This window comes from Mobula hypostoma, chromosome 2, assembly GCF_963921235.1.
Source record: "Mobula hypostoma chromosome 2, sMobHyp1.1, whole genome shotgun sequence".
NCBI lineage: Eukaryota > Metazoa > Chordata > Chondrichthyes > Myliobatiformes > Myliobatidae > Mobula > Mobula hypostoma.
Window position 1 is genome coordinate 20,780,843 of NC_086098.1, and position 144,179 is coordinate 20,925,021.

The 144,179-nt window shown below is 42.6% G+C and overlaps 1 long non-coding RNA gene across 1 annotated transcript; it reads left to right on the forward strand.

The window, feature by feature from the left end:
* The first annotated feature begins 51,819 nt into the window (after positions 1 to 51,819).
* LOC134358334 (uncharacterized) lies at positions 51,820 to 118,251 on the forward strand. Its single transcript, XR_010020859.1, has 3 exons — positions 51,820 to 51,902; positions 71,846 to 71,949; positions 117,693 to 118,251. It is a non-coding gene; the product is annotated as an uncharacterized LOC134358334 (long non-coding RNA).
* The last annotated feature ends 25,928 nt before the right edge of the window (positions 118,252 to 144,179 follow it).

Consider the following 144,179-nt stretch of genomic DNA (forward strand, 5'->3'; position numbering starts at 1 on the left):
TTCTCAGATAAGGAGCCCTACACTGTTCACAATACTCAAGGTGAGGCCTCACCAGTGCCTTATAAAGCCTCAGCATCACATCCCCGCTCTTGTATTCTAGACCTCTTGAAATGAATGCTAACATTGCATTTGTCTTCCTGACCACCAACTCAACCTGCAAGTTAACATTTAGGGTGATCTGCACCAGGACTCCTAAGTCACTTTGTATCTCAGATTTTTGGGTTTTCTCCCCACTTTGGAAATAGTCGGTGCAGTTCTTTCTTATACGAAATTGTATGACCATGCGTTTTCCAACATTGCACTTTCTTGCACCTTCTCCTAATCTGTCTAAGTCCTTTTTCCTCAAAGCTATCTGCCCCTCCACCAGCCTTTGTATCATCTACAAACTTGGCAATAAAGCCATCTATTTCATCATCTAAATCATTGATATAGAGCATAAAAAGAAGCTTTCCCAACATCGACCCCTGCAGAACACCACCAGTCACTGTCAGCCAACCAGAAAAGGATCCCTTTATTCCCACTTGCTGCCTCCTACCGATCAACCAACACTCTAACCATACTTTGTTGTAATACAAAGGGCTCTTAACTTGGTAAACAGCCTCACATGTGGCACCGTGTCAAAGGCCTTCTGAAAATCCAAATATACAACATTCACTACATTTGCTTTATCTATCCTACTCGTAATCTCCTCAAAGAATTCCAACAGGCTTGTCAGACAAGATTTTCCCTTAAGGAAACCATGCTGGTTTTGTCCTATCTTGTCCTGTGTCACCAAGTACTCCATAACCTTGTCCTTAATAATTGACTCCAACATCTTCCCAACCACTGAGGTCAGGCTAACTGGTCTATAATTTCCTTTCTGCTGTCACCCTACTTTCTTAAAGAACAGAGTGACATTTGCAATTTTCCAGTCCTCTAGAACCATGTCAGAGTCCAATGATTCTTACGAATGCCTCCACAATCTCTACAGCTATCTTGTTCAGAACCGTGGTTCATATGTTCTGGGTGACTTACGTATCTTTAGGTCTTTCAGCTTTTTAAACACCTTCTCCCTTCTAATAGTAACTGCACTCACTTCTCTTCCCTCACACCCTCCAACACCTGGCACACTTCTAATGTCTTCCATAGTGAAAACAGATGCAAAATACTCCATTAGTTCATTTGCCATCTCCTTGTCCCACGTTATTACTTCTCCAGCCTCATTTTCTAGTGGTCCTGTATTCACTTTCATCTCTCTTTTTTTTTATATCTTGAGAAAATCTTCTTCTATCCAACTTGATATTGTTTTCTAGCGTGCTTTCCTACTTCATCTTTTCCCTCTTAATGATTCTTTTAGTTGCTTTCTGTAGGTTTTTTAAAGCTTCCCAATCCTCTGTCTTCCCATTAATTTTTGCTTTGTTGTATGCCCCTTCTTTTTATTTTACATGAGCTTTGAATTCCCTTGTCAGCCATAGTTGTACTATTTTGCCATTTGAGTATTTTTTTCTTTTTGGAATACACCTATTCTGCACCTTCCAGAGTTTTGCCAGAAACTCAAGCCATTATCGCTCTGCTGTCAACCCTGCCAGCATCTCCTTCCAATTTACTTTGACCAACTCCTCTCTCATACCACTGTAGTTTCCCTTACTCCACTAAAATACAGCTAGGTCAGACTTTACTTTCTCCTTATCAAATTTCCAGTTGAACTCAATCATAATGTGACCACTGGCTCCTAAGTTCCTTTACTTTAAGCTTCCTAATCGCCTCTGGTTCATTTCCTAACCCCCAATCCAGTATAGCTGATCCCCGAGTAGGCTCAACAACAAACTGCTCTAAAAAACTATCTCATAGGCATTCAACAAACTCACTCTCTTGAGATCCATTGCCAACTTGTATTTCCCAATCAGCCTGCATGTTGAAATCTCCCATGACTATCATAGCATTGCACTTTTGACATGCCTTTTCTATTTCCCATTCTAGTCTGTGGTCCACATCCCAACTACTGCTGGGAGGCCTGTATATAACTGCCATTAGAGTTCTTTTACTCTTGCATTTTCTTAACTCAACCCGCAAGGATTCAAAATCTTCTGTCACGTCCTTGCACTGATTTGATGCCATTCTTTATCAGTAGAGTTATACCACCCCCTCTGCCTACCTTCCTATCCCTCCGATACAATGTGTAACCTTGGACATTCAGCTCCCAACCATAACCATCCTTCAGCCATGACTCAGTGATGGCCAGAGCATCATTCCTGACAATCTGCAATAATTTAACAAGATAATCCACTTTACTTCTTAAATCCCATGCATTGAGATATAACACTTTATATACTGTATTTGCTATCCATTTGATTCTGCACCCCTAATGTACTGATACTCATGCTGCTGGCTGCAAGTTTGTCCTATCATCTGCCTGCCCTTCCAGACAGTCTGACTGCATGCTATCTTTGCTTTTTTTTAACCATCCGTCCTATCCTGAGTCTGTTCAATCCAGTTCCCACCCCCTGCTAAATTAGTTTAAACTCTCCCCAACGGCTCTACCAAACCTGCCACAATAATATTGCTTCCCCTCGGGTTCAGGTGCAACCTGTCCCTTTTGTACAGGTACCTCCCCCAGAAGACCATAAGATATAGGAGCAGAAGTAGGCCATTCAGCCCATCAAGACTGTTCTGCCATTTAATCATGGACTGATCCAATTCTTCCAGTCATCCCACTCCCCTGCCTTCAGCCCATACCCTTTGATGTCCTGGTTAATCAAGAACCGAGCTATCTCTGCCTTAAATGCACCCAATGACTTGGCCTCCACAGTCGCTCATGGCAATAAATTCCACAGATTTACCACCTTCTGACTAAAGTAATTTCTCTGCATCTCAGTTCTAAAAGGATGTCCTTCAATCCTGAAGTCATGCCCTCTTGTCCTAGACTCCCTTACAATGGGAAATAACTTTGCCATAGGTAATCTGTTCAGGCCTTTTAAAAACATTTGGAAGGTTTCTATGAGATACTCCTCATTCTCCTGAACCCCAGGGAATATAGCCCAAGAGCTGCCAGATGTTCCTCATATGGTAACCCTATCATTCCTGGAATCATTCTCGTGAATCTTCTCTGAACTCTCTCCAATGTCAATATATTCTTTCTAAAATAAGGAGCCCAAAACTGCACACAATACTCCAAGTGTGGTCTCACAAGTGCCTTATAGAGCCTCAACATCACATCCCTGTTCTTATATTCTATACCTGTCGAAATGAATGCCAACATTGCATTCACCTTCTTCACCACTGCCTCAACCTGGAAGTTAACCTTTAGGGTATCCTGCACAAGGACTCCCAAGTCTCTTGCATCTCTGCATCTTGAATTCTCTCCCCATCTAAATAATAGTCTGCATCTTTATTTCTTCCACCAAAGTGCATGACCATACACATTCCAACATTGGATTTCATTTACCACTTCTTTGTCCATTCCCCTAAACTATCTAAGTCTCTCTGCAGGCTCTCAGTTTCCTCAACACTACCTGCTCCTCAACCTATTTTTGTCCAAATCTTTGAAATAAATCATAAAAAGCAGCAGTCCCAACACTGACCCCTGTGGAACTCCACTGGTAACCAGAAGCCAGCCAGAATAGGATCCCTTTATTCCCACTCTCCGTTTTCTGCTGATCAGCCAATGCTAGTATCTTCCTGGTAATTCTATGGGCTCTTATCTTGTTAAGCAGCCTCACGTGTGGCACTTTGTCAAAGGCCTTCTGAAAATCCAAGAACGCCACATCTACTGCATCTCCTTTGTCTACCCTGATTGTAATTTCCTCAAAAAATGGTAGTAGGTTAGTCAGGCAGGATTTTCCTTTAGGAAACCATGCTGGCTTTGGCCTATCTTGTCATGTGCCTCCAGGTATTCCATAATCTCATTCCTAACAATCGATTCCAACAACTTCCCAACCACTGATGTCAGGCTAACAGGTCTGTAGTTTCCTTTCTGCTGCCTCCCACCCTTCTTAAATAGTGGAGTAACATTTGCAATTTACCAGTCATCCGGTACAATGCCAGAACCTATTGATTCATGAAAGATCATTGTTAATGCCTCCGCAATCTCTCCAGCTACTTCCCTCAAAACCCAAGGGTGCATTCCATCAGGTCCAGGAGATTTATCCACCCTCAGACCATTAAGCTTCCTGAACACCATCTCAGTTGTAATTTTCACTGCACATAACGTCACTTCTTCCTGACGCTCTTAAATGTCCAGTATACTGCAGATGTCTTCCACTGTGAAGACTGATGCAAAATATGCATTCAGTTCCTCTGCCATCTCTGCATTTCTCATTGCAATATCTCCAGTGTCATTATCTATTGGTCCTTTATCTACCCTCAGCTCTCTTTTACCCTTGATATACTTAAAAAAGCTTTCAGTATCTTCTTTGATGTTAGTCAACAGCTTCCTTTCATAATTCATCTTTTCCTTCCTAACGACCTTCTTATTTTCCTTCTGCAAGTTTTTAAATGAATCTCAATCCTCTATCTTCCCAATCATCCAAAAACCTAAAGTCCTGCCTCTTGGACCAGCTTCTCAGCCGCTTATTTATCTGCCGAATCATCCCATTTCTACCCTCACTGGTGCTTAGCACAGGTAGCAATCCAGAAATTACTACCCGGGAGGTCCTGCTTCTCAGTTTTCTGACTAGCTCTCTAAATTCTCTCTTCAGGACCTCTTTGCTTTTCCTTCCTATGTCATTGGTACCAATATTTACCAAGACATCTGGCTGCTCCCGCCCCCCTCCAAATGTTGTGCACAAGATCTGAAACATCCCCGACCCTGGCACCTGGGAGGCAACATACCATTCAGGTCTCCTCTTCATGTCCACAGAGTCTCTTGTCTGTGTTTCTGACTATTGATTTCCCTTTCACTATCGCTCCCCTCTTCTCCCTCTTTCCCTTCTGCACCATGGACCCATGGTTAGTGCCAGTAACCTGGTCTCCGCGGCATTCCCCGGGGGGTCATCTGCCACAACAGTATCCAAAATAATATTATTATAGAGGGGAATGGCCACAGATGTGGTCTGCGCCAACTGTCTATTCACCTGCCCACTCCTTCGCCTGACAGTCGCCCAGCCTCCCACCTCTTGGAACTTAAGGTTTGACTACTTCTCTGTAACTCCAATTGATGATCTCCTCACTCTCCCAAACAAGCTGAAGGCCATCCAGCGCTGCTCCAGATCCCTAACGCAGTCTTCAATGAGCACTTCATGCAGATGTAGTTCCCTGAGAGACTTTGATGTGAAGAACACACAACGGCCATTTGAACTGCACTAAGTATCCCTGATGCAGCAAGAAAAAAGGGAAACTTAAGAGAAACTTACCCAGAGCTACCACCTTTTACGAGCCGAAGCCTCCTTTGAGCTGAAGCCCACTCCCACTCTCACCACTGGCCCACTTGCAACAATGGCCGCTCCAGTCCCTCCTGGATTTTTTATTTACTCCTCTCTGCACTGCCCCCGACAGGTTAGTAGGTTAATTGGTCACATAGTGGTTATTAGGTACCATGGGCTCATTGAGCTGCAAGGCTGGTTACTACGCTGTATTTTTGAATTTTAAAAAATTAAATTAAATAAAAATTACTGAAGTCTGTAACACTCTGGCAGATGACAGAGAATAAGCTTTAACAATTCATTGACATTTTGCTATACACAAGGCACTAGCCGGAACGCTCTCTCTGTTTTTCTGGATAAGAGTGGCTCTAACAATACACTAAAAGTTCAAAACTAACCAGAACAAAACGTCCCTCTTGATTACAATCCAAAAAGCCACTACTTCCATCACCAGTGCATAGTGACTGCTATATATACATGTGAAGAGCATTACTCAAAGTTGAATGGGAAAATGGTAGAGTCCTAGGGAACAGAGGGACTTTTGTGTACAAGTCCGAGGGTCAGTGGAGCCAATAAGGTGGTAAGAAAAATCATATGGTGTGCAGCTGGGATGTAGGATATAAGACAGGCACTTTATGATGCAAAATATTGGTTCAAGGCACAGTTGGAGTTCTGTGGACCATTCTGGTTGCCGCACTATACAAAGAGCATGATTGCACTAGGGTGGGTAAAGGGGACAGTTACCAGTGATGGAGCTTTTCAATTGTGATGAGAAATTACATAGGTTTGTTTTCCTTGTAGCGAGGGAGGCCTAGGAGGGACCTGCTGAGGAACACGAAGTTTTTAGGATAGGTGGTAACAAGCATCCCAGAGGCATCTAATACCAGACCACACAGAATGAAGTAACAAGTAGAAGGTTTAGAGGGGAGTTGAGGAAGTATTTTTTATTCAGAGGGAGGCTGGAATTTGGAAGGTACTGCTTCAGGGGATGGTAGAGGCAGGTCATCTCACAATACTTAAGTATCTAGCTTCTGACCCCGTCCCTTTCCAGTCCTGGAGAAGGTTCTCAGCTTGAAACCTTGACTGCATATTTCCCTCCATTGATGCTGCCTGAGCTGCTGAGCTCCTCCAATATTTTTTGTGTGTTGCAGTCAACGATCCAGAATTTGCATCTTGAATGCCCCAGGGCTAAGTGATAGAAAGTGGTATGAGCCTGGATGGGTACTCGAGAGTCTGCCTGCGCATGATGGGTTGAAGAGTCTGTTTATGGCTGGATGACTCTATCCAAGCTACATGGATGTCATTGCGCTAGAATCACTTAACGTTAACTTGGAACAAAAAGCAAGTAAGTAGGAAAACGTTTGATTGACCTTTATTGCAAAAGAACTTGCACACAAGAGAGACATATTTTATTGCAATTACATTGGAACCGATGAGACCACCTCTGGATTAATGTGCTTACTCCCGGCTATGACGCTGAAGGTCCTCCATCTCTGGCGGTGCTTCATCATGTCAGTGGTTTCCTTTCGGTTTTCACTATTGTCAGTCATACAAGTCAATAGACAATAGGCAATAGGTGCAGGAGTAGGCCATTCAGCCCTTCGAGCCAGCACCACCATTCACTGTGATCATGGCTGACCATCCACAATCAGTACCCTTTTCCTGCCTTCTCCCCATATTCCTTGACTCCGCTATCTTTAAGAGCTCTATCTAACTCTTTCTTGAAAGCATCCAGAGAATCAGCCTCCACTGCCTTTTGAGACAGAGCATTCCACAGATCCACAACTCTCTGGGTGAAAAAGTTTTTCCTCAACTCCATTCTAAATGGCCTACCCGTTATTCTAAAGCTGTGGCCTCTGATTCTGGACTCCCCCAACATCGGGAACATGTTTCCTGCCTCTAGCGTGTCCAATCCCTAAATAATCTTACATGTTTCAATCAGAAACCGGGTGGAAATTCAGGAGTACCATCTCACTTAGATGCAGAAGAATTCTTCATTGCTGTTTCCATAACAATTTTGTTTCATAAGTCTGATTGTTAGCCCTGAACTGAATCCCTGAAACTGGAGGACTGATGGACCCCTCTTAGTCCAGCCCCTACCCTATGACCAATTTGGCATGGGTGTCCCTACCAAGAGTCAAAACATAAAGCCCTGACTCCAGCCAACGTAGCTCTTCAGATCATTGAGGCAAGCAGGCCTCCGAGCCTTATGACAAGGTTGTGGTCCTCTTGGAGGGGGTAAGTGCATTGTCTGTCAATCTTTTCTCTCTTCTAGGGAAGGATATCCTTGAAGTAGAAGGAGAGCAATGAGGGTTCACTGATTTGATTTGTGGAATAGTAAAGGGGGAGGGTGGGGGTGGGGCCTGTCCTGTAGAGTTTAAGCATTCATTTAATCATGGCTTAAATCCACCTTCTCTTTTCTTTGGAGTGACCTCCAATGGTAGGGAATGAGCACCTCCCCTGCAGGTTGTGTTGGAATGGTTTCTAGCACTGCTGGCTTGTTTTATCTGGTACAAACTATACACTACGTTACATCCTGTGAATAAATACTAATGTAATGAAAAGCATAGACACTACCATCATGGCAATGAGGTGAGAGAACACATTTTACTTGCATCCTGTACGCAGGCCAACTGCAATTCCGATTCGCATTTTCCAGCACCATTTAAATTCTCCTATATATAGAGAGACTGATACACACACAAAATGTTGGAGGAAATCAGCAGGTCAGGCAGCATTGACGGAAAGGAATAAAGAGTCGACGTTTCAGGCTGAGACCCTTCTTCAGGACTGGAACGAAAGGGGGAAGAAGCCAGAATAAGAAGGTAAGGGGAGAGGGGGGAATACAAGCTGGCACGTGAGAGGTGAGGGGAAGGTGAATTGGTGGGGGAGTGGGGATGAAGTAAGAAAGCGGGAGATGATAGCTGGGAAAGGTAGCTGAAGAAGGAACCTGATAGAACAGGAGAGTGAACCATAGGAGAAAAGGAAGAAGGAGGGGCACCAAAGGGAGGTGGTAGGGAGGTGAGGAGAAGAGAAGGTGTAAAGGGGAGCCAGAATGGGGAATGGTAAATGAGAGAAGGAGGAAGGGAGAGAAATTAATGGATATGAGAGAAATCGACGTTCATGCTGTCAGGGGGCTACCCAAACGGAATATGAGGTATTGCTCCTCCAACCCGAGAGTGGCCTCATTGAGGCAGTAGAGGAGACCATGGACTGACATGGCAGAATGGGAGTAGGGAGTGGAATTAAAATAGTTGGCTAACGGGATATCCTGCCTGTTCAAGATTCAAAATTGTTTATTGTCATTTGTCAGTGCATAAGTGTAAACGAGAAAGTGGTTGGAGCTAAGGTGCTCGTCAAAGTGGTCCCCCAATCTACACTGTGTCTCACCAAAGTAGAGCAGGCTGCACTGGGAGATATCGTTTCATTCAATAACAGACATTCATGGGAATAGTTCTGGGAGCAAGCACCAATGCACTGAAAAGCATGGTTAACTCATGATGGACACTACCATCATGGTGATGAGGTGAGAGAACACATTTTATTTTGCATCCTGCACTGGATCAATATGCAGGCCAACTGCAATTCTGATTCACATTTTCCATCACCATTTAATTTCTGCTACCTATGTTATTTTGTCTTATATTTAATCAAGGTATTTAAACATTGGGAGCAGAGATTAAAAATAGCTAAAACACTTCGATCTAAAAGAACAATAAACTGATTCAAGTTTCAGCTACTTGTTACCAGCTTTTTCTTGCCCTCTTTTTGGCAGGCATCATCTTTGCAAGTATCAACACTCTCTTTGCAACTTCGTTTGGATGGTAGAACAAATACGGTATTGTGGAAACATAGTAAGTAGTTCTGGCAATTTGAATAAAGTTAAGTTGGATTAAACAGCTACAGCTTGGCATGCAGGGGACTTGACCAATTTGAATGATTTTGCCAAATGAATAACAAAAAAGATACTGTTTAAAACAACATATAACTTTATGAAAATTAATGTATACATGTTAAATTTAAATGGAAACGAAGATTAAATTTCAATCAGTTTCACGTATGAACAAACTTTCACATACAAGTAAAGAACCAATATATATCAAAGAGACAGATTTAGGTGTTTTGTGTTTTTTAACTCATTCTATGCCCAAGCTACAGTGATATTTCTTACTGCATTTAAGGAGCCATATTGATATTTTTTGCTTTTGCAAACAATTATCAGAACGGATCCAGTGCTTTACTGGCGTATATGACGAATAAACTCTTCTGAAGCTTCCAGCCATGTACGGATATCGATTTTAACCGGCATTTTGACGACAAACTCTGCCATCTTCATTAGGGATGATGCCTGGGCATGTCCAGTCCAGTGGTATTGACACCTCCGTTGTCTTTTCCTCCTGATTGCTTAGTCCTCATCTAATCAGGTTTCCACTGTCCCACCACATCTACAATTAAATTCTTACTTAGCATGAGACTTTAGGCTTTGTTAAAGTTCTTTACCTCTAGATTTATTTCAATGGCTTCCTTCACCAGGTGGTTCCAAAAGCCATTGGCCAGGCACAGTAGTTTTGAGCTGTCAAAGTCAATCCTACGGCCATTGCGAAAGCAATGTTCTGCTTCTACTGATTTCTCTGAGTAACTCCAGCACATACACTTCTTGTGTTCCTTGATGTGGGTTTTCACTGTCCGACATACGCTGTTCCTTATTCACAGGGAATCCTATAAACGCCAGCTAACCTGAGGCCCAGGTCATCTTTGGCCCACATTATCAGTGATTTGAGCTTCTTTACAAGTTTGTGGATGGTATTAATCTGGTATTACTTCAGGATCCTGGCGATCCTTCCAGAAACCGTGGAAATATAGGGAAGACAGGCAGTAGTGACAGGTTCATCCTTGTTAGGTCTCCACGAGGAAATAAGATGTTTGTGCTCAATGTTCCCAAAGAATGGTTACAAGGTGAAGGAATACAGTGACCATCGTCGGAGTGGACTGAGTCACAGTGGGATGGCTTTGGCTCAACAGGCTTCGGTGACAACAGGCAGAGGCCAGGGTAGGTTCCGGTAAGTTTTTTTTTGTTCAGATTATTTAGAGTAGGGAGAATGCCAGGCAGGATGTTGGAATGCTCCTCTTGCAGGATGTGGGAAGTCAGGGAGCCCTCCGGTGTCCCTGACAATGACTCCTGCAAGAGGTGCATCCAGCTGCAGCTCCTAACAAACCGCGTTAGGGAACTGGAGCAGCAGTTGGATGACCTGCGGATCATTCGGGAGAATGAGGAGATTATAGATAGTAGCTACAGGGAGGTAGTTACACCAAAGGAGCAGAGGACAGGAAATTGGGTCACTGTCAGGTGAGAGAAGAGGAAAGGGCAGGCAGAGCAGGGTTCCCCTGTGGCCATTCCCCTCAACAACAAGTATATCGCATTGGATACTGTTGGGGGGGATGACTTACCTGGGACAAGCTGCAGTAGCCGGATCTCTGGCACTGAGTCTGGCTCTGCAGTGCAGAAGGGAGGATGGAAAAAGAGGAGAGCGGTAGTGATAGGGGACTCGGTAGTTAGAGGTGCAGATAGGAGGTTATGTGGTCGTGACAGAGAATCCAGGATGGTTTGTTGCCTCCCGGGTGCCAGGGTCAAGGATGTCTCTGATCGATTGCATGACATTCTGAAGTGGGAGGGTGATCAGCCAGATGTCCTGGTGCACATCGGTACCAATGACGTAGCAAGGAAGAGTGAGGAGGTCCTGGAGAGTGAGTATAGAGAGCTTGGTAGGAAGTTGAAAAGCAGGACCTTGAGGGTGGTAATCTCAGGATTGCTACCTGTGCTACGTGCCAGTGAGGGTAGGAATAGGATGCTCTGGAGGATGAACAAGTGGCTGAGGAACTGGTGTAGGGGGCAGGGTTTCAGATTTGAGGATCATTGGGACCTCTTCTGGGGCAGGTGGGACCTGTACAAGAGAGACGGGCTACACTTGAACTACAGGGGGACCAATATCCTTTCAGGGAGGTTTGTTAGTGCTGTTGGGGAGGCTTTAAACTAGATTTGCAGGGGGATGGGAACCAGAGTGCCAGAGCTGACAGTGTGGCTGGGGTGAAAATAAATGATGTTAAAAGTTCGAGCAAATCCGCTAATAGAAAGGTTGTGAGTGGTGGTAAAAATCTTCTGAGGTGTATATATTTCAATGCTAGGAGTATTGCGGGGAAGGCGGATGAGTTGAGGGCGTGGATTGACACGTGGAATTATGACGTTATAGCAATTAGTGAAACTTGGCTACAGAAGGGGCAGGACTGGCAGCTTAATATTCCAGGGTTCCGATGTTTCAGATGTGATCAAGGCAGAGGAATGAAAGGTGGGGGAGTAGCATTGCTTGTTAGGGAAAATATTACAGCAGTGCTCAGGCAGGACAGATTAGAGGGCTTGTCTACTGAGTCCTTATGGGTGGAGCTGAGAAACAGGAAAGGTATGGCCACATTAGTGGGATTGTATCACAGACCACCCAATAGTCAACGAGAATTGGAAGAGCAAATCTGCAGAGAGATAGCAGGCAACTGCAGGAAACATAAAGTTGTGGTGGTAGGGGATTTTAATTTTCCATATATTGATTGGGACTCCCATACTGTTAGGGGTCTAGATGGTTTAGAGTTCGTAAAATGTGTTCAGGAAAGTTTTCTAAATCAGTATATAGAGGGACCAACTAGAGGGGATGCAATATTGGATCTCCTGTTAGGAAACGAGTTAGGACAAGTGACGGAAGTCTGTGTAGGGGAGCACTTTGGTTCCAGTGATCATAACACCATTAGTTTCAACTTGATCATGGACAAGGATAGATCTGGTCCTAGGGTTAAGGTTCTGAACTGGAAGAAGGCCAAATTTGAAGAAATGAGAAAGGATCTAAAAAGCGTGGATTGGGACAGGTTGTTCTCTGGCAAAGATGTGATCAGTAGGTGGGAAGCCTTCAAAGGAAAAATTTTGAGAGTGCAGAGTTTGTATGTTCCTGTCAGGATTTCCTCCCACGTTCCAAAGATGTATGAGTTACAGTACGAGTTACAAGATCAGGATTCAAATCCCTCTGCTGCCTGTAACGAATTTGTATGTTCTCCCCTTGATGGTACGAGTTTCCTCCTGGTGCTCCGGTTTCCTCCTACATTCCAAGGAGACATAGTACAGTAACTTGTGGATATGCTATTTGGCGACTGAAGTGTGGAAACATTTGTGGGCTGCCCCCAGCTCATCCTCAACTCAAGCAACACATTTCACTTAATGTTTCAGTGTGTATGTTACCAATAAAGTTAATCTTTCTTCCAAAAGAAAAAAAAACATTGGGATGGAGCAATAGGATTAAAGAACTGATTGCCAATTAAGTTGAAAGGTTCTTATCTGAGTTTGCAGGTCCAGGACCCTTGCAGAAACATCAGAATCAGAACAAGAACAACAGGAATTCTGCAGATGTTGGAAATTCAAGCAACACACATCAAAGTTGCTGGTGAATGCAGCAGGCCAGGCAGTATCTCTAGGAAGAGGTACAGTCGATGTTTCAGGCCGAGACCCTTCGTCAGGACTAACTGAAGGAAGAGTGAGTAAGAGATTTGAAAGTTGGAGGGGGAGGGGGAGATCCAAAATGATAGGAGAAGACAGGAGGGGGAGGGATGGAGCCAAGAGCTGGACAGGTGATTGGCAAAAGGGATACGAGAGGATCATGGGACAGGAGGTCCGGGAAGAAAGACAAGGCGGGGAGGAACCCAGAGGATGGGCAAGGGGTATATTCAGAGGGACAGAGGGAGAAAAAGGAGACTGAGAGAAAGAATGTGTGTATAAAAATAAATAACAGATGGGGTACGAGAGGGAGGTGGGGCATTAGCGGAAGTTAGAGAAGTCGATGTTCATGCCATCAGGTGGGAGGCTACCCAGACGGAATATAAGGTGTTGTTCCTCCAACCTGAGTGTGGCTTCATCTTTACAGTAGAGGAGGCCGTAGATAGACATGTCAGAATGGGAATGGGATGTGGAATTAAAATGTGTGGCCACTGGGAGATCCTGCTTTCTCTGGCGGACAGAGCGTAGGTGTTCAGCAAAGCGGTCTCCCAGTCTGCGTTGGGTCTCGCCAATGTATAGAAGGCCACATAGGGAGCACCGGACGCAGTATATCACCCCAGCCAACTCACAGGTGAAAAGTGTCGCCTCACCTGGAAGGACTGTCTGGGGCTCTGAAAGCTGGTAAGGGAGGAAGTGTAAGGGCATGTGTAGCACTTGTTCCGCTTACAAGGATAAGTGCCGGGAGGGTGATCAGTGGGGAGGGATGGGGGGGATGAATGGACAAGGGAGTCGCGTAGGGAGCGATCCCTGCGGAAAGCAGAGAGAGGGGGCGAGGGAAAGATGTGCTTAGTGGTGGGATCCCGTTGGAGGTGACGGAAGTTACGGAGAATAATATGTTGGACCCGGAGGCTGGTGGGATGGTAGGTGAGGACCAGGGGAACCCTATTCCTCGTGGGGTGGCGGGAGGATGGAGATGAGAGTGAGAGAATCAGAACAAGGTTTATTATCACCAGCATGTGTGGTGAAATTTGTAAACTTAGCAGCGCAGTTCAATGCAATTCATAAGACCATAAAATATAGGAGCAGATGTAGGCCATTCGGCCCATCGAGACTGTTCCACCATTCAATCATGGGCTGATCCAATTCTTCCAGTCATCCCAACTCCCTGCCTTCTCCCCGTACCTTATGATGCACTGACTAATCAAGAACCTATCTATCTCTGCCTTAAATGCACACAATGACTTGGCCTCCACAGCCACTCGTGGCAACAAATTCCACTAAAGTAATTTCTCCGCACCTGTATTCTAAATGGATGTCCTTTAATTCTGAATTCGTGCCATCTTGTCCTAGACTCCCCTACCATTTTGAAATAACTTTGTCATATCTAATCTGTTCAGGCCTTTTAACTTTCAGAATGTTTCTATGAGATCCCCCTTCATTCTTCTGAACTCCAGGGAATACAGCTCAAGAGCTGCCAGACATTCCTCATACGGTAACCCTTTAATTCCTGGAATCATTCTTGTAAATCTTCTCTGAAGCCTCTCCAATGTCAGTATATCCTTTCTAAAATAAGGAGTCCAAAACTGCACACAATACTCCAAGTGTGGTCTCATGAGTACCTTATAGAGCTTCAACACCACATCCCTGTTCTATATTCCATACCTCTAGAAATGAATGCCAACATTGCATTAGCCTTCTTCACAACCAACTCAACCTGGAGGTTAAACTTTAGGGTATCCTGCACAAGGGCTTCCAAGTCCCTTTGCATCTCTGCATTTTGAATTCTCTCCCAATCTAAATAATAGTCTGCCTGTTTATTTCTTCCACCAAAGTGCATGACCATACACTTTCCAATATTGTATTTCATTTGCCACTTCTTTGCCCATTTCCCTAAACTATCTAAGTCCCTTTGCAAGCTCTGTTTCCTCAACACTACCCGCTCCTCTACGTATCTTTGTGTCATCGACAAATTTAGCCACAAATCCATTAATCCGATAGTCCAAATCATTGACATGCATCGTTAAAAAGCAGCAGTCCCAACACCGACCCCTGTGGAACTCCACTGGTAACCGGCAGCCAGTCAGAATAGGATCCCTTTATTCCCATTCTGTGTTTTCTGCCGATCAGCTAATGCTCCACCCATGCTAGTAACACCCCTGTAATTCCATAGGCTCTTATCTTGCTAAGTAGCCTCATGTGCGGCACCTTGTCAAAGGCCTTCTGAAAATCCAAGTACACCACATCTACTGCATCTCCTTTGTCTACCCTGATTGTAATTTCCTCAAGAATTTGCAGTAGGTTAGTCAGGCAGGATTTTCCTTTCAGGAAACCATGCTGGCTTTGGCCTATCTTGTCATGTGCCTCCAGGTATTCCATAATCTCATCCCTAACAATTGATTCCAACAACTTCCCAACCACTGGTGTCAGGCTAACAGGTCTATAGTTTCCTTTCAGCTGCCTCCCACCTTTCTTAAATAGCGGAGTAACATTTGCAATTTTCCAGTCATCTGGTACAATGCCAGAATCTATCAATTGTTGAAAGATCATCGCTAATGCCTCTGCAATCTCTCCTGCTACTTCCTTCAGAACCCAAGGGAGCATTCCATCAGGTCCAGGAGATTTATTCACCCTCAGACTATTAAGCTTCCTGAGTTGTAATTTTCACTGCTCATACTTCACTTCCCTGACACTCTTGAATGCCCGGTATACAGCAGGTGTCTTCCACTGTGAAGGCTGATGCAAAATATACATTCAGTTCCATTGCCATCTCTGCGTCTCTCATTACAATATATCCAGTGTCATTTTCTATTGGTCCTATATCTACTCTCAACTCTCTTTTACCCTTTATATACTTAAAATGATTTTAGTATTTTCTTTGATATTAGTCACCAGCTTCCTTTCATAATTCATCCTCTCCTTCCTAATACCGTTCCCAGTTTCCTTCTGCAGGTTTTTAAAAGCTTCCTAATCCTCTGTCTTCCCACTAGCTTTGGTTTCCCTGTATGTCCTCTCTTTTGCTTTTGCTTTGGCTCTGACTTCACTTGTCTGCCACGGTAGTGTCCTTCTTCCATTCGAAAATTTCTTCTTATTTGGAATATATCTGTCTTGTACTTCCCTTATTTTTCTCAGAAACTTCAGCCTTTGCTGCTCTGCTGTCCTTCCTGCTAGTGTCCCTTTCCAGTCAACTTTGGCCAGTTCCCCTCTCAAGCCATTGTAATTTCCTTTATTCCACTGAAATACTGACACATGGAATTTTGTTTCTATATTATCATTATACGTGATATAATAAAGAAAAAAGTAAATAGGTAAATCAATCACAGTAAGTATATATATGTATATTAAATAGTTAGATCAAAATACTGCAAAACAGAGATAAGAGTTCAGGGGTTCAATGTCCATTTAGGAATTGAATGGCAGAGGGAAAGAAGCTGTTCCTGAATCGCTGAGTGTGTTCCTTCATGCTTCACTACTTCCTTCCTGATGGTAGCAATGAAAAGAGGGCATGTCCTGGGTAATGGGGGCCCTTAATGATAGACTCACCGCTTTCTGAGGCACTGCTCCTTGAAGTTGTCTTGGATATTACTGAGGCTAGTACCTAAGGTGGAACTGACCATTGCAGGGATAAAAAATCATTATGCGAATCATATATAGGCCTTCAAATCGTAGCCAAGATGTGGGGCTGAGATTGCAGAAAGAGCTGGAAGAGGCATGTAATAAGAGTAATGGCACAATTGTAAAGGGGAAATTCAAAATGCAAGCGGATTGGGAAAATTAGGTTGGTGTCGGATCGCAAGAGAAGGAATCTGTGAAATGCCTATGAGATGGCTTTTTAGAGCAGCTTCAGCTTGAGCCTATTTAGGGAAAGGTTATCTTAGATTGGGTGTTGTATAATAACCCAGATCTTATTAGGGAGCTTAACGTGAAAGAACCCTTCGGAGGTAGTGATCATGACAGGGGAGCTTGCCCAGGTGGATTTGAGGAGGATACTGGCGGGGATGATGGCAGAGCAGAGATGGCTGAAGTTTCTGGGAATAGCTAACAAGGCGCAGGATAGGTATGTCCAACAGAGGAAGAAGTTTGCAAATGGAAAGGTAGGCAACCGTGGCTGACAAAGGAAGTTAAGGACTGCTTAAAAGCCAGGGAAAGGCATATAAGGTAGCAAAAGTGAGTGGGAAGTTGAAAAATTGGGAAGCTTTTAAATTCTAACAAAAGCTAACTAAAAAAGCAATAAGAAGGGAAAAGATGAAATATGAGGGCAGACTAGCCAAAATATAAAGCAGGATACCAAAAGCTTTTTCAGTTATATAAAGAGTAAAAGGGAGTATATTTCAACGGAGTTCATGAAATGGTGATCTGGAGGATTCATCAGGAGGATGGGCAGAGTAAATTCCCTCAATGACTATCACCTAGTTGCTCTCAAACCTGCTGTGATGAAAGTTACTGAGGGGTTGGTCATGACCAGGATCTGGACCCATTGCAATTGCCTATTGCCACAATAGGTCTACAGCAGATGCCACCTGACTGGCTCTCCACTCGGCCTTGAATCACCTGGATAATAACAATACCTACTTCAGGCTGCTGTTTATTGATTACAGTTTAGCATTCAACACAATCATAGCCTCAATTCTAATCAACAAATCACAAAATTTGGACCTCTGTAACTGGTGGAGGAGGAACACTCTATATTCCATCTGGGTACACTCGAACCTGATGACATGGATATCAATGAACAAATTTCCCTTCCCCCTCCCCGCCCTTCCTCTATTCCTCACTCCGACCTTCACTTCTTTTCACCTGCCAATCACTTCCCCTGGTCCCCTCCTTCTTCCCTTTCTCCTATTGTCCACTCTCCTCTACGATCAGATTCTTTCTTCTCCAGCCCTTGACCTTTCCCACCCAGCTGGCTTCACTATCACCTTCCAGCTAACCCCTTTCCCCTCTTGTCTTCCCCATTCTTTCTCAATCCTGAGGAAGTGTCTTGGCTGAACGTCGACTGTTTACTCTTTTCCAAAGATGCTGCCTGATCTGCGGAGTTACTCTAGCGTTCTGCATATATTGTTTTGGATTTCCAGCATCTGCAGACTTTTTCGTGTTTGATATTAAACCTAATTTGATTCCCACCCAGGCACTTGGAGATTAATTGCACAGTTTCTCAGCCAAGCGCACGGTCTCACTGCTGTTGGGAATCTCACTTCACACCTTCTTATCTCAGCGGTTGTTCCCCCTGCTCCCTGTAGCAGCTGAGTTCTCTCTATCATCTCAATTAGTAAGCCTGCACCAGAACAATGAAAGGATTTTATTGATGAGCCTGGCGATTAAAAGGCTTTCATCCGCACAGCAGAACTTTTCTTGCAGAACGATTTCACAAGCAAGGGCAGAACTTGAAGGTGTTCGTTCCTGGAAGAGTCTTGGCAGTGATCAATAGAGGTAGTTCTGCTTTCATGCACTAGTTACGTTCCTCTGAACCCTTGACTTACAGTAAACTGTATTTCAGTAGACCAGGCAGTAGATCCCTTCAAAGCTGTTTTCTTTCCTGACTGTGGTCACAATATAACCAATGCAGCATTGCGTGCAGGACTTGGGGCATTATGTTGCAGTTGAACAAGACATTACTGAGATCACACTTGGAGTATTGTGCACAATTTTAGCCACCCTGTTATAAGAAAGACATCATTAAACTGGGAGGAGTGCAAAGAAGATTTATGAGAAATCTGCAGGCTAGGCATCATCTATGGAAAAGAGTAAACAATCGACGTTTCGGGCCAAGATGTTTCAGAAGGCCCGATAGATCGACTCTTACTCTTTTCTATAGATGCTGTCTGGTCTGCTGAGTTCCTCCAGCATTTTGTATGCGTTACTTTGGTTTTCCAGCATCTCCAGATGTTCTCGTGTTTATGAGAACTCTGCCAGGAGATGAAAGGCTGAGTTATAAGGAGAGACAGGGCAGGCTAGGATCTATTCCTTGGAATGTAGGGGACTGAGGGATGACCTCATAGAGGTGTATGCAATCATGAGAGGTATTGATAGGGTGAACACATTCAATCATTTTATTCCCCCGCCCACAGAGAATTTTATTATTGAGATACCTGCGGAATAGGCTCTTCTGGTCCTTTGAGCCCCGCTGCCCAGCAATCCCCTGATTTAATCCTAGCCTAATCATGGGACAATTTAAAAGACCAATTCACCTACCAACTGGTGTGTCTTTGGACTATAGGAGGAAACCAGAGCACTTGGATGAAACTCATCCGGTCATGGTGAGAACATCATCATCGTCATCAGGTGCCGTGCCCAGTTTGAGCTTTGACTGTCATGGCCCACACACTCCTGTTTCGGGTCAAGTGGATCAATTCATTGGTATTCATTTCCAATTCTCTGGCTGCTGTCTCCATCATCATTTGTCTTTGTCTTCCACTTGCTTTCTTCCCTTCAATCTTTCCCATAATTACTTTGCATTCTAACTCCTCTTTCCTAATCACATGTCCAATGCAGTTACGTTGCCTTTTCATGATCTCATACATTATTTCTCTTTCTGTGTTTGTTCTGTTCATGACATCCTCGTTAGATATTTGTTTCGTCCATGATATTCTTTGCATCTTCCTCAAAAACCACATCTTTGCTGCATCAATTCGATTCCTCATGTTGCTAGATATTGTCCAACATTCTGATCCGTATAACATAACTGGATAAATGTAACATTTCAGTACTCTGAGGCGGGTTGTCATGCTCAGTTTATATTGGTGAGAACGTACAAACTCTTTACAGGCTGGAATTGAACCTGGGTCACTGACACTGTAAGGTGTGGTGCTAACTACTACGCTGCCTTCTTCCTCCTTCTAGTTTTCAGAAGGAGAACTGAAAACTAAAGCACACAGGTTTAAGAATGGAGGTGAAAGATTTAAAAGAGAACTGAGAGGTGACTTCTTCATGCAGAGACTGGTGCTTATATGGAACGTATATGGGAGAATGTTTAAAAATGTATCCATTTACGAGATGTGGACATCGCCAGCTGAGCCAGCATTTATTGCCCATCCCTAGTTGCCCTTGAGATGGTGGTGATGAGCTGACTTCTTGAATTCTGGTGCCGATTGTGACCCAGCGACAACGAAGCGACAACGGCGATATGTGTCCAGGTCAGGATGGTGAGTGTCTTGGAGGGGGATTTCCAAGTGATGGTGTTCCCAGGTGTCTTGCCGTTCTCGTCCTTCTAGATGGTAGCGGTCGTGGGTCTAGAAGGTGCTGCCATAGGAACTTCGGTGTGTTGTTGCAATGCATAACAATATCATTTAAAAGTCTTTAGGGTAAGTACATGTTTGGTGGGCATCATGGTTGACATGGAAGAGTAGAACCAAAGAGCCTGTTTCCATTCTGTAGTACTCAATAACTCAATTACTTTAATGTTCCTGAATCTACCAATTGCTTTATTATTATTATCATAGAACTACCTGAATTACTAAAACAAAGTCACGGTAATGCTGAAAATAGGAAATAGTCAGTGGGGTGAGGACAAAGATGGTGGGCTTGATCTGTTGTGGTCACACAGACAACACCACAGGTCAGGATCAAACCCAGGTCACTGCAGCCATGAGGCAGCAGCTCTGCCCATTGCCCACTGTGTCACTCCGATCATAGTGAGATAGATTCAAGATTCAACACCGTTTAAGGTCATTTCCGGTAGGCAAGTGTAAAGGAGAACAGAATAATTGTTATTCCTGATCTTGAGGTCTGTTGCTTAGGAAGTCCAACACCCCAGTTGCACAGCGGTGCGTTTTGACCGAGGAGTAGGAGTTTGTTCACCAAGGTCTGTGGGACAATAGCGTTGAATACTGAACTGAAATCCAGAAACAGTATTCTGACCTAAATGTCCTTGTTTTCTAGTTGTCTCAGGGGCAGGTGCATCACAGATGCTATGACATCTATCGTAGAATGGTTCTGTCAGTAAGTATATTGGTGAGTGTCCAGTGCAGAAGGAATGGAGTGTTTTATGTGTGCCATTACCAGCTCTTCAAATCACTTCAAGATGATTGGCATCAGTATCACTGGGCAGTAGTCATTTACTTCTGAAGGTATGGAGTTCTTTGGTACAGGAATGGTGGTGGTTGATTGGAAGCATGTGGAGACCAAGCCTGGATGTGTGAATTGTTGAAGATGTCAGTGAGCTGGTAGGTGCACTCCCTGGGTAGTCAGCCTGCGATGATGACTGGCCCAGCCTCTTTAGCTAGGTTGAGTCTCTTTAGAGTCCTTCTCATGTCTGCTGCTGTTACAGACAATGACTGCTCACTTGGGAGGGAGTGTGACTTTCATGGTCAGTTTTGTGTGCATACCTCGAAGCGTTTATAAAACGTTGTTTAGAGCGTCAGGGAACGAGGCGTCACTGGTACAGTCAATGTTCCTTTTCCTTGTGTAGTCAGTGATGGCCTTAATGCCCAGCCACATATGCTGGCGATTGTTACCTGAAAGGTGTTCCTGAATTTTTTTATGCATAGGCAATCTTTACCCTCTTGATGCCCAAGAGGAGTTTTGCCCTGTAATTTACAACGTAAATTGTCTTGTGATTAGGCTAGGGTTAAATAGATGGGTAGCCAGGCAGTGTGGCTTGAAGCCCAATCCAATGGTTTCACTTAATATCAGAGAACGTATACAGTATACAACCTGAAATTCTTACTCTTCACGGACATCCACGAAACAGTAGAAAAATCACAAAGAGTGAATGACAGAAAAACACTAGAACCCCAAAGTATGGTGTTGCTGGATAAATAAATAACTAAAGTCTAGGAATGAGGGAGGAAACAGGAAGCAAGCAATAGAAACACGCAATGTGACAGGAAGAGCATGCAGACTCCACACGGACAGTGTGCAAGGTTAGGATCGAGCTGACGTCCCTCAAGCTCCGAGGTGGCAGCATTAGTTACTACAACACTGCGTTGCCTCCATTTACGTTTACAGCACACACCGTTTGAGAGCTGATCATTGAAATGCATCATCGATTACAGGGCATTCTTTACGCAGTAAGCAACCTGATTCATTGCACCCTGTGCAAATTGTGATTCTGTTTTAATTGTAGTCTGGAAGCAGTTGATAAGCATTCTGGAGCTTATTTTGTTCTATTTAATTCCACCAGCTAATTTGCATCAATGTAGCCAGAGGGTTTAAAATGAGAAGTGATATTTCAGAGGGAGTTTTATTGAATCAAATATTGATCCAGGAGCAGGCTGATGCCACGAGGAGAGAGAGCATTACAGCAAAATTATAATAAGCCTCCGCATAACATGAGAAATGCTTCGAAAAGCAAATTGTTTTTTTCCCTATTGTTGAATGTCTCAACAACAAGCAGGATAAAGTAGCCTGCTTAATTGACACTCGATCCACCACTCTAAATATCCATTCCCTCCACGTTAATACACAGTGACTTTACTCAAAGACGCCAAAACTCACCAAGGCTAATACATTCAGTAGCCACTTTATTAGGTACCTCCTGTACCTAATGAAGTGGCCATCAAGTGTATGTTTGTGGTCTTCTGATGCTGTAGTCCACTCACTTTAAGGTTCAACGTGTTGTGCATTCAGAGATGCTCTTCTCAAACCACTGCTGTAACGCATGGTTATTTCAGCTGCTGTCCCCTTCCAGTCAGCTGGAACCTGTCTGGCCATTCTCCTCTGACCTCTCTCATTAACAAGGCATCTTCACCCACAGAACTGCCACTCACTAGATGTTTTTGTTTATGGAACCATTCTATGCAAACGCTCGAGACTGCTGTGCATGAAAATCCAAAGAGACCCTCAGTTTCTGAGATACTCAAACCACCCTGTCCGGCACCAACAATCATCCGACGGTAAAAATCACACTTCTTCCCCATTCTAATATGTGCCCTGAACAAATGAATCTCTTGACCATGCCTGCATGCTCTTATGCACTGAGTTGCTGCCACATGATTGGCTGATTAGATAATTACATTAATGAGCAGTTACAGAGCTGTACCTAATAATATGGCCATTGAATTTATAGCAGCATGTCCTGAGCCTGCATCTCCACCACCAGAGTAACTCCTCAAACAGTCCAGTATTGACTCTGTGTTTTCTCTCTGGAGCATAGTCTGGAGATATCCTATGGATCTGAATTTACCAACATACTTTTGTTTCTATTGGTTTTCATAACATAGAACATAGGACAGTACAGCACAGTATGGACTCTGCAGCCCACCTATATCAACCTACTCCGCAATCAATCTAAATCTTTCTTTCTACGTAGCCCACACTCTCCATTTTTCTTTCATCCACGTGGCCATCTAAGACTCTCTGAATGCACCTATAGTATCAGCCTTCATCTTCACATGTGCCTGGAATACGGTTCATTCCACTCTTATCTTTGCAGACCACTGCAATGACGCTCAATGATGCTTAATTGTATGTTTGCTAATTACTAATGAAGGGTTTGAATAGGGAATTCGACCCTTTGGAGCCATGGGCGTGTCACACAAGTACGACAGCTCTGTTGGGTCGCAGGCCGGCAGTAATTGTTTTATTTTGATACCCCACCATAGGGAGCATCTGCACCACATCCACCTTATCTGGAGGGTTTCAATGAAATCCTTCTCCACCCCCCTGCATTCTTCTAAATTCCAGTTTTCAGGCCCAAAGCTGCCAAACACGCCTCATATGTTAACTCCTTCATTCCCAGAGTCCTAGAACATAGATAGAATAGTACAGCACAGTACAGGCCTTTCGGCCCACAATGTTGTGCTGACACTCAAACCCTGCCTCCCATATAAGCCCCCACCTTAAATTCCTCCATATACCTGTCTAGTATTCTCTTAAACTTCACTAGTGTATCTGCCTCCACCACTGACTCAGGCAGTGCATTCCACACACCAACCACTCTCTGAGTAAAAAACCTTCCTCTAATAACCCTGTTGAACTTCCCACCCCTTACCTTAAAGCCATGTCCTCTTGTATTGAGCAGTGGTGCCCTGGGGAAGAGGTGCTGGCTGTCCACTCTATCTATTCCTCTTATTATCTTGTACACCTCTATCATGTCTCCTCTCATCCTCCTTCTCTCCAAAGAGTAAAGCCCTAGATCCCTTAATCTCTGATCATAATGCATACTCTCTAAACCAGGCAGCATCCTGGTAAATCTCCTCTGTACCCTTTCCAATGCTTCCACATCCTTCCTGCAGTGAGGTGACCAGAACTGGACACAGTACTCCAAGAAGCCCTGGATGAACCGTGACAATGCAATCTGCTGAGGGCATTCAGGTCTGGTGACCAAGCAAGATACAAGAGGTCCAGGTACAATCTCTGGAAAGCCATCTCATGGGCAAAGTAGCAATTCCAGACCAAACTTGAATCACTGAAGGTTGCTCAACAGCTGTGGAAAGACGTGAATGCTGTCACCTCTTACAAAGTGAAACCAAGCGACATAGGTGACAACAAGGCTTTGCTTCCAGACTATGCCCATTTCTTGGAAAAAAAGAGTACAGAACTCTATGAAACGTTTGATTATTTAAACTTAAAATTAATGTAGAATATAAATGCAACAAAATGCTTTCATTTAAACTGAGAGGAATTTATTTCTCCACTGATTGCATGATATAAAATAATAAATCAAATTGTAAAATTACTTTAGTAGTCAAAGCAATGTCGATGAATTACTAATTAAATATGCTTTAATGGATGGCCATTTGTTTCCTTTATGGTAATGAAATTGCACATACTTCGGGTTCTATTGATGATATTTCTTTGAGGGAGATTGTGGTTTTGGTATGAATTGATTGCTTTAGTTTTAAATAACCTTGCAAATTTCACCATAACAAATGTTGCATTTATCACATAATTGTTTCTTAGGACCACCTTGGGACATTTTCCATATTAAGTTCCAAGTGTTTTTTTTCAAAGCAGTGAGTTTTTGATTGGTATGTCTTCTGAATATCTCACTCACTGGGATGAAATGGTGTTCAGTTCTGGTCGCCTTGTAGGAAGGATGTAGCAGCTTTAGAGAGGGTGAAGAGGATACGTTTTTAACACAGAACAATACAGGGCTTTTCAGCCTAGTATATCATGTCAACATTTCAACCTGCTCTGAGATGTGTTAGCGTGTGGCCAAGTGGGTTAAGACGTCGGTCTAGTGATCTGAAGGTCGCTAATTCGAGCCTCAGTTGAGGCAGCGTGTTGTGTCCTTGAGCAAGGCGCTTAACCACACATTGCTCTGCGATGACAACGCTGCTAAGCTATATCGGCCTTAGTGCCCTTCCCTTGGACAACATCGGTGGTGTGGAGAGGGGAGACTTGCAGCATGGGCAACTGCCGGTCTTCCATACAACCTTGCCCAGGCCTGCACCCTGGAAACCATGGTCTCATGAGACTAACGGATGCCTATATATATATAAAAAAAAGAGATCATTCCATCTTCCCTCTATGTAGCCCACCATTTTTTTAAATCATCCATGTGCCTATCTAAGACTCTGTTAAATGTCCCTCATCACCCCCGGTAGTGTTTTCTAGGCACCAACCACTTACTGCGTAAAAAGCCAACCTCTGACATCCCCCTATATGGTAGACGTTGGAAATCTAAGCACCACACACAAAATGCGGGAGGAACTCAGCAGGCCAGGTAGCATCTATGGAAAAGAGTACAGGACGTTTCGGGCTGAAACCCTTCGGCAGGACATACCCCCTTGTATTAGCCATTACTGCACTGGGAAATTGGTGCCGGCTGTCCCCTTGATCTGTGCCTCCTATAATCTTGTACATCTCTATCAAGTTACCCCTCATTCTCCATCCTCATACGAGATGCTCTCCAGTGCAGGCAGCATCCTGGCTAATCTCCTCTGCATCATCTCTAAAGCGTTTACATCCTTCCTACGAGGCAACATGAACTGAACACAATTTCAAGTGTGGTCTAACCACTGTACCTCATGGAGCTTGAACTCAGTTTCTGACAGATACAGGAGAACACAGCATATACCTTCTTAACCACTCTGTTCAGACTGTTGTTCAGCAAAAAGGTAAATATGAAGAAATAAATGCACGTAATTCCATCCCACCCAGCAGATGAGAGCTTCAGATGATACAGTACAATTTTGATCTGAATCACAAATAGGAGTAAAACCATAGAGGAGGCTACCAAGGGATATTACACAGAACTTGGTCCAGTAAGTACACTTGTTGCAAGACATTTTGATTAACTGGAAAATGGCTTCTGTTAATGTTCATTTTCAGAGCGGTAGACAATAGCTACAGCAAAGGAGAGATTCAATAGGTTCAGTAGGTACATTTAATGTCTGAAAAAGGTATACAATATACATCTTGAAATTCTTTTTCTTCACAAACATCCACAAAAACAGAGGAGTGTCCCGAAGAATGAATGACACGTTAAGCGTTAGAACCCCAAAGTCCCCTCCCCAGCTCCCCCCTCCCATGCACAAGTAACAGCAAGGCAATGACCCCCCCCTCCCTCACTAGCGAGAAAAGCATTGGCACCCTCCACCGAGCACTCAAGTGTGCAGCAAGCATGAGTAAAGACACAGACTTGCAGAACCCCAGAGACTACTCATTCACCTGGTAATTCAACACACCACAGGCTCTCCCTCTCCCTGATAAGGGAAAAAAGGTGTCCGCTTTTCACAACTAGAAGGGAGACATAACAAACAACTCACTGATTTACAAAGTTAAGAGTCTGTTGCGTTGCTTTTTCCAAGCTCGGTGCCCAGAGAGCCAGCTCCAGAAAGACTCATCTCTCTGGACACACAACCCCCGGCAGCTAACCCGCTGATCCCGATGTTCCATGTTCTCCCGCGACGCTTCAGTCAGGGGCACTGGCTTAGAATCAGCCCATCTCAAGAGCCACAAAAATCCAGAACCCTGAAGGCACGCTCGCCTTCCAAGCCGTGTCCTTGGCGTATCAAAAAGCGGCCAGTCGTGAGGCCCTGAGAGCGGATCCCATTCCCCCAAAGAACCGAACTTAGAGGTCAGGGTCTTCAAAAGAACCATGAAAAGAAAAAAAAAGAGGTATCAAAGAAAGAAATAGAGCAGTTTCTGAAGATACAAGCAAAGGATTTGCCGTTTAGCGCCATCTTGACTTTGCTGCGCCCCTCCGAAGCATGACTAGGACTTGGTCACGATCTTGGGTTACTGGAACCTATGACTCATTCAGTAGTGTTGCTTCTGGATGCTGCACTTTACCCTACTTACTTACATGGGCCCTCAGCTCCCAGTGGAGCGTAGGGCATCGATCACCTCCTGTCTCCATTGTCCTCTGGAGTCAACGGCATGGTTGGAGTTCATCAACACTTCTGCACTGCATTGTACCAATATACAGGAGAGTGGCCTATACACCTTCAGCAGAGCCCTGTTGCCCGGCCCAACTTGCTTCCACCTCATGCTTGGACTTTGAGAGGCCTGCACTTCATTAAGGGAAGTGATATTCCAGGATTGTGATAAAGAACAATTCTTACAGTGAAGATCAAGGTTGCTTCAGATTTCCGTAGTTCACTATCTTACAAAGGAGAACTTTTCACTTTATTAGTAAATTGTTTTATTATTGTCACAGGGATTGAGGTACAGTGAAAAACTTTGTTTTGCCTGCAATCCCATACAAATAATTTCATTACAACATTACATTTGCAGAACACAGTATTACAGTTACAGAGTGAGTGCATTGCAAGTAAAAGATAAATTGCAAGGTCATAACGAGGTAGCTTATGAGGTCAAAAGTCCATTTTATCAAACTAGGGAACGTTCAAAAGTCTTATATCAGTGGTATAGAAATTGTCCTTGAGCATGATGGTAAATGTTTTTAGGTATTTGGATCTTGTGTCCCTTGGAAGTGGGGAGAAGAGAGAATGTTCAGGGTGGATGAGGTCTTTGATTATACCAGCTACTTTACCAAAAGTGGTGAGCCTTTCTGTGTCTAGTGTCACTTTACAGGCATGCAATCAATCTATGTATGTAAACTATCTTATGCATTTATATTTATTGATCCTGAGATGTGTAGACAGTGTCCATGGAAAGAAGCCTGGATCTGTGATTAGCGGAGCTGTGGCCACATCCCTCTGCAGTTTCTTGCAGTCACAGGCAGATCAGTTGTCATACCAAGCTGTGATGTACGTGGATAGGTTGAAGGAGATTAATAGCATAATGCCATTTCTAGGTTACATAATGCTCAAAGTTCAAAGTAAAATTTATTATCAGAGTACATACATGTTACCACATAAAACCTGGGACTCTTTTCCCTGCAGGCATACTTAGCAAATCTATAGAACAGAAACTGTAAACAGGATCAATGAACAACAAACTGTGCAAATAAATAGCAATGAAAGAGCATGAAATAACAAGATAAAGAGTCCTTAAAGTGAGACTGTCGGTTGTGGGAACACCAGAAATAGAATGAGTGTAGTTATCCCCTTTTGTTCAGGAGCCTGATGGTTGAGGGGTAGTAACTGTTCTTGAACCGGGTGGTGCAAGTGCTGAGGCTCTACCTTCTACATGATGGCAGCAGTGAGAAAAGAACATGGCCTGGGTGAAGAGGATCTTTGATGATGGATGCTGCTTTTCTATGGCAACGTTTCACGTAGATGTGCTCAATGGTTGGGAGGGCTTTACCCGTGATGTACTGGGCCGAATCCACTACCTTTTGTAGGATTTTCCATTCAGGAGCTTTGGCGTTCCCGTACCAGGTCATAATGCAGCCGGACAGTACACCTCACACCACACATCTATAGAAGTCTGCCAGGGTTTTTGATGACATGCTGGATCTCTGCAGACTCCTGATGAAGTAAAGGTGCAATTATATTTACTGTATTTGTTGGGTCTAGGGCAGTTCCTCTGAGAAAGTGAAACCAAGGAATTTAAAGTTACTGACCCCCTCCACCTCAGATCTTCTGATGAGTGCTGGCTCATAGACCTCTGGTTTCACTCTCCTGAGTGTCATGAATATTCTGAGCTATGTAATTTTGCAGCTCAAGAGAAACATCATTGACCCATAATGCAATGCCAGTCTAAACTCTCTTACAAGGTACTAAAGAATTTCTTGGTCTCTGCATTTCATGCTGTGATGAAATTCTCAAAGCGTGCTTTTATAAATTAGCTGCTATAGTGCAGTTAGAAATCACTTCTATGATGCTATGATGTCTCTTCTACAAAATATAAAATGAAGGAGCAAGTCAAAAGGAAAATGACTGAAAACACACAAAATGCTCCTGATGAAGGACCTTTGCCTGAAAACTTGACCGTTTACTCTTCTCCATAGATACTGTCTGGCCTGCTGTGTTCCTCCAGCATTTTCTGTGGATTGCTTGGATTTCCAGCATCTGCAGATTTTTTCTTGTTTTGGAAAACGACTGAATTCGTTTTCTCTCTTTTTCGTGACCATCAGGCTAGATGCATCCCTGCTGAAGTGTACGGAACAAACTGCCAGGGGCGGGCAGTGGGTCAGACAGCACTCTACGGAATGGGCACTTGGATCACGATCCTGCAGCAGGAATGTAGCTGGCAGGGGGCCAGTTATATGGAAGCACTCTCTGATACAGGGTGATATGTCAACAACTCCTTTGCCTCCACAAATGCTGCTTGACGCATTGACTTCCCCCTGCAGTTTGCTTATGTTATTGCTCCAGATGATAACATTGATGGTTTTGTGTCTGCGTCAATTGTAAAATCTCCCCGTAGATTCCTTCTTTTAAGTGAAAATAACACAGTGGAAATGTAACCCAAGGACAACTTAAAATAAAATAGGAGTTAATTTTCCTGAAGCTTGTTTCAAAAGAAAGCTTATTTGCCTGGTACAGCACATAGAGAGCAAAGCAGCAACCTTTGATGTTGGTCTGGGATTTCCTGGCTTCAGCGCTGTTCTCAGTTACACATCTCTCCAAATATAACACTACAATGCTCCCTTTTAGCATGGAATTCATTTGCACTCACATGGTTTGCCTTTAATAAGATCAAGGCTGACCTTCCACCTCAGCATCACTTACCTTCACTTGTTTCCTTTAATACTTAAAAATCTATCACTCTCTTGTCTTGAATATAGTCAGTCATTGAAACTCTATCGCCTGCTTGGATAAATAACTTCAAATAGTCACTTCTCTGGATAAAGAAATATTCTGTCTTGAGGTGATGACTCCCCGTTATCAGATTGTATTCCTTAGTCCTACGTGCCTTAGTCAGGGAATCTATTCAGCCCCAACAAGTATTTTGTATTTATAATAGAGAGTAAAGATCCAGTTTGTTCAATTTTCCCTCATGTGTCTCACCTTCCATTCCAGAAATCAATCTGGAAAACCTTTGTTGCATGCCCTCTGTCACAAATATATCCTTTTGTCTCCTTCCGCCTTCCTTTCCGGTCCTGATGAAGGGTCTCAGCCCGAGATGTCAACTGTCGCATTCTGTGGGTAGATGCTGCCTGACCTGCTGAGTTCCTCCAGCATTTTGTGTGTGTTGCTTTGGATTTCCGGCATCAGCAGACTTTCTCGTGTTTACAGATATATCCTTTATCAGCAGCTGTGGAATCTCTTGTGTTTATATCTTTACTTAGGTGGAAAGAGCAGGCCTATACACAATTTTCCAGATGTGATTTCACCAGGTCCTTCTCTCACTGTAGCAAGATATCTCTACACAAATCATTTCAGATCAAAAGCCAGTATAATATAAGCCTCTTAAATGATAATTGTACATGCATTTTAACTTGCAGATATCATGTGTAGAACTCCTCTAAAAACAAACAACTTGCATTTCTCACCTTTAAAAAAGAACTCTTTGCTATTTTTCTAATCCTATAGATGTCTTCACACTTTATCCACACAATCTGCCCATTTCCTTAACCTATCTCTATTCCCCTGGATCCTCTCTATGCCCATACTGCTATTGTTTCATCAGCGAAATTGTATAAACTACATTTGACTTGCGAGATACTGGGAATCTTGAGCAACACACAGAAAATGCCGGAGGAACTAAACCATCGATGGAGGGAAATAAACAGTCGATGTTTTGGCCCGAGTCCTAATGAAGTATCTTAGCCTGAAACGTCACATGTTCATAACCCTCCACAGATGCTGCCTGATTTTCTGAGTTCCTCCAGCATTTTGTGTGTGTTACTCCACATTGCACTTGGTCCCCTCACCCAAAACATTCTGTGCAGCAACCTACTAGTCACAGCTTTACAATACAAACAGAGTTATTTCTATGCGCCATCAGTTATTCAATCCACATACCAAGCTAAGTTATTACCCCTGAAACCAAGTTTTTCTGTTTCTTTTATGGCATCTTCTCAGAGCCTATTTGGAAGTTCATAAGGCCATAAGACCATAGGAGATAGAATCAGAGTTAGGCATTCAGCCGATTGAGTCAACTCTGTCATTTCATCATGACTGGCTCATTTTCCCTCTCAGCCTAATTCTCCTGCCTCCCATTACCTTCCATGCCAGGCACATCACAGCCATTGGTTTACCTTTGCCAGTGAAAACTTGGAAAATCTCCAAATACATTAAGTGGAATTATTAAACATCAAAAACATATTAATTCTACCTAATCATATTATTAATTTCATGCTTGCATTTTTCATCTATCAATGTCAGGCTAACTGGACTACATTTCTTAAATAGCAGGGTTGCAATTATTTCTTCTAATTAAACATTCAGTCCCTGAAAACTGTTGTAGAACCTATTGAATTTTTCTTTGAAGAAACCAGTTAGAGCACCCACCAACTCAACAGCTGCTTCTTTCAAAACCCTGGGATAGAGGTCAATGTGCCTTTCAGTCCCATATAATTTTCCCAGTACCACATTTTTACCGGTGATAATTTATCTGAGCTCCTCATTCATTCCGGACTTGAATTTCATCAGTATTTCTGGAAGGTTGTCTCTCTCTCCTTTTGTGAAGACAGACATAAGAAAAGATATTTCTCATTTATCTGTCAGCTTCTCAGTGTAATTTCTCTCACCTCAGACGGTAAGGGGTCCACATTTGACTTTTCTAATGCTGGTAAGTGGGTGATGAGTAGCTTGGAGCGTCATGCGTTTCTTTTATTCGTTTTCTCTTGTCACTGTGCTTTGAGGTTTACAATGTTCAATAGATTTGAACTATATTCCCTGGAGTGTAGAAGAATGAGTTGAGATTTGACAGAGATATACTAAAATGATGATGGGTATACATAGTATCAATGCAAAATTTTCTTTGTGAACCAGAAGGGGCCATGAGAAGGCTTTGGCTGGCAGGATTAAGGAAAACTCCAAGGCATTCTACAAGTATGTGAAGAGCAAGAGGATAAGACGTGAAAGAATAGGACCAATCAAGTGTGACAGTGGGAAAATGTGTATGGAACCGGGGGAAATAGCAGGAGTGCTTAAAGAATACTTTTTTTAAGATTATGAGGACACTTAGTCCTCATTTATTGTCATTTAGAAATGCATGCATTAAAAAATGATACAACGTCCCTCCAGAATGATCTCACAAGAAAGCACAGGACAAACCAAGACTAAATTAACAAAACCACATAATTATAACATATAGTTAAAACAGTGCCAAGCAATACCATAATTGGATCAAGAGCAGACCATGGACGCTGTAAAAAAAAGTCTCAAAGTCCTGATAGACTCATCATCTCATGCAGGCGGCAGAAGGGAGGAACTCTCCCCGCTATGAACCTCCAAGCGCCGCCAACTTGCTGATGCAGCACCATTGGAAGCACTTGTCCGCAGCGGACTCTGAGTCTGTCCGAAAACTTCGAGCCTCCGAACAGCCCCTCCGACACAGCCTCTCTGAGCACCATCCTCTGCTGAGTGCTTTGACCCTGCCCCGGCCGCCGAGCAACAATCAAAGCTGAGGACTCGGGGCCTTCCCCTCCGGAGATTCGGGATCACACAGTAGCAGCAGCAGCAAAGCAGGCATTTCAGAAGTTTCACCAGATGTTCCCCTGTGCTCTCATGTCTGTCTCCATAAAATCAGGATTGTACACGGCACCCTACTTGACAAATAACAGATATCATCACAGGAGTGGCTGCTGCGAATACTTTACTTCAGTACTCACTATGGAAAAGGAACTTGGTGATTGTAGTGATGACTTGCAGCAGACTGAAAAGCTTGAGCCTGTAGATATTAAGAAAGAGGATGTGCTGGAGTTTTTGGAAAGCATCAAGTTAGATGAGTCACCAGGACTGGATGAGATGTACCCCAGGCTACTATGGGAGGTGAGGGAGGAGATTGCTGAGCCTCTGGCGATGATCTTTGCATCATCACTGGGGACAGGAGAGGTTCCAGAGGATTGGAGGGTTATGATGTAGTTCCAATTATTCAATAAAGGGAGTAGAGATAGCCCAGAAATTATAGACCAGTGAGTCTTACTTCAGTGGTTGGTAAGTTGATGGAGAAGATCCTGAGAGGCAGGACTTATGAGCATTTGGAGAGGTATAATATGATTAGGAATCGCCAGCATGGCTTTGTCAAGGACAGGTTGTGCCTTACGAGCCTGATTGAATTTCTTGAGGATGTGACTAAACACATTGATGAAGCTAGAGCAGTAGATGTAGTGTATATGGATTTCAGCAAGACATTTGATAAGGTACCCCATGTAAGGCTTATTAAGAAAGTAAGGAGGCATGAGATCCAAGGGGACAATGCTTTGTGGATCCAGAACTGGCTTGCCCACAGAGGGCGAAGAGTGGTTGTAGACGGGTCATATTCTGCATGGAGGTTGGTGACCAGTGGTGTGCCTCAGGGATCTGTTCTGGGACCCCTAATCTTTTATAAATGACCTGGATGAGGAAGTTGAGGGATGGGTTAGTAAGTTTGCTGATGACACAAAGGTTGGAGGTGTTGTGGATAGTGTGAAGGGTTGTCAGAAGATACAGCAGGACATTGATAGGATTCAAAACTGGGCTGAGAAGTGGCAGATGGAGTTCAACCCAGATAAGTGTGAGGTCACTCATTTTGGTAGGTCAAATATGATGGAAGAATAATGGAAAGACTCTTGGCAGTGTGGAGGATCAGAGGGATCTTGGGGTCCGAGTCCATAGGACATTCAAAGCAGCTGCGCAGGTTGACTCTGTGGTTAAGAAGGCATACGGTGTATTGGCCTTCATCAGTTCTAGAATTGAATTTAGGAGCCAAGAGGTAATGTTGCAGCTATATAGGACCTTGGTCAGACCCACTTGGAGTACTGTACTCAGTTCTGGTCGCTTCACTACAGGAAGGATGTGGAAACCATAGAAAGGGTGCTGAGGAGATTTACAAGGATGTTGCCTGGATTGGGGAGCATGCCTTATGAAAACAAGTTGAGTGAACTTGGCCTTTTCACTTTGGAGTGACGGAGGATGTGAGGTGACCTGATAGAAGTGTATAAGATTATGAGTTGCATTGATCATGTGGATAGTCAGAGGCTTTTTCCTAGGGCTGAAATGGCTACCACAAGAGGGCACAGGTTTAAGATGCTTGGGAGTAGGTACAGAGGAGATGTCAGGGGTAAGTTTTTTACAAGAGAGTGGTGAGTGCATGGAATGGGCTGCCAGCAACGGAGTTGGAGGTGGATACGATAGGGTCTTTTAAGAGACTTTTGGATAGGTACATGGAGCTTAGAAAAATAGAGGACTATGCGTAACCCTAGTAATTTCTAAGGTAGGGACATGTTCAGCACAACTTCATGGGCCAAAGGGCCTGTATTGTGCTGTATGTTTTCTATGTTTCTATGTTTCTAACTTGGAATTGCCTTGCTGTGGTGGAACTTGTTCTAAGGAGAGAAAAATTGCACCACTAAACATCTACTCAACATTGCCTGTTCTCCTGGAATCTCCTTTATTTGGAAGGTAGAAAGCCCAAGGAATAGCTGAGGGAATTTTAGTGAAAAGTGATTGCTTCTGCAAGGAAGCATGATGATATGATTAGAAATGTTTCAAGCTGAGTAAGATACTATGTTTTTCTCATGGACAGCTTGAAACAATAAATGGCTGCAATAGTTTAAAATGAACCTTAGGTGGAATTGCATGACAGATTGCTCATTTCTCGTTTCATGATGGACTATTCAGTTGAAATGTTAGCTTTGTGTTAGCTTTGCCCTACTCCACCCAATGAATGCTAAGCTGATAGCAATGAATGCGACTTTGGTTCTGTGGAGTCACCACTGATACTGAAACGAGAAACAAGATGCTTGAGGAACGCTGATGGTCAAGTTGCTTCTATGGAGGGGAATGGACATTGACATTTCTGGCCAAGATATTGCGGACTGTCCATTTCTCTCCACAGACGAGTTCCTCTAGGATCTTGATTATTGTACCAGATTCCAGTATCTGCAGTCTCTTATCAAGCTGTTGTTACTGAGCTGCTGTTCAGAAATGCCAGAACGCTGATAAAGATTTAAGGTTGCAAACTCGAGTTCATTGGAAGAGATTGCATTTCATTCTGGTGCTGGCTTTTTGTAAGTTAAATGTAATTCGTCACAACACCCAAATGTTTTGCAGAAACCCTTTTTAGGATCGGGCAATCATTCATGAAAGTATATTTGTAGAGCAGGTGGTCCAGCAGAGGAGACTGTCAGTGATTACTGTTGGTAATCAGAGTTCTTTCAGATAATTACTTGGCTGAAGCTGGTGTTACAGTGTGGAAAAGGCAACTTGGTCTGCATTTGGGACTCTCATTTCAGGCTCCTCATGTTCTATCAGATGAATCTGGACTATAAGACCATAATGCTAGAAAACATAGGAGCAGGTTTAGATCATTTGGCCCATTGAGTCTGCTCCATCTTTCCATCAAGGCCGGTTTATTCTCCTTCTCAGCCCCATTCTCATGCCTTTTCCCTGTAACCTAGGATGTCCCTACTAATCAAGAACCTATCAACCTCCACTTTAAATATACCCAATAATGGCCTCCATAGTTGTCCGTAGCAATGAATTCACCACCCCTTGTCTTAATAAATTCCTCTTTATCTTTGTTTTAAAGGGATGTCTTTCTATTCATGCCTGTGCCTTCTGGCCCTAGGCTCTCCCACTATCGGAAACATCTTCTCTGTGTCTTCTTTATCTAGTCCTTTCAAAATTTGATAGGTTTCGATGAGATCCTCCCTCATTCTTCTAAACACCTGGGAGTACAGGCTTGGGCCTGTACTCTAATTCTTATTGTTCATGCTTTAATCTTTCCCCCTGGCCTTGCTGAAAAGTTAGTCTGTTGCTGCCCATTAGGACATCTCTGAGGAGCCTGCGTTTCATACCTCTCAGGCTCCGGGGATCTTTTCATCCAATCCATTCCAATTTCTTTGGATTGCTAACCTGTACAGCCTACTGTACAGAATTGTGAGCGTCTGTTGGAAGGTATACTGCAGGATGCCTCTGGATTGATGCAGGCACCAGAGCAATACACACAAAATACTGGAGGAACTCAGCAGGTCAGGCAGCATCTACGGAAAAGAGTAAACAGTCGATGTTTTTGGGTGGAGGCACCAAATGATCACTTTCAGGAAACACCCAGCACTTCTCACAGTTCCAGTACTGGATGACTCTTGTTGTAAAGTCATTCAACAATCATTATAGAATGGTGAGTTGGTCAGGAGCCAAAGAGGTCTCCCTCCGGATTTGCTACAGAAGCTTCGCTCCATTTTAAAAGTTTCTTACCTCAGGCAGGGTAGGGTACAGCAGCAAAACTTGAAAATTTTCCCATTCTCTACAAGTTATTCAATGGTACATGACGAGATTCTAATCTAATTGTTCACAGTTAAAATGTAATTGAAAACCACGAATGGCTTTCAGTACAATGAATAAAACAATTCAATTCAACGTTCTATGATGCTGAAAATTCTTTGAGTTCAATGACCATTCACATCAAATAATCCACATTCTTTTACAGTTTTGCATAATGTTAGTTATTCTTCCAAATACTTCTGTTGTTTGTCACTTATTATAGTCAACTGCAAGTAGTTTGAATTCTTTACTCTTACAGCTCTTAGTTGTTTTGTTGGAATTGTTTATTCTGCTTGCAATCATTATTTTTTGTTTTATTTTATTAAGCTATTTCATCACCAGAAGAGATTCTGCAGATGCTGGAAATCCACAGCAACATGCACAAAATGTTGGAGGAACTCAGTAGTTCAAGCAGAATCTACGGAGAGGAGTGAACCGCTGATGTTTTGGGCCAAGGTCCTTTATCAGCACTAAAGCGCCGACTGCTTATTGAGCTTAGAGGTATTTTGTATATCCTCTCTCATGGATGAGGGGAGAAGAGAGAATGGTTAGAGTGGGTCAGGTCTTTGATTATGCTGACTGCTTCAAAAAAAGACAGCACAAATCATACAGAGCTGGTCAAAGAAATGTAGCTCTCTGGTTGAATACCATGATGTGGAAGCAGTACTACTAAAATGACCTCATATGTGGGTGGGGTTCAGTAAAAATGATACATGTTCCCAACAATTCCAGTACTGCATGAATCACATACCTATCATTTATCCAAAATATATTGCTATTCTTTTTTGAGCTTTGACCAGCGACCAATGTGGACATCAGAAGTTTGCGAAAGGGGGTTTCACTCTGGTCCATTGACTGAGTAGAAATAGGCAGCAGTGGATCACAGCAGCTTATCTGAGCTGTGGCCAGCAACCAATTGGTGATTAGCAGGAACAAATTGAAGGAAAGCAGGAGCAAGCATTGCGGCCATAGTCGGAGTGTAAGGAGTTAGAGTGGTGAGGCTTTAGCTCTTTGAGGCTTCAGTGAAGAGAAGCTTCAGTCAAAAAAAAGCAAAACAATAAAAGTTCTAGGTCAAGTTTTTTTCCTTCTCTTCTTTACATCTGCTCAGCTAGGATAGTAGAGATGCCAGGAAGGATAGTGGAATGCTCTACTTGTGGGATGTGGGAAGGCAGGGAGACCTCCAGTGCCCCTACAAGTATAACTGTGAGAAGTGCAGCTTCTAACAATCCATGCTAAGGAGTTGGAGCTGGAACTGGAAGAGCTCCGTATCATTCAGGAGGCTGAGGGATGATAGATAGGACATTCGGAGAGGTAGTTACACCCAAGGTGCAGGATACAGGAAACTGGGTGACAGTCAGGAAGGGGAATGAGGATAAGGAGCCAGTGCAGAGTACCCCTGTGGTAGTTCCCCTCAACAACAGGTATATCACTTTGGATACTGTTGGGGGGGGGAGGGGGATGACCTAACAGAGAAAAGTCATAGCGGTCAGGTTTCTGGCACTGAGTCTGCCTCTGTGACTCAGAAGGGAAGGGGGGAGAAGAGGCGTGCTGTGGTGATATGGGATTCCTTAGCCTGGGGAACGGACAGGAGGTTCTGTGGATGAGAATGAGGTTCCCGGGTGGTATGTTACCTCCTGGGTGCCAGGGTCTGCGACATCTCAGATCGAGTCCTCAGCGTTCTTAAGTGGGGGTGGGGGTGAACAGCCAGGGGTCATGGTCCATGGTTAGGATGAGTGACGCGGTTCTGCAGAGGGATTTCAGGGGACTAGGTAAAGGACAAGACCTCCAGGGTTGAGATCTCCGGTTTGCTACCCGTGCCAAATGCTAATGAGGCCAGAACTAGAAAGATTATACATTTTATCACGTGGCTAAAGAGTTGGTGAAGTAGAGAGGGCATAAGGTTTTTGGGTTATTGGGCTCTCTTCCAGAGAAGGTGAGACCTTTGCAAAAGGGACGGTTTGCCCCTGAAATGGACGGGGACTGATATCCTAGCGGGAAGGTGTGTTAATGCTGCACAGTAGGGTTTAAACAAGAGTTGCAGGGTGATGGGAACCAGAGCACCAGAACAATTTGTAGAGAGGATGTTGAAGACAAATTTTGGTAAGACCTCAGAATAAAGTCAGGAATCAAGTGGTTGAGCATGGTGTGACTGGTGTCCTGTGTCACGTATATTTCAATGCAAGAAGTATCATAGGAAAGGCGGATGAGCTCAGGGCATGGATCAACACTTGGAATTATGATATTGTAGCCACTAGTGAAACTTGGTTGCAGGAGGGGCAGGACCGGCAGCTCAATATTCTGGGCTTCCGTTGATTTAGACATGACAGAGAGAGAGGGATTAAAGGAGGAGGGGTGGTATTCCTAGTCAGGGAAAATGTCATGGCAGTTTTCCATCAGGACAGACTGGAGAACCTGGCCAGTGGGACATTATGGGTGGAATTGAGAAATAAGAAAGATATGACCAGGTTAATGGGGCTATATCACAGACCATCCAACAGTCCTAGGGATTTAGAGGAACAAATTTGTAAAGAAATTGCAGACTGTTGCAAGAAACATAAGATTTTTATAGTAAGTGATTTTAACTTTCCATATATTGACTGGGATTCCCATAGTGTAAAATGACTAGATGGGACATAGTTTGTCAGGAAAGTTTCCTTCACAGTATGTTGAAGTCCCAGCAAGAGAGTGTGCAATACTGTATCTCCTATTAGGGAATGAGACAGAGCAGGTGATAGATGTTTGTTTGTGTTGGGGAACACTTTGCATCCAGCACCCTAACACCATTAGTTTCAAAGTATATTTGCAAAAAGTTAAGTCTGGTCAGTGGATTGAGATTCTAAATTGGAGAAAGTTAATTTTGATGGTATCAGAAATGACCTGGCAAGTGTGGACTGGACAGGCTGTTTTCTGGGAAAAGTGTGCTTTATAAGTGGAGGCTTCCAAAAACAAAATTTTGAGAGTACAAACAACGCACATCAAAGTTGCTGGTGAATGCAGCAGGCCAGGCAGCATCTCTAGGAAGAGGTACAGTCGACATTTCGGGCCAAGGCCCTTCGTCAGGACTAACTGATAGAAGTGCTAGTAAGAGATTTGAAAGTGGGACGGGGAGGGGGAGATCCAAAATGATAGGAGAAGACAGGAGGGGGAGGGATGGAGCCAAGAGCTGGACAGGTGATTGGCAAAAGAGATATGAGAGGATCATGGGACAGGAGGCCCAGGGAGAAAGAAAGGGGGGAGGGGGGAAAACCCAGAGGATGGGCAAGGGGTATAATGAGAGGGACAGAGGGAGAAAAAGGAGAAAGAGAGAAGAATGTGTGTATATAAATAAATAACGGATGGGGTACGAGGGGGAGGTGGGGCATTAGCGGAAGTTAGAGAAGTCAATGTTCATGCCATCAGGTTGGAGGCTACCCAGACGGGATATAAGGTGTTGTTCCTCCAACCCAAGCGTGGCTTCATCTTTACAGTAGAGGAGGCCGTGGATAGACATATCATTTTAATTTCACGTCCCATTCCCATTCTGATATGTCTATTCACGGCCTCCTCTACTGTAAAGATGAAGCCACGCTCGGGTTGGAGGAACAACACCTTATATCCCGTCTGGGTAGCCTCCAACCTGATGGCATGAACATTGACTTCTCTAACTTCCGCTAATGACCCACCTCCCCCTCGTACCCCATCCGTTATTTATTTATATACACTCATTCTTCTCTCTTTCTCCTTTTTCTCCCTCTGTCCCTCTCACTATACCCCTTGCCCATTCTCTGGGTTTCCCCCCCTCCCCCCTTTCTTTCTCCCCAAGCCTCCTGTCCCATGATCCTCTCATATCCCTTTTGCCTATCACCTGTCCAGCTCTTGACTCCATCCCTCTCCCTCCTGTCTTCTCCTATCATTTTGGATCTCCCCCTCCCCGTCCCACTTTCAAATCTCTTACTAGCTCTTCTTTCAGTTAGTCCTGACAAAGGGTCTCGGCCCGAAAGGTCGACTGTACCTCTTCCTAGAGATGCTGCCTGGCCTGCTGCGTTCACCAGCAACTTTGATGTGTGTTGCTTGAATTTCCAGCATCTGCAGAATTCCTCGTGTTTGTGTTTGAGAGTACAAACCTTGTATGTACTGCACCTGTCAGAATAAAAGGTAAATATAACAAGTGTAAGGAATCTTGGTTTTCAAGAGATATTGAGGCCCTGGTTAAGAGAAAAAATGAGGTGCATAGCAGCTATAGGCAAGCAGGAAAAAATGGGGTGCTTATGGAGGATAAGAAACGCAAGAGAACACTTAAGAAAGAAATCAAGAAGGCTATAAGAATGCATGAAGTTGCTGTAGCAGACAAGATGGAGAATCGTAAGGGATTCTACAGATTTGTTAAGAGCTAAAGGATTTAAGGGACAAAGTTAGACCTCTGGAAGACCAGAATGGTAATCCATGTTTGAAGCCAAAACAGAAGGGGGAGATCTTAAGTGAATTCTTTGCATCAGGAGGTGGATACAGAGTCTATAGAGGAGAAGCAAAATGGCATGAACTTCATGGACCCTGTACAGGTTATGGAGAATGCAAATCAGGGTGGAAAAATCCCTAGAGCATGACAAGGTATCCTATCGGATCCTACAGGAGGCAATTGCCGGGGTCCTAGCAGAGATATTTAAATCATCCTCAGTGACAGGAGAGTACCAGAGGATTGGAGGATAGCCAAAGTTGTTTTGCTGTTTAAAAAAAGGCTCTGAACATAAACCAGGAAGTTATAGGCTGGCGAGATTGATATCAGTTGTGGGAAAGTTGATGGAAAGTATTCTAAGGGACCAAATATATAGGTATTTGGATAGACATGGACTGATAGTCAGCATAGCTTCATGTGTGGTAGGTCATGTCTAACCAATTTTATAGAGTTTTTCAAGGAAGTTACCAGGAATTTGGATGAAGACAAGGCAGTGGATGTCGTCTGCATAGACTTTAGTAAGTGGTTTGACAAGATCCAGCATTGGAGGCTGGTCAGGAAGGGGGAAGGTTCAGTCGCTCAGCATTGAGGATGAGGTAGTAAATTGGATGAGACATTGGCTTTGTGGGAGAAGCCGGAGAGTGGTAGTGGAGGATTGCCTCTCTGACTGGAGGCCTGTGCTGCAGGGATCAGTGCTGGGTCCATTGTTGTTTGTCATCTGTATCAATGATTTGGATGATAATGTGGTTAACTGCATCAGCAAATATGCAGATGACACCAAAATTGGGGGTGTAGTGGACAGTGAGGAGGGCTATCATGGCTTGCAGAGGGATCTGCATCAGCTGGATAAAAGGGTTGAAAAATGATAGATGGAATTTAGCACAGACAAGTGCGAAGTTTTGCCCTACGGTAGGTCAAAAACAGTGAAGGAGTGTAGTAGAATAAAGGGATCTGAGAAAACAGTTCCATAATTTGTTGAAAGTGGCATCACAGGTAAATAGGGTTGTAAAGAAAGCTTTTGGCACATTGACTATAAATCAATGTATTGAGTACAGGAGATGGGATGTTATGCTCTATAAGCTGCTGGTGAGGACTAATTTGGAGTGTTTTGTTCACCTACCTACAGGAAAGATGTAAATAAGGGTGAAAGATTACAAAGAAAATTTACAAGGATGTTGTCGTGTCTGGAGGACCTGAGTTATAAGGAAAAATAGAATAGGTCATGATGGTATTATTTAGAATGTAGAAGATTGAGAGATTTGTGAGAAGTACAAAAAATTATGAGGGTTAGAGATAGGGTAAATGCAAACGGGCTTTTTCCATTGAAGTAGGGTGAAACTACAACAAGAGGACATGGGTTAAGAGTGAAAGATGAGAAGTTTAAGGGGAACATGAGGGAAAACTTCTTCACCCAAAGGGTTGTGTGAGTGCGGAATGAGCTGCCAGCCCAAGTGGTGCATTTGAGCTTGATTTCAACATTTAAGAGAAGTTTAGATAGGTACGTGGATAGTAGGGGTATGGAGGGCTATGGACCAGCTGCAGGTCGATGGGAGCAGGTAGATTAAATAGTTTCAGCATGGACTAGATGGGCCAAAGGTCCTCGTTCTGTTCTGTCTTTCTGTATGACTCTGACATTTGTGCCGGCACCCATTATATCTTGACAACAGTCCAGGTAGCCCACATTTTTTAATTTATACACATTCCCATCTTTCATATATGGCATTAACTAAGTACAATTACTAACACATTACTTTTTCTGGGAAAAATGACACAATCAGTTTCAGCAGTAAAATGCTGGTGATAAGCATATTGTTTCAGCATGCTAGACAGGATAAATGCTGGCCATTTTTGGAGTGACTACTGCAGAGGTGGCTCAGCAATTATTTTAGAATATTGTTTATTAAGAACTACTCTATATTCTCACTTCCCATTTTTCTTTCATTCTACAATGAAATTTAATTTACTAGCTGTAGAAGCTATGCCTCTGATTGGCAAGACTCCATTTGTTCAGCAGGAAGACATCATAAATGTCGGTAGTACATTATTCAAATGTGAGGTGGCACGGCAGTGGAGTTTTCGCATAACGCTTACAGTGCCGGTGATCGCAAGTTTGGGGTTCGATTCCTGCTGCTGTCAGTAAGGAGTTTGTATTTTTTCTCTCTTTCTCTCTCTCTCTCTCTCTCCCGTGGCAGTGAATTCTACAGACCCACAAACACAAGAGATTCGGCAGGTTTTGGAAATCCAGAGCAACACATACAAATGGAGGAACTCAGCAGGCCAGGCAGCGTTTCTGAAACTGAATAAACTGTTGAACGTTTTGGGACAAGGCCCTTCTTCAGGACTGGGAAGGAAGGGGAAGATTCCGGAATAAGAAGGTGGGGGGAGGGAGAGGAGGACAAGCTACAAGGTGATAGGTGAAGTCAGGTGGGTGAGAGAAATAAAGGGCTGGAGAAGAAGGAATCTGATAGGAGAGGAGAGTGGACCATGGGAGAAAGGGAAGTAGGAGGAGCTGCCGGTGAGGTGACAGACAGCTGAGGAGAAGAGGTAAGAGTCCAGAGTGGGAACAGAAGATGTGAAGGAGGAAAAAGAAAGAGAAAAAGATTACCAGTAGAAGGAATCAACATTCAGGTTGGAGGCTACTTAGATGGAATGTAAGATGTTGTTCTTCCACACTGAGAATGACCTCATTGTGGCAGAAGAGGAGATCACGGATCGATATGTCAGAATGGGAATAGGGACGGGAGTTAAAATGTTTGGCCACCAGGACATTGTGTTTTTGGGAGATGGAGTGGAGGTGCATGACGAAACATTCCCCCAATTTATGTCGGGTCTCACCAACATAGAGGAGGCCACATTGGGAGCATGGTATACAGTAGGAGACCTCAACAGATTCCAGGTGCAGTGTTGCCTCACCAGGAAGGACATTTTGTGGAACACACACAAAATGTTGGGGGAACTCAGCAGGCCAGGCAGCAGCTGTGGAAAAGAGTACACAATCGAAGTTTCAGGCCAAGACCCTTCGTCAGGACTGTTTGGGGCCCTGAATAGAAGCGAGGGAGGGAGTGAATGGACAGGTGCAACATTTCTCTCAGATGCAGGGATATGTGCCAGAAAGGAGATTAGTGGGGAGGGACAAATGGAAAAGGGAATCACTGAGGGAGCGATTCCTGCAGAAAGCAGAGAGTGGGGAGGGAGGGAAGGAAAATTGTGTCTAGTGGTAGGATCCCATTGAAGATGGTGGATGTGTGGAGAATGCGTTGGGTGTGAAGAATTCCCTATGGTCTGAGTGAAGAATAATTTTCTTCGATGTTGTGGTGTTCACTGAACTTGGCAATTAGCTTGCAGACATTTCATCACCAGTCGAGGTGACATCCTCAGTGCACAGTTGTTGGTGTTTCTTTCTGGGAGTGCTCACATTTATATAGCCCCACCCCTTCCCCGTTTGCTTGCCTCAATCCTGATTGGCTATCCCTTCATAGATAGTTTCTCTTTTGATATCAAAGTTGCTGGTGAACGCAGCAGGCCAGGCAGCATCTCTAGGAAGAGGTACAGTCGACGTTTCAGGCTGAGACCCTTCGTCAGGACTAACTGAAGGAAGAGTTAGTAAGAGATTTGAAAGTGGGAGGGAGAGGGGGAGATCCAAAATGATAGGAGAAGACAGGAGGGGGAGGGATGGAGCCAAGAGCTGGACAGGTGATTGGCAAAAGGGATACAAGAGGATCATGGGACAGGAGGTCCGGGAAGAAAGACGGGGGAGGGCGAGAACCCAGAGGATGGGCAAGGAGTATAGTCAGAGGGACAGAGGGAGAAAAAGGAGAGTGAGAGAAAGAATGTGTGTATAAAAATAAATAACAGATGGGGTACGAGGGGGAGATGGGGCATTAGCAGAAGTTAGAGAAGTCGATGTTCATGCCACCAGGTTGGAGGCTACCCAGACGGAATATAAGGTGTTGTTCCTCCAACCTGAGTGTGGCTTCATCTTTACAGTAGAGGAGGCTGTGGATAGATATGTCAGAATGGGAATGGGATGTGGAATTAAAATGTGTGGCCACTGGGAGATCCTGTTTTCTCTGGCGGACAGAGCGTAGGTGTTCAGCAAAGCGGTCTCCCAGTGGCCACACATTTTAATTCCACATCCCATTCCCATTCTGACATGCCTATCCACGGCCTCCTCTACTGTAAAGACGAAGCCACACTCAGGTTGGAGGAACAACACCTTATATTCAGTCTGGGTAGCCTCCAATCTGATGGCATGAACATCGACTTCTCTAACTTCCGCTAATGCCCCACCTCCCCCTCGTACCGCATCTGTTATTTATTTTTATACACACATTCTTTCTCTCACTCTCCGTTTTCTCTGTCTGTCCCTCTGACTATACCCCTTGCCCATCCTCTGGGTCCCCCCCCCCCGTCTTTCTTCCCGGACCTCCTGTCCCATGATCCTCTCGTATCCCTTTTGCCAATCACCTGTCCAGCTCTTGGCTCCATCCCTCCCACTCCTGTCTTCTCCTATCATTTTGGATCTCCCCCTCCCCCTCCCACTTTCAAATCTCTTACTAACTCTTCCTTCAGTTAGTCCTGACGAAGGGTCTCGGCCTGAAACGCTGACTGTACCTCTTCCTAGAGATGCTGCCTGGCCTGCTGCTTTCACCAGCAACATTGATGTGTGTTGCTTGAATTTCCAGCATCTGCAGAATTCCTGTTGTTCTCTTTGGATATGTATGTTTATGGAGTTATCAGAAGAAGACCACACTTCTGAAAATTCTTGTGCCTGCCTCATGTTTTCCTGCACCAGAACCTCTCTGGTGTCCCTGTTAAAGTGGTGTCCTTCTCGGTCTTCACATACAAGGGGTGACTGGTAAGTTTGTGGCCTGAGGTAGGAGTCAATTTTAGAAAACCTGGCACATTTATTTTTCAACATAGTCCCCTCTTACATGTACACAGTTAGTCCAGAGGTCGTGGAGCATACGGATCCCTTCCTTGTAGAAGTGGTCCACAGCAGGGGTGATTGATGAGTTTGTGGCCTAAGGTAGAAGGAGACGAGTTACTAACTTCAAACTTTCTGCATTATCACTCAAAGAGTTGAACTGCACGTGCATGTAACAAGAACGTCTTGGACCTCCAGGTCGTCCACAGCAGGGGTGATTGATAAGTTCGTGGCCTTAGGTAGAAGGAGATGAGTTATACAGCTCTTGTTACATGCACGTGCAGTTCAACTCTTTGAGTGATAATGCAGAAAGTTTGAAGTTAATAACTTATTTCCTTCTACCTTAGACCATGAACTTATCAATCACCCCTGCTGTGGACCACTTCTGGAGGTCCAAGACGCCGACTTCTACAAATAAGGGATCCGTATGCTCCCCGACCGCTGGAGTAAATGTGTAAATGTAGGAAAAATAAATGTGCTAGGTTTTCTAAGATTGACTCCTTCTACCTTAGGCCATGAACTTATTAATCACACCTCGTACTGAGATCAGTGACAATGGATCATGTCTCCTTACTACCAGTTTGTGTTCCTGTAAACAAGTTGAAAGTTTATGTCCTGTCTGCAATACCACTAAGAACTGCTAAGAGGTAAAGAAATGCAAGCCAATAAAATTCAAAGGTCAACTGAGGGGTAGCCAATCAGGATCAAGGCAAGCCAACAGAGGGCTACATAAGACCATAAGACATAGGAACAGAGTTAGGCCATTCAGCCCATTGATTCTGCTCCTCCATTCCATCATGGCTGATCCTGGATCCCAGCCAGAAGATACATCCTTCCTGTAATCCACTTTATATAGACATGTTATAATTTTATATATTCAATGAGAGTTACTCCTATTCTTCTATATGTGTTTCTGGTTTCTGATTACTGCATTTTCTTATTGCTATTTTGTGCGATTTTGGTTGGGACGGACTGGCTCTTTGGCCTATAGTCAACGAATGAAACAGCGCTAAATAGAACTGACCTGAACTAAGCTGAATATTCCTAGACTGTTTCAAGGACTCTGCGGTTTGATATTTAATATTCTGTGCGTTAATCTCTCTTTCTTGCCATTTGCGCTATTTGTTCTTTTATTGTGTACTGGGTATTTGATAGTTAATCTGAAAGGGTTCCATGGTGTTTCTTTGTTTTGAATTGAATTGAAATTGAATTGAAATATCTTTATCGTCATTGCATAGTACAATTTGTCATGCACCAATACAGCAAAAATGAGTTTGCGACTCTCATACTCAATGCTATAAAACAACAAATAAAATAAATAAACAATAAATCAAATCAAGTTACCAGCCAGTACAAGCAATGTCCAGCAGTACAAAAGCACAACTCAGGTGCGTGACAGCCATAAAACCAGTATTAGAGTAGCGATGTAACGAATTTATGGATGATGCTTGATCAGCTGGTTCAGAGCAATTATAGCTCTGGGGAAAAGGCTATTTTTCAGTCTGGAAGTGCAGGCATAGAAAATCTTATAACGCCTGCCAGATGGAAGAAGTTCAAACAGATGATTCATGGGTGTGTATTGTCCTTACAGATGCTTGTAGCTTTCCTTAGGCAGCGAGAGCTGTAGGTGTCCTCCAGAGCTGGGAGCTGTGTCCCGGTGATCTTCTGTGCGCTAGAGACGACCCGCTGAAATGCTTTCCTATCAGCTGCTGTGCAACTGAGATACCACACAGAGATGCCGTATGTTAAGATGCTCTCTACGGTGCAGAGTTTTGTGGCAAATCTCAGGGTTGTTTGCTGCATACATACTTTGATAGTAAATGTACTTTGAATCTTTGGATCTTTGAACGATTATATACAGGACTACACAACTCAGTCCCTCCTCATTTCTACCACCTGAGGTATCAGTCCAACGAATCTTCGTTGCACTCCCTCGGTGGCAAAAATATCTCTTTTTAAGCTGTCCACAATACACTAATTCTGTAGAAACTGAATTTATTATCATATGCACAAGTATGTTCTGCACAGGTGAAAGGAAAATATTTATTTACAGCAGCTTCACAGGCACATAGCATCGCACAAATAATATTTGTGAAAAAGACATAAATTATATACAAAATTCACAAGAAAGAACATGGTTAGAACAAAAACAAATCTATTGTAATGCAAAGTCTTCAAAATGCCCATGGTGTTGCTAAACTGTAGTGATTAGGGTTTTGCCGGCTGGTTCAAGAAGAGAATGATCAGAGAGAAGTAGCTGTTGTTGAACCCAGTGGCGTGAACCTTCAGGCTCCTGTACCTCCTGTCTGACAGCAGCTGTGAAAAGATGGCATGACTCAGATAGCGGGAATCGTTGATGATGGACGTTGCCTTTTTGAGGCAACACCTCCTACAGACGGTACCAGTGGTGGAGTGGTGGTGAGGGATGTACCTGTGATCTATTAGTCAGAGTCCGTGACTCTCTGCAGCTTCCTATGTTTTTGGTGCCTTTGAATTGCTCTACCAGAACATGATGCAACCAGTCAGGACAATTTCAAATTGCATCAGTTAGAGTGTTCAATCACGTGCCAAACCCTCTTAATCTCCTCAGAAAGTAAAGATGCTGAGGCCCATGATTGTATCTATGTACTGGGCCTAGAGCAGGTAATTCAATAGGGTAAAGCTCAGGAACTTAAAACCCTCCAGACCTTTCCCATCCATGTACCTATACAAGTTTATAGAATATAGTATGAGTCATTTTTATTCCTTTCCTTGGTCCCTGACCTGCTGAGTTCCTCTAGCCTTTTGTGTGTGTTATGCTATCTTCATTATGCTCTTTTTTAAGGACTTAACAACTAGCTTAATGAATATTTCTGCATGAAAACATAGCTTTGTGAAAATTATTGGCTAAAGGACAGCAAGTTGCAATTAAGGTGGGCCACTGTAAATGTGGGTGATCATGGTCTTTTGACCATACTTGTGCGTGGCAAATTTTTCACAGAAGTTGTTTGCCATTGCCTTCTTCTGGGCAGTGTCTTTACAAGATGGGGGACCCCAGCCATTACAAATACTCTTCAGAGATTGTCTGCCTGGCGTCAGTCATCACGTAATCAGGACTGTAATATAAAACAGCTGCTCATACGACCATCCAAAACCTGTTCCCATGGTTTCACATGACCCTGATCAGGGGGCTAAGCAGGTGCTACACCTTGCTGAAGGGTGACCTACAGGCTAGTGGAGGGAAGGAGCATCTTACACCTCGCTTGATAGAGACATATTTCCACCCCATCATGTGACATGGTGCGTAACAATGATAATGATTTATAAGTGTATAGGTTTATTAAATAGTGTTTTTGGGAAGACAAAACTAGGTTGAAAGTATTCCAGTTACAGGAAACTGCCAATAAAAAAAATCATGACGTGATTATGTACTTCTAAGAGATATTGCAAACAGCTACTTTAGCATACATCATGCTCATTGTAAGTGGCAAATGTCTTGAAAGAAGCAAAGCTGATTTATTTATACATGTTACAGTAGCAGGACTGGCATACGTCCATACCTTTGTGTTATTTTTTTCCCTAGAATGGAAATCACTGAACAGAAACATTGCTTTGATTTTTCCTTCCTCTGTGGCTTGAATCTACTCCCATTGCGCACAGTTATGGGGATGAAAAGATTTTCTGCCTATTCTCTGGCATACGTTGCTAATGTTTTTCTCAAAGTAAGCAGTGTGTTCTTATTTGGCTGCAGTGGCAGACTGGAAGCACTTAGCTGTGATCAGAGGAATGTGCAGCCCATGACAATGAAGGTGTTTACTTAAAGCACCACTCTTCTAATGCGGGTGTGGTTAGATGTCCAATAGGAAGAAGACATCCTTAAGAATAAAATACAGATCTACCACTTTGCTATTACTGACATAATCAAGGCTGTGAATGTGCTTAGTTACAATATGTATGATATCACATGACGTGACCATATATACTCATCATTAGACATTGAAGTCCTTCAAGAGGACCACAATCTTGTTGGGTTTGGAGGAACACCTGCTTCAATGACCTGGAGAGCTACGTTGACTCGAGTCAGGGCTTTGTGTTTTGGCTCTTGGTATGCTCACCCATGCCAAACAGGTCAAAGGTAGAGGCCAGACTAAGAATGGTCCACCAGTCCTCCAGGTTTTGGGGGTTCAGCTCAAGGCTAACAACCCTGACTGGTAAAACAAAATTTTTATGGAAACAGCAAAGAAGATTCCTTCCACATTTGAGTGCGACGGTATTCCTGAATTTCCACCGGGAACTTACATGACTGGCAGAAGTGAAATCTGAGCTGCTGACGTGATGATGGCAGCCCTGAACACCACCAGAGATGGAGAACCTTCAAATGGCATATCAGGCAGTAGAGAGAGACATTGAAGTGGGTCAGAATTTTGACCTACATTGTTACAATTCTAGCAGGTAAAATTACTTACCCTATGGTTTGGCTTGCATGAAGAAATGCAAGACTATGTTACTTAACTGAATCTGTATTTGTCTATATTTAAAATGAGGAATATCTTGAGAAATGTGTCATGACCAATACCTTGACAAGAATATTCATCCAACATTCTAGACACATCCTTATGTTTCACTTAAACACCTTATACAGTATGTAAGTTACTACCCTGGACTAAGAGACATCTAAAACTACCATTGGGCAGGAGGGTCAGGAGCCTTGGGTTCCCCACCAGCAGGTTCAGGAACAGTTAGTATTCTATGAACATCAGGTCACTGAACCAATGTGAATAAAATCACTCCAAAAATCAACCTTAGGGTCACGTTCAAGAAGTGTAAAACTCATGCTCTCAGTATTATCTATTTCCTTTTTAAAATTATTTGCACAGTATGTCTTCCTTTGCATATTGGCTGTCTGACATGTCTTTGTTATTTATAGTTTTTATAAATTCTATTGTATTCTGTTATTTTCCTGTACATGCCTGCCAGAAAATGAATCTCAAGGTAGTATATGGTCTATATGATGACATGTATGTACATATGGTGGTTGTTCCTTTCTGCGCCTTGTGGAGCATTGGGCGGCAATCTTGCTGTTTCTTTAGCATTTTTTGTCAGTTTTTTATGAAGCTGAGTTGCCAGATCGATGTTCAGCTCAGCACAGATGGACAGCATGCAGGGAGTTGGCTGGATTTGAGCCCTGACATCAACCAGCTTGGATTATCTTGCTAGTTAGAGTTAATAATGTATTTTTTGTGAAATATAAAACTAGCAGCAAATTAATGAAAAAATAATTGTGTAATTACTTCAGTATCTTAGCTAACAGCGTAAAACATTGAATATTCAAGCAATTAATGAATGACTTTACTCATGAAGTAAAGATCAGATCAAAGGCAATTGTATCATTGTAATGATAAATTGGTGAAATCATTTAAGTATTATAATTCCTAAAGTGCTCATAATTAAAATTCTCATTCAGTCTACTTAACATCTCAAAGCCTGCATTCTTATTGTTAACACTTAAGCAACATTACCTTTATGTGGTGAGGTCTACTTGAATTGCTCACCACATATTTTTACTTGAGAATAAAAATCAGCTTACATTGAAATCTCAAAAAACTATCTTCATCAGTAAAATTGCTGTAAAACTCTTGGATCTTTTACCTATACAGAAGCTCTCCACACTGCCATCACCAACTCCTCCCAAACACTACCCACCTACTACCTCTCCCAATCCTTTATTTGTTTTCTTCAACATAAAAATGTCTCTATCAACATGATTTCCTGAAAGCTCACTATCTTTAAATAAGGTATATCTAAACTAAGATCTAAGACCTGAGAACCACTTTTCAACCTGAATACCAGAACGCACTTGTAGAACTCTCTAATTTCTAAATAAATCCCTGAGTTTCATTGGCCAGTCTGAATGACGCAAGTGTTCAAACATTATGGTATTAATATCACGTCAGCTTATTGGAGCTCTTGACTTCTAAACACAGCACCTCCCATTAGCTCCCAAGTCTCTTGCACATTTAATTACAAAAGTGTTACAACAATGTTTTAGGTAAGTTTTGTTATCCTGCTGTTTTCTGGTATTTTTGTGTTGAGCCCCTAGTAAATAATATATTATTAATAGAATAGGTATTGACCCTCTCATTGAAGAGTTGAATCCAGTTGTTTTGTTTCATCTTATTTAACTCTCCTCACTGATAATCTTGGCCACAGATTTTATTTTGCTTCTGTGAGCGACTTCTGTCTAGCTTCCTTCCTCACTCTTAATTTCCTGATTACTGATGTGTTCTTATTCCAGATGATAAAGAACAATTTGCCTCAGTATTTCTCTTCATAAGCTTTACTGTGAATATTATCTAGTGAATAGTACAGTCTTTCTTAACCGGCTTCTTAACTTAAACTTGTGATACCTTATATAACTTCGGTCATTCATCTCGATAACCTTTTTTTTTCATTGGTTCTATTATATTTCTTTGTTCCACTGTGAATATCTGCAAGAAAATGAATCTCAGGGTAGTATATGGTGATAATAAAACTACTTTGAACCTTGAACCTTCTAAAAAAGAATTAGAGACCAATACTATACACCAACAATATTACAGTGTATTTTTTAATCTGATAAATCTCATGGGTTAGTTAGTCTTTTCTACTGCAGCCCAATCTTTTGGCAAGTATTTTGTTTACGTTTTCTGTGAACGTCCGTCCATGAATTGATCTCTCAGAAGTGTGGCGAATTGCACACAACAAGCATAACCATGATAACCATCTAGTGTGGTAGCAAATCTCCTTTCAGTCTCCATTACATCAAACCTTTCTAGTGCTTCTTGTTCACTTCACTTCTGGTATTCAGCTCTGGATCAAGGTGATCTGTATTTAGTTAGTCATGTCAGAGTCTGAATTTAGCACTCGTCCTTGTTGGGTGTTTTGACAGCCTTGAAGGGTAACCCTGATGAGGCCCTGCGTTACTGATGGTTGGGAAGTGAGTTAGAGTGGCATTAGTGGATGGATTAAATTAATCCTGCTTTGATTTTAAATTCAAAGATCAAAGTAAATTTATTATCAATGTTTGTATATGTCACCATATGCAATACTACCCTGTGATTGTTTTTTTGCAGGCATTCACAGTAGAATAAAGAAATACAATAGAATCAATGAAAAACTACATTGGACATTGTTGACTGAGCAAACTTTTATACTCTGGCTAGCAGACGGTGTCAAATGTGCACTGAATAATTTTGATTAGGGGTGCGCTGTGCAAGTCTGAACCAGCATATTTAGAATGAATGACCAGACACTGTGCATCTGTAATATTGAATTTATTTCAATATCGTACAGAACAAATTGTTTGGCTGAATATAGAAACATAGAAACATAGAAACATAGAAAATAGGTGCAGGAGTAGGCCATTTGGCCCTTCGAGACTGCACCGCCATTTATTATGATCATGGCTGATCATCCAACTCAGAACCCCACCCCAGCCTTCCCTCCATACTCCCTGATCCCCATAGCCACAAGGGCCATATCTAACTCCCTCTTAAATATAGCCAATGAACTGGCCTCAACTGTTTCCTGTGGCAGAGAATTCCACAGATTCACCACTCTCTGTGTGAAGAAGTTTTTCCTAATCTCGGTCCTAAAAGGCTTCCCCTTTATCCTCAAACTGTGACCCCTCGTTCTAGACTTCCCCAACATCGAGAACAATCTTCCTGCATCTAGGCTGTCCAATCCCTTTAGGATTTTATACGTTTCAATCAGATCCCCCCTCAATCTTCTAAATTCCAACGAGTACAAGCCCAGTTCATCCAGTCTTTCTTCATATGAAAGTCCTGCCATCCCAGGAATCAATCTGGTGAACCTTCTTTGTACTCCCTCTATGGCAAGGATGTCTTTCCTCAGATTAGGGGACCAAAACTGCACACAATACTCCAGGTGTGGTCTCACCAAGGCCTTGTACAACTGCAGTAGTACCTCCCTGCTCCTGTACTCGAATCCTCTCGCTATAAATGCCAGCATACCATTCGCCTTTTTCACTGCCTGCTGTACCTGAATGCCCACTTTCAATGACTGGTGTATAATGACACCCAGGTCTTGTTGCACCTCCCCTTTTCCTAATCGGCCACCATTCAGATAATAATCTGTTTTCCTATTTTTGCCACCAAAGTGGATAACTTCACATTTATCCACATTAAATTGCGTCTGCCATGAATTTGCCCACTCACCCAACCTATCCAAGTCACTCTGCATCCTCTTAGCATCCTCCTCACAGCTAACACTGCCACCCAGCTTCATGTCATCCGCAAACTTGGAGATGCTGCATTTAATTCCCTCATCCAAGTCATTAGTATATATTGTAAACAACTGGGGTCCCAGCACTGAGCCTTGCGGTACCCCACTAGTCACCGCCTGCCATTCTGAAAAGGTCCCGTTTATTCCCACTCTTTGCTTCCTGTCTGCTAACCAATTCTCCATCCACATCAATACCTTACCCCCAATACCGTGTGCTTTAAGTTTGCACACTAATCTCCTGTGTGGGACCTTGTCAAAAGCCTTTTGAAAATCCAAATATACCACATCCACTGGTTCTCCCCTATCCACTCTACTAGTTACATCCTCAAAAAATTCTATGAGATTCGTCAGACATAATTTCATATAAGAAATGAAGGTGCATATTATATAATTTAATTGATTATTTTCTGTGAAGGCATTTGTTTTTATTTTTGTTATTTATCTATGGTGCTCCATCACAGCGGAAGTTGAGAGCTGTCATAGAAATTTTCCCTGTATGGATATACTTTATTGATCCCGAGGGAAATTGGGTTTCGTTGTATTCATTTACCTGATGGGGAAGATGTGTTCACTTTATCTACAGCCTTCTACTTCTTGATTTTGACAAGGTAACTCTTTGTATTCATTGTACTCTAGCTTATTGATACTTCATCTGTCCAATGCTGCTCCCCAACGTTCTGCATTGCTCATACTTCACTATTGGTCTCCTAGTCGGATGGTAATTAGGAAATTTGGGATGTGCATGAGTTTGCAGTGATATGTAACTTTACTTCAGAATTCAAAATTTTCATAATTGTTGATATTTTGTCGTGCTTACCTGTTGGTAGAGATGAGATTTGCCTTTATATGCATTTATATGATGCTTATATAATATTATCATATTATATTATGAGAGAGTAATTCTGACTAATAGCATTGTACTACGTATGTCTATAACAAATACATAGATTAGTGAGTATGTGATCAAATTTGAGACCTTATCTTTACTTTCCACATGCCTGGTTTAACAGGTATTGTTTTTGAGGAAATAAAAAATACAATATACAATAATATAAATATTATTTACTTATTGTATTTGCTTTGTTCATCTTCTTTTGCACATTGAACATAGAACGTAGAAACCTTGAGCACATTACAGGTCCTCCAGCTCACAATGTTGTGCCGACCACGTAACGTATTCTGGAAGCTGCCTGGAGTTTCCCTCGCACATTGCACTCTATTTTCCTAAGCCCCATGTACCTATCGAAGAAGCTCTTAAAAGACCCTATTATATCCACTTCCACCACCACCTCCGGCAGTGCATTCCATGCACCCATCACTCTCTGTGTGAAAAACTTACCCCTGACATCCCCTTGCTACCTGTTTCCAAGTGCCTTAAAACTATGCCTCCTCATGTTAGCCATTTCAGCCCTGGGACAAAACCTCTGGCTGTCCACACAATCAATGTCCCTCATCATCTTATACATTGGTTGCATGTCCACCTTTGTTTCTCATTGATCCTGTTGTGTTTCTTTGCACCCACTGTGAATGCCCACAAGAAAATGAATCTCAGGGGAGTACATATATGGTGATATTTACTTACTTTGATAATAAATTTACTTTGAACTTTTTGAAATTTGAAAATGACCTTACCAGGAATTAGACTCGATACTATGTCCTCTTTGATAGAAATATTGAGGAGTTCAGCTGTTCCTTTAGATTTTGGTGGTTGCTTGTTGCAGTGAGACGATGTTGTCCACCCATAGTCGGCTGTCACCTCCTGCTGGTTTTGGTCAAAAAGTTGACCGCATTCATGCAGGTGAGGCTGATGAATTAAAATGTTTAATTTTAATCACTTGTTTACCATTGTGGCTGTACAGAACAGTGTCTCATTTAAGGTGGAATATAATTTCCTTGGAGTACTTAAAATAATTTGGGGATTGGTCAATGCCTCAGGATGAGACTATCTGTATAAACTACATCAGGGAAAACTAAGGGATGAGCATATAAGCAAGAGAAGCATGTGATCATAAATGTAAATGATCTTTTCTTAAAGCAGAGGGCACATATATTTTACATTTTCTCTCATGCATTTTCAACAGGTTTGAACTGATGGTTTATACCCAGTGCCATGCCTGGCCTTTATCTGACCTTGTTTGCATGCCTTGGGTTTCGTGAAATCAGATTATAATATAGTTAACCTGTTTCTAAGCTGTATGTTGGTGAAGGGTCAGAAGGTAAATTGCATTTTACGTTTCTGTATAGGCTCTGCAACATTTGAAAAGCCAAAAATGTTCATCTTGTAGGAGGAAATGTAAGAAGTGGCAATATATTTCAGAACGTTCCGTTCTAACCCTTGTCGACAATTTATTTGTTATAAAGTTAAATCTTGTGACATGGGACAGCAGAGATTCGCTTCCAGATGAGCTCAATGCCTTCTATGCTCATTTTGACCACCAGAGCAAGGAAGAACCATCGTGCACTCTCATTTCTCCTGATGATCCTTTGGTCTCACTCTCTGAAGATGACGTGCATGTTGCCTTCAAGAGAGTAGATCCAAGGACAGCATCTGGTCCGGACAGAGTACCTGCCCGAATACTGAAGACCTGCACTGACCAACTGTCCTGATGAAGAGTCTCAGCCCGAAATTTCGACTGTATCTCTTTCTATAGATGCTGGCTGGCCTGCTGCATTCACCAGCAACTTTTATGTGTGTTGCCTGACCAACTGGCTGATGTGTTCACGGATATCTTCGACCTCTTGCTCCGGCACCCTGCTTCAATCATACCGGAGCCCAAGAAGAGCATAGTAATCTGCCTGAATGACTATCGTCTAGTGGCACTTGCATCCACAGTGATGAAGTATTTTGAGAGACTGGTATTGAAGCATACTAGTCTCCTGTCTGAGTGGCGAATTAGATCCGCTCCAATTTGCCTACAGCAGGTACCATCTTATTTGCTTTTTACATAAACCTGGAACATTTGGACAGCAAAGATTGCTATTGAGGGAGTGCAGCGTAGGTTCACAAGGTTAATTCTCGGGATGGCGGGACTGTCATATTCTGAAAGGTTGGAGCGACTGGGCTTGTATGCATTGAAATTTAGAAGGATGAGAGGGGATCTGATTGAAACATATTAGATTATTAAGGGATTGGACATGCTGGAGGCAGGAAGCATGTTCCCACTGATGGATGAGTCCAGAACCAGAGGCCACAGTTTAAGATTAAGAGGTAGGCTATTTAGAACGGAGTTGAGGAAAAACTTTTTCGCCCAGAGAGATATATGGAATGCTCTGCCCCAGAAGGCTGTGGAGGCCAAGTCTCTGGATGCTTTCAAGAAAGAGATGGATAGAGCTCTTAAAGATAGCGGAATCAAAGGTTATGAGGATAAGGCAGGAACTGGATGCTGATTGTGAATGATCAGCCATGATCACAGTGAATGGCGGTGCTGGCTTGAAGGGCCGAATGGCCTACTCCTGCACCTATTGTCTATTGTCTATTGAACTTTGATTGTACTTAAATACCTTTTGAGTTTGTCATTGTAAATTGTCCCGTTGTTAGGTTAGGGTTAACAGGGTTTGTTGGACGTTGCTGGGGTGACGTGGCTTGAAGAACTGGAAGGGCCTTCACCGTGTGATACTCACTAAATAAATAATACAGAAATAAAAAGAAAATTTCTGTGGCATGAAACTGTTTAAAAAAAATACCTTCTATTATGGGTTGAAATATAGCCACTACATTTAATTTTCCAAAGTAAATTTAAGGATAATTTTGCAAATAGAAAAATTAAAGTAACAGGAGGCTTGTCAGAAAGGTTCAGTCGCTTGGCATTTAGGATGAGGCAGTAATTTGGATCAGACATTGGCTTTGTGGGAGAAGCCAGAGAGTGGTAGTAGAGGGTTGCCTCTCTGACTGGAGGCCTGTGGCTAGTGGTGTGCCACAGGGATTGGTGCTGGTCCTTTACTGTCGGTCATCTACAGTATATAAATGATCAGGATGATAATGTGGTTAACTGGATCAGCAAATTTGTGGATGACAACAAGATTGGGTGTGTGGTGGACAGTGAGGAAGGCTGTCATGGCTAGCAGAGAGAAGGCAACTAAAAAAGTCATTACAAAGGAAAAGACGGAATACAAAAGTAAGCTATCCAATAATATTAAACAGGATCCCAAAAGTTCCTGCAGGCACATGAAGTGTGAAAGACAGGTGACAGTGGATATCGGACTGCTGGAAAATGATGCTGGCATGATAATAACGGGGGACAAGGAAATGGCAGATGAACTGAATAAGTATTTTGCATCAGACTTCACAGTGGAAGACACTAGCAGTATGCAGGAAGATTGAGAGTGTCAGGGGTCAGAGGAGTGTGAAGTTGCCATTACTAGGGAGAATCACTGGATTTTGGAATGGTTCCGGAAGATCCTTAAGTGGGAGAGTGAACAGCCAGAGTTCGTGGTCACATAGGTAGCAAAGATGTTGGTAGGATGAGCAACGAGGTTCTGCATGGGGAGTTCAGGGAATTAGTTGCTCAGTTAAAGGGCAAAACCTCCAGGGTGGTGATCTCAGGACTGCCACATGTGCCACATGCTAATGAGGCCAGAAATAGGAAGATTATACAGTTTACCATGTGGCTAATGAGCTGGCGTTGGATGAAGCACATAAGAATTTTGGACCAGGGAAAGTGGGACCAGTACAGAAGAGACAGATTGCACCTGAAACATATGGGTGGCATCCGTTAGTCTCACGAGACCATGGATCTGTGCCTGGAAAGTCTTGTTTCACCTGAAACATAGAAACATAGAAAACCTACAGCACAACACAGGCCCTTCGGCCCACAGAGTTGTGCTGAACATGTCCCTACCTTAGAAATTACTAGGCTTACCTATAGCCCTCTGTTTTACTAAGCTCCATGTACCTATCTAAATGTCTCTTAAAAGACCCTATCATATCCGCCTCCACCACAGTTGCCTATTCCACACCATCACCACTCTCTGAGTAAAAAACTTACCCCTGACATCTCCTCTGTACCTACTCCCCAGCACCTTAAACCTGTGTCCTCTTGTGGCAACCATTTCAGCCCTGGGAAAAAGCCTCTGACTATCCACACGATCAATGCCTCTCATCATCTTATACACCTCTATCAGGTCACCTCTCATCCTCCATCGCTCCAAGGAGAAAAGGTCGAGTTCACTCAACCTATTCTCATAAGGCATGCTCCCCAAACCAGGCAACATCCTTGTAAATCTCCTCTACACCCTTTCTATGGCTTCCACATCCGTCCTGTAGTGAGGCGACAAGAACTGAGCACAGTACTCCAAGTGGCATCTGACCAGGGTCCTATATAGCTGCAACATTACCTCTCGGCTCCTAAATTCAATCCCACGATTGATGAAGGCCAACATACCATACACCATACCTGAAATGGAGGGGGACTAATATCCTAGTGAGAAAGTGTGCTAATGCTGGACAATGGGGTTTAAACTAGAGTGTAAATGGGGGTTGGCACGTGGCCAAGTGGTTAAGGCATTTGACTAGGGCCCTGAAGGTTGTGAGTTCGAGCCCCAGCCGAGGCAACGTGTTGTGTCCTTGAGCAAGGCACTTGACCACACAGTGCTCAGTGACGATACTGGTGCAATGATGAGGAATATGATGGCTCTCCCCCCCCCCCAGTACTTTTCACTGCCACAATACCAGCCTCACAGCTACACATACGGACATACAGACCCCCGGGTGGCCCCACCAACATCTTCCCCACTCCCACAGAGGGGTCACCCTGGAAACATTTCCCACAGCCATAGTCTCTTCACCGATGAAAGGGACGACAGGTTTTTTAAAACCTCTGGTTACCCCGTACATACTACAACGCCCAGCCGGCGTTTTCAGATTTAAACATTCCGGAGAGCATTTTAGAAAAGCTCCGTTTTCGGGGGAGGAAAACGCCATTTTAGTGTGGATGGAGGGTCAAAACGAAGAGAAAAAGCTTCGGTTACAGATTTATCCGGTCTAGTGTGGACGTAGTCTCAGTTGAATTTCTTCAGTCTTTTCCAACCCATTAGCACTTAAGCCAGAATCATGAACTTTACTTTATGGTTGCAAGCTAGCATACTTCACATTGGCTCTGTGAACTAACATCAGTTATTAATTCAATAATTCAATGTGCTTCCTTTAATGGTGTATCCAAGATGATGCAAAACTACACCGAGATGTTTTCCCAAAAATCCCTTATTGCTCTTTTAGTCAGTATATAAAACTCATAAGCCTATTAACTTTTTTTATGGTATCATCCAGCTGCACTTGCATTTCCAGGAAATTATTTCTTGAAATCCTAGAACTCTTTATTAAATATTCTGCTTATTTACATTCTACATGCATTTCCATTGCTGGTACATTATATTTTCTTTGTAAATATTCCTCCCCATTTTTATCCATGTTAAATTAATTGATCATTCTGCCCAACTTCTTTCAATACCTATTTTGGATTTTTCATTTCAGACTGTTTCTGTATCAAGCAACAAACATCAAATCTGTATTTAGAAATGGAACATAGAAAACCTACAGCACTTTACAGGCTCTTGGCCCACAATGTTGTGCCAACCATGTAACCTACTCTAGAAGCTGCCTAGACTTTCCCTTCCACATAGCCCTCTATTTTTCTGAGCTCCGTGGGATGGGAGAAACTACGCATACAACAACTGTTGGTCAGGTGCTTCACCAGTTGCAGCTTTATGGGAGAGTGGCAAAGGGATACCCACAGCTGAAAAAAAAAACTCGCATGAAATCTCAGCTAGAGTTTGCCAGAAGGCATGTTGGAGTCTCTGAAGTCAGCTAGAAGAAGTTTCTATGGTCTGATGAAAGCTAAATTGTGCTTTTTGGCCATCAGACTAAACGCTATGCACATCAGCAAAAACTCACCATCCCTACTGTGAAGCAAGGTGGTGGGTGCGTCATGCTGTGGGCATGCTTCACTGCAGCAGGCCCTGGAAGGCTTGCGAAGGTAGAGGGTAAAGTGAATGCAGCAAAATACAGGGATATCCTGGAGGAAAATCTGGTGCGGTCTGCAAGAGAACTATGACTTGGGAGAAGATTTGTTTTCCAGCAAGACAATGACCCCCAAGAATAAAGCCAAAGCTACACAGGAATGGCTTAAAAACAACAAAGTTAATGTCCTGGTTTGGCCAAGTAAAAGTCCAGACTTCAATCCAATTGAGAATTTGTGGCTGGACTTGAAAAGGGCAGTTCACTCACGATTCCCATACAATCTAACAAAATCTGAGCAGTTTTGTAAAGAAAAATAGGAAAAAATTGCAGTATCCAGATGTGCAAAGCTGATAGAGACCTAGTCACACAAACTCAAGGCTGTAATTGCGCCAAAGGTGCATCTACTAAATACTGACTTGAAGAGGGTGAATACTTATGCAATCAATTATATTTGTGTTTTATATTTGTAATTAATTTAGATCGCTTTGTTGATCAATGGCAAAAAGAAGCCAAATTAAATCTACTGTGATTCAATGTCGTAAAACAATAAAACATGAAAACATTCAAGAAGGGTGTATATCTTTTCTAGGCACTGTACCTATCTAAATTTCTTTAAGTTTGCACAGGTACATGGATGAGAGAGGTATTGAAGGCAATGGTTCAGGTGCAGGTAGATGGGACATGGAAGAAAACCAGGTTGACATAAACTAGATTAGATTAGATTATGAGGACACGCAGTCCTCTTTTATTGTCATTTAGTAATGCATGCATTAAGAAATGATACAATATTCCTCCGGTGTGATATCACAGAAAGACAGGACAGACCAAGACTGAAAAACTAACAAAAGCCACATAATTATAACATATAGTTACAACAGTGCAACAATACCATAACTTGATGAAGAAACAGGCCATGGGCACAGTAAAAAAGTTCAAAGTCTCTTGAAAGTCCCACATCTCATGCAGATGGGAGAAGGAAGAAAACTCTCCCTGCCATGCCCGACCACAGTCCGACTTTGAATCGTCCGTAAACTTCGAGCTCAGATCAGCCCTCCGATACCAAGTACCGAGCACCATCTCTGCCGAACACTTTGACCTTCCGCATCGGTCGCCAGCAGCAGGCAAAGCCGGGGATTTTGGGGCCTTCCCTCCCGAGATTCTCGATCACACAGTAGCAGAAGCAGCGAACCGGGCATTTCAGACATTTCTTCAGATGTTCCTCTGTGCCTTCTGACGTCTGTCTCCATCAAATCAGAATTGTGCACGGCACCCTATTTAACAAATATGATATCATTTCACAGGAGAGCTGCGCGCGCTGCGTTGCGCTGCCATCTTCTCCTCCCGCCTTAAACTAGATGGGCTGAAGGGCCTGCTTCTATGCTGTAGTGCCCTATGACTTTATCATACATATGATTTTGTTTTAACAAACCCTTTACAAGAAGCATATATGAATGCTTTTTGGAAATCCACTCAAGCAATGGTCACAGCTCTCTCTTAAGCAAATCAATCACTCTCAGTGAGTTCCATTAAGTTCTCTACTCCCTTGTTTCTGGTCTACATTTATTCTATATTTAATCACGCTTTCTCAAGGGAAAATTCCATTCCCAGGGATAAAATTGGCAGGACCCCTAAGAGCTGTAGTGCACAGGCAGGTCTAATTTAATATCTGTGATCTCATTAATACAATAATAACCAGCAGTCTGGTATCTTTTACCTCCAGTCTAGAAGTCATGATAGTTCCAGGGCTAATTTGAAAAATGAGCTAGACTCTCTATGAGTAGTTTGACAGAAATATTTTCATGCATTGAAGCAGTCTGAGTGCATACTATGAAGACCCACTGATTTCACCGCCTTGAAGTTTATCCATGTTTTACTCAACCACATCTTTTCAAAGCCAAATATGACAATAGTGTGACTTTCTTCTATTCACTCAGTGGCCATTTTATTAGGTACACCCGCACACCTGCTTGTTAATGTAAGTATTTATTCGGCCATTCATGGACAGCAACCTGCAGACATGGTCAAGGGGTTGAGTTGTTGTTCAGACTAAACAACAGAATGGGTAAGAAATGTGTTGTACACAATAAGGTGGCCACTGAGTGTAAGTCATCATAAGGCTGCATATTTACTTGGAAATTCTTACGTGTTATGATTCTCATTTTACTAAGGGAAGAATGAAATGACATTGCTCACACAGAGTAGAATATAACTGTGATATATATTGCTCAGCAGCAAACCATGGTGAAAACTACAGAAGTCTATGTGGTAGACTTAATTGTGTGGTAGATCAGCATGTAGGTGCCATCATAAAGAAGGCATGGCAATGCCTCAACTTTCTGAGAAATTAGTGTAGATTTGGCAAGTCACCGAAAACATTGACAAACTTCAATGGATCCACAGTGGAGAGTATCCTAATTGGTTACACACAGCCTGGTATTGAAACACCAATGCCCAGGAATGGAAAAGTCAACAGAAATTGAAGGATACAGCCCAGTTCATCACAGGAAGAGTGCACCCCACCACTGAGCACATTATCAAGGAGTACTGCCGTAAGATAGTAGCATCCATCGTCAAGGACTCCCACCACCCAGACCATGCTCTTTTTTCACTACTACGTAGTTTTTGATAGAGGTGTACAAGATATTAAGAGGAATAGATAGAGTGGATAGCCAGTGCCTCTTCCCCAGGGCACTACTGCTCAATACAAGAGGACATGGCTTTAAGGTAAGGGGTGGGAAGTTCAAGGGGGATATCAGAGGAAGGTTTTTTACTCAGAGAGTGGTTGGTGCGTGGAATGCACTGCCTGAGTCAGTGGTGGAGGCAGATACACTAGTGAAGTTTAAGACACTACTAGACAGGTATATGGAGGAATTTAAGGTGGGGGCTTATATGGGAGGCAGGGTTTGAGGGTCGGTACAACCTTGTGGGCCGAAGGGTCTGTAATGTGCTGTACTATTCTATGTTCTATGTTTTTCATAAATTCCATTGTATTTCTTTGTTTTCCTGTAAATAACTGCAAGAAAATGGTTCTCAGGGTAGTATATGCTGACATATATTCACTTTGACTTTGACTTATCCACATATTCATAGAATCATAGAAATCTACAGCACCTTACAGGCCCTTTGGCCCCTAATGTTGCGCCGACCATGTAACCTACCTTATAACCTGCCTAGAATTACTCTACTACAGAGCCATCTATTTTTCTAAGCTTCATATGCCTTCTTAACAACACTGTCATCCTGTGCAGAAGCTTTGAGTGTCCTATGGACACAATACCCAAGATCTCACTGATCCTTCACACTGCCAAGAGTTTTACCATTAATAATTACTATTATTCCAAAAGACTCAGAAACACTCTTTGCTGTGTTAATTCCATGCATGTTACTGCAAAGGACAGATGTAATGTTCGCAGCGAACTCACCATCATGTATTATACCAGTGTACTCAGGAAGAGACAAATAGTTACAGTTCTCCATCAGTTGCACTTGCTACTGTGTGGGATAGAGAACAATGAGTTTCTGTGTGATGTTAGGTTATGTATGTTAGACTATTGTTTATTGACTAGAGTTCCACTTTCAATATTACAATTCCAAGCAAACTCATCTCCGAACTCCTAAACTGTGATCAATACCTCCTTTGCAACTGGATCCTGGACATCCTGACCAACAGACTGCAATCAGTACAGATAGGCAGCAATACTTCACCAGCTATCCCCAACACTGGTGCTCTACAAGGCTGCACCCTCAGCCCCTTACTCTGCTCCCTATGCACTCACAACAGTTTGGTAAAATACTGCTCTAACCCCATCCACAATTTTACAAATGACACCACTGTAGTCGGTGAAATTTCAAATAATAGTGAGTTGGAGAGCAGGAAGGAGATAGAGAGGCTGGTGAAATAATGCCATGACAACAGCCTTTGCTTCGGTGTCAGCAAAACAAATGAGATGATTTTTGACTTCAGGAAGGGGGGCTCTTGCCTAAGCTGCCATTTATGTTAATTGTGCTGAGGTCACAAATGTTGAAAGCTTCAGATTCCTAGGAGTAAACATTTCCAATAACCTGTCCTGATGTAACCACGAAGACACTATCACCAAGAAAGCTCACCAATGCCTCTGCTTTACCAGGAGGTTGAAGAAATTTGGCATGTCCCCTTTGACCCTCAACAATTTTTCTTGATGCATCATAGATAGTATCCTATCTGGATACATAACATCCCGGTGAGGCAGTTGAACTATCCAGCCTCAAAAAAAAAATGCAGAGTTGTGTGCACACAGCACATCATGGAAGACAGAGTCCCCTCCATGGACTCTGCCTATACTTCTCATCAAGTCAAAGTCTGTCCCGAGCCTTGTGGCCCATCAGGCTGGTGCTTATGCAAGTTTCTGTGGTGTTAAGCGACTGAGAGTATGAGACTCCCCCCCCACCACCGCCCCGGATAGGAAGCCAGTCTATTGCGAAGTTAACCCCCAGCATTTGCCAGTATCCATTTTCAGCTGGGTGGACTGAAGCAGTTTGTGGTTAAGTGCCTTGCTCAAGGATACAACACGCTGCCTTGGCCGAGACTCGAACCCACGACCTTCAGATCGTGAGCCTAACGCCCTAACCACTTGGCCATGCACCACACCTATATTTCCCATAGCCTTGTTCAAACGGCCAATATAATCAAAGGCCCCACCCACTCCAGAAGTGTTCTCTTCCCTCCACTCCCAGTGGGCAGAAGACACAAAAACCTGAAAATATGTCCCACTAGGCTCGAGGATGGTTATCTACATTACACTGTGAGTGGAAGGGCAGTGAGGAGTGCTGTAGAACAAAGAGAACTGGGATTACAGGTCTATAGTTCATTGAGAGTGGTATCACATGTAAATAGGGTCGTATAGAAAGCTTTTGGCATGTTGGTCTTCAAAAATCAAAGTATTGAATACAGGAGATAGGATATTAGGTTGAAGTTGTATAATATATTGGTGAGGCCTAATTTGGAGCATAGTGTGCAGTTTCGGTCACCCACATACAGGAAAGATGTAAATAAGGTTGAAAGAGTACAGAGAAAATTTACAAGGATGTTGCCAGGACTGGAGGAACTAATAAGAACATATTAAGAACATAAGAAATAGGAGCAGGAGTAGGCCATCTGGTCCATCAAGCCTGCTCCGCCATTCAATAAGATCATGGCTGATCTGACCATGGACTCATCTCTAGCTACCTGCCTTTTTCCTATAACTCTTAATTCCCCTACAATACAAGAATCTAACCAGCCTTGTCTTAAATATATTTAATGAAGTAGCCTCCACTACTTCATTGGGCAGAGAATTCCACAGATTCACCACCCTCTGGGAAAAGCAGTTCCTCCTCATCTCCGTCCTAAATCTACTCCCCGAATCTTGAGTCTATGTCCCCTAGTTCTAGTGTCACCTGTCAGTGGAAACAACTGTCCTGCCCCTATCTTATCTATCCCTTTCATAATTTTATATGTTTCTATAAGATCTCCTTTCATTCTGAGTTCCAGTGAGTACAGGCCCAAACAACTCAATCTCTCCTCATAGTCCAACCCCGTCACCTCTGGAATCAACCTGGTGAACCTCCTCTGCAAAGCCATTGTATCCATCCTCAAGTAAGGAGACCTGAACTGCACACAGTACTCCAGGTGCGGCCTCACCAGTACCCTGTACAGTTGCAGCATAACCTCCCTGCTATTCAAATCAATCCCTTTTGCCTTTCTGATAGCCTACTGCACCTGCAAACCAACCTTTTGTGGTTCGCACACAAGCACTCCCAAGTTGCTCTCAACAGCAGCATGCTGCAAATTTTTTTTTTACCATTTAAATAATAATCTGCTCTTCCATTTATCCATCCAAAGTGGATGACCTCGCATTTACCAACATTGTATTCCATCTGCCAGTTTCTTAGGAAACTTCGTAACTTAGTTTCCTTATAACTAAGTTATAAGGAAAATTGAATAGTTTAAGCGAGATTTCAAAGAGGTAACAAAATTATAAGGGGTATAGATATGGTAAATACAAACAGGCTTCCTCCACTGAGGTTGAGTGAGACTACAACTAGAGGTCATCGGTTAAGGGTGAAAGGTGTAATGTTTAAGGTCAACATGAGGAGAAATTTCTTCACTGCGAGGGTTGTGAGAATGTGGAATGAGCTACCAGCAACTGGTGAATGCGATTTTGATTTCAATGTTTAAGGGAAGTTTACATAGGTATATGGGTGGGAGGGGCATGGAGGGCTATGGTCCAGGTACAAGTTGATGGGAATAGGCAGCTTAAATGGTTTGGCATGGAATAGATGGGCCAAAGGGCCTGTTTTTATGCTGTAGCTTTCTATGTCTCTGTGACTGTATGACAACTTCTATTCTACTGTTATTGAACTATACTCTGGTACAATAAGACGTACTCTTCATCTCACAATCTACTTCAATGCCTTGCACTTTATTGCCTACCTGTAAAGCCATTTCTCTGTAACTGCAACATTTTCTTCTGCAATCTGTAATTGATTTCCTTTGCAACACTGTTGTAATGAAATGATCTATATTGGAATGGCATGCCTAACAAAGTTTTTCACTGTTTCTCCATACATGTGTCAATAATATACCAATTTCCACACACATCCCTGAAGGCCACATTATTGTTACGACCCTAGATTACTAAGCAACGCAAGCAATACTGTGCTGTTATGATTGAGCATTACGGACTGGAATCATTGATTCTCTCTCTCTCTATATGGACTGTGTCTGGCACACTCAATATTTCTAACATTTTCTGCTATTGTTGACGTGTTTTCACTGTGATAATGATGTCAGTGTCTATGAAGCATCAGTGCATTGTGTGTTGACTGATGTTGCTAATGCCGTCAATAGCAACCAATGGGAAGAAGCATAAAGAGACAGTAATAAATGTAACTGAATGAAACAGTGCCATTCTATTCATGAAGGATATCTGTTAATCAAACTGTGGAAGATGGCACCAGTCCAGCCATTGTTTCCCTAACAGTTTCTTTGAATAACAGGAATGATCTCATCACACTAGATTTGGTTGAATTTGTTAGAAATGTTTATGGAAAGAAAGTCAAAAACAGATACTCTGGTGTCCTCTCACAGTCGAGAGAAATACCAGTTAGTAGGTTAATTGGTCATTGTAAATTGTCCCACGATTAGGCTTGGATTAAATCAGATGATTGCTGGGCAGTGTGGCTCGAAGGGCCAGAAGATCCTATTCTGTGCTGTATCGCAATAAATAAAGAAAATGATGAATAAATAAGCATTAATTATAAAGACCAGGAGTTAAAGACTTCTTGAAAGTGAGTCCATAGTTTGTGGGATCAGTGTTGGGTTGAGTGAAGATAAATGATGTTATCTGTTCTGGTTCAAGAGGGGTAATAACTTGATAGCGTGGGACCTGAGACCCCTGTACCTCCTTTCTGGTGCAGTGGTGAAGAGAGAGAATGGACTACATGATGGGGGCTCCTTGACGATGGATCCTGATTTCCTACGACAGCACTCGTTGTAGCTGTGCTCATTGGTGGTGAGGACTTTACCCATGATGGACTGGGCTGTATCCAATATTTGATGTATGCTTTTTTTGTATTTCCATACCAGGCCACGACGCAAAAAGTCAGTATACTTTTCACCGTGCATCTATAGAAGTTTGTCATAGTTTTAAAAGACATGTTAAATCTTTGCAAACTTAGAAGAACGTAGAGGCCAAGATATAAAATTACTATAAATTAAATAATAAGTAAATAGTAGCCAAAAAAGGAATAATGAAGGGCCATGGCCCATTTGGTGGAGGGGAAGAAATTGTTTCTGAGTCGTTGAGAATGTGTCTTCAGAATCCTATACTTTCTCAGCACCTACGTATACATCTCCATAACGAGAATGCAAATTTATTGACAATGTCACTGAGATATTGGAATCTTTCAGTTTCGTTTCAAAATGTATGAGAATAATAAATGGATGAACATGAAACAATTGAATAAACAAGTTACTTGGAATTAATAGATTACTGATAAACTGCAAAGATTTATGTAATTCTATATTTAATCAAAATATACTAGGTTCTTAAATTCTTTTACTCTTTTATTACGTTAAAATTTCGTATATTTTTGAAATTGGCACTTAAATCCAATCACCAGGGACCCCCACCATCCAGGACATGCTCTCTTCTCACTGCTGCCATCAGGAATAAAGTAGAAGAGCCTCAGGATTCATACCACCAGGTTCAGGAACAGATATTACTCCTCAACCATCAGGCTCTTGAACTTAAGGAGATAGCTTCACTCCACTTGCCCCATCGTTGAGGTGTTCCCACAGCAAATAGACTCACATTCAATGACTCTTCATCTCATGTCCCCAATATTTATTGATTGTTTATTTACGACTGGTGTTTGTTCTTTTTCTATTTGCACAGTTTGGCATCTTTTGCACTCTTGTTGAATGTCCAGTTGGGCAGTCTTTCTGTTATGGTTATCATTTTATTGATTTATTGAATATGCCCACAAGAAACTGAATTTCAGGGTTGTATATGGTGACATACAGGTATTTTGATAATAATAATAATAATACTAATAATGATAATAGGCATCCGTTAGTCACGTGAGACCATGGATTTGTGCCTTGAAAGGTTTCCAGGGCGCAGGCCTGGACAAGGTTGTATGGAAGACTGGCAGTTGCCCATACTGCAAGTCTCCCGGTCTCCATGCCACTGATGTTGTCCAAGGGAAGGGCACTAGGACCGATACAGCTTGGCACCGGTGTCATCACAGAGCAATTTGTGGTTAAGTGCCTTGCTCAAGGACACAACACATTGCCTCAGCTGAGGCTCGAACTAGCGACCTTCAGATCACTAGACCAACGCCTTAACCACTTGGCCACGTGCTAACACTAACTTGATAATAAATTTACTTTGAACCTAACTGTTCTTACACAAACCACAGTAATTTACACCAGTCGTTTAATTTTAATCATATATGCAGAGAAAATGTCCCTCCTAATTTCTCAATAAGATTTTGGAAAGAATCACCTAGAAGGTTAAATTGGCCAATATTAATAATCCTCATAACTTCCAAGGCGTTAAGAAGGAACACATTGTTGGAGAAATGATATTTTTCATTCTCCAAACCCACCTAAAGCTTATCTACTGTTCCAATAGAAATAAAGTAATGTGTACAATCAATTAGTAAATGGAATTATCTATATGCATCAACGTGACAACATTAATTCACAGAGCTGATAATTACTTGCAACATGTTATATCCAACATAGTTAATGCAAGTTTAAGGCATATTTTGGTATTTTTCAGTATTTGTTTTAGATATAATATCCATTACTTGTAGCTTTACAAATATTGGTTGTTTTGTTAAATTTATTTCCTTGACTGAAACCAACTTTCATGCAATCAATATGTTAAACCTGGGTACATTTATGGTATTGATGTGTTCAGTATGGTTTTTGTTAACCAGGGTATATTTATGGTATTGATGCAATCATTATGGTATGACATTCAGCCTTGGTAAAATTGGTGAGCTGCAAACAAAAGATCGATAAAACAGAAACAGAATTTTTAAACAAAACTTTTATCATCTGATGATAACTTTTGGTAAATACCTGGCATAATGTTGAGTGCCAATGATATGATATGGTTGAATTTAATGTTTTAAAAGTTATTAACAATGGCACAATCTGTTTTATTTTAGCATGTCAGTTTCTGTGGTGTAATTCCATTGTGGAATATTTGAGAAAAAATAAAAATTAATTTCCAACATACACCCATCTTAATTAGAAGTTTTCAGTGTTTTTATAATGTAATAGTTTAAAGTATCCAACCTTTAGTGCAGAGTTTATTAATCTGATACTGCACACTATTCTGAAAATTTTGAGCAGGATTTTGAATCTGAAGACCACAATTTCATACGATGTTATATTGTAAGATTATTAGTGAAAGTTATAAAATTATAAAGGGAAAAAGTAGTGAATTTTGAGGTAAGAGTTTTGTGAATGAGGATATTTTGCAGAAGAAAAATTGAAGGCTCAGATTTATGTTAACCCTTTTGTGATCTTAAGGCGTTGCAAACTGATTTAATTTGATGATGTATTTATTGTTCTAATATATAATACATTCTTTTAGTTTTACGAAGTTAAAAAGTTTTCTATAGAGAATTTTATGAACTTTTGTTTGTGTTTGGAGATCATAACTTTCAATTCGGTTTATTTTGGTAAAGCTTATTGACTTTATGTAGGACATATGTAAAGAATTATTTTCAGTCAATTTGCAATGGAACATTAATTTTTATGGCACCACTCCATCAATTACAAAGCAGGCAAAGGCTAACATACACAAATGTGTATAATTTACAATGGCAAGTTCAGAGATTTCCGAAGGAATAAGCAAGATTTTGAAAAATGCATATCCTCAAGAGTGGGAGTTGAAGTATGCCTGCTGTAAATTTTAACATTTGAAAGGTTTTTGATATGCTTTCCAATGTTCTGGTATTTTCTGTTGCTTTTTGAAGTTAAAAAAAAAAGAACATGATTAAAGTGAAGCTTTAAATTAATTTGGCAGTAACACAATGTGAAGTGTAATGTGGAGTGCATTTCAGCAATGTCGAGGAGGGAGTGCGTCCATATTCTATCATTATGTGCATTATGGATGAGAAAGCTGGACTAAGTGCTCCAAAATGGGATCCAGGAATAGGAGTCACCCTGGATAAATTCCAACATCTTGCCTTGTACTGTCTTTTTTTTTCAGCTTCTGCGGAAAGTTTAAATGAGGTACCAGATCAAAAGCTGTGTCAGGTATGAAAATGTGCGCACGTGTTGCTGGGTTGAGGGGCCGTGCCTTGCAACTCTGAGGTAATGTGAAACTCTGTTATCTCCAGAACAGATTATCCAAGTTACCCAATTATCCAAAATATATTTACCCAAAAATAAATTTAACTACCACTAACATGAATGAATGTGCAAGAAATGCAAATAAGCAAATACTGGGCAATTTGAGATGACTCGATTCAAAGTGCCAGATACATAAAATATAAAACTGCTATCATCAACTGCTAATGCAAGGAATCAGTGCAGAAATGTACATCATCAGAATGAAATGTGGAAAACTGGCAGATGCTCAAGAGGGATTGTATTTTGGTCTTTTGGTGGTGTTAGTAAGCCACTCATATTCGCTGATAACTAATAGATTACTGTAATTCTGCTCTATTACTGGATTCTGTGCTGAATCCCATGATGGAACAGTAGGGTGCTGAGGAGAGTGCTTGGATACACTTGCTCTAGCCCTCTGCTATACACCGAGATGGGCTGGCATACATATAAAAACCTCACCAGGACCGGATGAGATATACCCCAGGTCACTGTGGGAAGTGATGGAGGAGATTGCTGAGACTCTTGCAATGACGTTTGCATCATCAATGGGGAAGGGAGAGGTACTGGAGGACTGCAAATGTTGTTCCTTTTGTTCAACAAAGGGAGTAGAGACCCAGGAAATTATAGACCAGTGAGTCTGACTTCAGTGGTAGACAAGTTGTTGGAGAAGATCCTGAGAGGCAGGATTTATGAGCATTTGGAGAGACACAATCTGATTAGGGATAGTGAGCATGGCTTCGTCAAGGGTAGGTTGTGCCTTACAAGCCTGATTAAATTCTTTGATGAAGTAACAAAACGTATTGATGAAGGTAGAGCAGAGGATGTAGTATGGATTTCAGTAAGGCATTTGATAAGGTTCCCCATGCAAGGCTCCTTCAGAAAGTAAGGAGGCATTGGATCCAAGTAGACCTTTCCTTGTGGATCCAGAATTAGCTTGCCCACAGAAGACAAAGGGTGGTTGTAGATGGTTGATATTCTGCATGGAGATCGGTGACCAGTGGTGTTCCGCAGGGATCTGTTCTGGGACCCATCCTCTTTGTGGATGAAGAAGTAGACGGGTGGGTTATAAGTTTGTTGATGACACAAAGGTTGGGGATGTTGTTGATAGTGTGGAGGGCTGTCAGAGGTTACAGCGGGACATTGAAAGGATGCAGAACTGGGCTGAGAAGTGGCAGATGGAGTTCAACCCAGATAAGTGTGAAGTGGTTCATTTTGGTAGGACTAATTTGAAGACAGAATATAATGTTAATGGTAAGACTCTTGGCAGCATGGAGGATCTGAGAGATCTTGGGGTCCGTGTCGATAGGACACTCAAAGCCACTGCACAGTTTGACTGTGTCGTTAAGAAGGTATATGGTGTGTTGGCATTCATCAACTGTGGGATTGAGTTCAAGAGCCGTGAGGTAATGTTACAGCTACATAAGACCTTGATCAGACCCCACTTGGAGTACTGTGTTCAGTTCTGGTCACCTTACTACAGGAAGGATATGGATAATATGGAGAGAATGCCGAGGAGATTTACAAGGATGTTGCCTGGATTGGAGGGTGTACCTCATGAGAATAGGTTGAGTGAACTTGGCCTTTTCTCCTTGGAGCGACAGAAGGTGAGAGGTGACCTGATAGAGGGGTATAAGATGATGAGGGGCATTGATCATGTGGATAGTCAGAGGCTTTTTTTCCCCAGAGCTGAAATGGCTAACACAAGGGGGCATAGTTTTAAGGTGCTTGGAAATAGGTACCGAGGGGATGTCAGGGGTAAGTTACATGTCAGGTACATATGTACTCTGATGATAAAATTTACTTTGAACTTTGAATTTTGATAAACTACTACAAAGGTTCCCAGGGAATTCCTTGGAGTGTGTGAAACCATTTGCAGTCCAGTTCCTACCTCACCTCTATTAAATGCAGAGGGTTAGCTCATTTGACCCTGGATTAGAAAATGCAGAAGGACCTGGCCCGCTGGGTTTCAACGTTTGTTGATCATTGTTTTCTGTCAAGGTGGTGTAGTAATTTGACATCAGAGATGCTGTGTTTTCCAATCTGCCTCCACAACATTGATAGGGTTTATATTTTTGCTTTTGGCAATGATATTTGGCATAATTGCATGTTTCTAGAGTAGAGTTATAGTTTGTTTTATATTTCAGATTTATGGTAGGTTTGAAAACATTGCAGTTCCATGTTATTACATTTCTTGTCTGGACAGACCATGTAGGTTTAAAAATGAATTAGATCTATAACAACATCATTGCATTTTCTGGTCTGGTCATGTGACTCTGATCAATTTTTAATTCTGGTAATGTTTCATTATAGAACCATAGAACCATAGAAACTACAGCACAGAAACAGGCCCTTTGGCCCTTCTTGGCTGTGCCGAACCATTTTCTGCCTAGTCCCACTGACCTGCACACGGACCATATCCCTCCATACACCTCCCATCCATGTATCTGTCCAATTTATTCTTAAATGTTAAAAAAGAACCTGCATTTACCACCTCGTCTGGCAGCTCATTCCATACTCCCACCAGTCTCTGTGTGAAGAAGCCCCCCCAATGTTCCCTTTAAACTTTTCCCCCCTCACCCTTAACCCATGTCCTCTGGTTTTTTTCTCCCCTTGCCTCAGTGGAAAAAGCCTGCTTGCATTCACTCTATCTATACCCATCATAATTTTATATACCTCTATCAAATCTCCCCTCATTCTTCTACGGTCCAGGGAATAAAGTCCTAACCTATTCAACCTTTCTCTGTAACTGAGTTTCTCAAGTCCCGGCAACATCCTTGTAAACCTTCTCTGCACTCTTTCAACCTTATTTATATCCTTCCTGTAATTTGGTGACCAAAACTGAACACAGTACTCCAGATTTGGCCTCACCAATGCCTTATACAACCTCATCTTAACATTCCAGCTCTTATACTCAATACTTTGATTAATAAAGGCCAATGTACCAAAAGCTCTCTTTACGACCCTATCTACCTGTGACGACACTTTTAGGGAATTTTGTATCTGTATTCCCAGATCCCTCTGTTCCACTGCACTCCACAGTGCCTTACCATTAACCCTGTATGTTCTACGTTGGTTTGTCCTTCCAACGTGCAATACCTCACACTTGTCAGTATTAAACTCCATCTGCCATTTTTCAGCCCATTTTTCCAGCTGCTCCAAGTCCCTCTGCAGGCTCTGAAAACCTTCCTCACTGTCTACTACACCTCCAATCTTTGTATCATCAGCAAACCTGCTGATCCAATTTACCACTTTATCATCCAGATCATTGATATAGATGACAAATAACAATGGACCCAGCACTGATCCCTGTGGCACACCAATAGTCACAGGCCTCCACTCAGAGAAGCAATTCTCTACCACCACTCTCTGGCTTCTTCCATCGAGCCAATGTCTAATCCAATTTACCACTTCTCCATGTATACCTAGCGACTGAATTTTCCTAACTAACCTCCCATGCGGGACCTTGTCAAAGGCCTTACTGAAGTCCATGTAGACAATATCCACTGCCTTCCCTTCATCCACTTTCCTGGTAACCTCCTCGAAAAACTCCAACAGATTGGTCAAACATGACCTACCATGCACAAAGCCATGTTGACTCTCCCTAATAAGCCCCTGTCTATCCAAATGCTTGTAGATTCTGTCTCTTAGTACTCCCTTCAATAACTTACCTACTACTGATGTTAAACTCACCGGCTTATAATTTCCCGGATTACTTTTCGATCCTTTTTTAAACAACGGAACAACATGAGCCACTCTCCAATCCTCCGGCACTTCACCCGTAGACAGCGACATTTTAAATATTTCTGCCAGGGCCCCCGCAATTTCAACACTAGTCTCCTTCAAGGTCTGACTGAACACTCTGTCAGGTCCCGGGGATTTATCCACTTTAATTTTCCTCAAGACAGCAAGCACCTCCTCCTTTTCAATCTGTACAGTTTCCGTGGTCTCACTACTTGATTCCCTCAATTCCATAGATTTCATGCCAGCTTCCTTAGTAAATACAGACGCAAAAAACCTATTTAAGAGCTCCCCCATTTCCTTTGGTTCCGCACAAAGCCGACGACTCTGATCTTCAAGAGGACCAATTTTATCCCTTACAATCCTTCTGCTCTTAATATACTTGTAAAAGCTCTTTGGATTATCCTTCACTTTGACTGCCAAGGCAACCTCATGTCTTCTTTTTGCCCTCCTGATTTCTTTCTTAAGTATTTTCTTGCACTTCTTATACTCCTCAAGCACCTGATTTACCCCCTGTTTCATATACATTTCATACAACTCCCTCTTCTTCTTTATCAGAGTTGCAATATCCCTTGAGAACCAAGGTTCATTATTCCTATTCAATTTGCCTTTAATCCTGACAGGAACATACAAACTCTGCACTCTCAAAATTTCCCCTTTGAAGGCTTCCCACCTACCAATCACATCTTTGCCAGAGAACAACCTGTCCCAATCCACGCCTTTTAAATCCTTTCTCATTTCTTCAAATTTGGCCTTCTTCCAGTTCAGAACCTCAACCCTAGGACCAGATCTATCCTTGTCCATGATCAAATTGAAACTAATGGTGAAACTAATTGATCACTGGAACCAAAGTGCTCCCCTACACAGACTTCCGTCACTTGCCCTAGTTCGTTTCCTAACAAGAGATCCAGTATTGCATCCCCTCTAGTTGGTCCCTCTATATACTGATTTAGAAAACTTTCCTGGACACATTTTACAAACTGTAAACCATCTAGACCCCTAACAGTATGGGAGTCCCAATCAATGTATGGAAAATTAAAATCCCCTACCACCACAACTTTATGTTGCCTGCTATCTCTCTGCAAATTTGCTCTTCCAAGTCTCGTTGACTATTGGGTGGTCTGTAATACAATCCCACTAATGTGGCCATACCTTTCCTGTTTCTCAGCTCCACCCATAAGGACTCAGTAGACAAGCCCTCTAATCTGTCCTGCCTGAGCACTGCTGTAATATTTTCCCTAACAAGCAATGCTACTCCCCCACCTTTCATTCCTCTGCCTTGATCACATCTGAAACATCAGAACCCTGGAATATTAAGCTGCCAGTCCTGCCCCTCCTGTAGCCAAGTTTCACTAATTGCTACAACATCATAATTCCACGTGTCAATCCACGCCCTCAACTCATCCGCCTTCCCCGCAATACTCCTAGCATTGAAATATTATGTTAGATATTCTGGCATAGCTTCACAACACTTTGACATTTAAGACTTTAAGACACCTGAGCAGAATTAAGCCATATCGGTCCATCGAGTCTGCTCTGCCATTCGATCTTGGCTGGGCTTTTTCTCCCTCTCAACACCATTCAGCTGCCTTCTCCCTGTAAATTTTGACACCCTTACTAATCAAGAATCTATCAAACCCCATTTTAAATATACCCAGTGACTTGGCCTTCACCGATTCATTAGCCTCTGGCTGAAGAAATTCCTCTTCAGCTCTGTTTTAAAGGGACATTCTTCTATTCTGAGGCTGTGTGTCCTCCTTTGAGCCCTGTCCAGTTTCAGCACATCCTTTCTAAGATAAGGAGCCTAAACCTGCTCACAATACTCCAAGTGAGGCCTCACCTGTGCTTTATAAATTTTCAACATTACATCCTTGCTTTTATATTCTAGTCCTCTTGAAATGGATGCTAACGTTGCATTTGACTTCCTCACCACAGACTCAACCTACAAGTTAATTTTTAGGGAATCCTGCACAAGGACTCCCAAGTTCCTTTGCACCTCAGTTTTTTGTATTTTCTCTCCATTTAGAAAATAGTCACCCCTTTCATTCCTTCTACCAAAATGCATGACCATACACTTCTCAACATTGTATTCCATTCGTCATCTCTTTGCCCATTCTCCTAATCTGTCTAACTCCTACTGCAGCCTCTCCTCTTCCTCAAAACTTCCAGCCCCTCCACCTATCTTCATATCATCTGCAAACTGTATAAGATGATGAAAGGCATTGATCTTGTGGATAGTCAGAAGCTTTTTCTCAGAGCTGAAATGGCTAACACGAGAGGGCACAGTTTAAGGTGCTCGGAAGTAAGTACAGAGGAGGTGTCGGGTAAGTTTTTTACGCAGAGAGTGGTGAGTGCGTGGAATGGGCTGCCGGCGACTGTGGTGGAGGCCGATACAATAGGGTCTTTTAAGAGGCTTCTGGATAGGTACATGGAGCTTATAAAAATAGAGGGCTTTGGGTAACCCTAGGTAATTTCTAAAGTAAGTACATGTTTGGCACAGCATTGTGGGCCAAAGGGCCTGTATTGTGCTGTAGGTTTTCTATGTTTCTAACTTTGCAACATAGCCATCAATTCCATCATCCAAATCATTGACATATAACATAAAAAGAATTGATCTCAACACAGACTCCTGTGAAAAACCACTAGTCACTGGTAGCCAGCCAGGGAGGGCTCTCTTCATTTAAACTCTTTGGCTCCTGCCAATCAGCCACTGCTTTATCCATGCTGGAATCTTTCCTGTAACACCATGGGTTCGTAGCTTGCTAAGCAGCCTCATGTGTGGCACCTTGTCAAAGGCCTTCTGAAAATCCAAGGACACGACATCAACTAATTCTCCTCTGTCTGTCCAGCTTGTTATTTCTTCGAAGAATTCCAACAGATTTGTCAGGCAAGATTTTCCTTTGAGGAAACAATGCTGACTACTGGCCTATTTAATCACGTGCCTCCAAGTACCCTGAGACGTCATCCCTAATAATCGACCCCAACATCTTCCCAGCCACTGAAGTCAGATGAACCGCTGATAATTTACTTTCTTCTGCCTCTCTCCCTTCCTGAGGATTGGAGTGACATCTGCAATTTTCCAGTCTTCCGGAAACATTCCTGAATCTAGTGATTCTTGAAAGACCATTACTAATGCCTCCATAATCTCTTCAGCCACCTCTTTCAGAACCCTGGGGTGTAGACCATTTGGTGCAAGTGACTTATCCACCATCAGACCTTTCAGTTTCCCAAGTACCTTCTCCCTAGTAATCGTAACTTCACACACCTCTTTCCCACTGACACCCAGAATTTCCACCATACTGCTAGTGTCTTCCACAATGAAAACTGATGCAAAATACTTAATTGGTTCGTCTGCTATTTCACTGCCCCTCAATATTGCTTCTCCAGCATCGTCTTCCAGCGGTACGATATCTTCTCTCGCCTCTCTTTTACACTTTATGTATCTGAAGGTACTTCTGAAATCCTCGTTAATATTATTGGCTAGCTTACTTTCGTATTCCATCTTTACCTTCTTAATGACTTTTTTAGTTGCCTTCTGTTGGTTATTAATAGCTTCCCAATCCGCTAACTTCCAACTAATTTTTGCTCTATTTGTCTCTTTGTCTTTTATGTTGGATTTGACTTCTCTTGTTAACCACGGCTATGTTATCTTTCTAAGTTTGAAAGAGCGCAGAAAAAAATTTATAAGGATGCAGTTGGGCCTGGATGACCTGAGTTAAAAGGAATAATTAAATAGATTGGGACTGTATTGTTTTGGATGTAGAGGACTGCGAGGAGATTTGATAGAGGTATACAATATTATGACGGTTATAGATATTGTAAATGCAAGTGGGCTCTTTCTGCCAACCAGAGGTCATAGCTCAAGGGTTAAAGGTGAAAAGTTTAAGAGGGACATGAGGAGAAATCTTTTCACTCTGAGGGTTGTGAGAGTGTGGAATGAGCTGCCAGTGCAAGTGGTGCATGCGAGCTCGATTTCAATGTTGATGAGAAGTTTGGGTAGGTACATGGATGATGAGCTATGGTTCTGGTGCAGGTCAATGGGAGTAGGCAGTTTAGATGTCCTTGGCATGAACTAGGTGGGCTGACTGATGTGTTTCTGTGCTGTACTTCTCTGTGTCTCTGTGACTTTATAATAGCATCTAAAAATTATTTTTTGACTAAATTAGTGATGTTAACATGCAAATGAATGAACGAGGAAGAACTAATGGAGAACGTGACATGTGCATCATCACCATTCCTGGTTCACTCTCATTGAGTTGGAAAGAACTGTGGAAGGCTACCAGAACTTGAATGGGACATTGCTTCGTTCATGTCAGGAAAACAAAAGGCAACTATAGCTGAACAAGTGGACTTACCAAGTCGTTATGACGACACCAAATTAAACAGAGTCAGATTCAGATATTTTTGTCACTTGAAATTTCACATTGAAATGCACAGGGAAATGTGTCAATTGCATTAACAACCAACACACTCAAGGATGTGCCAGGGGCAGCCAACAAGTGTTGCCACATATTCTGGTGTCTTAAATGCCACACGCACACGTATACACACACACACACGCACGCACGCACACGCACGCACGCACACATGCACACACACACACACACACACACACACACACGCACACATGCACGCACACACAGAAACACACACACACAGACACACACACACAGGCACACACGCGCGCGTGCACGCGCGCACACACACACACACACACACACACATGCACGCGCACACACACACACACTCACACACACACACACAGGCACACATGCACGCACACACACACATGCGGAAACACACACACACACACACACACACACACACACAGGCACACACACACATACACACACACACCCCTTCAGCACCAGAACAGGTAATTAGACCACAGATGATCAAAAGTTTATTTAAAAGTTGAATAATCTCCACCACTTTTTAACATATTCACCAATCAATTCTCTTTGTTTTTGAAAAAATCCAATAATAATGATTTAACTTTAATTTTATATTCCTGAACCTATATTTCACACAATCCAGTGACAAAAGGGGAGAAATGAAGTAATAAAATTTAAAAAATGAAACAATCCCATGTCACTGTATGACAAGAATAATTCCTTCAGCTTTGGTATGAAGTGCCTTAGCTATAGAAAAAAAAAAGATTTGTGCTGACATTAGTTTTAAGAATGCCCCAGAGAAAACCCCAGCTAATGTACTTGCTGATGTTTAGGCTATGCTATGATGACGGAAACATAGAAAGGGAATTTGCACTCACTAGTCTCCAACAAACAGCTGTGCGACAATGAGCAGCTCATCTGAACTGGAGTTTCCCTCAATATCAAAAATTCCTGGGATTGTCTTTGAAATAGTGCTGGGACAGCTTTTACATCCACTTCAGAGGTCAGTTTAACAATCTCACCTCCGAATTAAACCATGCTTACACTTCTCATGCTTGAGTTTTGACTCTGAGGCAAGAATGCTACTAACTAACCACAGTTGGCAGTACTGCTGCTACTATCATCTGTCTTTTATTGTCTTCTGATATAATGTGACATTAAAAGCCAGGACTTTGCTATCAGAAGAATTTTGACTAGGAATGTATCTTTGGCTGCTAGGATTAAGCACGTCATTCAGTTACATATTCTCACTCTATTCTGTCTGCTAAGTACATCCCATTGAAGTTCGCACACAAAATGCTAGAGGAAGTCAGCAAGTCAGGCAGCATCTATGGAGGGGGATAATCAGTTGATGTTTCGGGCCAAGACTCTTCGTCAGGTCTGAAGTAGGGGGGCAGTGACCTGGTAGTGCAGTGGTGAGCACAATGCTCCACAGTAACAGTGACCCAGGTTCAATTCCTGCTGCTGTCTGTGAGAAATTTGTACACTCTCCCTGTGACCATGTGTGTTTCCTCCAGTTTCTTCCCATAGTCCAAAGACTTACCAGTTGTAAGCTTAATCGGTCATTGTAAATTGTCCTGTGATTAGGCGGGGTTTAAATTGGGGGCTGCTGGCTGGTGCAGCTCGAAGGGTAGTAAATAAATAAATAAATAAGCCAACGTCAGAAGGTAGGGGGAGAGGAAGGAGTTCAAGTTTACAGGTGACTGGTTAGGCCAAGTGAGAGGGAAACGGTGGGTGACTGGGGAAGAGGGATGAAGTAAAAAGCTGGGGGAGGATAGGTGGAAGAATCACAATTGATGTTCATATTGTGAGTTCTGGACATAAAACCTGATACACTGATGCTTATATTTAGGTATCCAGCTCTCCAGGACAATGGGAAATTGGATGGGAGATCAATTTGTTTTGTATCAACTTGCTCCATACTAGAATATCCTCTTATATGGAAAAAAGAAAAAAATATAACTTCCAGAATTGTTTTTTTTTATCTCTTTAGAAGACACAACTTTCAGGATGTTAGTGTCACAAACCAGAATAGCAATGGTGAAAGAAGCTTTCCAAAAAATGAAGACCATATTAACAGACAGAAAGATGAGCACGTACACTAAAAACAGAATACTACTGTGCTACATTTATTCTATCCTGATTTATGGAAGTGAATGCTGGACCATTTCTCCAGCAATGGAAAAGAGACTAGAAGCAGCTGAATTATGGTTCTACAGGAGAATGTTAAAAATATCATGGACCACACACACATCAAATGAAGAAGTTCTCAGAAGAGCCCAAGCAGTTCGATCACTCATACCGACAATAAGAGAAAGACAACTCAGGTTCCTAGGACACATCATGCGGAAAGATGAACTAGGAAAAACTCATACTCTCTGGAAAGATTGAGGGGAGTACTTGTGTACATCAAAAGCACAGCCAGGTGGCTACACATCGAGGAAATGGAAGTCATCCAAAAACCGAAGGATAGATCTATATGGAAAACCATGGTCACCAAAGTCCGCATCGGATATGGTATCCAGACAGACAGACAGACAGTATCACAAACACAAGATGATGGAAATCCAAACCAACACACATAAAATGCTGGAGGAACTGAGCGGGTCTGGTAGTGTCAATGGAAAAGGTCAGTCGACGTTTCGGGCCGAGACCCTTCTTCAGGGCTCACAGTCTGAAACGTGAATTATGTACCCTTTTCCATAGATGCTGCTTGACTTGCTGAGTTCCTCCAGCATCTTGTGTGTGTTGTTTCAGGATGCTAGGATTGTCTGTGATTAAAGTAGCTCAGAGTTGAGCATGGAAACAACATGTTTTCTTAATAACAAATTAAAATTACCTCAGGTTATTTTCCTTGCCATCATAAGATTTTATTTTGCTAAGATTATGGATTGTGAGTGTATTCTACAGTGGAAACTTTAATCATCAAAAAATGTTTATTCTTTGAGACTTGTGATGGAGTGCTCAATGTTTGAGTTGGAGCTTAAAAGCTTCTTGTCTGAAACATGTTTGACCTTTATGTGTGAGAGTCTAATAAAAATGATTCTTTTTGGTACTCACTGAAAATCACAATACTTTCTTCCTATGCTTGATAAAAAATAGAACCAGATAACAAGTTTTACTTTATTTGGAGATAACTGTAAACTCAGAAGTGATTTTACATTATTTTACAAATTGGTTTACAATAGCCAAAGGTAAAAGTTCAGAGGAAACATTCGATGTTTCGGGCTGGGACCCTTCATTAAAACTGCCCTGATGAAGTGTCTTAGCCCGAAACTTTGACTGTTTACTCTTTTCCATAGAAGCTGCCTGACCTGCTGAGCTCTTCTAGTTTTTTGTCTGTGTTGCTTGTAGTATTGTGCAATCTTAATGAGGGGAAGGGGGCATTTAACGACAATCAAGTGATTAAAAGTCAAACAAGACTTCGAGAATACCATATTTCTTCATTTGTAAATTTTTTAAAAATAATTTTTCTCTGTTTTCATAGAAACATAGAAATGTAGAACACCTACAGCACAATGCAGGCCCTTCGGCCCACAAAGCTGTGCCGAATATGTCCTTGCATTAGAACTACCTAGGCTTTACCCATAGTACTCTGCAGCTCCATGTAGCCATCCAGGAGTCTCTCAAAAGACCCTATCGTTTCCACCTCCACCACTGCCGCTGGCAGCCCATTCCACACACTCACCACTCTCTGCATAAAAAAACATCCCTGACCTCTCCTCTGTACCTGCTTCCAAGCACCTTAAAACTATGCCCTCTCATGCTAGCCATTTCACCCCTGAGAAAAAGCCACTGACTATCCACACGATCAATGCCTCTCATTATCTTGTACACCTCTATCAGGTCACCTCTCATCCTCCGTCGCTCCAAGGAGAAAAGGCCAAGTTCACTCAACCTATTCTCATACTCCCCAGGCAACATCCTTGTGAATCTCCTCTGCACCCTTTCTATGGTTTCCATGTCCTTCTTGTAGTGTAGTCAGAGTTAAATGTGCTATTTTTAATAATAGCAAAATGCACTCTCTAATCAGTAATGGCATGTAACAGAAACAGCCCTCATCAAGGTCATAAACGACATCCTCAGAAGGTAATTGCTGGCAATCATTCCATCTCATTCTTTAAAACTGGGCTGCAGTTTGACATGGTTGACTGCACTTCCTTTCAAGGCCTTTGTCTAGAGCACACATTTTTATTAATCACTTACAGGATAAGGTTGGCGCTGCCAAAGCCACCAATTCTTGCTTATACTTAAATTGCTTTTGAGAAAATGGTGGTGAGCCATTGAATTGAACAATTAAAAATGGGACCATTGTTATTTTGTCCCAATAATTCCCATCCCATCATGGTCAGGAAATTTCCTGCATAGGCGCCACAGTAGTGTAGCGGTGAGCTTGAGGCTATTACAGCCTTGGGCATTCTGGAGTTTGGAGTTCGATTCCGGCATCAGCTGTATGGAGTGTCTCCACCTCCTCTCGGTGGAATGTGTGTGCTTTCCATGGGGTGCTTCAATTTCCTCCCTGTGTTGGCACGTGGCCAAGTGATTTGAAGGTCGCTAGTTCGAGTCTTGGCTGAGGCAGCGTGTTGTGTCCTTGAGCAAAGCACTTAACCACACATTGCTCTGTGACAACACCGGTGCCAAGCTGTATGGGTCCTAATGCCCTTCCCTTGGACAACATTGGTGGCGTGGAGGGGGAGACTTGCAGCATAGGCAACTGCTGGTCTTCCATACAACTTTGCCCCAGGCCTGCGCCCTGGAAACCTTCCAAGGTGCAAATCCATGGACTCATGAGACTAATGGATGCCTATATATATATCAGTTTCCTCCCACAGTCCAAAGGTGTCCGGGTAGGTTAAGTGGTCATTGTAAATTGTCCTGTGATTAGGTTAGGGTTAAATTGGGGCTGTCATCGGTTGCTGGGGTGACATGGCTCCAAGCTCTGGAAGGGCCTGCTCTGTGCTACATCACTAGGTAAAATAAAACTAAAATTAAAGTAAAATGAACTTCCTGTCACAGTCCTGCACCATTGCTTGTAAAGTTCCAAAAGGGTGGTGGGGTGAAGTTTAAAAAATATCCATCTATCCCTTGATACTTTGAGGAATTGCTGAGAACTTTACCCAGAGCTTGAAGCCCATCTTCCCCAGCTTAAAATGGGTAGTGGCCTCCACAATCTACCTGTAGAACTCACCATGAATTTGCAGCTTCTGTTGAAGGACTGGGATCGCCTTACAAACTTTTTGTGATGTCATTAAAGCTTAGGAGGGAAGTGGATGAAGGGGACCCAGTGGTTTAGCAATTTGCTTACCATTGAATTAATGACTGTGGTTGCATTAGGCTTAAGACTGCTTCATCTGGGGGAGCTAGGACCAGTACCATCTGGACGGTCTACATCTGGGCAGGGCTGGGATCAATGTCAGAGGGAGATTGTTTGCTAGTGCTGTTGGGGAGGTTTTAAACTAATATGGCTGTGGGTTGGAAACCCACATAGAAAAGAAGAGGGAAGTGATGCAGAGACCAAAAACTAGAGTTAGTGAAGAAAAAAGTAAGAGTGGAGTGCATAAAAGTGAAAAGCAAAAATCGCACAGGTCACTAGATTCTAAAAGGACAATGAGTATAAGGGCACTTTATCTAAATGCCCGTAGTATTAGAAACAAGGTTAGTGAACTTGTGGCACAGACCAGTACCAGGGCATATGATTTAGTGGCCATTACAGAAACCTGGTTGCAAGGTGGAGATGACTGGGAACTAAATATCCAAGGGTATCAGGAAAAACAGGAAGATAGGCAGGAAGGCAAAGGAGGTGGGGTGGCGCTCTTGATTAGGGATGAGATCAGGGCGATTGCGAGAGATGATACTGTATAAGATCTACGGAGCAGAATGTTGAGTCCATCTGGGTAGAGATTAAGAATAGTAAAGGGAAAAAAATCACTGGTGGGTGTTGTCTATAGGCCACCTAATAAAAATATTGCAGTGGCAGAGGCGATTAACCAAGAAATCACTGAGGCTTGTAAGAATGGAATGGCAGTTGTTGTGGGGAATTTTAACTTCTACATAGATTGGGTGAATCAGGTTGGTCAAGGAAGTCTTGAAGAGGACTTCATAGTATGCATCCGTGATGGCTTTCTTGAGCAGCATGTTAGTGAACCTACAAGGGAAAATGCTATCTTAGATCTAGTCCTGTGCAATGAGACAGGTAAGATTAACCATTTGTAGTCAGGGATCCTCTTGGAAAGAGTGATCATAGTATGATTCAATTTCGCATACAGATGGAGGATGAAATAGATCTAAAACTAGTTCTAACTATTTCAAAGAGTTGAACAAGGGAGACTACAACAGGATGAGGGAGGAGTTGGCTAATGTAGATTGGGAGCACAGGCTATTTGTTAGGACAGTTGAGGAACAGTGGAATACTTTCAAAGAGAATTTTCACAGTGCTCAACAAAAGTATATTCCAGTCAAAAGTAAGGACAGTAAGTGTGGGGAGAGCCAGCTCCCGAGTCCCCGATAGCAGGCGGCAAAGGGAGAAATTCCCTGCCATAAACCTCCAGGCACCAATAACTGCCGATGCATTGGAAGCACCCGACCGCAGCCGACGGAGATGAGGAGAAACTGTTTTTCCCAGAGATGGTGAATCTGTGGAATTCTCTGCCTAGGGAAGCAGTTGAGGCTTCTACACTAAATATATTTAAAATACAGTTAGATAGATTTTTACATAGTAGGGGAATTAAGGGTTGTGGGGAAAAGGCAGGTAGATGGAGCTGAGTTTACCGACAGATCAGCCATGATCTTATTGAATAGTGGGGCAGGCTCGATGTGCTAGATGGCCTACTCCTGCTCCTAATTGTAACGTTCTTATGTTCTTATGATGGCAATCTCTCTGACAAATTTCCCTGACATGTAGACACCTCACATATCTGACAGCATCCTTGCTTTAACTTGTTGATGAATCAGTATTTCTTGTTGTTCTTCATACTACAATGTTGCACTGGGCTCACAGTTACAGATGGACATCCTCCAAGGACACTTACAGCCTCCTGCATTGAATTTCACAGCCTTTCACCTCCTCGGCTGTATACACTAGCAAAACAATGTGCAGACTAAATTTGACTTTCCAATGGATGCCTGTCAGGTCTCCTTGTTCTACCTTCACAGCTCATCCTGTTCACCATCATCCCTATCACAGCAGACTCACCTTGCCTCCCAATTAATTAAAGTCTCATTTTCAATAAAGTTAATTTCCTTTTCAAATCCCTCCATCACCTCACTCCTCCCAATTAAGGCCTCACTTTAAAAAAAACCTCCTTTTCAAATCCCTCCGTCACCTCACTTTTCTTTCTCTCTATCTGTAATCTCCTCCATTTGAACAACAGAAAGGCAGGCATAGCTAGGACCCATATGGGTGCCCATAGCTACACCTTTAGTTTGGAGGAAATGGGAGTAGCCAAAGGAGAAATTATTAAGAGTAAGGACTAATTCCGCTAGACGGAGCAGAGTGGTGGTAGAGGGGAACTGATTAGGTCTGGAATCCAAAAAGAATTGAACAAGGGGTGATAAAACAGTGTCGAGGTATGAACGCAAACAACAAGAATTCTGCAGATGCTGGAAATTCAAGCAACATACATCAAAGTTGCTGGTGAACGCAGCAGGCCAAGCAGCATCAACCCCTTGTTCAATCCCTTCCGACCTATGTTCGTGACACTTCTCACGCTCTTAAACTTTTCGATGATTTTAAGTTCCCTGGCCCCCACCGCTTTATTTTCACCATGGATGTCCAGTCCTTATATACTTCCATCCCCCATCAGGAAGGTCTCAAAGCTCTACGCTTCTTTTTGGATTCCAGACCTAATCAGTTCCCCTCTACCACCACTCTGCTCCGTCTAGCGGAATTAGTCCTTACTCTTAATAATTTCTCCTTTGGCTCCTCCCATTTCCTCCAAACTAAAGGTGTAGCTATGGGCACCCGTATGGGTCCTAGCTATGCCTGCCTTTTTGTTGGGTTTGTGGAACAATCTATGTTCCGTGCCAATTCTGTTATCTGTCCCCCACTTTTCCTTCGCTACATCGACGACTGCATTGGCGCTGCTTCCTGCACGCATGCAGAACTCGTTGACTTTATTAACTTTGCCTCCAACTTTCACGCTGCCCTCAAGTTTACCTGGTCCATTTCCGACACCTCCCTCCCCTTTCTAGATCTTTCTGTCTCTGTCTCTGGAGACAGCCTATCCACTGATGTCTACTATAAGCCTACTGACTCTCACAGCTATCTGGACTATTCCTCTTCTCACCCTGTCTCTTGCAAAAACGCCATCCCCTTCTCGCAATTCCTCCGTCTCCGCCGCATCTGCTCTCAGGATGAGGCTTTTCATTCTAGGACGAGGGAGATGTCTTCCTTTTTTAAAGAAAAGGGCTTCCCTTCCTCCACTATCAACTCTGCTCTTAAACGTATCTCCCCCATTTCACGTACATCTGCTCTCACTCCATCCTCCCACCACCCCACTAGGAATAGGGTTCCCCTGGTCCTCACCTACCACCCCACCAGCCTCCGGGTCCAACATATTATTCTCCGTAACTTCCGCCACCTCCAACGGGATCCCACCACTAAGCACATCTTTCCCTCCCGCCTCTCTCTGCTTTCCACAGGGATCGCTCCCTACGCAACTCCCTTGTTCATTCGTCCCCCTCATCCCTCCCCACTGATCTCCCTCCTGGCACTTATCCTTGTAAGCGGAACAAGTGCTACACATGCCCTTACACTTCCTCCCTTACCACCATTCAGGGCCCCAAACAGTCCTTCCAGGTGAGGCATCACTTCACCTGTGAGTCGACTGGGGTGATATACTGCGTCCGGTGCTCCCGATGTGGCCTTTTATATATTGGTGAGACCCGACGCAGACTGGGAGACCGCTTTGCTGAACATCTACGCTCTGTCCGCCAGAGAAAGCAGGATCTCCCAGTGGCCACACATTTTAATTCCACATCCCATTCCCATTCTGACATGTCTGTCCACGGCCTCCTCTACTGTGGAGATGAAGCCACACTCAGGTTGGAGGAACAACACCTTATATTCCGTCTGGGTAGCCTCCAACCTGATGGCATGAACATCGACTTCTCTAACTTCCGCTAAGGCCCCACCTCCCCCTCGTACCCCATCTGTTACTCATTTTTATGCACAAATTCTTTCTCTCACTCTCCTTTTTCTCCCTCTGTCCCTCTGATATACCTCTTGCCCATCCTCTGGGTCACCCCCCCCCCTTGTCTTTCTTCCCGGACCTCCTGTCCCATGATCCTCTCGTATCCCCTTTTGCCTATCACCTGTCCAGCTCTCGGCTCTATCCCTCCCCCTCCTGTCTTCTCCTATCATTTTGGATCTCCCCCTCCCCCTCCAACTTTCAAATCCCTTACTCACTCTTCCTTCAGTTAGTCCTGACGAAGGGTCTCGGCCTGAAACGTCAACTGCACCTCTTCCTATAGATGCTGCTTGGCCTGCTGCGTTCACCAGCAACTTTGATGTGTGTTGCTTTATTAGTAACTCTTTTTCTGTAAAAAAAATTATGGTGAGCGATCACTGTTAACAATGAAGAGGAGAGCAAAGGTGAGTCTGAGGTCGAAGCATGTGGGTGCGAGGTGAGGTCATGGTGAGGTCGAGGCATATTCGAGGCAAAGTGAGAGTGAGGTCCAGGCATATTGGAGGGAAAGTCGAGGCAAATAGAGTGGAGAAAATTCAGAGCGGAGAAGAGGCAGATCCGATGCCTGTCCACTTAAACTGAGAGCGAGGTTTGACTGATCTAAGTGCAGGGCTATTTTGGAAAGGTTGGTTATGAGCCGAAACATGGCAGCGGGGTTCTGGCCCAGAGTGTATTGATGTGACAGGGCTCAGGTCTTAGAAAAAGGAACGATGGTCGGACGATTTAAATTTGGGGCCAGATGCGTTGAAAAGGCAGTGTGTCGGGTCCATAACCAAGTGTCAGGTCAGTTCTACTTGCTGCTCTGTGATGTATACGCCACTATGCGCTGAACTAAGGCTGGAGCTGTGGCCTCCTCTGGCTGCTCCAGGCTTCGTGTCTGAGCACTCACTTTTGTTCTACGTTTGTAAATGCTATTTGCTTACTTTTATCATTCGCACAATTTGTTTTTTTTTCTCTCTCTGCACATTGGGTGTTTGTCAGTCTTGTTTATGGGTTCTTTTGGGTTTCTTTATATTGTGGCTGCTTATAAGGAGATGAATCACAAGGTTGTATAATGTATATGTAACCATCAGGTTCTGTCAGCTTTGTAAGTCCAGGGAACTTAATCTCTGGCCCCACCAAACGTGTGAGATTGAGTTGCAAAGCCTCCTGTTTGTGTGGGTGCAGTGTGTTGTGTCATTTTTAATCTTTTTATTAATATAATCTTCTACAGCTGTAAAATACAGAAATTCAACAAATTGGTATGTATATAATTAATAAAGCTGAAGAAAAAAAGCATATATATGCTAATGAAAAAAAATTATAAAAGAAAAAGAAGGAAAAAAGAGAACCCCAGCTCACTAAAAAAAAATCCGCTAATTATAAAACCAAAAAAAAAGAGAAAAAAACACCCATTAGGAACCAACTCCCGGAGCAATACATCTTACAATCATTTATATATATATAAAAGAAGAAAAAGAAAACAACAACCACCAAATCACATTTATATAACATAAAATTGGAAGGAAACCACGTAAATTGATTCAAATTAAATGATAATATTTAGCAAAAGAGCCCCACCTTCTCTCAAAATCAAATCGGGGATCAAATGTTCTACTTCTAATTTTTTCCAAACTAAGTCATAACATTACTTGGGAAAACCATTGAGTTAATGTAGGAGCAGAGGTATCTTTCCACTTCAATAAAATAGCTCTTCTTGCCAACAATGAAAATGAAATACCCTGTGTCACACTGTTACAAGTCAGTACCATGAAATAACAAACAGTAAACCATATGCAATTAAACAAGTTAGCTTCATAATTCTTAATTTGACTAAAGGGTTAGTAAAGTTAAACAAAATGGAAAAGGGCCCATTTTTAATGAAACAGTCTAATGTGCACAAATTGGAGCTCACGGCTTCCATTCCACTGGTCCTCCATTGATTTCCCCAGGTGTTGTGGACTCCTAGCCCCACTCCAAGTCCACTCTTTTCTGATGTCCATGGCCTCTCCATTCTGGCATCTTCTCTCTCTATCTTCCACCGAGCGAATGATGCAGATCACCTCAGTTGCAGGCACGCAACAAGAAAAAAACACTTCCTTCATTGGATGGCGCACATTCCAAAGCCCCCGTTATCTCTAGCCATAACCCAAACACTGCTGCTACAGAAAAACCATTGCATTAACAGTGCTTCTACAGAAAGACCATTACATTAGCAGTGAAACCTTTCCCAGGGTACATATACATACTTTGATAACAAATACACTTTGAACTTTGAATGTATTCTGTAAGATGCTCCCTTTGAACTTGTGCCTTTAGTTATGAGTCTATTTACAGTGGTGTTAGAAAGTTTGTGAACCCTGTATATTTTTCTTTATTTCTGCATAAATATGACCTAAAACGTGATTAGGTCTAAAACTAGATGAATGGAACCCAATTTAAAAAAATAACACAAAACGTTATACTTGTTCATTTATTTATTGACAAAAATGATCCAATATTACATGTATTTGTCGGGAAAAGTATATGAACCTTTGCTTTCAGTAACTGGTGTGACCTCTTGTACAGCAATAACTTCAACCAAACATTTCGGGTAACCGTTGAACATTCCTCCTTACAAAACTGCTTCAAGTCTGGGATGTTGGTGGGCTTCCTTGCATGAACTGCTTGCTTCAGGTTCTTCCACAAAATTTCTATAGGATTAAGGTCAGGACTTTCAGCCATTCCAAAACATGAATTGTCTTCTTTTTAAACCATTCTGTTGTTGACTTACGCTTGTCTTTTGCATCATTATCTCATTGCATCATCCAACTGGTATTAAGCTTCAGGTACCAGACTGCTACCCTAACATTCTCCTGTAGAATGTCTTGATACAATTTTGAATTCATTGTTCCCTCAATGGTTGCAAGCTGCACAGGCCCTAAGGCAGCAAAGCAGCCCCAAACCATGATGCTCCTTCTATCATGTTTCACAGGTGGGATGAGGTTTTAGTGTTAGTACGAAGTGCCCCTTTCCTCCAAACATAAAAATCTGCATTTCTGCCAAAAAAGTTCAACTTTTATCTCATCTGTCCACAGAACATTGTCGCAGAATCATGGTAGAACATCCAGGTGGTCTTTTACAAACTTGAGATATGCAACATATTTTTTTTGGAGAGCAGTAGTTTCCTCTGTGGTATCCTTCCATAAACACCATTCTTGTTCACTGTTTTTCTTATACTGGACACATGAACAGAGACTTTAGCAAGTTCAAGAGATTCCTGCAGTTCTTTTGCTGTTGCCCTTGGGTTCTTTTTGACTTCCTTCAGCATTGCACATTGTGTTTTTGGTGTGATTTTTCAGGATGCCCACTCCTAGGGAGAATATCAACAGTGCTGAGGTTCCTCCATTTGTAGAGAATTACTCTTACTGTGGATCGATGAACACTCAGGTCTTTAGAAATGCTTTCGTAGTCTTTTCCAGCTTCACGCATCTCTACAATTTTTCTTTTAAGGACCTCTGAAAGTTGTTTTGATCGAGGCATGGTGCACATAAAAAGATCTTTCTTGAGAAGAGCAGGCTCCGTCAATAACTTGACATTGTGTGTCTTTTTTCTAGGACAGGGCACCTCTACAACCCACATCTCCAATCTCATCTCATTGATTGGAACACCTGATTCAGAATAGCTTTTGTAGAAGGCATTACCCTAGAGGTCCACACTCATTTGCCAACAAATACATGCAATTTTGGATTATTTTTCTCAATAAATAAATTAACAAGTATAATGTTTTTTGTGTTATTTATTTAATTGGGTTCTCTTTATCTCGTTTTAGGTCTTACATGATCACATTTTAGGCCATATTTGTGCAGAAATAGAGAAACTTCTACAGGGTTCACAAATTTTCTAGCCCCACTATATCTCAATTTGAATTCCTGAGAAGCTGATGAAGGGTTCTGGCTCTTTACTGTCTCTTTATTCCTTTCCATGGAGGCTGCCTAACCTGCTGAAATCCTTCAGCATTTTGCATGTGCTACTCTGGATTTCCAGCATCTGCAGAATCTCAGAATTAGGATCAGGTTTAATATCACTGACATATGTCATGAAATTTGTTATTATGAGGGCAGCAATTCATTGCAATAAATAATTAAAAACTGTAAATTACAGTAAGAAGTATATATATTGATTGGCATTCAGGTTTACCTGCCCTGTATGTTACTGACAGCTATAAAGTGAGTACACAAACAACTTAACCTGCACTCAGTGACCAGTTTATTAGATGCACCTATACACCTCGTTAATGCAAATATCTAATCAGCCATTCATGTGGCAGCAATGCATAAATGCATGCTGACATGGTCAAGGGGCTTGGTTGTTGTTCAGATGAAATATCAGAATGGGGAATAAATGTGATCTAAGTGACATTGACCATGGAATGATTGTTGGTACCAGATAGGGTGGTTTGAGCATCTCTGAATCTGCTGATTTCCTGGGATTTTTATGCTTAACAGTCTCTAGTTTATAGAGAATGGTGTGAAAATCAAAAGCAACATCCAATGAGTAGCAGTTCTGTGGACGAAAAAACCGCTTTAATGAGAGAGGTCAGAGGCGAATGGCCAGACTGTTTCATACAGACAGGAAAGCAAAAATAACTCAAAAACCATGCATTACGACAGTGATGTGCAGAAAATCATCTTGTTGAACCGTGAAGTGGATGGGCTTCAGCAGCAGAAGATCATGAAGGTACACTCATTGGTCAGTTCCTCAGGACTATATAGGATGGGAGTGTTGTTAGTGTGCAGCCTGCATTGAGGAAGATGGACACAGGTAGGTGTGTGGTCAGGGACTGACGACAAGGTTAATTGCATAGCCAGAACCTGGAGTCAGGGATGTAGTTGGGTGGGTGGCAGAGACAGGGCCTGGGAATGCAGTTAAGTGTATGATTGAAGTTGAGTGTCAGTAGTATGATTTGGAGTGCAGACGGAGTTGGGGACTGGAGAAGAAGCTCAGTATGTGGTGAGAGGCCTAACGATCACTGTGCTCTCACTCGCACAAATCCCAAGTGGATGTAAGTCATACTGAATCATGAAGAACCTCCCAGGGTGAAGAGAATTGGAGCATACCTGGAATTATTTTAATTTTCTTTCACTTATCAGTGAAGCATTTCCAAGCAGGAAATAATTTCATGCGATAGAATTGCATTTATTAAAATTCTGAAAATAAAGTTTTGAAATATTTTCACAGCATTAGCAGCATCTGCAAATAATGGCCAAGTCCACTGGATCTGCTGATCATTCAGCATGGCCTTCTGTTGCAGCTGCCTGTGTGATCTGGATCCAGCAGACCAGTCTGGCTCTCCATACTAGTGCCAATGTTCCCTATATTTTTTTAAAGCTAAAAAGTGGTCCAACCATTGCTCTGAGCAGGAAATTTTACATGACTGAAAACAGCATGACACGTTAAATTTTTTTTGTAATATGCAAGCTATGAATATTTAGAATGAACACTGAAAAATCGCATGCCGTTGATTTTATTTATTAACTGAAAGTTATAATGAAATACTGTAAAACTGGTGAGACCACACCTGGAGTACTGTGTGCAGTTTTGGTCTCTAAATTTGAGGAAGGACGTTCTTGCTATTGAGGGAGTGCAGCGTAGGTTCACAAGGTTAATTCCCGGGATGGTGGGACTGTCATATGTCGAAAGATTGGAGGGACTGGGCTTATATACTCTGGAATTTGGAAGGCTGAGAGGGAATCTATGTGGCCAGACACCAACACAGTTAAGAGGGAACAGTGCTGGTGGCATGATGTTAGTAGTAGATAACCCTAGGTTGTACAGTCCAGGGTTTCACCCTTTGGAATATATCTGACATTCTCAGAAAGCATGCAAAGCTTGCGGCTCAGTAAAAAACAATGAAGGATTTTAATAGCTCTGTAATATTTATCATATTCTATAATGAGGTTGGTGAGGCCTAGTTTGGAGAATTGTGTGCAGTTCTGGTCATCTACCTACAGGAAAGATAGCAATAAGATTGAAAGAGTAGATTAGATTATTAGATTAGATTATGAGGACACGCAGTCCTCTTTTATTGTCATTTAATAATGCATGCATTAAGAAATGATACAATATTCCTCCGGTGTGATATCACAAAACACAGGACAGACCAAGACTGAAAAACTAACAAAAACCACATAATTATAACATATAGTTACAACAGTGCAACAATACCATAACTTGATGTAGAACAGATCATGGGCACAGTAAAAAAGGTTCAAAGTCTCTCGAAAGTCCCACATCTCACGCAGACGGGAGAAGGAAGAAAACTCTCCCTGCCATGCCCGACCACAGCCTGACTCTGAGTCGTCCGAAAACTTTGAGCTCCGTTCAGCCCTCCGACGCCGAGTACCGAGCACCATCTCTGCCGAACGCTTCAACCCCAGCCTCGGTCGCCAGCAGCAGGCAAAGCCGGGGAGTACAGTGAATTTATGAGGATGTTGCCATGGCTTCTGGACCTGAGTTATAGGAAACTGTTGAACAGGTTAAGATTTTATTCCCTGGAGCGTAGGAGAATGAGAGGAAGATTTGGTAGAGATACACAATATTATGAGGGTAAATTCAAGCCTGGTTTTTCCACTGAGGTTGGGTGACACTAGCACTAGAGGTCGTAGGTTAAGGGTGAAAGGTAAAGTATTAAGGGAAACCTGAGGGGGGGATTTCTTTCAATCCAAAGATGGTGAGAGTGAGAACCGAGTTGCTGATGGAAGTGGTGGATGTGGGGTCGATTTCAACCTTTAACAGAAATGTGGTGAAGTACATGGGTGCTGCAGTTGTACAAGGCCTTGGTGAGACCACACCTGGAGTATTGTGTGCAGTTTTGGTCTCCTAATCTGAGGAAAGACATCTTTGCCATAGAGGGAGTACAAAGAAGGTTCACCAGATTGATTCCTGGGATGGCAGGTCTTTCATATGAAGAAAGGCTGGATGAACTGGGCTTGTACTCGTTGGAATTTAGAAGATTGAGGGGGGATCTGATTGAAACGTATAAAATCCTAAAGGGATTGGACAGGCTAGATGCAGGAAGATTGTTCCCGATGTTGGGGAAGTCCAGAACGAGGGGTCACAGTTTGAGGATAGAGGGGAAGCCTTTTAGGACCGAGATTAGGAAAAACTTCTTCACACAGAGAGTGGTGAATCTGTGGAATTCTCTGCCACAGGAAACAGTTGAGGCCAGTTCATTGGCTATGTTTAAGAGGGAGTTAGATATGGCCCTTGTGGCTACAGGGGTCAGGGGGTATGGAGGGAAGGCTGGGGCTGGGTTCTGAGTTGGATGATCAGCCATGATCATAATAAATGGCGGTGCAGGCTCGAAGGGCCGAATGGCCTACTCCTGCACCTATTTTCTATGTTTTCTATGTAAGGAGTATGGGGTGGACAATGGTCTAAATGCAGGTCGATAGGGGTCAGCATGGACTAGACAGCTGAAGGGCCTGTTTCTGTGCCGTAGTGTCTACGACTCTATGAAGTCTACTGTGCTGTTGCCCAAGAACTCCCTGTTTATTACTAAATAATGTAATTGCAATACAATTGTGTTTTAGATTGATGATAATTTTTTTTTGCTTGAGCTGAGCAAAAATATCTGACGTAAATGTCATGATTAATGAATAATTGTGTGACTAATATCCAATTGAGGTACAAGAGTATAATAACAATAGGATGATAATTATAGAAATGAAGAGAATTTTCTAATAGTCCGGACATTTCCTTTTAACCCTGCTATGTGGGCCATCAACTATTTCAGTGCAGTCGTTGTGCCAAATAAATCATTCCTGTGTCCATTGCAAAATGAATTCCTGACTATTATAATGAAAACAGAGAAGGCTGGATGCAAATCAAGACCAAATGTATTGTAGGGCTGGTATTCACAACCCTAAATGTACAAACTGGCAGTTAGTGGACTTCTGATTTGCATGCCTTGTGGCCAGTGTAAATGGTGATCTGTAACCCTTCGGTTTGAATGCACCCCGAGCCTGCCATGTTAACTCTCTATCCCGTTTCCACACTGACCTGTCTGTTCCTGGCCTTCTCTATTGTTAAGTCTAAAGTCCAAACATAATTGGAAAGGCAACGTATTCCACTATTATACGTCACAACAGTTCATTCGTTATGTTCTGTGTCGTATGATGTAGGTGATCATGGTCTTTCCATGACTCTTCTTGGCAAATTTTTCCACAGAAGTGGTTTGCCATTGCCTTCGTCTGGGCAGTGATGTTACAAGATGGTAACCCCAGCCATTATCAATACTCTTCAAAGAATATCTGCTTGGCAACAGTGGTCACATAACTAGGACTTGTGATATGCACCAGCTACTCATACATTCATCCACCTCCTGCTCCCATGGCTTCAAGTGACCCTGATCGGTGGTTGGGGGGGGGGTGGTGGGAATAAGCAGGTCTACATATTGCCCGAGGGAGACCTGAAGGTTAGCGAATGGAAAGAACACCTTACATCTCCTTTGGCAGAGACATATCTCCAACTCGCCACCCACAGTATGAACACGACACAATAGTATGAATGCTGTGTTTTCCATTTTCAGATAACCAATATTCCTTGTGTCATCCGTCATTCACCCCACACATTCATATGTTAGTTAATCTTCTTTTACTTTTGTTCCACCTCTCCTGCCCCCTCCCCCTACCTGGTTCCATCTGCCCTTCATCCCCTCCTATCTTGATCCACCTATAGTGCCTATAAAAAGTACTCAACACCCCCCTCCCCCCAGAAGTTTTCATGTTTTATTGTTTTCCAACATTCAATCATAGTGGATTTAATTTGGCTTTTTAGATACTGATTAACAGAAAAAGATTCTTTAGTATCAAAGTGAAAACAGATCTCTACAAAGAGATCTAAATAAATTGCAATTATAAAACACAAAATAATTGATTGCTGAAGTATTCACCACCTTCAAGTCAGTATTTAGTAGATGCACCGTTGGCAGCAATTACAGCCCTGAGTGTGTGTGGATAGGTCTCTATCAGCTTTGCATATCTGGAGACTGCAATTTTTTCCCATTCTTCTTTGTAAAACTGCTCAAGCTCTGTCAGGTTGCATGGGAATGGTGAGTGAACAGCACTTATCAAGTCCAGCCACAAATTCTCAATTCGATTGAAGTCTGGACTCTGACTTGGCCACTCCACTCCAGGACATTAACTTTGTTGTTTTTAAGCCATTCCTGTATAGCTTTGGCTTTATGCTTGGGGTCGTTGTCTTGCTGGAAAACAAATCCTCTCCCAAGTTGCAGTTCTGATGGGGACCAAAGATGAGTCAACTGCCCTGAAATAGACACGACAAGTCCTTCAACAGATGGGCCACCCCTCCCTGGACACCCTATATACCCCATTAATGGGTGCATTTGAGCCAAGAGTTCATCCCATCATGAAGATAAATAACCTTGCCTAACTGGACACATAGCAATTGAGGGGGTGGTGCTAAAGCCTGGCCTGACTCATTCAAATTGGAGCCTTAGCTGAGTGACCTATCTCACTTTCTAAAGCAAATACCAACAATCTTTTGACCATTACAAAGATAAAATTTTTGCTAAAAATTAAATTTTGAACAAATATTGTTGTAAGAAATATACCTTAACAAATTGCTGATCGCACAAATGACCTTAAATCAGTCAGCACTTTTAAGGGGTGTGTGTTCTAACTTCTGGATCTGAAATTCTTTTGGCTTTTTCCCACCAGTGGAACAAGGGCAGTTCAGATCTTGAAGTTTGCCTAATTCAAGAGCCAAAAAACCTGTTTCAAATCAGTGCAATAAAGTGAATTTGTTTATTCAGCATGGGTGCTCCAGGTGAGGAGATAAGACTCTTATTTTGCTTTGGCATGGAGGATAGTGGCTCTGGAATGGGCTGATTAGACAACACAGGGTTATTTTGGAGAAGGAGTAAAAGAGTTCCTAGTAACTGCTTTGGCACTAAGTCATTAAGTTCAAGTTCAAATTTATTGTCATTTATTGTCATTCAACTGTACACATGTACACCCCCAAACAAAACAACATTTCTCCAAAGGTGCACAGCACTGTACATATAACTCACACACAACACATAAAGTAATATTACCACAAATAAATTAAAGAATAATAAAATATATTCCAGAAGATTGACATTTAGCTTAAGGTGCACTTATGACTAAAACTTAGATTATGAGAACACTCAGTCCTCTTTTATTGTCATTTAGAAATGCATACATGCATTAAGAAATGATAAAATGTTTCTCCAGAGTGATATCACAGAAAAACAGGACAAACCAAAGACTAACACTGACAGAACCACGTAATTATAACATATAGTTACAACAGTGCAAAGCAATACCATAATTTGATGAAGAACAAACCATGGGCACGGTAAAAAAAAGTCTCAAAGTCCCCGAGTCAATTGACTCCCGAGTCCCTGATAGCAGGCGGCAAAAGGGAGAAACTCCCTGCCATAAACCTCCAGGCACCGTCAACTTGTCGATGCCTTGGAAGCAGCCGACCACAGCCGACACTGAGTCCGTCCGTCTGAAAACTTCGAGCCTCCGACCAGTCCCTCTGATACAGCCTCCCGAGTGCCATCCTCTGCTGAGCGCCTTCGACCTCGCCCGGCCGCTGAAACAAGCAAAGCCGAGGATTCAGGGCCTTCTGCTCCGGAGATTCCAGTTACCACACAGTAGCAGCGGCAGTGAAGCGGGCATTTCAGAAGTTTCTCCAGGTGTTCCTCCGTACTCTCACGTCTGTCTCCATCAAATCAGAATTGTGCACGGTACCCTATTTGACAGATTACAGATATCATTCACCGGAGAGGCCATGCGCGCTGCCGTCGCGCTGCCATCTTCTCCCCCTCCAACTTGAACAGTATAATGCTACTGGCACTTCATAAGTTGAGACCAGGGTGGTGGCAGGGAGTACAATAGTCCTGAGGCCTGAGGAAAGAAGCTGTTTCCCATCCTAACAGTGCTTGTCTTGATACTGGTGGGTCAAAAAGATTGTAAGATGGATGGGAGGGATCCTTGACAATGGCAATGTCCTTGTGTCACAGCGGTCCTGATAAATATCTCTGAGGATGAAAGAGAGACCCCGATGATCCCTTCAGCAGTCCACAAAATCCTTTGTCAGGCTTTGCAGTCAGATGCCTTGCAATTCCCATACCAGATAAGGATGCAGCTGGTCAGGATACTCTCAATGCTGCTTCTGTAAAAATTGGCTAGAATTGACTTGAAAAGTATTTTGAACATAAAACCTTAATTTTAATTCCAGTATACTTTTATTCTAGATTAGAACTAATATTGCAAAGGCATTGAGAAGTCACTGGCTTTTGAGCTCATGTATGATGCATTCTCTGATGCACATTATAGTTGCAAATTTGAATGCATCATTTCTAGCATCTCTCCGTGGAGAGGATTTTGAAGGGCTACATCGACATCTGGTATGGGGTGGGGGGGGGGGGTTCTATGGCACAGGATCAAAAGAAGCTACAAAGATATGTAAAATTAGTCAGCTCCATCATGGGTACTAGCCTCTATAGTATCCAAGACATCTACAAGGAGAAGTGCCTCAAAAAGGTGTCGTCCATTATTAAGGAGACACATCACCCAGGACATGCCCTTTTCTCAATGGTACCATCAGGTAGGAGGTACAGAAGCCAGAATCTACACACTCAGTGATTCAGGAACAGTTTCTTCACCTCTATCATCCCTGCCATCCGATTCCTAAATGGACATAGAACCCATGAACACTACCAATCACTTTTTTTCATTATCTCTGTTTTTGCACTACCATAAGTATTTAATGTACATGTATACTTACAGTAATTAATTTTTTTCCTGTACCTATCAAATATTTCATTGTACTGCTACTGCTCAGTTAACAAATTTCACAACATAGGCCTGTGATATTAAATCTGATTCTGAATCCATTTTCATTTGTGTCTTTGCATTACTAATACAAGAGTAAGGAAAGTACCTTGGAAATAGATTTAAAATTCATTTTGACTTGGCCAGGTCACCGTTCTCTATTCCCAAAGACAGAGTATGTAAATGATAGTAACATCCTGTACTTTTGCAGTAAGTAGTTCTTGTGGGAAAATCCTTTTGTAAAGAACTCACAACTGCATCTAGGATGTGAACATACAATGTTCTGGCACAGGATATCATGGATGAATGGACCACTCAGACAATGTGAAAACTATGACTTATCAAGATAGGATATGACTAGTAAACAGGATGAAACGTGACGGATCAGAATAGCTGAACACTTGTGCCAGTTTTTGTATTTACTTAGGAAACTTGCTGCTGTAAACCAAAAACAGGTAAATACTTCAGTGCAAGAAAGAAATTGAGCAATTTTACAAGAGTCAGGTAAATTAGCACTTTGTGGCTGCAGTATAGTGCAGGACATTAAAATATTATAAGTAATAAGAAAAAGTAAAATAAACAAGTAGTATAAAAGAGGAATAGTAAGGTAGCGTTCATGGTTTCCTAGACCATTCAGGAACCTGATAGTGGAGAGGAGGAAGCTGTTTCTCAAAGGTTGACTTCTTCGGGTTCCTGTGCCTCCTCCCTGATTGTAGTAATGAGAAGAAGGTATGTCCCAGGCTGTGAGGTTTCTTAATAAGCACTAGTCTACAGTACATTGTTAACTTCTAATCTTCCTCCATGAATGCTTGAATTATTATGACCAGACACTTTAAACTAGAGAAAACCTGCAGATGCTGGAAATCCAAGCAACACACACAAAATGCCGGAGGAACTCAGCATTGACCCTTCAGCAGGACTGTCTTCGGCAAGACTTTCTAATTTTTATTTCTGAAATTAGTCTTGCAGTGACTGAGTTTTTACATCCATGTAGGAATCGCTGAGTTTTTTTTGGTGAAACAAATCGCTGCTTGAAAGAGGTATACAAAATGACGAGCGGTATAGATAGGGTAAATGCCAGCAGGCTTTCCCCACTTAGGTTGCGTGGGACTACAACCAGAGGTCATGGGTTGAGGTTGAAAGGTGAAATGTTTAAGGGAAACATGAGGGGAAACCTCTTAACTCAGAGGGTTGTGAGAGGGTGGAATGAGCTGCCAGCATAAGTGGTACATACCAGCTCGATTTCAATGTTTACGAGAAGTTTGGATAGTTACGTGGATGGTAGGGGTATGAAGGGCAATGGTCCTGGTGCAGGTCGATGGGAGTAGGCAGTTTAAATGGTTTGGTACAGACTAGATGGGCCAAAGAGTCTGCTTCTGTGCTGTACTTTTTTAATGAGTCTACAATGCTATGTTTTTGGTTTGTAAAGGAGGTCTCTGAAATTGACATGTTTAGTACAACAACATGAGATGTAAAAGTAGCAATAGGCCATTCTGTCCCATTATAGCCTTTCAGCTATTAACTAGCTAATCTTTTATCTTGGCTAACCACACATTCATTGAATCCCATAAAATTCCGATAACTTCCAAGCATTTACTTCAATAGACTCAGTGACTGGGCCTCCATGCCCAGGGTGGAGAATTCAAAATTCCTCTGAATGAAGAAATGTCTTCCTATCTCAAATCTGAATGGTTGATCCCATATTTTGAGACAGTGATGCCTGGTTTGAAACACCAGGTCTGGAGAAAATCTGTGGTGTCATGCACCCACCATAAGAATTTTGTACATGCCGATGAGATCACCTCTCATTCTTTGCAGCAGGACAGAGCACAGCCTGTCAACTTAATCTCTCCTCATAGGGCAATCCCACACACACCAGCATCCAATGTAATCAATCATCATTGCATTCTCTCTTTCACAAGTGTTTGATATGCTCATCAGACCAGTGTAAAACATTCCAGAAGCAGTCTTACCAAGATGCTGTAAAATCTCAGTAAGATGCTTTTAATTCTTAATCTCTTTATTTCTTTGAATCATTATTTAATAAAGGTCATTGTGTTGTTTACCTTTCTAGTTGTTTACTCTACTGTCAAATCACTTTTCAGTCCTTCATTGTTAAGGACACACAGTCTCTCGGAATAGTAACTCATTTCTACCTCCCACTGCTTGTAAAATAGTCTGTACAATCAAAGTTAAATAATTATTTTTTTTTGCCCGTGCACTTATCAGCAAATATTCACAGGTTATAATTAGTGTGGGGACAGGGTGGGGGTGGGGGGGTTGTTACTGCACAGGTCTGAAATAAGCTGCAGAGAGTTGTCAACTTAGCTCCATCATGGGCACTAGCCTCCACATTATCCAGGACATCTTCAAGGAACGATGCCTCATAAAGGCAGCGTCCATCATTATGGACCCTACTACCCAGGTCATGCCCTGTTAATATTGCTACCATCAAGGTAGGAGGTACAGCAGGCCGAAGGGACACACTCAGAGTCCGATTTCTGAATGGACTTTGAACCCATGAACACTACCTTACTAGTTTTTTATTTTTATTTGCACTACTTATGTAATTTAATTATTATATATATTTTCTGTAATTCAAAGTTTTTTCTCTATTACTATGTATTGCATTGTATTGCTGCCACAAAACCAACACATTTCATGACACAAGCTGGTGATATTAAACCTGATTCTGATATCGGTCTCTTTTGTGGATTGAGAGTGGGAAGGGGCCAGGGAGAGGGCAATCATTGCTGGGAAAAGGGGAAGAGTGAGGAGAGTGCATGGGGAGCATCAGAGAGACATTCTGTAATGACCAATAAACTAATTGTTTGGAATCAATGGACCTTGCTTGGTGTCTCTCCATCCCCAGCCCCTGGTACTCCCCTGCCATCCGTCCCATGCCCCTCCCGTGGTGCTCACCCCTCCCCCCCCCGCGGTGCTCCCCCTCCGCCCCATGGTGCTCCACCCTCCCCATTCCCAATATCCCTTGCTCCCATCAGATTTACAACCTCACTCTCCACTCCAAGTTGACAAATACAGTAACACTCACAACACGCTGGAGGAACTCAGCAGGTCAGGCGGCATCTGTGGAAACGATCAGTCAACATTTTGGGCTAGAACCCTTCTTCAGGACTTCGTCACAATACAGTATTGTGCAAAAGTCTTAGGAACATCAGCTATATTTGTGTTTTTAGCGCTGGAAATAGTTACATTCCGACACGTCTCATTAGCGGGACAGAAGCATGGTCGCATTGTATATTCCAGGGACCAGCTGATTGCGCTTATGCCGGCCGGTTTAGCGAGCAGAGCGGTGAATACCCCTGCTGAAATCTGGAGGAAAACACACAGAGGATGCAGAGGGGGATCACAATGTCGAGGAAGGAGGACCGGGTCGAGACAACAGACACTTATGGAGAAGAGGAGTTCTGTGGGTAATAAAATGGACGAGTTCACGGCGCTAGCCAGGCGTCAGAGAACATTTTGGGAGTGCAGTGTTATGTGTTTCACTGGAACGGGGCTGCACGAGGACATACCCGATCAAAACTTCTGCATGGACGGTTTCCAGACCGTTCGGGCTGACCAGAAGTTCACTGAGAGCAGTAAGTGTGAAGGAGTTGGGTGCTTACTGTTCTGGTTAACAACAGATAGTGCAATCCGGGTCATATTACGATCGAGGAACGTGTTTGTAGACTGGATACTGAACTTTTTACTGTTGGACTTCGGCCATATTCCACCGAGATACAACACTGGGCGGCATGGGAGGTCGTTCCTGCCTGTGGCCATCGAACTTGTAGCTCCTCCCGTGGAGGTTCAGACACCTTGAGCCAATAGACTGGTCCTGGACTTATTTTCCATCTGGCATAGTTTGCACTTTGTTGTTTGATTGTTTGTGGTTTTTGTATTGCTATATTTATGCTCTATTCTTGGTTGGTGTGGCTGTAATGAAGCCCAATTTCCCTCGGGATCAATAAAGTATATCTATCTATCTATCTATCTATCTATTTTGCACAGTACTGTATATTGTGAACAGATACAATGATGGTCCCTGCATTACTGCTTATTTACAGTCTCCAGACATAAAAATGACCTGTCCATTCCATCTCCCAACTCTCTGACTGTTAACTAATCCTCAATCCACTGGATTATACCATACCTAATCCAGTATGCTGTAATTTTAATTAATGACCGAATATTGCACCATTTTAAAAGCCTTCTGAAAATCCAGGTGAAAGTTCATCTTTATATATTCTCTAGGCCCTGGCTACTTGACAAGACATTGGCCAGAAGTTGGAGTGTTGTGAACAGTTTTAGGGCCCTTATAGAACATAGAACATAGAAAATTTACAGCACAATACAGGCCCTTTGGCCCACAAAACTGTGTCAAACATGTCCTTACCTTAGAACTACCTAGGCTTACCCATAGTCTGCTATTTTTCTAAGCTCCATGTACCTATCTAGGAGCCTCTTAAAATACCCTATCGTTTCCGCCTCCACCACTGTTGCTGGCAGCCCATTCCATGTACTCACCACTCTCTGCGTAAAAAACTTACCCCCAACATTTACTCTATACCTAATTCCAAGCACCTTAAAACTCTTGTGCTAGTCATTTCAACCCTGGGAAAAAGCCTCTGACTATCCACATGATCAATGCCTCTCATTATCTTGTACACCTCCATCAAGTCATCTCTCATCCTCCATCGCTCCAAGGAGAAAAGGGCAAGTTCAGTCAACCTATTCTCATAAGACATGCTCCCCAATCCAGACAACATCCTTGTAATACACATCAAAGTTGCTGGTGAACGCAGCAGGCCAGGCAGCATCTCTGTACGGCGACTGTCGACTGTACCTCTTCCTAGAGATGCTGCCTGGCCTGCTGCGTTTACCAGCAACTTTGATGTGTGTTGCTTGAATTTCCAGCATCTGCAGAATTCCTCGTGTTTGCATTTTTAAACATCCTTGTAAATCTCCTCTGCACCCTTTCTATGGTTTCCACATCCTTCCTGTAGTGAGGTGACCAGGACGAGCACAGTACTCCAAGTGGGGTCTGACCAAGGTCCTATATAGTTGTAACATTACCTCTCGGCTCTTAAGCTCAATCCCATGGTTGATGAAGGCCAATGCACCGTATGCTTCCTTAACCACAGAGTCAACCTGTGTAGCAGCTTTGAGTGTCCTATGGACTCGGGCCCCAAGATCCCTCTGATCCTCCATACTGCCAAGAGTTTTACCATTAATGCTATATTCTATCATCATATTTGACCTACCAAAATGAACCACCTCACACTTACCTGGGTTGAACTCTATCTGCCACTTCTCATCCCAGTTTTGCATCCTATTGATGTCCCTCTGTAACCTCTGACAGCCCTCCACGCTATCCACAACACCCCCAACCTTTGTGTCATCAGCAAATTTAATAAGCCATCCCTCCACTTCCTCATCCAGGTCATTTATGAAAATCACAAAGAGTAAGGGTCCCAGAACAGATCCCTAAGGCACACCACTGGTCACTGACCTCCATGCAGAATATGACCCATCTACAACCACTCTTTGCCTTCTGTCAGCAAGCCAGTTCTGGATCCACAAAGGAATGTCCCCTTGGATCCCATGCCTTCTTACTTTCTCAATAAGCCTTGCATGGGGGTACTTTATCAAATGCCTTGCTGAAATCCATGTACACTACATCTACAACTCTACCATCATCAATGTGTTTAGTCACATCCTCAAAAAATTCAATCAGGCCCGTAAGGAGGGACCTGCCTTTGACAAAGCCATGCTGACTATTCCTAATGGTATTATGCCTCTCCAAATGTTCATAAATCCTGCCTCTCAGGATTTTCTCCATCAACTTACCAACCACCATCCTTATCTAAGAAAGGATGTGTTGGCATTGGAAAGGGCCACAGGAGGTTAACAAGAATGGCTGTGGGGAAAGAAAGGGTTAATGTATGAGGAGTGTTTGATGGCTCTGAGCCTGTTCTCACTGGAGTTTAGAAGAATGAGGGGGCATCTCACTGAAACCTATTGAATATTGAAAGGCCTAGGTAGAGTGGACATTGAAAAGATATTTTTCATAGTGGGGGAGTCTAGGACCATAGGGCACAGCTTCAGAATAGAAGGATGTCTCTTTAGATCAGGGATGAGGTGGAATTCTTTAGTCAGAAGCTTGTGAAGCTGTGGAATTCATTGCTACAGGCAGCTGTGGATGCCAAGTCATTGAGTACATATTTAAAGCAGAGGTTGATGTGTCAGGATGTCAGAGGTTACAGGGAGAAGTCAGGAGAATGGGGGTGAGAGAGATAATAAATCGGCCATGATGGAATGGCGGAGCAGAGTCGATGGGCTGGATGGCCTAACTCTGCTTCTATGTTTTATGATCTTGCATTGCAAATGGGGAGACAGTGAGTTTGGGTACTTGGACTGCTCCTTCCACTTTTGGGCAAGTACTGCAGAGATCTATTGGGTTTGGCTTGCCACTCTAACATTTGTTTTATCCCCCTCCGGGATATAACTATCCAATCTATTTTGATGGATTTGGGAAGCTTCACTTAAGCAGATTAATTTCTTAGGGATAAGCTATTACTTACCAACTCCTGTTGCCATCTGATATTTTGTTCTCTGTTCCTTCCTTGTAAGCCCTCCTGCCTTTCAATTGCCTGAAACTATGGATTGTCCATTCCAATCCTGCCCTGATTGTTCTGTCTTTGGTTTATACACAGCTCCAGTAATGCCCAGAGTATATTATAACCCATGGACTTTAATGATGAGTTTAACAATTTATTTTCACAGATGTGGATGCAGCTTTGTTTTTATTGATGTTCCAATTTGTCTCTATGTCAACTTGTTCCAGCTTTTGCTTTTCGAAATAATTGTTACCTTGACAAATTTCATCTGTTCTCTATCACTGACACTCTCCCTTCCTCTCCATCCTTTCCTCTACATTTTATCCACATGTTTATTCTTATCTGATCTACATTTTATGACATCAGAAACGTGTATGAAATCTGGAGTTTTTCCACATTAATTATCCATAGTATGTTCTTTTTTGTGCCAATTGTGAAAACAAAAGATATGGTTTTGTTCCATAAATTTCTTCAAATAAGAAAATTTAGCCCATCAGATTGGCTCTGCCATTCAATATCATCATGGCCTATCAGATCTTGACCTAATTTATATCTTCCTGTTGCCTTTACTTCAAAATCAATCACAGTCTCTGTCTAATAGAGTCATAAAGCACAGTAAGGGATCCTTTGACCCACCCTCAAACAGGAGAGAATCTGCAGATGCTGGAAATCCAAGCAGCACACACAAACTGCAGTAGGAACTCAGCAGACTTGGCAGCATCTATGGAAAAAAGCACAGTTGATGTTTCAGCCAAGGCATCGACTGTACTCTTTCCCGTAGATACTGCCTGGCCTGCTGAGTTCCTCCAGCGTTTTGTGTGTGTTCCTTTGGCCCTCTCTGTTCCTGACAATTGTTTTGCTCATCAACACTGATCTCTTTTGCCTGAATCAGGATCATATTCTTCTTACCTCTCTCCTAAGTGTCGTACCATGAGTCAGTATGTGTATCCCTCCCATGGCAAGTAGATCCACTCTTGGGTAAGGAGATCAGTTCTCTGGTTGGGGTATCACTGAGGTCTAGTATAAAATGTCATAAGATGTCCTTGCTTCTTCACTCAAAACATTTTGCAATCAAGATATTTACCTGCATGTTTGTTTTCAGTAACTGGTGTGTCAGCTCTCTACGTGTGTCAACATTTCCTAGTCCTCCACCAATTGCCTCTGTGATTCTCTTTTCTCTGCTACAAAGCATTACTTGATTTGTGTTGTGAATAGTTGACGCTAAAGGCCTGTCCTGGTTAACGGACCGCGTATGTGTGTGGGTGGGAGGGAGGAACAGGGCTTGTTTGGCTGCTGTTGTTTTGTTGTTTATTGTGTTCTGCATATTCTGCTGAGGATTGTGGTCTTTCTGTATTAGTGCCGGAATGTGTGGTGACCCTGGCAGATACTTGCAGACCGTCAGGTGAATTGGTTGTTCATTAAAATGGCTGATTGATATACAAGTGATAAATAAACTTGAATCTTGAATCTTGAAGTCTTGTGTACTTCTGTAGTCATCATGCACCACCATCTAACTATTATGTGGGACTGTATCAATGGCTTCTGAAGATCCTAAAACAGCACATCCACTGCTTTCATAGAAACATAGAAAATAGGTGCAGGAGTAGGCCATTCGGCCCTTCGAGCCTGCACCGCCATTTATTATGATCATGGCTGATCATCCAACTCAGAACCCAGCCTTCCCTCCATACCCCCTGACCCCTGTAGCCACAAGGGCCATATCTAACTTCCTTTTAAACATAGCTAATGAACTGGCCTCAACAGTTTGCTGTGGCAGAGAATTCCACAGATTCACCACTCTCTGTGTGAAGAAGTTTTTCCTAATCTCGGTCCTAAAAGGCTTCCCCTCTATCCTCAAACTGTGACCCCTCGTTCTGGACCTCCCCAACATCGGGAACAATCTTCCCACATCTAGCCTGTCCAATCCCTTTAGGATCTTATACGTTTCAATCAGATCCCCCCTTAATCTTCTAAATTCCAACGAGTACAAGCCCAGTTCATCCAGTCTTTCTTCATATGAAAGACCTGCCATCCCAGGAATCAATCTGGTGAACCTTCTTTGTACTCCCTCTATGGCAAAGATGTCTTTCCTCAGATTAGGGGACCAAAACTGCACACAATACTCCAGGTGTGGTCTCACCAAGGCCTTGTACAACTGCAGTAGTACCTCCCTGCTCCTGTACTCGAATCCTCTCGCTATAAATGCCAGCATACCATTCGCCTTTTTCACCGCCTGCTGTACCTGCATGCCCACTTTCAATGACTGGTGTATAATGACACCCAGGTCTCGTTGCACCTCCCCTTTTCCTAATCGGCCACCATTCAGATAATAATCTGTTTTCCTATTTTTGCCACCAAAGTGGATAACTTCACATTTATCCACATTAAATTGCATCTGCCATGAGTTTGCCCACTCACCCAACCTATCCAAGTCACCCTGCATCCTCTTAGCATCCTCCTCACTGCTAACACTGCCACCCAGCTTTGTGTCATCCGCAAACTTGGAGATGCTGCATTTAATTCCCTCATCCAAGTCATTAATATATATTGTAAACAACTGGGGTCCCAGCACTGAGCCTTGCGGTACCCCACTAGTCACCGCCTGCCATTCTGAAAAGGTCCCGTTTATTCCCACTCTTTGCTTCCTGTCTGCTAACCAATTCTCCACCCACACCAATACCTTACCCCCAATACCGTGTGCTTTAAGTTTGCACACTAATCTCCTGTGTGGGACCTTGTCAAAAGCCTTTTGAAAATCCAAATATACCACATCCACTGGTTCTCCCCTATCCACTCTACTAGTTACATCCTCAAAAAATTCTATGAGATTCGTCAGACATGATTTTCCTTTCACAAATCCATGCTGACTTTGTCCGATCATTTCACCGCTTTCCAAATGTGCTGTTATCACATCTTTGATAACTGACTCCAGCAGTTTCCCCACCACCGACGTTAGGCTAACCGGCCTATAATTCCCCAGTTTCTCTCTCCCTCCTTTTTTAAAAAGTGGGGTTACATTAGCCACCCTCCAATCCTCAGGAACTAGTCCAGAATCTAACGAGTTTTGAAAAATTATCACTAATGCGTCCACTATTTCTTGGGCCACTTCCTTAAGCACTCTGGGATGCAGACCATCTGGCCCTGGGGATTTATCTGCCTTCAATCCCTTCAATTTACCTAACACCACTTCCCTACTAACATGTATTTCGCTCAGTTCCTCCATCTCACTGGACCCTCTGTCCCTTACTATTTCTGGAAGATTATTTATGTCCTCCTTAGTGAAGACAGAACCAAAGTAATTATTCAATTGGTCTGCCATGTCCTTGCTCCCCATAATCAATTCACCTGTTTCTGTTTGCAGGGGACCTACATTTGTCTTTATCAGTCTTTTCCTTTTTACATATCTATAAAAGCTTTTACAGTCCGTTTTTATGTTCTCTGCCAGTTTTCTCTCATAATCTTTTTTCCCCTTCCTAATTAAGCCCTTTGTCCTCCTCTGCTGAACTCTGAATTTCTCCCAGTCCTCAGGTGAGCCACTTTCTCTGGCTAATTTGTATGCTACTTCTTTGGAATTGATACTATCCCTAATTTCTCTTGTCAGCCACGGGTGCACTACCTTCCTTGATTTATTCTTTTGCTAAACTGGGATGAACAATTGTTGTAGTTCATCCATGCAACCTTTAAATGCCTGCCATTGCATATCCACCGTCAATCCTTGAAGTGTCATTTGCCAGTCTATCTTAGCTAATTCACGTCTCATACCTTCAAAGTTACCCCTCTTTAAGTTCAGAACCTTTGTTTCTGAATTAACTACGTCACTCTCCATGTTAATGAAGAATTCCACCATATTATGGTCACTCTTACCCAAGGGGCCTCTCACGACAAGATCGCTAATTAACCCTTCCTCATTGCTCAAAACCCAGTCCAGAATAGCCTGCTCTCTAGTCGGTTCCTCGACATGTTGGTTCAAAAAACCATCCCGCATACATTCCAAGAAATCCTCTTCCTCAGCGCCTTTACCAATTTGGTTCACCCAGTCTACATGTAGATTGAAGTCACCCATTATAACTGCTGTTCCTTTATTGCACACATTTCTAATTTCCTGTTTAATACCATCTCCGACCTCACTACTACTGTTAGGTGGCCTGTACACAACTCCCACCAACGTCTTCTTCCCCTTAGTGTTACGCAGCTCTACCCATATCGATTCCACATCTTCCCGGCTTATGTCCTTCCTTTCTATTGCGTTAATCTCTTTTTTAACCAGCAACGCCACCCCACCTCCCCTTCCTTCATGTCTATCCCTCCTGAATATTGAATATCCCTGAACGTTGAGCTCCCATCCCTGGTCACCCTGGAGCCATGTCTCTGTGATCCCAACTATATCATAATCATTAATAACAATCTGCACTTTCAATTCATCCACCTTATTACGAATGCTCCTTGCATTGACACATAAAGCCTTCAGGCGCTCTTTTACAACTCTCTTAGCCCTTTTTAATGCTTGCCCTGGATTTGTCGGCCTGCCACTTTTACTTTTCCCCTTTGTACTTTTTGCTTCTACGCTCACTTTACACCCCTCTGTCTCTCTGCGCTGGTTCCCATCTCTCTGTTGTGAACTAACCTCCTCACACCTAGCCGCTTTAATTTGATTCCCACCCCCCAACCATTCTAGTTTAAAGTCACCTCAGTAGCCCCCGCTAATCTCCCTGCCAGGATATTGGTCCCCCTAGGGTTTAAGTGTAACCCGTCCTTTTTGTACAGGTCACACCTGCGCCAAAAGAGGTCCCAATGATCCAAAAACTTGAATCCCTGCCCCCTGCTCCAATCCCTCAGCCACGCATTTATCCTCCACCGCAAACAGTAATTGCTATAGTTCTGCATTCAGTTTCTTCCACACCTTAAAATATTCCTACCTTCTCAGTTTTCCACTTTTTTGATGAGTACTTGAACTGAAACATCAACTGTGTTGCTCTCTCCACTGATGCTGACTGACCTGCTGACCATTTCCATCCTTCTCCGTTTTTGTTTCAGATAAGCAGCATCTGCAGGTTTCTTCTCAATTGCTTAAAGGATACTCACCACTTGAGGGGATACTCTTCATTTCAAGCCATTGGCAATGTTGCTGTGCTGAGGTGCTCTAAGACTTCCTTAAGATATTTTGACAAGACCCCGCCACACTCTATCATTTATTCTGAAGAATCTACAAGGACTTCACATGTGAGTGGATACAGCAGAACAGAAGATTTCAAAACTGACTTGAAGTCATGCTCTAGTACTTACTGTTTGCTTGCAGTTAATTCAGGAGAGATTCATTCTTGCTGTGGAATATGTGGATCAACATTCTACACATAAGGTGGTCTGCCTCCTTCCTGTCCTGATAAAGAGTCTCATCCCAAAATGTTGACTGTTCATTCCCCTCCATAGATGCTGCCTGGCTTGATGTGTTCCTCCAGCTTTTTGTGTGTGTTGCTCGAGATTTTCAGCATCTGCAGAATATCTTGTATTTACTGAATGGAAAAGATTTTCAAAAAGTGTTCTGGAGACCTGGGAGAAAGAGGTGCAGGTTCAATACCAAAAACAAACCCTATACTTCATGTTAATCACTACCTTTGCAAATTAATCGTATGTGCAAGTGCACCACCAGCCTGAATCATTGCTCTGTGCACCACAAACCCATCACATACTTATCCACTATCTTTATCAATCAAACTGCAGGTGCCTTAGTAATGTGCCTTTCATTTAGCACACCCCTGAACTAGTGGGGACAGCTAATATGGAAGGAGGCTGAGAAAAGGACTTCCCGTGGGTCCTGTAAACTTCCAGTTTGTGTGTTAAGCCTATGTTCTGTGGCCAGTCACTTGAGATCTGTAATCCTCGATGATCTTCATTGAACAAATAGAAAGCAGCTTCCTAAAGCACAAATCACAGAGCAAGATTGAACAGAAATAGAACATAGAACATGGACCATTACAGCACAGCAGGGACCCCTTGTATCACGATGTTGTACCAAACGTTTAAACTACTCTAAGATCAATCTATCCTTCCCTTCCACATTGCTCTTCATTTTTCTTTCATCCATGTGAGTCTAAACCTTCCCATCCACATCTAAGTGTTTCTTGAATGTTCTAATGTATCTGCCTCTACCAATACCCCTGGCTGTGCATTCCATACACCCACCGCTCTCTGTGTACACTTCTGATATCTCCACTTATTTCTTCCAATTACCTTAAAATTATGCCGCTGGAACTGACTACAATGTTCCACATGTGGTCTAGCCAGAGTTTGTGAAATTGATGAAAAATCAGCAAAAAAATAGCCAATGTGGATTGTATTTGGAGATCATTGCAGAGAGGTGAGTGCAAAGGATTTCACAACTCTACTTATAATTTCTCTGAACACTACGTTTAATCCTTTTTTATGTACAGAAGTACTTAGAACTGTGCACTGTTAAAGACTTGCCAGGTAGGCATTGCTCTGCCAACACTTTTGCGAGCGTCAAGAATTCAAATTAGGCGTTAAATAGTTGACTTTCTAAGTTCTTTCTAGACCATGGCATTTCATTCCACTTCCAAATAAGGAAAACTGCTTATTGGTTATTTATAGGATATTACATCATAATATAAGCATGAGTTCTGGTGTTATTCACATTAATTATCCACAGTATGTGCTTTTATATGTCAATTGTGTAAAGGGACTCAAATAGCCCCTGGCAACCAAGTCCAGTTCCAGGCCTTCATGCAGCAGGCCAGGCAGCATCTCTAGGAAGAGGTACAGTCGACGTTTCAGGCCGAGACTCTTCGTCAGTACCTCTTCCTAGAGATGCTGCCTGGCCTGCTGTTTTCACCAGCAACTTTGATGTGTGTTGCTTGAATTTCCAGCATCTGCAGAATTCCTGTTGTTTCCTGGCCTTCATGTATGGATTAGCCACTAAGCCCAGTGGAACTGTTTCCACTGACAGAACAAGGGGCAAAGGCGGGTTACTGGCGCCTTAAATCCAGAGAAAGCTCGTCAGCCTTGGTTGGCAGCTCATCTAGGAAAAGGAAAACTCTAATATCGAACCTCCACTGCCTTGCTGCTGTACCGTCTCATGGGGAAGCCTTCAGGAGTAAACTCCAAGGACAAACCTGGAGCTGGAGTCCCTAGGGTAGCCCGACATTGAGATCAATGTTGACTGACAACTCCAGTGATGCTACTGGTGCTAAAATGCATCAATCTCTGAAGCTCCCTTGGACTCATTAGACTCATTAGCTGCATGGAGAGGGCTAGCTTGCTTTCCATATTGTACTGCCCTGGCTTGTGTATTGGCTTACGTATTGTGTAGACTGGGAAGCAACATCCATGGCCAACCCAAGCCAATGGAGGAGGGCCTCTTTCTGTGAAAATAGAAAATGTGATTTTATTTTTACTTATCGAGATACAACGTGGAATAGAACCTTCTTGCATTCAAAGTTGCACTTGAATCTGAGGAGACCAATATTCTTAGGGGCACGTTTACTAGAGCTGTTGGGAGTGGTTTAATCTAATATAGCAGGAGGATGGGAACCAGAATAATGGAGCTGAGGATGAGCCAGCAGGTTTACAAGTAGATGATGAGTGTAACATAAATGTAAGGAAGGTCAAGCCAATGACTGGCTACCAATGCAGACAGAGCAAAGAGTTAAATTGTACCACAGAGGCAAAATTCAAAAGGGCGGAGAATGCAGGTCTGAAAGGGCTGTATGAACGAACTTGTGGTGCACTAGTCAGGCTGCACTTGGAGTTTTGTCAACAATTTTCAGCCCAATGTCTCAGAAGGGATGTGTTGTCATTGGAGAGAGTCCAGAGGAAGTTTAGAAGGATGATTCTGAATGAAGGGGTTAACATTTGAGGAGCCTTTGGCAGCTTTGGGCCTGTACTCATTGGAATTTAGAAGAATACGGCGGGATCTTTGAAACCTATAGAATGTTGAAAGTACTAGCTAGGGTGGATGTGGAGAGGATGCTTCTTTTGGTGGGGTATCCAGAAACAGAGGGCACAGCCTCAAAACTGAGAGGTCACCTTTTAGAACAGAGGTAATTTTTTTAGCCAGGGAGTTGTAAATCTATGGAATGCTCTGCCACAGGCTGCGGTGGAGACCAAGTCCGTGGGTATATTTAAGGCGGAAGTTGATTGTTTTCTGATCGGTCAGGTCATCATAGGTTATGAAGAAGATTCAGGTGTATGGGGTTGAGTGGGATCTGGGATCAGCCATGATGGAATGACAGAGCAGACTCGATGGCCTGAATGGCCTAATTCTGCTCCTATGTCTTATGGTTTTATGGTCGTCAAGCTATGACATCCGTCAATCCCCCAATTTAAGCCCAGCCTAATCATGGAACAATTTACAATGATCAATTGACCTACCGACCGGTACGTCTTTGGATTGTGGGAGGAAACCTAAGCAGTCAAGGGGAGAAGATAGAAACTCTTTGCAGATAGTGGTGAGAATTGAATCCAGGTTGCTGGTAGTGTAAAGTGTCGTGCTAACCACCATGTTACCATACTGCTTTGTTAAAAGTTGTTATCAATAAAAGCATCAGAATTATGAACTACTGTAGACCATATGGTACCCAAACTTGTTCTTGAAAAAAACTGAGCCCTTATGTCTGGAGTCATACAGCTCAAACACCATCTATAAATTTGCTGATGATACAACCATTGTTGGCAGAATTTCAGATGGTGACAAGACGGTGCACAGGAGTGAAATATGTCAGCTGGTTGAGTGGTGTCTCAACAACAACCTTGCATTCCAAGTCAGTAAGATCAGAGAACTGAACTTGTGGACTTCAGAAAGGGTAAGACAAGGGTGCACACAGCAGTGTTCAAAGGGGATCAGAAGTGGAAAGAATGAGCAATTTGAAGTTCCTGGGTGTCACTATCTCTAATCTGGATCCAAAATGCAGCTGCAAAGAAGGCACAATAGCAGCTATATTTCATGAGGAGTTTGAGGAGATTTGGTATGTCATCAAAGATACTCACAAATTTCTACAGGTGTACTATGGAGTGCATTCTAACTGGCTGCATACCCATCTGGTAGGAGGTGGGGGATGGCCTACCGCACTGGATTGAAATAAGCTGCAGACGGCTGTAAACTCAGTCAGCTCCATCATGGGCACTAGCCTCCGTAGCATCCAGGACATCTTCAAGGAGTAACAAAGGTGGCATCTCTCTATGACTCTAACTCAACACACCTTTGGAACTAGAGAAATGGAAATGCTTCAGAAGTTTTCAGAAGAATATAGACAGACTGTGAAATGAGAAGACAGAGTAAGCATGAAATTTAATGCAGAGACGTGCAAAATGATATATCTTGGAAGAAAAAATAAGAAGAGGCAATGTAAACAAAACGGTTTTATTTTAAAGAGGTGCAGGAACAAAGAGCTCTGGAAGTTTACAGACATAGTTCCTTGACTTTGGCAGTGCAACTTCCTTGGCTTTATCAATAGAAACATTGAGTACAAGGCCAGCAAATAATGATAAACTATTATAAATCAAGTTAGGCCTTCTGTTAAAGCATTGTATTCAATTCTGGTCACCTGTGCTTTAGTAACGATGGCAAGGTCTTTATCCAAAGTATTGACTTAATCCTTCTCTCTCCACGCACGTTGCTTGCTGCTGTCTTTAGTGCAGTGATGAGGAGGAATTTCTTGAGCCAGAGGATGGTGAGTCTGTGGAATTCATTACCACCTATGGCTGTGGAGGCCAAGCCATTGGGTATATTTAAAGCAGAGGTTCATAGGTTCTTGATTAGCCAGGGTGTCAAAGTTTATGAGGAGAAGGCAGAAAAATGGGGTTGAAAGGGATAATAAATTGGCCATGACTTGATGGGCTGAATGGCTTAATTCCACTCTCATGTATTAAGTTCTTATGGTCTTGACCCATTGAGTTCATTGAGTGCCGTGTTTTTTGTTTCAGATTTCTGTATCTGCAATCTCTTGCTTCCATGGCCATGGAGAGGGGAGTAGTCCCAGAAATGAGGAGATGGAGCAGTTCTCCCTGAACTGGAGGAGTTTAAAGGAAAATTAATCAGAGAAGAAATGGAGCTAAACTGGCAGAAACCACAGAATGCAGATGGACATAATTCCGGTTACTTCTGTAGTGGGCAGCCCATTATAGAGACCCTTTACTCAATTGATGAATCATTTATTAATAAAGGTATTGATAAGTGTTAGAGTGGATTTCTTTTTGGGTAGATGATTTGTTTACACTTCACCAGACTTCTATTTTAATTGTTTGGCAAAGGACTGTGGATTGAGTCCACCACAATGGGCTTCCTAAAAGGTGCAAATACCAGATGCTTCTGGTAGTTTGACCTGATGCTGTAGTTTCGAAGACAGTAGCACCTATACATTATAAATATTAATTGTCTTCTATGTTAGCACGGGAAATGCCAAATAATTGTATCGTAGACAACAGGAATTCTGCAGATGCTGGAAATTCAAGCAACACACATCAAAGTTGCTGGTGAACGCAGCAGGCCAGGCAGCATCTATAGGAAGAGGTGCAGTCGACGTTTCAGGCCGAGACGACGAAGGGTCTCGGCCTGAAACGTCGACTGCACCTCTTCCTATAGATGCTGCCTGGCCTGCTGCGTTCACCAGCAACTTTGATGTGTGTTAATTGCATCGTAGACTTAACTTACATTCCTAAAGGCTGTGGATACCAACCCAGACATGTTGGCGTCAGAAGGAAAGGTTGAAATCTGAAGGTGTGATGTTTGTATGTAGCTTCAATAGGAAGCATTGTCTAAGTATTGTCTATAACTTTGAAGTAGCGGTTGCCTTTGTGTTTAGCATATAAATATCAAGCCCACATTTAGCTAGCAGACCTTTCTGCAGAAAGCATCTCGAGAAGCCTGCTGTACCTTGTTGTGTCGAATAAAGAAGCTGCTTTGTACACACCAGTGACTCTGTCTCTCTGGTAATTTCATCCATGCTACAACAATAAGCTTTTGTATTTCAGACGTACCACAGCTTTTTGGGTAGGAATCTTAAATGTCCTTGAATGTTGTATATCTCGTGGAAGGGCTCCAATATCCCATCACTCTGTTCCTTTTGAGTGATTAGATGGATGGCCATTCTGTGCCCTGGGCTCCCTGTGCATTTTCCCCATCTCTGTGCAGCTTGGGAGGAGCCACAGAGACGAAACTTCAGGGGTGGCACTCACCTTTACAGCCAGCCCTGAGGTTATTTTTCCTTGTTAACCTTGCCTGCAACTCAAATTTGAGCCAGAGAGTCAAAGAGTACTATAGCACAGAAAGAGGACCTTCGACCCATCTTGTCCGTGCCTACCTGATTTTCTACATAGTCCCATCTACCTACACCTGGACCATATCCCTCTAAACCCCTCTCATCCGTGTACCTATCCAAACTTTTCTTAAGTGTTATAATGGAACCCATGTCCATTACTTCCACCGCACTGTGTCTGTGTCACTACTTAGTCACCGCTAATTAACATCTCCCAGGAGGAGCGGAGCCCACAACGCCAGTTGTTCCTCCATCAGAGGCTGCCGAGGTAAAGATGAGGTGAGGTCTGTGCATCCTTCATCGTCACATTACTCCTCTCAGACTCTGTCATGAATTTCACAGAGTCTGAAAATTATGTGGTGATCACTGTCTGTGAGCATACCAGTGTTGTGAACCGTCAGCAACACAGATACAAATCATGGTAGTTTGCAGTTATTTCTTTCTTGCCCTGTTTAGATGGTATCTCTGGTTGTTGTTTGTGTGGCAAAGAATGGTCTGGTGCAGGGAGTGGCATCCAGACCATACAAGCTTCGATGAACTGAGCTTGATATTGCATGTATATACAGGTTATGTCTCTTAATTACAGGCAGATTGTGCGTATGGATACATTCAAGGGAGGACTTTGTAACTCACCATTAATATCAAACTTATTTATTTCTTATTTAAAGATACAGTGTGAAACAGGCCCTTCAATAGATACAGTATATATCATCATATACAACCCTGAGATTCATTTTCTTGCAAGCATTCACCATGCAACAATAAAAATGCAATAGAATCAATGGTAAACTACACACAAAAGACTGACAAACAACCAACAAACTGCAAATACAAAAAATACTATTAATATTTAATACAAACAACATGAATTGTAAGTGAGTCCATAGGTTGTGGAACTAAGCTCAGTGTTCAGGTGAGTGAAGATATCCACGCTGGTTTAGGAGCCTGATGGTTGAAGGGTAATAACTGTTCCTGACCCTGGAGGTGTGGGTCTTGAGGCTCCTGTACCTTCTTCCCAATGGCAGCAATGGCCTGTAGACTGGGGATCCTTGATGATGGATGCTACTTTCTTGTGACAGCATTCCATGTAGGTGTGCCTACTGGTACGGACGGATTTTCCCGTGGTTATCTGCATGTGCATTCAAAAGAAGATCAACTTTTGGCGGTCTAGTGATAGATATATGCTCCTGTCATGTTATAATTCAATGGTCTCCCAGTGACCTAACAAAATCTGTTGGGTTCAGTGTTGAGGGGCTCTGGCCAACTCAATACTGGTGTAACCTTCTGTATCACATACTCAGGATCTGTGGGGCTCACCTTAAGAATTGGCATGGTAGCGTAGTGGTTAGCACAGTGCTTTATGGTACCAGTGACCCGGGTTCAATCCTGCCACCGCCTGTAAGGAGTTTGTATGTTCTCTGCAGGACCACGTGGGTTTCCTCTGGGTGTTCTGGTTTCCTCCTACAGTCCAAGGATGTACCGCTTGGTAGGTTAATCAGTCATTGTAAATTGTTCCATGATAAGGCTAGGATTAAAATCGGGAGGTTGCTGGGCGGCATGGCTCAGAGGGCCAGAAGGGCCATTTCTGTGCTGTATCTCAATAAGCAATCCAATACATATCGTTAATAATCTAGGCTGTAACCATGATATATACCCTAAGCAACGTACATCAAAGTTGCTGGTGAACACAGCAGGCCAAGCAGCATCTATAGGAAGAGGTGCAGTCGACGTTACAGGCCGAGACCCTTCGTCAGGACTAACCTAATATAGCTTGACTGCTTGAAAGCCATAAAACTTTAGTGTACAGCTTATGTGGTTAGATGAAGAGAGAGCAACATTTTCACAAGAAGGACGTCTGGAAATTGCAGCTTCAGGAAATGTGATTTCCCTGTTTAAGAAAACTCCCAGCCATTTTGCACAATGGTACCGAAGCCAGCTTGACAGGAACGTGGCAAGCACTTTTCTTGTCAGGTTACCTTAGCAGTAAGTACTTTGAAAAATCTGGCCTCTATTGTCATGCTAGTTATAAAAATGAAATAGGAATTACGTACCTTGATGGAACATAAAGTGGTTGCAGTTTTTCTTGGTTGAGCTTTTAGAAAGCTTGTAAATCGCTGCCAGGTTTTTTAAGAGCCTGATGAGTGTGAGTGCAATGAACAATATATTTTCCAAGCATATTTAGACTAATTATACCCTGTTTATAAGTTTTCATGGTTTCAGATGATCAGCTATTGGTTCCCATTTGTTATATCAATGGTCATAATATGGATAGAAGTTATTAAATGGCTCTACTTCAACTTGTGGTGAGAGTTCTAGAATTGCCAGTATTCAGTGTGATGTGGTTTAATACATCTTTGTGGAAATAATGGGACATAAATGTGCAGATTTATACTGTAGGCAGATGCACGACCACATGACGTAGCTGTCTGAGATTTTGAGAACACTGGGAAAGCTCACTTGTTGACATGTGCCATGTTTAAACCAACCAGATGATCCATTTACTGATGTGATCCAACAAGCCTGCAGTCAATCTCAAGCTGGTAAGTAAATAAGGCTTTCAGCAATGCATGGCATGATGCACACTGAAATCACTGAAATGTGGAGCACTAAGTTTGCTCCAGATTTTGTAGTCAGTGTTATTCCTTCATTATAATACAAATTTACATTGTCCTACTTGGGCAGCACAACTAAGCCAGTGTATCACTGGGATATTTTGTTATAAGTATGTTATTGTTAAATTTACATTATAATTGCCTTAGATCTGGAGAAAAACCCGAGAGTCTTGATAACATGCTATTTTAAATTTTTCCAAAGTTTGTGCCATTGTAATTTTTCAGCACTAATCCTGTAAAGACTTGAGTGTGAGCCTGTTTTTCATGTGTGCTTGTTAATGGGTTTGGTTCCTTAGCACTGGGAGCACTCGGTCAATTTTGGCAGACGTGTTCTATTTAGCACGATTATTGCCAGACTTTGTATTCCAAATTCCAAAAATGCAAAATTAATGATTTGCCTTAAATTACTTAAATTAAGTAAGTAAATTAAAAGTTCAAAGTAGATTTATTATTAAAGTATGCAGAAATTATACATTCTTGAGACTCATGTCCTTACAGGCAGCCACAACGCAAACAACCCAAAAGAAGCCATTAGACTGTTAAATATACAATGTGCGGAGAGAGAGGAAAGAATCAAATCTTGCAAGCTATAAAAGTAAGCAAAGAGCAGTTGGAACAAAAGTAAGTCTAGAGACACGGAGACCGGAGCAGCTGGAACAAGCCATGGCATCGGCATCAGTTGAGCGCAGAGCCGACTGAACATCGTGGAGCCGTCAGGCACGGAGTCTGAAGCAGCCCAACAGACCACAGCCTCAGCATCAGTTCAGTGCAGAGTCATGGAGATCTCAGACATGGAGACCAGAAAGAGCCGAAGCAGTTCACAGCCGCAACCTCAGTTCAGCGCAGAGCCGAGTAAATCTTGCAGAGTGGCAAACAGAACTAGCTCGACTCTCACCAGACTGGATCTGCTCCCTACTCCGCTACATTATAAGACAGCATGACAAATACCCAAGATTGTCATTTTCTATAGCTTGCAGGATGTGCATAAAACAAAAAGTGACAGAAACCAAATTGCACGTTTTGATACTTTTCAGAATGTATCAACTAAATGGGCAGAATTAGCTGTAAAAAAAGAACTAATCAAATAATAAGCTTAAGATAATGGAGTGAAAGATTTAAAAGATTCATGATCAAGATTTAAGACTGTTATTGTCATTCTTCAGTTTACAAGCTCAGTTCAATTTTATTGTCATTCAACCATAGATGAATAGCCATGAATACATCAAACGAAACATCATTACTCCAGGGCCAAGGTGCAAAACACAATGCTAACAGTCATACACAGCACAAGACATATATAGCACATATAAGATAGCAAAGAAATACAAGATATTGGCAAAATACAGTCACACAAAAAGAATATGTGTAAAGGAGAACAACGTGATTGTTACTCTGTATCTAATACAGAATTTAAAAAACAGTAAGCATAAAATATACAAAATTCCCACAATAAATATAAATATTAAAACAATCCTATGAAATACAATGTAAAAGTAACTGTATATACTCTGCATAGATTGATAGACATAAAGTACATAAAGATATGCATAAGTTCAAAGTTGAAAGTGTTTATTATCAAAGTATACAAATATTACCATATTAGATTAAATTATGAGGACACTCAGTCCTCGTTTATTGTCATTTAGAAATGCATGCGTTAAGAAATGATACAATGTTCCTCCAGAGTGATAACACAAAAAAAACCAGGACAAACTGAGGACTAACACTGACAAAACCACATAATAGTTACAGCAGTGCAAAGCAATACCATAATTTGATAAAGAGCAGACCATGGGCACGGTAAAAAAAAAACCGAGAGTCATTTTTTGTGGACATACACAATAATTTCAAGACATACAAAAGGATCAATCATAAACACAAGAAAGTCTACACAGATGCTGGAAATCTAGAGCAGCACACACACAGTGCTGGAGGAACTCAGCAGGCCAGGCAGCACCTATGGAACAGATGGTCGGCATTTCTGAGACCCTTCTTCAGGACTGAGAAGGAAGAAGCCAGAATGAAAAAGTGGGGGGAGGGGAAAGAGGACAGCTGGAAGGTGATCGGTGAAGCCAGGTGGGTGGGCAAGGCTAAGGGTTGGAGAAGAAGATATCTGATAGTGAGTGGAAAGGGAGGGAGGAGGGGCCCCCAGTGGTTGGGGGGGAGGAGAGGGAAGTAATAGGCAGAGGAGAAGAGGTAAAAGGTCAGAATGGGGAATTGGTGGGAGTGGAGAAATTGTTTGCTGGAAGTTTAAATCTATATTCATGCCCTTCCTTCTCAGTCCTGAGAAAGGATAAAACAATATTTATAGATAAAGCAATATTACTGGCTGCATGTTTTGCAGCTTTTTTTGGTGATTCGTTACACTTTTTATTAAGTCCTACACTTCTCAGCCTGAATATTAATGCAACCTATGAAAGTGTTTGGAGAAAAGAATACCTAGCCAAGGTGGTCATGGAGATTGCTGTATCAGAGCCACCTGTGGCAGACGTTACATTCTGGTACATGACTTGATAATATGAAATCACTCTTTCACTTGATTCATTTTGATATAGCTTGACTGGTTGAGAATTCAACATCCAGGATATGGAGTGGAGATTAAACCAGATGCAGCACATCAGCAAGGGTTACACTTAAGTATACTCCTCTTATCTACTGGGCTGATCCTTAGACTGCTCTGGTAACCACCACAAAGAATGTTATCCCGTAACCGCTGGGAGGATTGCAGATTTCATACCAATGGTCTGTGAGTCCGCTAGAAAATCAATCTCTTAATGTAGCTCTACTCAAGGTTCATACATTGCAAGTTATTATGCTTCAGAACATTTTTTTTATTATTTTGGCGAAGTTTAACTTTTGAAATATTCAATATAAGTGTTTTTTAAAATTTATTTAAAGTTTACGTACTAGAAGCTAGACATGTCCTCTTTATGCCCTTTCCCCATCTCATCTTCCTCTGCTAAATCCCTGTTTACTCTTCAGAAATTTTCTTTGGCAATTGAAAGAATAATGTATAACAATATAGGGGCATAGAAAACTACAGCGCAGGAACAGACCTGTCTGTGGCAAAAGTTTTATACTACCTAGTCCTATTGACCTTCACTGGAACCATAGCCCTCCCATCTACGTACCTATCCAAACTTCTCCTGAATGTTGAAATTGACACCACTTGCACTGGCAGCTGGTTCCACACTCACTTGACCTTCGGAGTGAATAAAGTTCCCCTCATGTTTCCCTTAAGCCTTTCAACTTTCACACTTAACCCATGACCACTTGTAGTCTCACCCAAACACAGTAGAAAAAGACTGTTTCCATTTTTCCTGTATATATCCCTTATTATTTTATATAATTATCAAATCTAGCCTCAATCTCCCCTCAAGTATGATGCTCTGATCATGAATTTTATTATGTTATCTAACAATTTTAAAGCCAAAATGTAATTTAGTCTACTGACCAGACTTTTTTCTAGAAGATATCTAATATAGTTGCTCTCGTTATTTATTGCTAGTTATTTATATCTGTATTTACACAGTTTGTTGTCTTCTCTGCTCTTGTTCTTTCATTGATCCTGTTTACAGTTGCTATTCTATAGATTTACTGCGTATACCCACAGAAAAAGAATCTCAGGGTTGGATGTGGTGACATGTATGCACTTTGATAATAAGTTTTACTTTGAACTTTGAACTTCTAATACTCGATTTATTAACAGCCAATGTTATTGAGAAAAAGATAGAAATTGCAATTATATGATTTTGTTTATGACGAAAGTTGCCCCATATTGCTTCATAACTAAGGCGATGTTTTTGAATTGCAGTTATTGTAATGCAGGATAATCCAACATTAAGTTGGACCCAGAAAAATTAAGTTAGCGATAAAGACCATATAATTGGAAGTTTTTGAAGGATAGGTTTGACTGAGATTAGGAGAGCTCCCTTAGTTGTCTTTGTATGAAGGATGTTCGGTTCAATTGTTAGGCACCTGCTTGGTGTTATATGTAGAACACAACATCCACCTATAATACAGTGAATTGGCAGTGTAGAATGTGTACTCACATCCTTGGACTTGGCACTTCCCATCTCAGCAGGGAGAATGCTGCCACAGATGTTTGAGATGTTATAATGATCTTCGTTTCTTTCCTTTACTACATAAAACTACGAGCAACATAAAAATCTATTTTTTTTGGTAAAAGAACAAAAGCAAAGTGCTGGAGATGTTGGAATTCTGAAATAAAAGCAGAAGTTCCAATAAAAGAGAGAGCCCTTATTTACAAATTTTTGCCACAATCCATCGACTTGTTTTAGCATTTGACCTTGATTTACAAAGATGACAAAAAGTTTTTCAATCTGCTTGCATGATATATTTCATACACCTGGCAATGCCATTTTCTCTTCAAGATCTTCAAGGCTGCATCCCTCCGATTATTATTGAGATTCAGAGTAATTCATTTTGAAGGGTCATTTTCAGGATGAAGGGTCTCAACCTGAAACGTCGACCGTCTGTTTTCCTCCACAGATTCTGTCTGATCTGTTGACTTCCTCCAGCATGTTGCTTCTTGCTCCAGCTTCCACCATCTGCAGTCTCCTGTGTCGTAATTTATTTCATGTATACCTCAAGGTATCTTCAAAACTCCCCAGTCTCTCCATTAAGAAAGAACAGTAAACGATAAGTATTATTGCAAGGTTCAGTGCAAGTAATATAAATGAAAAAGATGCGCATTCTGTGGACAGCAACATTTATTTCAATCTCATTGCATTGACAATGCAATCAATCCTTAGCAATGTAGACAGAATAAAAATGAGTGCCCGAAATGTTATTGTATGCATGAAAACACACAATATGGTAAAAAGGGTAAAGATATTAAAATGCAGAGAACAGAAGGATTAAATATGTGACTAAAAATCAGAAACAACAGCATATACCATTCAGGTTGATAATATCTGATGAAAAAGCAATATCATAACGGTAAGCTTTGAAAGAATTTGAGAAAATGATGGATCTTTTGAAGATACATTCGAGACATACAAATCTACATAGAGTAGGAGTGGAAGGAAGATGCAAATGGGACAAAAAATTACTGAAAGCTCTACAGCAAATCATTAAGGAAGGAAACTACACTCATAAACAAGTGTTTAGTGTGGATGAGTATGCTCTTTTGGAAGAGGATTTTTTTTAATATAGCGTATCGCACCAGACAGTCAGCCATTCTTGTCTGGCGCGTGGCGTCAGGATTGGTCTCCTTTCGGATTAACTAGGTCACGATATGAACGTTCCTGACTTGACTCTTTTTTATTTACGAGGCCGAGTGGCTAGCTTGAAGCTCAACCTGGCACGGATGGAAAGCGTGCTCGAGGTGGGGGAGGGGGTGGTGTGGCCCGACTTGGATTCAAACTCGGCAGCCTTCACTCCGGAGTCCGGCGCTGATGCCATTGTGCCACCAGCCGGAAGAGGATGCATAATGCTCATATTACTCAGAAAATGGGAAAATAATTCCAGCCCTCAATGCAGCTAAAAAATACCTTTCTCATCTTTCGAGGCAACTGAGGAGACAATATTTAAGCATCCCTTGACCTACCACTTAGAGTACACGGGTATTCTAAAGAGACACTCAAATGCCAATTTTCTATTGGATTAACAATCTACCAAAAAAATGAAGTATTGCTTCAAGATCATCTCATGTTGTTTCTCTCCTCTTTCATTGCATGGTTTTATGTGAAGTAAAACCTGGACAACAGGGCCTTGTGAAGGTACAAGAACCTCAGGACTTACATTACCATACCAGATTTAGGAACCGTTGCTATTCCTCAACCATCAGGCATTTCACTCAACTTCATTTGCCCCATCATTGAAATGTTCCCACAACCAATGGACTTACTTTCAAGGACTCCTTGTCTCATATTCTCAATATTTATATTATCGTTTCTCCTTTTGTATTTGCACAGTTTGTTGTCTTCTGCACTCTGGTAGAACACCCTAGCTGGATAGTCTTTCATTGATTCTGTTACAGTTACTATTCTATAGATTTGTTGGGTATGCCCGTAAGAAATGAACCTCAGTATTGTATATGGTGACATATATGTAATTTGATAATAAAATTGACTTTGAACATTGATAATAAACCACGTGGATAATCTGTTAATATCAAGGACATGGGCAGGCATTTGTCTGCTAACACCATTTAATTAGTGTAACCCATTAGTGTAAGGGATGTAATATCAAGTGGCAATGTCAAACTCGTAGAAATTTGGAAGATGTACATATTGTAATAATGAATGGGAAAATAAAACAACTGCAGATATTGGAGATCTAAATGAAAAATAATACGTGTTGGAAGTGCACAGCAGATCCGACTGCAAATGTGGGAAAAAGAACAGAATTAGTATTTCAGATCAAAGGATGCACTTGTGTGAAAATAAGCTCTGATCATATGATTTTGATTCATTATGGTTATTCATAGGTAGCTGAGAAATTGCCATTATCTCTCTAAATTTCACAGGAAGGAGATATTGTGGAGTTGCGAGAGTAAAGACCCCATGGAGTTATTGTCTGGAATTTCAACATTCAACAACTTCAGGCACATTGGATCATTTTACTTTTTTGAAAATAAGATTTAAACAAAAATATTGTGCCCAAAGTTGTGTTCTATTTTTTGTAATTAACACATGAATATTCAATATCTTTGGAGAAGATGCTCACTTACAGAGGTGTTAATCAATTTATTTTAAATGAGGAGGCTGCAGCCTTGTGCAATTAAAACAGTTATCCAAAATGATTAAATAGCTCAAAACTCAAATTTGTCTTCGCACTAATCTTCCACTTAATAGTTTTTCACTATTATTAGGTGGAAAGGAATGCAATAAATAAAGGATTGAGAGAGGTTTTCGGAGCTAGAGGTCATGCAATTTGCAGTCTGTAGGCGTCTGGGGTTGTAGGAACCGGCAATGGCAATGGTGGAATCCAGATTTTGGTTATGCTTCTTTACTTTCAATAGTTAAAATAGGACATATTCTGTGTTGAGGGTGTGCATATGTAGAATTAGCATTTGGCTATACAAATAATCGAAGCGTGATTTTTATCCGATATATTACTGAAACTGGTCAAATTACATAATGCTTCCCATAATCAGGGACAATTATATTTTGTGTATCAAAATGTCCACTCCTCCCTTCCAGTGGGTTATACTGCTTTGTATGCAGCTTACAATGTGATTCCTTGTTTGGCGGATTGTGAAAGAAGCTATTTTTTCAAGCAATTACATTCTTAAATTGCAACAAGAAAAAACTGAATTTCTTGCATTATTTGGAGTAGCGGTTCAGTGAGTCTTAGATATGTATCACATATTTGGCTTAGATGAAGGGTTGATAAAGCCATTTGTGACAACGCTTCAACCATTCTTGTACTTTATACTGTACATAGAGCAAAGAAGAAAAATAAACTATATTGTCAGATGGATACTTGTAATAATTTGCAGCTGCAGTTTGACTCACATGTCAGCATCTACATTATTACAGAGTAAATTAAACTTGCCTTTATCCCAGGACAGATTTTGGGCCACTATCTAGACAATGATCTGGAAGAACAAATCATTCATTTATTGTAGCGTTTGCCAGATTTTATTTCCACTGACAACAATAGATGTGAAAAACAGATGCTGTCCTTGGCAGGCAGGCAGTTTACCATCAGGTTTGTCCAGATGATCACCCAACGGATGAAGACCAATGTGCAGTTACCCAGTTCTAAGCAACAACAGCAAAGATCTTGTAAGCTCAAACATCACTAGGTTTTGGAACAGAATCAGGTTTAATATCACTGCCATATGGGATTGCTCTGCAACGGAGACAGGAGATGGCCTTTTGATCGCTGACGGGATCGCTCTGCTCCAGAAAGTGAAAGGTCTGCCGCTGGGCCCGGATAAAGTTACCCAGGTTTACTGCATTTGGGATATGGACTTGGACTGTAGACTTTTTCAGTCATATTGTTTTTTATACTCTGTGTTTTCCATCCAATCTTCCTCATTTTTTTGTGTGCAGGGGAGAGGGATTTAGGGGTCGATGTGCCTGTTCCATGTTTGTTTTTTGTACGGGGAAGAGCGATTCAGGGGTGAATGATTTTCCTTTCTTTTCTGTTTTGGCTTTGTGGCTATATGGAGAAACGTAGAAAATAGGTGCAGGAGTAGGCCATTCGGCCCTTCGAGCCTGCACCGCCATTTATTATGATCATGGCTGATCATCCAACTCAGAACCCCGCCCCAGCCTTCCCTCCATACCCCCTGACCCCCGTAGCCACAAGGGCCATATCTAACTCCCTCTTAAATATAGCCAATGAACTGGCCTCAACAGTTTCCTGTGGCAGAGAATTCCACAGATTCACCACTCTCTGTGTGAAGAAGTTTTTCCTAATCTCGGTCCTAAAAGGCTTCCCCTCTATCCTCAAACTGTGACCCCTCGTTCTGGACTTCCCCAACATCGGGAACAATCTTCCTGCATCTACCCTGTCCAATCCCTTTAGGATTTTATATGTTTCAATCAGATCCCCCCTCAATCTTCTAAATTCCAACGAGTACAAGCCCAATTCATCCAGTCTTTCTTCATATGAAAGTCCCGCCATCCCAGGAATCAATCTGGTGAACCTTCTTTGTACTCCCTCTATGGCAAAGATGTCTTTCCTTAGATTAGGGGACCAAAACTGCACACAATACTCCAGGTGTGGTCTCACCAAGGCCTTGTACAACTGCAGTAGTACCTCCCTGCTCCTGTACTCGAATCCTCTCGCTATAAATGCCAGCATACCATTCGCCTTTTTCACTGAAGAAGAATTTCAGTTTTGTATACTTTGATAATAAACAAACCTTTGACGCTTTGAACCTTTGAACCATATGTTGTAAAAATTGCTGTTATGCAGAAGCATGATAAAAACCGTGAATAACATGAAGAAGTAAATACATACGGTATATATTTTTGAAAAGTTAAAAAAGTAGTGCAAAAAGAAAAAAAGAAAGTAGTGAGGTAGTCTTCATGGGTTCAAAGTCCATTCAGAAATCTGAAGGCAAGAGGGGAAGAAGATGTTCCCGAATTATTGGGTGCATGCCTTCAGGCTTCCGTACCTCCTTCCTGATGGATTGAGTATTGAGAAGGGGGCATGTCCTGGGTGCTGGGGATGCTAGTGCCCATGATGAAGCTGACAGAGTTCAGAATTTTAGATAATAGATAGATAACAGAAAACCTACAGCACAACACAGGCCCTTCAGCCCACAATGCTGCGTTGAACATATACTTATTTTGGAAATTAGCTTGGGTAACTCATAACCCTCTATTTTTCTAAGCTCTATGCATCTATCCAGGAGTCTCTTAAAAGACCTTATCATTACCGCCTCCACCACCATCGCCAGCAGCCCATTCCATACACTCATCACCCCCAAATATAATAGTGGCCAAAGGACCTAGTATAATGGATGAACTGAAGGAAATTTATATTAGGCAGGAAATAGTGTTGGATAGACTGTTGGGTCTGAAGGCTGATAAGTCCCCGGGACCTGATGGTCTGCATCCCAGGGTACTTAAGGAGGTGGCTTTAGAAATCGTGGACACATTGGTAATCATTTTCCAATGTTCGATAGATTCAGGATCAGTTACTGTGGATTGGAAGGTGGCTAATGTTGTCCCATTTTTCAAGGACGGAGGGAGAGAGAAAACAGGGAATTATAGACCGGTTAGCCTGACGTCAGTGGTGGGAAAGATGTTGGAGTCAATTATAAAAGATGAAATTACGACACATTTGGATGGCAGTAACAGGATAGGTCCGAGTCAGCATGGATTTACGAAGGGGAAATCGTGCTTGACTAATCTTCTGGAAATTTTTGAGGATGTAACTATGAAAATGGACAAGGAAGGGCCAGTGGATGTAGTGTACCTGGACTTTCAGAAAGCCTTTGATAAAGTCCCACATAGGAGGTTAGTGGGCAAAATTAGGGTACATGGTATTGGGGGCAGAGTACTGAGATGGATTGAAAATTGGCTGGCTGACAGGAAACAAAGAGTAGCGATTAACGGGTCCCTTTCGGAATGGCAGGCGGTGAGCAGTGGGGTACCGCAGGGTTCAGTGCTGGGACCGCAACTGTTTATAATATACATTAATGATTTAGATGAAGGGATTAAAAGTAACATTAGCAAATTTGCAGATGACACAAAGCTGGGTGGCAGTGTGAAATGTGAGGAGGATATTATGATAATGCAGGGTGACTTGGACAGACTGGGTGAGTGGGCGGATGCATGGCAGATGCAGTTTAATGTGGATAAATGTGAGATTATCCACTTTGGTGGTAAGAACAGGAAGGCAAATTACTATCTAAATGGAGTCAAGTTAGGAAAAGGGGAAGCACAATGAGATCTAGGTGTTCTTGTACATCAGTCACTGAAAGCAAGCATGCAAGTACAGCAGGCAGTGAAGAAAGCTAATGGCATGCTGGCCTTCATAACAAGGGGAATTGAGTATAGGAGCAAAGAGGTCCTTCTGCAGCTGTACAGGGCCCTGGTGAGACCACACCTGGAGTATTGAGTGCAGTTTTGGTCTCCAAATTTGAGGAAGGATATTCTTGCTATTGAGGGAGAGCAGCGTAAGTTCACAAGGTTAATTCCTGGGATGGAGGGACTGTCATATGTTGAAAGATTGGAGCAACTGGGCTTGTATACATTGGAATTTAGAAGGATGAGAGGGGATCTGATTGAAACATATAAAATTATTAAGGAATTGGACACGCTGGAGGCAGGAAGCATTTTCCTGCTGATGGGTGAGTCCAGAGCCAGAGGCCACAGTTTAAGAATAAGGGGTAGGCCATTTAGAACGGAGTTGAGGAAAAACTTTTTCACCCAGAGAGTGGTGGATATATGGAATGCTCTGCCCCAGAAGGCAATGGAGGCCAAGTCTCTGGATGTTTTCAAGAAAGAGATGGATAAAGCTCTTAAAGATAGCAGAATCAAAGGTTATGGGGATAAGGCAGGAACTGGATACTGATTGTGGATGATCAGCCATGATCACAGTGAATGGCGGTGCTGGCTCAAAGGGCCGAAAGACCTACTCCTGCATCTATTGTCTATTGTCTATTGTCTGCGTAAAAAACTTAGCCCTAACATCTCCTCTGTATCTACTTCCAAGCACCTTAAAACTGTGCCCTCTCGTGTTAGCCACTTCAGCCCTGGCAAAAAGCCCCTGACTATCCGCACGATCAATGCCTCTCAATATTTTATACACCTCCGTCAGGTCACCTCTCATTCTCCATCTCTCCAAGGAGAACAAGCTGAGTTCACTCAACCTATTCTCATAAGGCATGTTCCCCAATACAGGCAGCATTCCTGTAAATCTCCTCTGCACCCTTTCTATGGTTTCCACATCTGTAGTGAGGCGACCAGAACTGAGCACAGTACTCCAAGTGGGGTCTGACCAGCTGCAACATTACCTCTCAGCTCCTAAATTCAATTCCACGATTAATGAAGGCCAATACACCGTATGTCTTCGTAACCACAGAGTCAACCTAAGTAGCAGGTTTGAGTGTCCTATGGACTCAGACCCCAAGATCCCTCTAATCCTCCACACTGCCATTAGTCTTAGCATTAATACTATATTCTGCCATCATATTTGACCTACCAAAATGAACCACCTCACACTTACCTGGTTTGAACTCCATCTGCCACTTCTCAGCCCAGTTTTGCATCCTATTGTTGTCCCGCTGTAACCTCTGATAGCCCTCCACACTATCCACAACACCCTCAACCTTTTTTGACATCAGCAAATTTACTAATCCATCCTCATCCAGGTCATTTATAAAAATCACGAAGAGTAAGTGTCCCAGAGCAGATTCCTGAGGCACACCACTGGTCACCGACCTCCATGCAGAATATGACCTGTCTACACCCACTCTTTGCCTTCTGTGGGCAAGCCAATTCTGAATCCACAAAGCAATGTCCCCTTGGATTCCATGCCTCCTTACTTTCTCAATAAGCCTTACATGGAGTACCTTATCAATTGCCTTGCTGAAATCCATATACACTACATCTACAACTCTTCCTTCGTCAGTATGTTTAGTCACATCCTCAAAAAATCAGGCTTGTAAGGCATGACCTGCCTTTGACAAAGCTATGTTGACTCATCATATTATGCCTCTCCAACAGCTTACTAACCACTGAAGTAAGAGTCACTGATCTATAATTTCCTGGGCTACCTCTACTCCCTTTCTTTAATAAGGAAACAACATCCGCAACTCTCCAACCCTTCGGAACCTCTCCCATCCCCATTGATGATACGAAGGTCATCGCCAGAGGCTCAGCAGTCTCCTCCCTCGCCTCTCACAGTAGCCTGGGGTACATCTTGTCCGGTCCCGGTGACTTATCCAACTTGATGCTTTCTAAATCTCCAGCACATCCTCTTTCTTAATATCTACATGCTCAAGTTTTTCAGTCCACTGTAAGTCATCCCTACAATCACCATTCCTTTTCTGTAGTGAATACTGAAGCAAAGTATTCATTATGTACCTCTGCTATCTCCTCTGGTTCCATACACACTTTTCCACTGTCACACTTGATTGGTCCTATTCTCTCACGTCTTATCCTCTTGCTCTTCACATACTTGTAGACTGCCTTGGGGTTTTCCTTAATCCTGCCCACCAAGGCTTTCTCATGGCCCCTTCTGGCTCTCCTAATTTCATTCTTAAACGCCTTCCTGCTAGCCTTATAATCTTCTAGATCTCTATCATTACCTAGTTTTTTGAACCTTTCGTAAGCCTTTTGTGAACCTCTTTGAACCTTTTCTGCAGCTTGTTTCGATCCTGTGAGTGACCCCCCCCCCCACCCATATCAGAGGTATGATATTAGAATGAATCTGCTGGGTCTTGACTGTGACATTACATTAAATTTGGGATTGATTGAAATTTCTTGTGTGCCTTAAGAAACAAATTTGCATTTGTATGGCATTATTGCATAGTAATTTAAATAGTCATGAGTAAGGTATTCCTTTTTTGACCTCAGTTTTGTTAAAACCGTGGCAAATGCTGCAGTCAATTTCCACACCGCATTTACGCAAACTGACAGATATAGCCTCTATTTAACACCTCTGGAATGCTGGTAACACCAACACATCAACTCCTCTCATGCTCCAGACTGACTGCAGGATTAGACACCAGTCTGACGGAAATAGAGTTATCAGCCAAATCAATCAAAGCATTCGAGCTGTTATGTTGCTTCTGAAACAGATACCTTAAGTTTGAAATTGTATCACTGATGTAAATATATGCTGAAGAGGGATTGTGTGCAGACCTGAAGATTGAGAGAGTGAGACTGAAAGAGAGAGAGAGAGAGAGAGAGAGAGAGAGAGAGACAGAGAGAGAGAGAGAGAGAGAGAGAGACAGACAGACAGAGAGAGAGAGAGAGAGAGAGAGAGAGAGAGACAGAGAGAGAGAGAGAGAGAGAGAGAGAGAGAGAGAGAGAGAGAGAGACGTCAATGGAACGTCAGCCCAAAATGTTGACTGTACTTTTTTCCATAGATGCTGCCTGGCCTGCTGAGTTCCTCCAGCATTTTGTGCGTGTTGTTAATTACTTTACTCTCTTTTTGTATTATATATTTATTATTTTAATATAGTTCTCATTGAACTTTACAGTAATTTTCTGTATTGCACTGTACTACTGCCACAAAACAACTAAATTTCATGGAATATATCGATGACAACCAGACTCTGAGTACGATTCTGATTGTGGTGTATGCCAGCTGACTGGAACGGTCTCTCATATTCCCTCACAGTTACACGTAACTCGGGTGGGATGAGACTTGCAAAACTGAGTGTAGGGAGAATCTTGCCCCCTGGCTAGTGGTGGTGGAAATTTAGTTGGGAGAGCTCTGCATATGTTTGAGTCCAGTGGACATTGGGTCTCAGCTGGTCCATCCCTCTGAAACATGAATGCCAATAAAAAGGATATGTTCTCAATCTGCCTCCATCAGATGGTAACAAACAGGTAAAACTAGTGTCCGGTATGTCCGGTGCGGCCTTCTATATATTGGCAAGACCCGACGCAGGCTGGGAGACCATTTAGCTGAACACCTACGCTCTGTCCGCCAGTGAAAGCAGGATCTCCCAGTGGCCACACATTTTAATTCCACATCCCATTCCCATTCTGATATGTCTATCCATGGCCTCCTCTACTGTCAAGATGAAGCCACACTCAGGTTGGAGGAACAACACCTTATATTCCGTCTGGGTAGCCTCCAACCTGGTGGCATGAACATCGACTTCTCTAACTTCCATTAATGCCCCTCCTCCCCTTCACACCCCATCCCTTACTTATTTATTTAATATATTTTTTATTCCCCCCCCCCCCTTTCTTTCTCTCTCTCTTTTTTCTCCCTCTGTCCCTCTCACTATAACTCCTTGCCTGCTCTCCACCCTCCGGGCTCCCCTCCCCCCTTCTCTTCCTCCCCAGGCTTCCCGTCCCATGATCCTATCCCTTCTCCAGCCTGGTATCCCTTTTGCCAATCATCTGTCCAGCTGTTGGATCCACCCCTCCCCCTCCTGTCTTCTCCTATCATTTCGGATCTCCCCCTCCCCCTCCCACTTTCAAATCTCTTACTATCTCTTCTTTCAGTTAGTCCTGATGAGGGTCCCGGCCCAAAACGTCGACTGTACCTCTTCCTAGAGATGCTGCCTGGCCTGCTGCGTTCACCAGCACTTTTTGTGTGTGTTGGGTAAAACTAGCTGTAAGTTTCTTTTAAAGATCTCTGCCATTATGATGTTTTAAACCCATCAAAAGATAAAACCGATGGTTGAGTTTTGTCAAAGCTAACAAGGCTTATATCATCATCATATACTATGTCATATAGCATAGGTCATCATGGTCCCATGACGTGATTGTTCTGAGAAATTTTTCTACAGAAGTTATTTGCCATTCCCCCTTCTGGCCTGTGGCTTTACAAGACAGGTGGCCCCTGGCACCACACCACCCACCCCACCCCCAGCCATTATCAATGTGCTTCAGAGATTGTCTGCCAGGTGTCAGTGGTTGCCAGCAGCCACAGCTGATCATATGATTATCTACCACCCGCCCCCATGGCTTCACGTGACCCTGACTGGGGGGAGGGGGGTGGTGCGCTAAGCAGGTGTCAAGGTTGACCTCAGGTAAGTGGAGGGGAGGAGTGCCTTACACCTCCAACAGTAGAGTCATAGAGTATGCCATCATTATTCATCACTGAAAACAGCGATTAGCATACTTCAAAATGTAACAAAATGCATCAAGCAGGCAAATGGTATGTTAGGCTTTACTGCGTGAGGATTTGAGTGCAGAAGCGATGATTTCTTTGTACAATTATACAGAACCTGGCTGAGACCATGCCTGGTGTTTTGTGAGCAGCTTTAGAGTCAGCCATAGAGGCGTGCAGTCAAGGTGCGCCAGGCGGACTGCTGGGAAGGAAGGACTAGTTAAACAGTTTAATTATTAGATTTGGGTTAACTGAAGTTTAGAAGAATTATAGGGAATCTAACAGAAATTCTGTCAGCACCTGGGAGACTGAGGTTGGGGATGATCAAGCGGTATAGAACCAAATGTCACTGGACCGGAGTTTAACAATGAGATGCGGAGAAATCTTTTCTTTCAAAGGATGGTACACCTGTGGAATTCACCACAATTACATGGAGCGCTGCCACAAGATAACAGTGTCCATTTTCAAAGACTCCAACCATCCAGGCCCTGCCCTCTTCTCACTACTACCATTGGGCAGGAAGATCCCGCAGTATCAGCTTCAGGAACAATTATTATCCTACAACCATCAGGCTCCTGGACAGATGTAGATAACTTTACTTACCACCACTCTGAACTGATTCTATAAACTACAGACTTACTTTCAAGTTCTCTTTTTTTTTGTTGTTGGTAGTTTGTCTTTGTTTGCATATTGGTGTTAATCAGTCTTTGCTTTTGTGTACTTTTTAAAAATATCTATTGTATTTCATTTTTCTTGTAAATGCCCGTAAGAAACCCATTCTCAAGGTAGTATATGGTAACAATACCTTGATAATAAATTTACTTTGAATTTTTTTTGAACTTTGAACTATCACAGAATACTGTGGAGGCCAGGTCACTGAACCTAACTAAGGAAATAGATACTAAAAGATTAAAAGGTAATAGAGAGAATTGAGATATAGTATTGAGACGGGCAACCAGCAGTAATTGTTTTGCTTTGCTAAGCAGGCTCAAAGGGCCGAATAGATTCCTTATTTTACCTTCTGGAATCCAATGCAATCCAGAATGCTCTGATGGTGCAAACTGTCTTTTATGAAAACAGTAGTTTGCAGTCTTTAACTCAAGGAACATGAAAAACATGAACAATGAGAAAGAATATTTCTTATTAATTTTTCAATTTAATTTTAAAAAATTGACTTCCCTGCAGTCTACAATTATAAATTGCAAAATCTGCAGTATGGAGAAGTAATGTAAATAATAAGGAAAATTTCAAAACTACACCTTAGATAGTCTGACAGAACAAATAGTTCTGACACTTAATAATACCACTTTTACAGTGTTGCTTGATTTTAGGCAGTGACGAAACATTGGAAGAATTTATTTATTGTAAGAATACAATAAGTCATTATTGGAACCCTATATAATTTGCTCTTGTTTTGTCATGAGCCTGTGAACCTTCCCTAACTTTGATCTTCGGAACAATAATGAATTCTCACATTATCAACACAGAGTTGGGAATTCAAAAAAATTCCTTTTCATAACAGGGATTCTTTGAATCCTGATAGAATTCACTGACACAGCAACGACGTGAACAAAGCTGTGGCTATTTTCCCATGCTGAGTAGATTCTGTTCCTGACACTACTGGTAAAGACCAGGACAATGCGTTATAAAATAACAAACCATCTGTAAATGAGCTACATCCTGTGGTTCCTGAAAGCACAGCTCTCTGTGTTTATACGTAAGTGTTGTAAAGAAAACTGAGGATATAAAGGAAACTTTTTGTGTCTCACAATGCCAGTTGTCTAGCAAACACTAGAAAATGGGAACTGTAATTCCCTTGTTAATAACAATGAAAGAACAACCGTGTGCAGTGTATTCATTATTCTCCAAATAGACACCTAGCTGTCCTTGCCAGGGTTTAAAAATAAAACCATATCCACAGTCTAAATTTACAGTAATGATTCTCTTGGAGTTTTGAGAGGCAAAATGCTAGCAGACCAGGTTTGTCGTGCATGTTCCTGGCTGTGCTCTGCCACTGGACACCCTGTGGAGCCCAGCAGAGGAGTTCCATCTTAACAAGGTTTATCCTGAAGAATCTTGTCTTGGGTCCTCTGTGTTGGATTAGATCAAGGGTTCCAACCTTTTTCATTTCATGGACCAATACCATTAGGCGACCCCAAGTTGGGAACCCCTGGATTAGAGTGTAGAATTGTTTTTCCTCTTGTATTTACCTTGTAATTTAATTTTCCATAAGTGTAGGAGGGAAGATGACAGCGCGACGCAGCTTGCAGGGGCCACTCCGGTGGTGATGTCTGTTATTTGTCAAGTAGGGTGCTGTGCACAATCCTGATTTGATGGAGACAGATGTGAGAGCACGGAGGAACATGGAACATCCGGTGAAACTTCTGAAATGCCTGCTTCGCTGCTGCTGCTACTGTGTGGTCTCACAATCTCCGGAGGGGAAGGCCACGAGTCCTCGGCTTCGCTTGTTGCTCGGCGGCTGGGGCGGGGTCGAAGTGCTCGGGAGAGGATGGTGCTCGGAGAGTCTGTGTCGGAGGGGCTGGTCGGAGGCTCAAAGTTTTCGGACGGACTCAGAGTCCGCTGCGGTCGGGTGCTTCCAACGGTGCGGCATCGGCAAGTTGGTGGCGCTTGGAGGTTCATGGCAGGGAGAGTTCCTCCCTTCTGCCGCCTGCGTGAGAAGATGAGTCTATCGGGACTTTGAGACTTTTTTTTACCATGCCCATGGTCTGCTCTTTATCAAATTATGGTATTGCTTTGTACTGTTGTAACTATATGTTATAATTATGTGGTTTTGTCAGTTTTAGTCTTGGTTTGTTCTGTGTTTTCTTGTGATATCATTCTGGAGGAACGTTGTATCATTTTTTAATGCATACATTTCTAAATGACAATGAACGAGGACCGAGTGTCCTCATAATCTAATCTAATTTAATCTAATCTAATCTAATCTAATCTAATCTAATCTAATCTAATATGGGAGCAGAACTAGACTATTTCGCTGTCGAGTGTGCACCACTGTTCATCAAGGCTGATCCAGTTTTACTCTCAGCTCCAATTTCCTGCCTTCTCCCCATATCCTTTCATGCCCTGACCATGGGTGACAAAGGACATTAAGGACATCCTGAATGCTAAAAAGAGGGCGTTTAGAGATGGAAATAGGGAGGAGCTGAGGGTAATACAGAGGGACCTGAAAGCCAGAATCAGGGGGGCTAAAGACAGGTACAAGAGGAAGCTTGAGTGGAAACTCCAGCAGAACAACATGAGAGAGGACTGGAGGGGGATGAGGACCATCACTGGGTTTCGGCAAACTAGCAACAGAGGAGCTGAAGGCAGTGTGGACAGGGCCAACAAATTTAGCCTGTTCTTTAACAGATTTGACATTGTGACCCCCGCCCATCCCCCACATGAGCCATCTGTTGTCGGCCCCCAACCAGCACATATTCCACTCTCCCCTCCTACCCCTCCTCACAGTCCCCCACCCTGCTCTCATGACTATACCCCTCCCCCACACGAAACCACCACTGTGGGCTTCACAGCTGAACTGGTGAGAAGACAGTTGAAACGTCTCAACCCAAGCAAGGCTGCAGGACCGGATGGTGTCAGTACCAGAGTGCTCAAATCCTGTGCCCCTCAGCTATGTGGAGTACTTCGCCATGTATTCAACATGAGCCTGAGGCTCCGGAGGGTTCCTGTACTGTGGAAAATGTCCTGCCTCGTCCCTGTGCCGAAGACGCCGCGCCCCAGCGGCCTTAATGACTACAGACCGGTGGCATTGACCTCCCACATCATGAAGACCCTGGAGAGACTTGTTCTGGAGCTGCTCCGGCCTATGGTCAGGCCACACTTAGATCCCCTCCAGTTCGCCTACCAGCCCCAACTAGGAGTTGAGGATGCCATCGTCTACCTGCTGAACCAGACAAGCCAGCGAGCCCTGTGAGGGTCATGTTTTTTGACTTCTCCAGTGCGTTCAACACCATCCACCCTGCTCTGCTGGGGGAGAAGCTGACAGCAATGCAGGTGGATGCTTCGCTGGTATCATGGATTCTTGATTACCTAACTGGCAGACCACAGTACGTGTGCTTGCAACACTGTGTGTCCGACAGAGTGATCAGCAGCACCGGGGCTCCACAGGAGACTGTCTTGTCTCCCTTTCTCTTCACCATTTACACCTCGGACTTCAACTACTGCACAGAGTCTTTTCATCTTCAGAAGTTTTCTGATGACTCTGCCATAGTTGGATGCATCAGCAAGGGAGATGAGGCTGAGTACAGGGCTACGGTAGGAAACTTTGTCACATGGTGTGAGCAGAATTATCTGCAGCTTAATGTGAAAAAGGAGCTGGTGGTAGACCTGAGGAGAGCTAAGATACCAGTGACCCCTGTTTCCATCCAGGGGGTCAATGTGGACATGGTGGAGGATTACAAATACCTGGGGATACGAATTGACACTAAACTGGACTGGTCTAAGAATACTGAGGCTGTCTACAAGAAGGGTCAGAGCCGTCTCTATTTCCTGAGGAGACTGAGGTCCTTTAACATCTGCCGGACGATGCTGAGGATGTTCTACGAGTCTGTGGTGGCCAGTGCTATCATGTTTGCTGTTGTGTGCTAGGGCAGCAGGCTGAGGGTAGCAGACACCAACAGAATCAACAAACTCATTCGTAAGGCCAGTGATGTTCTGGGGATGGAACTGGACTCTCTGATGGTGGTGTCTGAAAAGAGGATGCTGTCCAAGTTGCATGGCATCTTGGTCAATGTCTCCCATCCGCTAAATAATGTACTGGGTGGGCACAGGAGTACATTCAGCCAGAGACTCATTCCACCGAGATGCAGCACAGAGCGTCTTAGGAAGTCATTCCTGCCTGTGGCCATCAAACTTTACAACTCCTCCCTTGGAGGGTCAGACACCCTGAGCCGATAGGCTGGTCCTGGACTTACTTCATAATTTACTGGCATAATTTACATATTACTATTTATTATTTATGGTGCAACTGTAACGAAAACCAATTTCACCCGGAATCAATAAAATATGACTATGACTATGACTATGGCTATGACTAATAAGACTTGTCATCCACAGGCGCCTGTTGCAATTTATTCCACAGATATACCACTGTCTGGCTAAAGAAATTCCTCCTCATCTCCATTCTCAAAGGATGCCCTGCTATTCTGAGGTTGTCTCCTCTGGTTCTAGACTCTCCCACCATAGCAAACATCCTTTCCACATCTATTCTGTTGTGGCCTATCAACATTAAACAGATATTGAATGTTAAAAGGCTTTCCTGCGGTTGCTTGCATTTTTATACAATCCCCTATACAGGTGTCCCCCCGCTTTTCGATCGTTCGCTTTACGAAACCTCACTGTTACAAAAGACCTACATTAGTTCCTTGTTTTCGCTAACAGAAGGTGTTTTCACTGTTACGAAAAAAGACAGCACACGGAATAAACAGCGCCCGATAAAAAAAATCAGCGCGCGAAAAAAAAAGTCAGCGCGCGCCCCGAGCAGCCGCTCTCCCCCGGATTCGGAACGGCATTCTCACCAGCATTGCTTAAACACGTGTCTGTGAGCAGCCGTTTGCAAGATGAGTTCTAAGGTATCAGAAAAGCCTAAAAGAGCTTGTAAGGGTGTTACACTTAGCGTAAAACTAGACATAATTAAGCATTTCGATTGTGGTGAACGAAGTAAGGACAAAGTGAGTTTGGCTTGTGGAAGTTGGCGAAGATGATGTTGAAGAGGTTTTGGCATCCGATGACCAAGAACTGATAGATGAAGAGTTGATGCAATTGGAAGAGGAAAAGATAACAATCGAAACCGAATGAGTAATGATAAAGTACGACTTTAATGTTGAAAGGGTCAGCCGGTTTAGGGCATATTTGCAAGATGGTTTGAGTCCTTACAAAGAACTGTATGATAGAAACATGCACGAGGCTCAGTAGTCAAGCATACTGTACTGTCGTTTTTCAAGCCTTCCACATCAGACGATGAACCTCGACCTTCGACATCGAGGCAGGCAGTCATAGGAGATGATCTGCTTGCCCTAATGGAAACAGACGATGATTAGATGACACTCCAGTGTCCCACCACCCCAACCCCCAGGCTGCAGACAGATACCGATTCGCGGAGAAAGCAACAGTAGCCGGGAGGCACTCAGCACTTCTTTAAGAAAAAAGCTGAAACAATCATGCTAATTAATTATGTGCCGGGTGGCACCTAATTAATTAGCATGTTTATTTCGGCTTTTTCCTAAAAGATGTGCTGTGTGCCTCCCGGCTACCGTTGTACCCCTGCAGGCTTCGTGGATCGGGATCAGGTCGCTGCCCGGAGGGTGGGGGCCATTGAACCACCCAAACTCCGACGACTGAGTCTAACACACCATCATCAGTGTGCTCTGTGCTGTCTTCCCGATTCCCGTAAGTGATACTATACTGTACATACATCATTTCTACTTTATATCGGCTGTGTATTTTTACGTGTTATTTGGTATGATTTGGCAGCTTCATAGCTTAAAGGTTACTGGAGAGCGCTTGCGTCGTGTTTCTGCGGAGAGCGCTTGCCTGAGATTTTCGCCACGGAGAACAATTCAGGTAATGATTGTGGAAAAATATTTCTACTTTATACAGGCTGTGTATTTATCATATCATTCCAGAAGAGGTACCTAATAAAGTATATTTGTTGAATCACTCCTATAGTCAGAGGTTCCCCTTGCTCCTCCCTAGATGAACTTAAAGAACACAGAAACATATTTTGGCCATTACGCACTTAAGACTGTTCTGTGAGTAATCTGTACTTAAAAAAATATTTATTTCAAATCTATGAGTGTTTAGTTGTCTCCAAGGTATTTACAGTACTATGCAAAAGTATACTGTATGTCATGAAATTTGTTGCCTAGTGGCAATATTATTGCAATACATACTAATAAAAACTATAAATTACAATAATAAGAAAATATAAAAAGAAAATAAAATTAAATAAATAGTTCAAAAAGAGAGAAAAAATACTGAGTTAGTGTTCATGGTTTTATTGTCCATTCAGAAATCTGATGGTGGAGGGGAAGAAGCTGTTCCTTAAACATTGAGTGTGTGTCTTCAGACTCCTGCACCTCCTCCTTAATGGTAGCAATGAGAAGAAGGCATATGCTGGACGATCGGATTCCTTCTGAGGCATTGCCTTTTGAAGATATCCTCGATGTTGCGGAAATTGTGAGCGTCTTTGGTGACATACCAATTCTCCTCAAACTCCTAATGAAATGTATTAACTGTCGTGTCTTCTTTGTAATTGCTTCAGTATGTTGGACACAGGATAGTTCCTCTGAGAT